Below are 144,179 nucleotides of genomic sequence, written 5' to 3'. Positions count from 1 at the left end.
GCATGCCATGCTCAGCTTTCAATTTTGTTTAATATTTATGTTTTCCACTGTCTAAAGAGGATTCGAAGTCATTGTTTGCCCTCTTTAGCTCCCTCTCTTTCTTCCTTGATCATCCATCTCAGCTTAAGGCATCAGCACAAACTCCTACCTTGCCCCAAAGACCCACCTGCAAAAACTGAGCTCAATCCCCGCACCCTGAATTGCACTCCCTCCAATTGCCACCAAAAACCCAAAAAACTTTAAATCAACCCTCCTTATCAGTTTACTAGCCTAATATCAGTGTTCCTAATTGGGTCAGCTCATCCTATTGAAAGATCTACAAAGTTTGACCGAAGAGAGCCTTCTCATACCCCGTAGGGCTAGCTACGAGGTGAAATGGTTTGATGTTGCCTTGAAGGTTTACCTTCTTCAGCCTAGGGTGAAATCTCAAGCGCTAACAAAGTGCACCTTGAAGGTCTGAAGGTTTGAAGCCTTAATTCTTCATCTCTTCAGAGTGCGACCTTGTGCCCTTTTATTATCTTTAAGCACATGAGCACACCTTGAAGGCCCGTTGTGAGCCCTGATGAGTTTGACCATGCCCTCCTAATCAAGCTTTCTTCTTTTAATCCTACAACATGCTTATCATGAGTTAATCATTCCATGAGCTAAGTAGTGATAAAATATATGTTTTAAGACAGATTTTTCCTTTCCATGAATGATATTCATTCGCAGGAGTACTATCTCAACATGACAAGGAGATGCTTAAGCAGATAGCAAGGAGAAAGCATAAACAAACACCTATGGAGAAGAATAATAAAAAAGAACAATCGTGAAGACATGAAGCAGATCATGGATCAAAAAAAAAATTGCATGATGACTTAGAGGATTCATATATTGATCAAAGACCCTTTGGAGGGTGAAGACGAGCAACAAAGTGGACCTTTCATTAAGACAAAGCATAGATCAAATCTATCATCGAGAATGCAAGACGAAGTAGCAAGGAAGACAACTTGGCATTGCCACCTCATCATGAAGTTCATGTCATCATTGTCAAGTTGTAATTTGTACTAGTGTCATCATAATAGTCAATTTGTGTCCATTTGCATTGCCACATCATGTGGAATGTAATGTTGTATTCTCAAGAAAGGAAAAAATGTTAATGTGTGGAAGTCCAAGAATCATATGTGGAACATGAAGAGTCACATAGTCATATATGGACAAAGATTGTATAAAAGTCCAAAAGTCATTAGAAGTTCAAGAGTTGTTTAGAAGTCCAAAAGACACATTGGGAGTCCAAGAGTCATGGGGGTAATTCAAGAGTCTACTCCAAATGGTGTGAGGTTGTTGACGGTGTTGGATCTGCTAACATTCAGGGGATCTCCCTCATATGAAGTCCCAACTAGACCTCACACCGTTTGGTGTAGGAGTCCCATCCGATATGATGGCTCGGTTTCCATTATCTTAAATATTTGCCTTAACTCTTGCTTGTCAGCACATGAGAGTGGTTTGCTTTGTCTTTGAACGACGAGGTTTGCGTGCCTAGTGAGTGCTTAGTTTCACTTGTGTCAAGGTTCTTTCACTGCAGAGGGAGAGGGTGAGAGTGAGCCTCAAGTCAAAAGGGAATAATCCCAACTTTGTTAGAGACACACAACACAACAAGACATGCATAACTTCCAGTGGAGTATTCCACATGAATGCGGCAATCACAAACACAAGGTGAGTATATATCACATACAACACCCAATGGAATAGTCCACACGAGTGTGATGGTCGTTATAACAAGTTTATAAAAATGAATCTGTCGAGTGTCCGGTGGAATAGTCCACACAGGCGAGACAATGTTAGCAACTGATACAACACATTTCCAATACAATATGTACCAAAACAACTGAAATAGTTCATCTCTCTTAATACAGGTTAAAGCAACATGCAATACAAGCATCCAAAGACTAGTCTTACAAACGAATACAATATGTTATCTCAAAATCAGGCCCTGGAAGGCTACAGACCAGGAAGACTTCAAGTAACTGTTTCAAACCAATCCATTAGCTAAGGCTTAGCCTCCTTAGCCTGAGAGGGCTCCCTCAAAAGATTTAAGGTTTGTGATTTTGATTGAGATGGCTAACTCTTTATGAAACAAATAAGAATGAGGCTGGTAAAATCTAAATTAACAAGCATCCATTGGGCGCATGGAGTCATATGTCATTTAGCATTAACAGTGAATTGGCTTTGCAATAAAATCAAGGCATTCGGACTTCAATATATATAAAGTACAGCAAACACAAAAGGGACAATATATGAGTAATTGAAGGAAATTAGAACACTACAAGTGATTTCTAAGTAATCAAGTACTCATCAAACTGTAAACAACATGAAACACAATAAGAGGAATTCATACATTGAAGTCACTATGATTCTTGAGTAGCAGAAGCCATTACTGTATTACCAAAATAAACAGAGTATTTACATAAGCTTGACAACAGAGCTTTTTTACATAAACTTCCAACCCTTATTACATTTTTGTTTCTCCTATATATAGACCTGACTAAGATTCCTCCTTAAACATTAAGGGAACTCGAAATCTACTTCTAATGACACATGTTTAACTTTTAACTGCCTATTTAATGTAACAAACTTCAACTAGACTTTCTAGAGGTCTAAGTCAAGTAGGATTCTAACACCATGTTATGCTAATAATAGCCTTGATTACAAACATTCTTGTTCTTTGACATCTGGTCCCTTTTTAGTTTGGCTGTGATGAATGTTCAGAACTCCATGTTGATCTTCAATGTCACATCTTCTCCATTGCCCTGAAACATAGGAAACTACCCTTGCTTATCGGTCTTTAGTTTGCCTCAAAATGTTCGAATCCAAAGAAGCATGCCCTTTATCTTTGATTATCCAAAATAGAACTGATTGCCACGTCCATTGATGTGTTTTCCACCTCCTTTGTGTGTAAAGGCAAAAACTCTTTCAAGGTGTTTTGACATATCTTGAACTATGGTAAATGTGCTCACTTTATGACAAAAATTTAAAGTTGGATTCGAATCCATATTTTCTCCACCTGTCTTGACCTGGTTGAATGTTGACAACTTCAGATGATGCCTTGTATATATTCCCCTTTCAAAATTCCCGCTTATGTTTCAAAACTGGCTGATTGATATTTGATTGTTTAGCTTCAGCAGTTTCGTAGCGCGCTACGAAACTGCTGAGCTTTAGTCATCACCTTCAGCAGTTTCGTAGCGCACTACGAAACTGCTGAGTTGTTTCAAAAATCACAATTTCAACCCAAAACTTTGCCATTTGAGCCTTTTACTATTTAAGAATTCTTTCAACAGCTCCAAGACCTTTCAAAACTGAATGGGATGTTTCATTCTTCAAGAAGGATTATACCAAGAAAAATCATCAAAACTTTGAAACATAGCCTTACTTGTAATGAGATTTCTTTATGGAGATTCTTGTAGCTGGCTCAACTGTATCTTTAAGTCTTCAATTTGTTTCTTCATGACTTTGATCCCAGACCTGAGGTTTGTATTGACTTTTTCGATAAACTGAGCTTCCATTATTGCAGGAGTAGTCCAGCTACGGAATTGAACACTAAAATCAACCACTTCTAGAATTTGAAAATTTTGGGCCTCCCACCGAACTTGCATTTGGTTGAAATAAGCTTCTTTAAGTGCAAATTTTTTGGCAGCCTTCTTTAGTCTAGCAATTTCAAGGTTGGCCAATCCCAATTTCTTTTTCAAGTCCTCCACATTACCTTCTTCTTGAGGGACAACTGTTTTGCCTTTATCCTTTCTTTCATGAGGCCGTGTCTCATCCCCTGTTTCATCTGCCCTTGGCGGTACCTCATGTACTTGTTTGAACTTCCTCGTTATGGGTCTCTTGGGCTTGAAAATAAATTGTTCAACTTGCTCATCAAATTTGAGTTTCTTCGAGGCTTTAACTTTCTTAGCCTTCTCTTTACCTGACTCGATCAAATCAGCTTGAACTAGTGGGGACTCTTAAATGTAAATGGCTTGCAATAAGTCATTTAAATCTCCCTTTGAAACAGGACTTTCTTCAATAGCCACTGACTTACCCTTTTCTTTTGCCACCTGACTCCTAGTCCTTCTTCTTTGAACTCCTTCCCTTGTGCTTGACTCATGTGCAGTTTCTTTGACCTGAGTTTTTTCTTTATTTGACTGCTGGGGTGTATCCTGAATTGTCAGTGGCTTGGTAGACTCTCCAACTTGTTTCCTTGCTTTTAACTTTGAAACCCTCTTGCCTCTTGTTTTTTCTTGAGGACTGGTTGTTGTTGAAGGTTCTTTTGCCGCTTGAGGGCTGAGACAGGTCTTGCTTTTGAAACCAGACATGAATATGAATGTGTCCCAGTCTCTGCCTACCCTTTGGAGTTCATGCAAAACCATTAACTTAACCAAGCCATGGTGGAATAGTGAAGTCTCACAGGCTTCTTTTCTCAGTTGTACTTGGTCACACATTGTACTTAAGCTACGGAACAAGTAAAAAGGAAGATCAATAGATGTTTTCCCTATGAAATGCAACAGCAGCTTAAAATGGTATGAATACACTTTTTTATATCTCCCTTCACATGTCAGGTACTTCTGTATACAGGTGAGAAAATGGGCATAAGATTCTTTGACATAGCTTCTAGGAACAAACTTGCTTAAATCTGAATTAATGAACTCTTGCTTTAGGAATTCTTTGCATGGGTTCATGTCAAATTTGAAATTCTTGAACCAATTTTCTTGCCCTCTTGGAATCTCCGTAACTGTGGATATCATGTCTGGTGAGACCTGCAATTCCAACATACCCACCTTTGAGTTTAATCCTGTGAAATTCAGTGCAAATTCTTTAGTCACTTGTGCATGACCTCCTTGGAGCTTCTTGCAAAAATTCTAACATCCAGCTTGTTTAAATTCCTGCTCGACCTCTCTGTTCTTCAAGGTTATATCCAAACCTTCAGGCTCGTTTCTCAAACATTTTCCTAATCTGTGGTCTTTCCTTTTTGTCGATCCCTCCATGAAGATTCAGTGACCTGTAGGCTGGAAATGCTAGCGCTGCTCAAACTGCAAACTCTGCCTCGCTTGAATTGCTGCCTCGCCTGATAACTGCCTCGCTTGATTTGCTGCCTCGCTTGATGACAATTTTTTTTCAAATTGAAATCTTGCAGATTTGTTTCTCATACAAGGCTTACAATCATCATTAAAACTGTGCACATCTGGCTTTCCTTGGAACTTGTATTCTGTGTGTACCAACGTACCTAGTGGTTGTGATAATGGAGATAAGTGGTTGGACGTGATATGTGGAGTGCATGAACTGACAAAGAATGACGCAGCCATAGATTAACTTAACAGATTTGACAGTTGGGAATTCGCTGCGGAATGCACGAATCTCCGATTTCGCAGTGCGGTCAATGTAAATTTTGAATTATGCGCTGCAAAATCACCTAATAACATATCGCGCTGCGTAATCACCTAATGGACTTTTGCGCTACGAAATTGCTAAACAGGATTAATGCATTGCGAAAACACCTCAGAATGGTTACATGCGCTACGCAATCACCTAAAAAGGCTTTGTGGTACATAATGATTTTTAAACCAAGTTGACATATGGCTATGAGATCAATGATGAATGAGGGTGACCAATTATAGATGAGAATGCATGCTTGACTCACGAGCTCCTAAGACTCAGACTCTAAGGAAAAATGAAATCAAACTTAGACTAACACTGACCTTTATCATCAAGCTAGTATGATAAAGTTTGGCATTAGATTTCTTAAGTGATAACACAATACATGTGTGAAAACGTGTTGGCTTGTTAACAAGCTTCTGAATTAAGCGAAAGTTCCAAGATACATCGGTACACCATTACATCATTAACCTCGATAGCGGGGCGTTGGAGCCACTGCTCACTCAAATAAAAGACTATAGACTCTCAAGGCTATGTGGGAGGAGCCAAGGTGAAAAGTCCTTTGCATGTACAAATGAGGGGTATATATAGCCAAGGGTGAAACTAACCCTTGTGACTGTTCGACTTCCCTCATGATTGTTTGACTTACATGACTCTTCAACTTTACATGTGGGTCTCTTGGACTTCCACATTACATTACATTGATTACAACAGTATGGCCCACAATAGTGATGTGGCCGAGATGACTCATGACATGACTCGACATGAAAGTTCTGGTATGTTCATGTTGATGGTGGTGTCCATGTCGAGTTGTAGTGTTGCTGAGTGATGAGTGTGCTCTTGGTGTATCACAGCTTCACCTCCACATGGCAAGGTGTGCAGAGTCTTCAATGGTCTTGGTGTTCGCTTGATGTTGCACGTGCATGTATCTCCTTCACTGGCACTTGGCATGCTTCATGTGTTCATCCGTTCACGAACAAGTCTCCTAGAATGTGCTCCTTGTTCATCCCGTTCGTCGTCGCGCCATGTCTCATCCATGTACTTGTATCTACAATCACTCATGATGAGATGACATCAAATCCAGAAATCTCTTAGTCTACCATGATGCATCATCTTTCTTTCTGGGTGCAGGTGACCGGGAGAAAGAGGACAAGGCTCTGAAACTACGCAGAGCACGTTTTAGGGCGGGATGTGGGCTCGGGGGCACTGTCAAGGAAAATTGTGCAAAGGTCACTGGGAGGCTGAGATGAGAAGTCTGGAACAACAGTGACCATCTATGGGATCTGGCTCGGCTGGAGGGTAGAACTGCACAAATTTTTCAGGGAGCCAGTGCAGGCAGCAGAGAGGACATTGGCAGTGATAACTGCGCAAATTCTTCGGGTAGGCTGGCAATTGGCTGCGGGAGCTTGCTAGCCAAAACTACACACAACTGGGAGGCTGGCTTGCAGGAGATTTCTACACAGTTTTTGGGCTGAGCAAGGTGTCAGGCAGCTGGAGGACAGGCCAAGAAAACTGTGCAGTTTTCTGGAGGAGCAGCAGGCTGGCTAACAAGGGGACTGGCTGACAGAAGTGTACAAATTTCGGGGATAGTTCAGTAACAAGAAGTGGATGCATGTCCTTTATGTCTATGGAATTCCTTTAGTTAGCAGAGGCGGGCATGTTGGCAGCTTCTGCATAATTTTTTGGAGGAGTGAAGCCCAGGGTCATTGCCTGGTCACACTCTTCGGTTGACCAGCGGAAAGCTTGATAGATTTGCTTGCGGGAAGCGCAGATTGAGATGGCTTGCCGAGAAACTTCTGCGATGTTCTAGGTGACAATCAGTTGGGTCAATTCCAGGATTGTGTAGTGCAGACTACTTGGGAGGCAGCCTCAAGCTCTGCGCAATTCTAGGAAGCAGTACATGATCACTGAGGGCTGAGACTACATAGTGCAACTCAACATAGGTCCAACTATTAGAGGGTGGTCCAGTCAACAGAGTGTCAACAAAATGACTAAGTGTGTGAGCGAGTGAACTTGTGCATGCATGACCTTGCAAACACATGCTCAACACGACTCAATGACAAGACACCTCGAACCAACAAGACAACATGTTCAGTGTGACTAACCAACGAGTGCGAGTGACAAGTGCGACACTTGAGATAGATCGTTGAATGACAATGATGACACTTGCACGACATGGCATACAATTTTGTGTGTGAGTGCGACATATTCTTACATAGTGAACACAACTTTTACACATGAAGACAGACCTTCAACATAGCCAGAACATGACCGCAAGCATGGCATTGTGACCAACATGCTAAAAGATGTTCGATGAACGGTTAAGCGAGGAGGGTGCAAAGACTCAACATGAGCTCATGGGATGAGCCCGAGTGTTTGTTAACATCAAAGAAAAAACCAAGGAAGGTTCCAAAATTAGATGCAGGCCAAAATTTTGGAGGGTGTTGTAGTCGCTACAATAGAGGTATAATTGAGACTTCACATTGGGGAGGCCCCCTGTATGTTGGCGATATCCAACACCGTCAACAAGAGGCTAAGGCATGGCATACATGATGAATTTGATATCTAAGCAAGCTATGTTCCTACAAACAAAGGTTTTCAATTTGCTTTAAGCAATGAAGGGATATTAATACCAACTCTCAAGGAAGGACATGAAGCAAATGAAGGAACAAAGGAGTGGAATAGGCGGAAAACAACATTTACTAGTGCAACATGAGAAAAGGCACAAAGTGACAACAATGGAAAGGAGCTAATGAAAGTGTAGAAGTGATAACACTAGACATGAGTTAATGAAGGCATAAAGGGACATACATTGCAATGGGTCTAACACAAGAGAGATGCCATACACTAGCATTGAACCAATAAGAGAAAAATATATGGTGACACTAACCAAACACTAGTGAGGGTATGAGAAGTGATGTTCTTTGGCAAGAAGGCTGTTATGAAACCAGCTCACAAAAAGATAGAAAATATAGTTGAACGCCTTAGAATTCAGCCTCTTCGAGGGGGAAACCTCCTTTACATTACACAAATGAACAATTCTTGGATGATACAAATGAAAAGACCTCCTTTTTATATATAGGAGTCTAAGGGGTCATAATTTAATCAGAGCCGACATAACAATAATAATGTAAGGGCACAATAATAACAATAGTGGGCTTCTATGGGGTGCAATAGTAACAATATGGGCACTACATGGGTACATCAATATAATAAGGGGGTTGTACTAATAACAGTAAGGGGTTACACTAGTAGTATAGGGGCCTAACATGCCCCTCTCCTTCAAAAAGTGTTGTCCTCAACGCTTGAGTAGTTCTTGATGCTTCTGTATAAAATTCTTGTCCTCCCATGTGGAATTTTCAGTGGGTAAGTTCTTCCACTTGATGAGGTACTCTGAAATTGATCGATTTCGTAGCTGCCAGGTGCTTGTTTAAACCAGCTCACAAAAAGATAGAAAAGATAGTTGAACGCCTTAGAATTCAACCTCTTCGAGGGGACAACCTCCTTTACATTACACAAATGAACAATTCTTGGATGATACAAATGAAAAGGCCTCCTTTTTATATATAGGAGTCTAAGGGGTCATAATTTAATCAGAGCCGACATAACAATAATAATGTGAGGGCACAATAATAACAATAGTGGGCTTCAATGGGGCGCAATAGTAACAATATGGGCACTACATGGGTACATCAATATAATAAGGGGGTTGTACTAATAACAGTAAGGGGTTACACTAGTAGTATAGGGGCCTAACAAAGGCAATGAGGGGTGTGTGAAGTGATGATCCTCGTGGAGAACCTACAAGGGATAGGTTCGATAGGAAACACCATCAAGGTTCACAACTAGTAAATGTGGGTGGCAACCTACATGAGACGTTGGAGGAATGGAGGTGACCATATAGCTACATGCTAAAAAATGTTACCATCAAAGCTGACATCCTAGGGAAGAGTCCAAGTGAAGTAATGGTCTATTCCAACTAGGGAGAACCCATCTTGACTAGGGTTATAATAGAGTTAACTATTATCATGCCAATCTAGTTACCTTGGTCCAAGTTAAACATTTGGCCATTACTTAGATTTATCTTCATTAAACCAACATCCACAACCATTAATATGACCCTTAAACTATATTGTTCCCTTAAAAAATTTGTTTCACCTCTTAATTGTTAGTTCCTTTCTTTATCCACATAATTACAAAGATGATCACACCTTATGGTCAGAAAGCCATAAGTAGCCCTAAATTTTGGGGAAAATATATAAAATCTCATGATCTTTGGGATTTGAGTGAAGAAAATATGATGAGGCTACTTGTATGGCTCTTGATTAAACCCCTATCAAGAAAATCCTCCTCTACCTAAATCACCTTTCTCCCCTATAAATAGGAGGTGAGGGGGAGAGAGAAAGAAGCTTGATCCCAAGTAAGCTTATGCTATAAAAATTTGTCTTTGAGTATTTTGAGGGTTTCTATCATTATATATCTTTTATGCAGACCTTGGAGGATGCATGCAATCTTATGAGGATTGAGACCAAAGGGAAGTTAGTGGAGAGGAACTCCTTTAGAGGTGTTGTGTTAGTCAACAACCCCCTCATTTGTTAATATAATAGCTAATATTCTATTAATATATGGGGACCCTTAAAAAATCCTTCCACAAAAGAAAAACATTTAGGCATTTTCTTGTTAAATTTTTGGAATATAGCAAGATATTAAGACAAAACCCTTTTGAAAGCTAGCAAATACTCGCCTTTTCGCATATCGCATGACCAAGCATGTCAAAAGCCTTATTAATGAGCAAAACTCATGAAAAGCGATCAAAAGGGATTACCGCGCTTAACCTAGATGATATTAGGCTTTTTCATTTAAACTAAGTCCTAAGGAATTTCTTATTAAAATAAAGCCCGCATCGCATATTGCCACTTACAAAGGGCGCACCCTCACAAAGTATCTTTAACCATGCAAAATGCGATATTGCGATGATGCGGTCAACCTTATCACATCGCATTAGAAATACTTAAGAAAGGTCTGAAACCTTACCAACCGTGCAATATTGCAAAATGCGATAGAAGCCCGGACCTGATTGAAAACTATGTTATAAAATAACACTTAAGTCCGTTGTGCAATGAAAAAGGCTTTATAAAGAAAATCATATCAAACAATCTATGCTTTAAAAATAATAAAGAACGTCCCGCATTTCGCATCCCGCAGAAACCAAAGGAACTTTAAAGAAAGCGCACACACACAAATGCGATAATGTGATTTGCTATATTGAATCGCAATCGCAAAATTGACATTCTCGCAGCTAAAGCTCGCCACCCTAAAAAGTTTCTTTCCCAACTTACGATGCAAAACATTAATGAGCAATAAAGCTAGAGATAAGGAACCATTAGTGGGCATTTAGTATGGGTTAATGGCATTTACATTTGAAAAGCGGCTTGATGTGATACGATATCTTCTCACCTGCATTTAATTAAAAATCCTTTCTTGTCACCTTTTCAAGGTTATATGTATCATTCATTCTTATTTTCATTCTTACTTGTGTCTATCCGATAACTTCTTCTTTGCTCCATTTTCAGGAAAAATCCGTAGCAAGAGTCGGTGGGGGCAATGGCAAAGAGGGGAAAGGCAGCCGCATCTGAAAAGTCAGAAATGATCCCTCTATTTTATGATACTATGTGCAGTAGAGACAAAGGAACCTCAACATGGGAATCCATGTATGATTTATTAGAAGAAGAGAAACCAAGACCTCTGGTAGCAAAGGCCATAGTTGATGCTCATGTTTCCTCCGATGCCTCCTTCTTCGAGACAACATGCTTGTTTCTACACCGCATAGCTGCAAGATCGAAGATAATTCCATATACAGATATGGTTAAGTGGATGATTGATGTGGTGGACATCTTAGACAGAGAATTCAAGAATAACTTGCAGGAGGTTATGGGATTTTTTTCAGCAGACAACCTACAACTTATGTACCATTTACCAGAGCCACAGAAGCTCTACAATAAATAGTTCCTCGAGAAATTTGCTAAGGAGAATGAAGACTCAGCAGACGTTACGTGGGCTTGGATAGAAAATGAAAGCAAGATCAAAAGGATAAGAAGGATATGTATTCTACAACATCTATCTCTCCCCCTTATAGTTTTGTAGCAGCCATGCTATGTAGATTGTTCGACAAGCCCGATAGTACCAAATTTTCCCCAGAATGGCTGTCATTAATAGATGCATCTGTTAACGCAACAATAATGAATTGGGCCCAAATTTTCTCTAATAATTTGGCGAAAGCCATTATGGAGTATAGGAGAAAGAGGAGTCCCTCTTTAAGGGTTTGCCCCCCATTTTTCATGAGTTCTTATGTAATGGATGCAATCTGTTTTAGCTCCAAATTTCCTATCATGGGATGGAAGTGGACTGCACAAGACCTACTTCCTATCTATGTGTACTATAAGAGTATGTGGGAGTCTCAGTTTCACCCCCATTTTTACAAGATTTGTCAAGGAGTTATGCTACCAATCCATAAACAAGTCTACAACAAAATCGCCCCTAGGTTTTCCAAAGAAGCTGAAGTGAATATCTTACATGTAGCCAGATGGTTTGGGGAGGAGACATTTACATATATCAGAGTATTTGGGAGAATTTCTTCACCACATGTCCTCCCATACTATGTCCCCGACAAGTTAATGGCTAGGGAGATAGCCTACCAAACGACAGGGGAAGGTGGGTTGAGAAAAGGATTGAAAGAATAGAAAAAGGCCATTTGGCCTACATTTCCGTTGCAATGTGGTGTGTTTTCACTACATTATTTTGGACATGCATGCAAAGAGGCAGAGATTATGAAATATCTTAAATTAGCTACATTCCCAGGAAGGCAGTATGACCCAAATTGCACTGCCAAGGACTTCACTACTATGGTGAAAGTGAATCCATTCACCCAAGAGGAAGATGCCTTTGACGTCCTCTTCCCACAAAAAGAAACATTTTCAGAAGCGATGCATATGGCATCACTACTTTTTACCCGAGAGGATGTCGAATATTTTCATGTGTACAAACAGAGAAGATTATTGAAGGTCCCATTGGACCTACTACAGATTGAACCAATAAGGGAGCCAACTCCCAGTGTAAGCTTAGAGGACAACTCCAAAGAAAATTATGAAGAAGAGACCCATGATAGATCTACTCATGATTCAAAGCACTCAAAGCAAGAATCTCAAAATGGGGGAGGCAATGAAAGCAAAGTGTCCGAAAAAGACACGGCCGGAACTACGAAGGAAACAGCCGAGCAAATCTCGGCAAAGAAACAGACAGAGCTTCCCTCTACTTCAACTCAGTTAGCAAAACCCCTAGTCATTGAGTTGGAAAAGGAATGGGAACACTTCAACAAGAATATTCATACAGAGGAACAAACGTCTAAAGTACAGACTCCACAGCACAAGTCAACTCAAGAAATAATAGTGGAGAAAGTTATAAGCACTCAGGATGTTGAGCTCATTCTTGCCACCCACTCTACATAAATTGTTTTGAGAATTGAGGAAATTCCTCCATTAGATGTGTTTTATAGTCCTACCCACAAAGCCATCATTAAAAGACAGAGGAAGAAAAGAAAGCTAGATGTTATAGTTGTTACAACTCCTGACAATGAACCAATGGACATTGTATGGAAGGACTCGCCCATGGACCTATCTGAAAACCTCGCAAAATTGTCGTAATATGCAGGAGCCTATGCTACGGCCACTATTGGTAAAGCGACAGAGGTCCAAATGCTGCTTAGAGAAAAAGAACAAAAGATTCTGATGTTGGAACAACAGTTAGCTCAAGAGAAATCCAACCAACAAGCAGAGTTACAGGTAGCCCAACTCCAGCAGCAATTTGAACAGATGCAACTACAACATCAGGCCACCCTAGCAGAAAGAGATGCGCGAATACAAGCTATAATAGACAAGTATAAAGAAAATTCGCAAATCGATGAATTCATAAAGGAGGCACTTAGTCTTAACTCCGAACTAATGCATCAAAAGGAAGTTCTATGACAGAAGATCTCGCAAATAAGTCCTTATTGCGAGATCAATGATAAGCTAACAAGCCAAGTCGTTGACATGAGACTTGAGTATGACGAAATCCATAAAAGGATTTCTGACTTTATCACCTGGCAAGAAACAGAAGATGGGAGAAAGGTTGATTTTCCAAAGTTGGAGGAATCGCATAAAGACATCTTGTTCACAGACTGGGATTCTCAGCTCAAGCAAGCAGAAAGGGAAACAGTGGTCGCAACAGTAGCAGCAAACAACATCATAGAAGCCATCAATGAAAATCTACATGGCGCCAACCTGGTAGCAGAGTCCATACCAAGATCTCTTCCAAATGTCAAGCGGTTAGAGCAGCAGTGGAGGCAGGCATCAAAGGAGAAAGAGGAGGTGATTAGACAAATGAGCAAGCTAAATTGGGAAGCATACTAGCAGTTCTTAGTCAAACCATACAACGAGTGGATGACCTTGCGATGCTTAACTACCTCCACACAAAAAATGGTGCTAGTACTAACGAACGCTATATTTGTTGGGCAGTTGAAATCTGCGATCGACCAACCGACGCAGATAAAGCCAATGCCAGATATTTCTGATCTCAAAGATCGAATGCAAAGGAGTTAGTTACTTAGTTTTATTTTTATTTTTAATTTTATTTTCGCATAATCTGAGGAAGGTCGTTTAAACCTCCTCAACTATTTTTTGTAATAATCTATTTTAGGACCTATAGTTTAGTATTTAAACCCCTCTCATGCATTTAGAGAGGGGTCCAGAATTTTATCAAAATCATTCTTCAAGACATGCACTTTTGTACATTTGGGGAGGTTCTGATGAAATGAATGGAACATGATCTATTTTCTCTTAAATATCTCGAATGCTCTACTGAAATGAACTTTTGTACTCTTAGAATGTGTTGGATAGATTGGAATTAGGTGAATATTGCTCAAACACATGAGCAGGATTTGTCATAAATGGTACTTTTATCTTATGATCTTGTTTTATTTATGTATCAGGCAATAATTCTTCTTTAAATTGTTTTATGTGTGGAAGTTTGAATTACAGTTAGCATTATTGCAATTTTGTATGGCGTTGGCTTTAACTTTACTGTTGAATACATGAACGATTCTATATGCGATATATATTTGAAAATCGTTTTGGCTAACTATTTATCCAAAACGTTTATTGTTAAATGATTTCACTTCTTATTGCAGTTGAATGATCTTTATTACCAACTGCTATAGGACATTATTGTAGATCGCATACTTTATTTTATTCTCGGGTTTATTTATAGTTAAATAGTGTTTAAACTAGGATATATGCATGTGTTTAATAGTTTAGATTAAATTACACTTAGCTTAATCATTCCCTCTGTTACATCATATATCACCCCATCAACGCTATCAAAATATCTTTTGGGAAACTAGTCCCATCATCCCGAGTCAGATTCACTACACCAAACGGAAAAGGAGTTGCTAACCAAGGTCTAGACTGAGTGGTTTTACCCCATGTTGTAGCAATGATTTTCGAGGGTTCAACATTTTGGTGTTGGAAGGAGGGCCCAACTATGAATGGAAAGTAAATTCAAACTAATAGATCATTCTAAGAGTAAAAATCCCTCACCCTCTCCTCCAACTTCTCGATCGCATTCCAAATCTTCAATTCTCAAATGAGAAGTTGCAAAGAAACCCTTAGAATCCACTACTGAGATCTCAAAGAAATCAGAACACTCTTCTTCTATAGAGACCCCTCAAGTTCAGTCTTTGATCCATAAGTTACAGGGGATTTCAATATCTCAAAAAGAATTTGAGTTATCCCAAGCTAGTGTTACTTCTCAATTCCTTTCTTCTCAAAGGTTAACTAGATCACAGAGTGAAAATTTTGGGATTCCCCCATTTGAATTTCCTCTCCCAAACCGAAGAAAATCTAAGAAGACATACTCTGAAGCTCATAGTGAGGTTCTCTCATCATCACCTCAAACATCTTCATTCATTCCATCCATTTCATCACAAGACCAACCATCCACCTCACAACTCCAGATCGTGATTTACACAGGTACTGGAGCACAAGCCCCCTCTACCCAATCACCTTCAACCACTGGAACATCTTCCTCTACACAGATACCTACGATGGCTCAAAACCATCCAAGGCCATGGATAAACCCAGGAGCTGTACATATGGTAGGACCCTTACATCCATTGCCAACCCATCCAGAAAAATGGTTACCAAAGTTCAATCTTGATGATGGCCTACCAGCTGAGGAACACATAAACAATTTTATGTTGTCCATAAATCTAAACGAGGTAGTGGAAGAAGATTCAGTTGTAAGATTATTCCCTTATACCTTACAAGGATCAGCAGGATCATGGTACTTTTCATTACCATCAGGTTCCATTAATAGTTGGGATGCCTTTCAAGAGCAGTTCCTAACCAAGTTTGGAGATGATAGATCAACGACTACTATTATCAATGATCTCTCCAACTTGAAATCCGAATTTAGAGAACCAATAAAAGACTTCAATTCTCATTTCAATAAGTTATTAAATAAAATCCCAACGACATCTAAGCCCAACGATGAAGTCCAAAATGAATGGTACATTTATGCCCTTCCCTCAAACACAACTATTTTTGTTGATAGAGCTACCAAACCAACCTTGGCAGAAAACATGAAAGAAGCCATAGCTGTAGAAAAAATGTATTTTGGCCTTAGATAAGAAAAATGCATTAAAAGAACGAAAATCAAAGAAAGTGACTTTTAGGGACAAATCCAAGAAAAAACCACCTAAAGATCATTTTGATCTTGAAGTTTTATAGAAAGTCCTTAAAACCATGTCCAAAGAAATGGTTGATATCAAGAAACAAGTCGCTGAGACTTCCTCAAAGAAACCTTTCAGACCATAGAAAAAGAATCCCTCCTATGATCCTAAGCCTCCAAGCACCATATCAAATGTTGAATCGGATGTGGAGGAGTATGAAGTCTCAACAATAGAAGAGAAAATAGATGATGAAGAAGTAGTCGAGTTACAAAGAATGTGGGATTTTATTCCTCCCAATGAAGAAACACAAGAAGCACTACCTGTTGCAACCAGGAGTAGAAGCCCTGTTGATTTGCCACAAACAAATCCAAAGTAGAAGGTATCAAATCCGGCTCCCAAAGACAAAACAATAGGTAATAAATCTTCATATAAATCCACTTAAACCACTCCTCCTCAATTAAATTATTCACCTCCATCTAAAACCCTAATAGTCTCCGATGAAATGGAATAGAACATTGTAGATGATATGAAAATAATAGGGCAAACATTACCTTTCACGAGCTTAGCAAGTTGAAACATCAACAGAATCTATTGCTCAAAGAACTAAAAGTAGTCCCTACTTCTCTTCTTCCTGCTGCTATAATCTCACAAGCTACCCAAGAAATGGGAAGGCCTCCTAATACCTCATTAGACATCATTGATCCAACCGATATTGCTATAATTGGAGGAAGATCTAAATCCCGTACTCCTCCATTTCTTTTGACTTTCAAAGTTTTCAACAAGAATCTACACAACTGTTTAGTTGACTCGGGAGCTTCATCTAACATTTTACCCCGAACATTTTGTGCAAAGTTGAATGTTGAACCCCAAAAATTTGTTGTGTGCATTATGCAGTTAGACCAATCCCAAGTCGGAGTTATAAGAGAGTTAAATCAAGTTACTATTAGGCTCTCATATAATCCTAAAGTGTGTCAAGTCATTGACATTCTTGTGGCTGATATCCCCGAGTTCTATGGTTTAATACTTAGTAGTTTCTAATCAAAAAAGCTTCATGGCTATTTTGCAACTAACTAGTCCCACATGTGGCTTCCCTATAATGGCAAGCCAAATCAAAAAGGGTTGACCGCGAAAAACACCAAAAGTATATCATTACAGAACTAGAAGGAAAGAATGAGCTAATCGTTTATAGCAGCAATATCATGGAAAACTATTTAGTTGAAACATTTCTAAGGAATTTTAATGCCAATACTTCACCCTTCTTGGAAAATTTTATTGTATCGCAAGTTGAATTTTTTTCTCAAACATATACTTCTAAATGTATATGATCGCTCTAGATCGCCCTGTTTCTATGTTCATGATCGCTCTTCTGCGGCTCCAGATCGCCCCAGATCGCCCCTCTTCTGTGGCTCCAGGTCGCCCCTCTTCGCCGTTTGAGTTTCTGAATACGAACTGAACATTGAATTCATTGAGACAGTGCTGCCCCTCTGCCGTCTGCAGGACGTGGTCGAGCAACGCTATATCTCGTGCACGTGGCCGATCCCCTTTTCTCTGCGGCTGGGATTATAAATGAATTTGAAATAAAAGCATATCGCTCTTATGCGGCTCTAGATCACTCCAAATCGCCCCTCTTCTGCGGCTCCAGATCGCCCCTCTCCGCCGTTTGAGTTTCTGAATACGAACTGAACATTGAATTCATTGAGACAGTGCTGCCCCTCTGCCGTCTGCAGGACGTGGTCATCTCGTGCACGTGGCCGATCCCCTTTTCTCTGCGGCTGGGCTCTAGAGCCGTAGCCCTGCTACTTTGGTTTTCGCTGGTTTTCGTATGGTTTTCATTGGATTATTGACGTCAGATCTCTTCCGGTTCACCGTCCAGATCTCTTTTTCAAATCCCTTTCGGTTCTCTTCCTCATATCTATTCCACATATTTCTCTACGGCTGGGCTCTAAGGCCGCAGCACTTCGGTGGGTCGTAACGGTGACTGAAGTTTTAGTTGCCGTCGTTGGTGCCACTTCTGTTGAGAAGGGAGTTGAGGGGCTAGGGTGCGGTAGCTCCATTGTCTTCTTTTTTTTTTCCAGTTTTAGTGGGACTAGATTTAGATCTAACTCTGGGGCAGCGTTCTAGATCTATATCTAATCTTTTCCAACTAGATCTAGATCTAATCTTCTACCTTATTCCTCTACGGTTGGGTTCTACAGGCAAGTAAAATATGGCTCCCACCTTCGCGAAAATAGTTGTTGGCTCAGTGTCGTCTGCTTCTGGAGGGAAATCTCCTACCCATATTTTCAGTGAAGCCATAGCGCCCACTATCCAGGTGGTCCAGGCCTCACTCGATGAGGCTTTGAAGTTTTCTGAAAGTGCCCTAATTTGTCGGTTCAATGGGTTTTGGCCGTGGCTAACAGCTCTCCACAATTGGATCTCGGAGGTATGGAAGCCTGTCATTTCTGATGAAATTAATATCTACCCCTATGCTAGAGGTTTCTTTATAATAGATTTTGAAAACTCTGCAAGCAGACAATGCATTCTAGATTTCGGCCCTTGGTTTTGGGAAAAATCAGGCCTATTCATGAAGCCATGGTACCCAACTTTCGATCCCTCAACAGCAGTGATAACCTCAGCACCAGTTTGGCTGAGATTGCCAAGCTTACCCTTGCATCTCTGGAATCTCTCCTCGCTAAAAGCCATTGGAAATGCAATTGGGAAATTTTACTGCAGGTTCCCAGAAACAGAGGAATATGCCAGAACCACCTATGCATGCATTTGTGTGGAAATGGACTTCAGTGTCGGATTCCCAATGGAAATAAACCTAACAAGTAAAGATTATGTATGGAACCAGAAACTCGATTATGAAAGTGTCCTCTTCCGATGTCGATCCTGCTTTGAGATAGGGCATCTAGCCAAAAATTGCCCAAAAGCCTCCCAGAAAAATCCTGGTAGAAAAAACCACCACAGATCTACTTGGTGGGAAGGAGCACAAAAAGAACACTACACTATCATCAAAGAAGAATACTCTAGAGAAAACTCTGAATCACAAGAAATTGGGCAAGACAGAAACAACTCTCACGACAAGCATGGAGAAAGCCCTGCCCAACAACAAAAAAGTGAACTCGATGACCCCTCAAGCATCAACAGTGATGAAGATTCAAATACCATACAAAATAAATCTTCATTTAACAGCCAAGCAGATCTCCTAGACCAAACTTCTTCTCCGACTATCTTCAAAAGGATGAACACAATAGATCGCGAAGCTAAGACACCAATGTCCCAAGAACCAAAAGAGATGAAGGAGATGCAAGATAAAGGAAGTTGGAAGACGGTAGAGAAAAAAAAGAAAGCTACAACACCAATCTCGCCAAGAAAGACGAGGAGCCAGACAATTAAAAACTAAAAATATTATAGGTCCGATAGACCAATTTGGTCTCAGTGGACAATAACCACTATCATCATCATCATCATCATCATAAATTTTGTAAATAAACCTATAGTTAGCTCTTTATTTTGGAAATACTTTTTTGATGGATCCAAATCTAACAATGGAGCAGGATCAGGATGCATATTAGTTAGCCCAAAAGGGGAAAAAACTATGTTAGCATGCAGACTTGAATTTGATTGCACAAACAACACCGTTGAATATGAGGCATTGGTTCAAGGGTTGTATAAAGTCATCAGCCTTAATATCAAACATCTTCGAGTGTTTGGGGATTCAGAAATTGTGATAAAGCGGGTAAGAAATACTATACACTGTTTGTCTGGACATTTGAAACATTATCAATCATTAGTCTAAGACCTTACTTCTCACTTTACAACGTTTAATATTTCACCTATCCCAAGACTCCAAAACACAAGTGTCGATCTTTTGGCTAATGTGGCATCCAAGCTCATTCCACCAGCAGATTATAGCCCCGGTCACTTTTCTATTGAAAATTTTAGGCCTTCCATTCCCGACAATATCACCAATTGGTGAGTCTTTAACAATGATCCAGATATCATAAGCTTTCAAACATCTAAAGGCTCTTATGATGACCAGATAGTTGATGAAGATCAACATGACAGCCAGCTTAAGCAAGAAGCAACTATAAATGCTATACCTAAGTCTGTGGTTAAGCTGGAAGACTTATATGATCTTAAGGACGAATTCAAGAAGCCCACCAACTCAAAACTTCAAAGCTCAACTTTGAGGTTTGAATTAGTTAATCTTGGAACTGACCTTAAACCTCAAAATATCAATCTAGGTCTTGGTCTTACACCGGATGAAAAATCAACCTTCATTCATTTGTTGAAGAAATACAAGAATGTCTTTGCTTGGAACTATGAAGATCTTAAGACATATGACACTTCTATAATTCAACATACCATCCCCATGATATTTGATGAAAATCCCATGCAGCAGAAGCTGAGAAATATCCATTCGAATTTAGAAAATCAGATCAAATTTGAATTGAATAAGTTGCTTAAAGGCAAGATAATTTTCCCTATCAGACATTCAAGGTGGGTCTCCAACCTTGTCCCAATCAGAAAAAAGAGTGGTGATATCCGAATATGTATAGACTTTTGCAATCTCAACAAAGCTTGTCAGAAAGACAACTTTCCATTACCTCCTATGAAACAGATACTACAATCAGTTGCAGGCTGAAAACTAATGTCTTTCCTAGATGGATTTTCAGGGTATAATCAGATTCTTGTACATCCAGATGACCGGCTAAAGACTACATTTAGGACCAAATGGGGCACCTATGCTTATCAAAAGATGCCATTTGGGTTAATCAATGTTGGTGCAACATTTCAAAGAGCCATGGACATAAGTTTCAAAGGATTGGTAAACAAATCAGTAGTAATCTATTTAGATGATATAATTGTGTACTCAAAAAGGCGCAGTAATCATTTAAAAGATTTAAAACAAATATTTGAACATTGTCAGAGGTATGGAATTTCTCTCAATCCCAAGAAATATTTCTTTGCTTTAAGAGAAGGAAAACTCCTTGGATTTATTGTATCCAAATAAGGAATTCACATTGATCCTGATAGGATAAGAGAAATTTCTGAAATTCCTTTGCCTCATAACAAAAAATCTATGCAGTCTTTCCTAGGTCAGATAAATTTTGTCAAAAGATTTGTCCCTGACTTTTCACGAATTGTTTTTCCTCTCCAATCCATGATTAAGAAAAATTCTATTTTTAAATGGAGACATATAGAGCATGAAGCCTTTAATCTGATTAAGCAAGCAATCATAAATGATCCATCTTTAACAAATCCGAATTTTTCTAATCATTTCATTTTATATACCTTTGCTTCCGAGAAATCATATGCAATTATACCGACTCAAGTCAATGATGACAAAGTCGAAGCACCAATTTCTTTCTTTAGCTCCAATTTGCAAGGGGCTGAATTAAACTATTCAGATGTTGAAAAACAAGCTTTCATTGTTTTCAAAGCAATAAAGCATTTCACACCCTTTCTCCTAAAAACCCACACCAAGGTAGTTGTCCCGTTCTCAACAGTGAGAAATCTGTTAATTCAAAGGGATGTAGGAGAGAAAAGGGCAAAGTGGGTAACAACACTGCAAGAATACAACATTGAGATCAGACTAGCTAAAATCATAAAAGGTCAAGGTTTTTGCAGAATGTTAGCAGGAGCATCCAACTTACCAGCACTACAAGATTCAAATGATGATATACAAGTATACGAGGTAAGCCTTAATGATACTGAATCCAGATATGCTGATATCATCTTTTATTTGAGAAATGGGTATGCCCCTACTCAACTAAGTTACAAAAGAAAAAGGGCTTTAAGGCTAAAATCTAGACAATACCAAATCATCAATAATGTGTTGTTTAGAATAAATTATGATTTTGTTTTGCTTAGATGTCTTGAAAAATATGAGGCAAAAAAGGTTTTGTAGGAACTCCATGATGGACCAGCTGGTGGACATTTTGGAGGGGACACAACCGCACATAAAATCCTGCACACTGGCTATTATTGGCCAACCTTATTTAAGGATACACACAATTATGTAAGGAAATGTAAAGTTTTTCAAACAACTGCTGGGAGACAGAGGAAACCCACATTACCATTGCAACCAGTCAACATTGAAAAACCATTTGAACAATGGGGACTGGACATAATAGGTGACATCGTTCCTCATTCATCTAAGCAGCATAAATATATCCTTACAGCAACTGATTACTTCACAAAGTGGATGGAAGAAATTCCACTTAAGGTAGCCAATTCTGAAAACATTATTGAATTTATTGATCAGTTTATTATTACTAGATTTGGTCTGTCATCTGCCCTTATGTTTGATAATGCATCTTATTTTTCAGGCAATGCTATGACAAAATTTGCTCTTAAAAGAAGTTTTAAACTTAAATACTCTGCTAACTATTATCCTCAGGGAAATGGCTTGGCCAAATCTACAAACAAAAATCTCATAAGAATTATCAAACGAACCGTTGATTAAAGTCAGAAAAACTGGCATAAATCTTTAATATTTGCTCTATGGGCAGATCGAATAACACAGAAGGCCTCAATAGGCACTTCTCCTTTTAATTTGGTCTATGGGAAAGAAGTTGTCCTCCCTACAAATGTAGCTATTCCCTCTCTAGCCCTAGTTCAATTTATTGAAGAAACCCCTTCCTCTTCTATGCAAGTAAGACAATCACAAATCCTTAAGCTCGAAGAAGAAAGGGAAAAGGCCAAAATCACACATGCACATCATCAACAGTTAGTCAAATCTTCATTTGATGCAAATTCTATAAGTTCAAAATCCTTTCAGCTCGGAGACCTGGTATTGAAATGGGATAAAGCACATGAGGAAAAAGGTAAGCATACCAAGTTCCAAAGAATGTGGCTTGACCCGTTTCAGATTGTGGAACAAATAGGCCCATCAACCTTTTTATTGCAAGATTTATCAAGCAAGAGAGATTCTCTGCCTATCAATGGGCAGATCCTAAAGAAATATTTTTCATAGAAGATAACCTCTTCTATCCCTTGCATATTATTGCTTTTACCTTTTCTTTTAGAAAAATAATAGTTAAGTAGCATTTACTTTTGGCCTTTTCAAGTCTCTTTTATATTTTGACTTTTCGCTTCTATAAATAGAGATTGTTAAGAAGATGATTTTTACATTTGAAACATGGGTTAAGTTCTATTACTCTGAAATTGCTTGTCCTCTACCGAAATTATTTGTCCTTTGCTAAACCTCAACTTTGTAAAGAAACCTTTGCTCTACCATCAATCAAGAAAAGTATTTGTAACAAAGCAAAGCCTCTCTACAAAAAAGCATCTTTAACTCTATAATTGTCATCTAGAAACTCTTAAGGAGTCAATGATTCTCCCCATCTAGTAAGCTTTCATTTTTTAGAGTGTAATTCTAAAATATGCTTAAACTTAAAGGATAAGAGGTCTCATCAAGAGCCGACTTACCATGATCATAGGGAAATAACTAGCTAACATTACTAAACTGCATATCAAAACAGGGTAATGACTTGAAATTGCATCAATCAAAAGACAAGGGGTCTCATAAAGAGCCATCTTGTTCAGTTAAGTTACGAGTGAGTGGCATTGTCAATTTTGGTCACCAAACTAAAACAATGGCCTTTAAGGAGTAAAATGAAAATTTTAAAGAAAAGAGAATTGTTTAGAAAAGAATAAAAAGAACGATAAGTATATGAAGCTGAACTTCTCTTTAAAAATTGCATTCTTATCTAGATGGGATACTAAATCTTTGTTGGTTAAAAGGTAACCCTGTCGAGGCTATGGACACCTGCTGGTAGTAGAAGCTCTACTTATCATAACTGAGCACATCTAAACGCTGGTTTGTGAGAGTCCCTTGTTTTTATCTTTAAAACCAAGTAATGACTGATGTAGACAAAACAACTTTCATATTGAAAAGGATGATAGTTAGGTAGGTTTTGTTTTTATTATTCAAAGTAATGTTACTTATCTTATATTTCATGTATTTTTATTTTCTGAACTACCTTTATTTTGGAAGTGTTTAGAAATTTCAAAAAATTGTCAGAGATAACTGGTTCTTCTAGTGAATCGCCAATTGTTCTGTTATTCAACACCCCACCCATTTGTTAATATAATAGCTAGTATTCTATTAATAAATGGGGACCCTTAAAAAATCCTTCATTTTTTTTTAGCATTTAGGCATTTTCTTGTTAAATTTTTGGAATAAAGCAAGATATCAAGACAAAACCCTTTTGAAAGCTAGCAAATACTCGCATTTTTGCATATCGCACGACCAAGCGTGTCAAAAGCCTTATTAACAAGCAGAACTCGCGAAAAGTGATAAAAAGGGATTACCACGCTTAACCTAGATATTATTAGGCTTTTTCATTTAAACTAAGTCCTAAGGCATTTCTTATTAAAATAAAGCTTGCATCACAGATCACCACTTATAAAGGGCGCACCCTCACAAAGTATCTTTAACCATGCGAAATGCGATATTGCGATGACGTGGTCAGCCTTATCACATCGCATTGGAAATACTTAAGAAAGGTCTGAAACCTTACCAAACGTGCAATATTGTGAAATGTGATAGAAGCTTGGACTCGATTGAAAACTATGTTATAAAATAACACTTAAGTCCATTGCGCAATGAAAAAGGCTTTATAAAGAAAATCCTATCAAACAAGCTATGCTTTAAAAACAATAAAGAGCGTCCCGTATTTCGCATCCTGTAGAAACCAAAGGAACTTTAAAGAAAGCGCAAACACAAAATGTGATAATGCGATTTGCGATATTGCATCGCAATCGCAAACATTCTCGCAGCTAAAGCTCGCCACCCTAAAAATTTTCTTTCCTGACTTATGATGCAAAACATTAATGAGCAATAAAGCTAGAGATAAGGAACCATTAGTAGGCATTTAGTATGGGTTAATTACATTTACGTTTGAAAAGCGGCTCGACGTGATATGATATCTTCTCACCTACGTTTAATTAAAACTTATTTCTTGTCACCTTTTCAAGGTTATCTGTATCATTCATTCTTATTTTCATTCTTACTTGTGTCTATCTGATAGCTTCTACTTTGCTCCATTTTCAGGAAAAATCTGCAGCAAGAGTCGTTGGGAGCAATGGCAAAGAGGGGAAAGGCAACCGCGTCTGAAAAGTCATAAATGATCCCTCTATTTTCTGATACTACGTGCAGTAGAGACGAAGGAACCTCAACATGGGAAGCCATGTATGATTTATTAGAAGAAGAGAAACTAAGACCTCTGGTAGCAAAGGCCACAACCGATGCTTATGTTTCCTCTGACGCCTCCTTCTTCGAGACATCATGCTCATTTCTACAGCGCATAGCCGCAAGACCGAAGATAATTCCATATACAGATATGGTTAAGTGGATAATTGATGTGGTGGACATCTCAGACAAAGAATTCAAGAATAACAGGCAGGAGGTTATGGGATCTTTTTCAGTAGACAACCTACGACTTATGTACCATTTACCAGAGCCACAGAAGCTCTACAATAAACAGTTCCTTGAGAAATTTGCTAAGGAGAATGAAGACCCAACAGACATTACGCGAGCCTGGACAAAAAATGAAAGCAAGATCAAAAGGATATGACAGGTATGTATTCTACAACATCTATCTCTCCCCCTTATAGTTTTGCAGCAGCATGCTATGTAGATTGTTCGGCAAGCCCGATAGTACCAAATTTTCCCTATAATGGTTGTCATTAATAGATGCAGCTGTAAACGCAACAATAATGAATTGGGCCCAAATTTTCTCTTATAATTTGGCGAAAGCCATTATGGAGTATAGGAAAAAGAGGAGTCCCTCTTTAAGGGTTTACCCTCCATTTTTCATGAGTGCCTATGTAATGGACGCAATCTATTTTAGCTCCAAATTTCCTATCATGGGATGGAAGTGGATTGTGCAAGACCTGCTTCCTATCCATGTGTACCATAAGAGTATGTGGGAGTCTCAGTTTCACCCCCATTTTTACAAGATTTGTCAAGGAGTTATGCTGCCCATCCATAAACAAGTCTACAACAAAACCGCCCCTAGGTTTTCCAAAGAAGTTGAAGTGGATATCTTAGTTGTAGCCAGATAGTTTGGGGAGGGAAAATTTACATATATTAAAGTATTTGGGAGCATTGCTTCACTGCATGTCCTCCCATACTATGTCCCTGACAAGTTAATGGCCAGGGAGATAGCCTACCAAACGACAGGGGAAGGTGGGTTGAGCAAAGGATTGAAAGAACAAAAAAGGCCATTTGGCCTACATTTCCGTTGCAATGTGGTGCGTTTGCACTACATTATTTTGGACATGCATGCAAAGAGGCAAAGATTATGAAATATCTGAAATTAGATACATTCCCAGGAAGGAAATATGACCCAAATGGCACTGCCAAGGACTTCACTACTATGGTGAAAGTGAAGTCATTCACCCACGAGGAAGATTCCTTTAACGACCTCTTCCTACAAAAAGAAACATTTTCAAAATCTTTTCATGTGTACAAAAAAGAAGATTATTGAAGGTCCCATTGGACCTACTACAGATTGAACCAATAAAGGAGCCAAATCCCAGTGTAAGCTTGGAGGATAACTCCAAAGAGAATTCCAAAGAAGAGACGCAGGAGAGATCTACTCATGAGTCAGAGCACTCAGAGAAAGAATCTCAAAATGGGGGAGGCATTGAAAGCAAAGAGTCTGAAAAGGACATGGCTAGAACTATGGAGGAAACAACCGAGCAAATCTCGGCAAAGAAACATCAGGCTAGCCTAGCAGAAAGAGATGTGCGGATACAAGCTATAACAGAAAAGTATAAAGACAATCCACAAATCAATGAATTCATAAAGGAGGCACTCAGTATTAGCTCTGAACTAATGCATTAAAAGGAATTTCTATGCCAGAAGATCTTGCAAATAAGTCCTTATTGCGAGATCAGTGATAAGCTAACAAGCCAAGTCGTCGACATGAGACTTGAGTATGACGAAATCCATAAAAAGGATTTCTGACTTTATCACCTGGCAAGAAACAGAAGATGGGAGAAAGGTTGATCTGCCAAAGCTGGAGGAATCGCATAAAGATATCTTGTTCACAGACTGGGATTCTCAGCTCAAGCAAGCAGAAAGGGAAACGGCGATCGCGGCAGCAGCAACAAACAATAGAAGCCATCAACGAAAATATACATGGCGCCAACCTGGTAGCAGATTCCATACTAGGATCTCCTCCAAATGTCAAGTTGTTAGAGTAGCAGTGGAGGCAAGCATCAAAGGAGAAAGAGGAGGTGATTAGACAAATGAGCAAGCTAAATTGGGAAGCATACTAATAGTTCTTAGTCAAACCATACAGCGAGTGGATGACCTTGCGATGCTTAACTACCTCCACACAAAAAATGGTGCCAGCACTAACGGACACTATATTTGTTGAGCAGTTGAAATCTGCGATCGACCAACCGACACAGCTAAAGCCAATGCCAGATATTTGTGATCTCAAAGATCAAATGCAAAGGAGTTAGTCACTTAGTTTTATTTTTATTTTTATTTTTATTTTCGCATAATTTGAGGAAGGTCGTTTAAACCTCCTCAACTATTTTTTGTAATAATCTATTTTAGGACCTATAGTTTAGTATTTGAACCCCTTTCATGCATTTAGAGAGGGGTCCAGAAATTTTATCAGAATCATTATTCAAAACATGCACTTTTGTACCTTTGGGGAGGTTCTGATGAAATGAATGGAACATGATCTATTTCTCTTAAATATCTAGAATGCTCTACTGAAATGCACTTTTGTACTCTTAGAATGTGTTGGATAGATTGGAATTAGGTGAATATTGCTCAAACACATGAGCAGGATTTGTCATAAATGGTACTTTTATCTTATGATCTTGTTTTATTTATGTATCAGGCAATAATTCTTCTTTGAATTGTTTTATGTGTGAAAGTTTGAATTATGGTTAGTGTTATTGCACTTTTGTATGGTGTTGGCTTTAACTTTACTGCTGAATACATGAACGATTCTATATGCAATATATCTTTCACAATCGTTTTGGCTAACTATTTATCCAAAATGATTATTATTAAATGATTTCACTTCTTATTGCAGTTGAATGATCTTTATTACCAATTGCTATAGGACATTATTGTAGATCACATATTTTATTTTATTCTTGGGTTTATTTATAGTTAAATAGTGTTTAAACTAGGATATATGCATGTGTTTAATAGTTTAGATTAGATTAAACTTAGCTTAATCATTCCCTCCATTACATCACATATCACCCCATCGACGTTGTCAAATACCATTTGGGAAACTAGTCCCATCATCCCCAGTCGGAGCCACTACACCAAACGGAAAAGGAGTTGCTAACCAAGGTCCGGACCGGGTGGTTTTCCCCCGTGTTGTAGCAACGATTTTCGAGGGTTCAACAAGAGGTTGTAGAGGTGATCATCAAATGCATGACATGTATTTTGTGTTGTACTTATTTCTAATATGACATTGCTCATTTGCAGGTTGCCCCCTTGAAGATGAATATATCCTTTTATAAAAGGATTATTGTATGGTGTTACCCTATCTCAAGGGTTTTGGATTTAATACGTATTTGAACTTTCTTGGAATATTCAAGAATATATGATTTGTTATTCATCTTAAACACAATGTTTATAACAATTTATTTGCAAAAATGATAATGTTATTTGCGTAAAACATGAAGATGATAACTAGCCTCAAGAGGTGAATGACTACACATCCTACTTCCTTTAGACAATCTTTTACCTTATATATATGTAAATTTTGAAAAGAGCAAGGAACAAAAGGCGTCCTTACTTGACCCTTATATTGTACCTAATTTATTTTATCCAACTTTCATTACTCATGACTCTTCCTATAACCTTATCCTTGCAATTCTTAACTAAAACAAGACTTAACATTTCCTAATCTCAATTAATTTAAATAAACATATTAAAATATTTGTAAAAGTCTATATTTTTATCGTAGAAAAAACAAATTTCTAAAATCCATCAAACAAATAAATAAATTTCTAAAATCCACGAGAGAAATAGATAATTGTCTTTACTATTTTCATCTTTTTATTATAATATTAAAAATAATTAAATAACCTAAACTCAAATAATAACTTTGAAAACTAATACATATTTCTTATCATAATTTTTTAATTACAAATTAATTTTTTCACGAAAATTATATTATATAGTATTAGTGGAAAAATTATCCCTATGTTACATGAATAGGAATTGCCAAATACCCCCCAAAATGTAAAATTATACTTACAATTTAGTGATAAAATAACCAATCATCTCTTTTTTAAAATAAAGATTATACTAAATTGTGTCTAAGTTGGCTTTTCTAGGCTGTCTGAATTGTTTATGTCATTGTCTGGGGCTGGTCGTTGTAGTTTCACACGCGAATTTTAGAGCAGAGTTTCGAGCTAGTGGTTAGAGTTTTTTTTTTTCAGGGTGAAAATGAGTGGAGGAGGTAGCGGGGGCAGAACTTCTGCAAAAACCCCAACAAATTTTCTCAAATCCATAAGAGGGCGCCCAATGGTCGTCAAACTCAACTCTGGCATATATTACAGAGGTTAAGCTATATACCACTTCCACGTTTAAATTATGCATATACCACCTTAAAGTTTTGTTTACACTATATGAGCAGAGATAGTTCAATTGCTACGATTATTTGTTTTATAACGAACATTTGTGCGGTGACTATGAATATTTGTTTTGTAAGGTCAAAACTTTTCAAGCCTAATGTATTTGTATTTTATTTCAATAATGAGAAACAAGGGTTAGGGTTTTTAATCGCTCAAGGTTTGAAGGGTTTTAATGAGAAACAAGGGTTAGGGTTTTTTATCGCCAATTAGAAGTCAATTTTTCTTTCTTTAGGGGAAAACCTGGAATGTAAGAAAACCCTCCGCGCATAGGGTTGCTACTTGCTTCTTTTACTGGTTTAACAACTGGATCCACTAAATAAGATGCTACCCATGCCTTAGATGTTGTTATCGAACCAGTATCGGGGCCATGAACTTCAACTTATAATAGTGGTGGTTGAACCTCATTCGCTCTGCCCAGCTCCAAGACCTCAACCTCCTTTGCTATTTCAGGATCCTCGACGTTAGCTTCTTGACCCTATGCTCGGGTCTTCGCCAAATAGGATTTCTTTCCCATAGGCCACTAGAGTATAATCCACCCAGGGACTGTTCTGAAAGCTCGTTATCAAGATCGATCCCACTGGAGTGCCCCACAACTGGATAATCAACAAACCACCTCGCATCAGGGTTACGGATCGACAACTCCTATTTTTCGCACTTGAGAAGGGATGTGGAGTGAGTCTGTTAATTAGAAGTGGAATTAATAAGTCTAGACTGTTTATGTTGCTTTCCGGGGCTAGTCGTTGTAGTTTCGCGCGCCAATTTTAAAGCAGAGTTTCTTAATCTGAATTCCTACTCTAAGCTATCTAATTACTACTTCCTTCTACCAACTAACTAAGATTATGAAAGAAGACCCTAACCTTTATAAGGATAATAAAAGCTATATAATCCCTAATTACTTATACCTTTCTAATCACTTTCTACTTTCTTTCTAGTCTAATATTACTAATATTAAGAATAGTAAACTTGATGAATTGTCCTTGTATTCCTTGTCTAGTTCTAGGAGTGTACCGGTCAAATACCCTTATCACGGTGGCCCCGACATTACCGCAATCTCATTACCACATACCCATTCAGGACGCATCCAGTTTCCCTGTCAAGTACACATCACCTAGGAAGGCACAATACACTTTTAGGAAGCCTAGTGGTTAGAGCTTTTTTAGAGCGAAAATGAGCAGAGGAGGTAGCGGGGGCAGAACTTCCGCAAAAACCCCGACATATTTTCTCAAATCCATAAAAGGGTGCCCAGTGGTCGTCAAACTTAACTTTAGCGTAGATTACAGTGTTTAAGCATATATACCACTTCCACCTTTAAATTATGCATACAACACCTTAAAGTTTTGTTTACAATGTATGAGCAAGGATAGTTCAATTGCTACGATTATTTGTTTTATAACGAACATTTGTGCGGTGACCATGAATATTTGTTTTGTAAGGTCAAAACCCTTCAAACCTAATGTATTTGCAGTTTATTTCAATAATGAGAAACAAGGGTTAGGGTTTTTGATCGCTCAAGGTTTGTCGTTAGTCTGCTGGTGGTTACGAGTTCAGTTACATTGAATTTGCAAATTACGGATTTTAGGTGTCAGTGCCTAATAGTGGAGGTCTTTGTTGGACGTGAATTGATGCTTGCAATTTTTATGACACACGTAACCCTAAATAGTCACCAATGCGGTGCCAAACAATAAATTGTAGGAATTTATAGGGTAAGTTCCTTAGACAGAACACCAAAGGACACTGCTCACAAACAGATCACAGATCAATACACCAGTATTGTTGACGTGGTTAAAACCCTCAAAGAGGGAAACAGTCCATGGCCTGAGCCAACACGACCATTTCAGGCAATTTATTAATAAAAGAATGAAAAACTTACATAAGCTTCTCTCATGAACGGTTACCCTACAAATGACCATCCATGCTCTTTAAATAGAGATCATGGACCAATCGGGTGTTAAGCCACGGATCAAGTGTCGGTAATACCGAGGAGAGAATGAACCATTGGATCACTACATATCGTGACCGTCGGATTGTAAGTTACAAAAGTACATAGTAAAGAAACACACTTTACCTAACTCTACACTAGACCAAGTTATACTTAACTATTTCATATGTGTTGGAATATCCTAACATCCCCCCTTAAGAAAAACTTGGGATAAGATTGAAGAATGTACAAATATGACACAATAGGAGAAGGAAGGAGGCACTAGAGCCTATCCCCCCTTAGTGACAACTTCCTGAACTCCAACCATAAATCGAAGTTTAGTAAACTTCGCCTTTGTGAGAGCCTTTGTAAAGATGTCTGCAACTTGATCATCTGTTGAACAGTATTGCACTTCAAGAACATGGTCGTGAATGAGTTTTCTGATGAAGTGCATGTGCAGTTCAATGTGTTTGTTGTGTTGATGTTGGACTGGATCTTTGCATAGTTGAATGGCACTTTGACTAACACACCAAAGTGTAGTCGGATGCTGCTGTTGAAAGCCAAACTCTGACAGGATCTAACGAAGCCACAGGGCTTCCTTACAAGCTTCTATGGCACCACGACACTCTGCTTCTACTAAAGAAAGAGAAATGGCACTTTGTTTCTTGCAAGCCCATGTAATAGGTCCTTAACCAAGAGTGAACACATAACCTGCAGTAGACTTCCGATCATCAGGGTCACCAACCCAATCAGGATCAATGAAACCAACCAATAGAGGAGATGCTTCTACACTGTAATGAATCCCAAACTGGACTGTACCTTAAACATAATGAAGTATTCTTTTAGCTGCTTTCCAATGACTTTCATGTGGGTTTTGCATAAACCGAGAAATAAGGCCAACAACAAAGGAAAGGTCAGGACGAGTATGGGTCAGATACAAAAGTTTTCCGACAAGTTGACGGTATAAGGTAGCAACTTCAGGGGAAGTACAAGTGACTGAAATTTTGGCTCCAGACTGAAAGGGAGAAGGGGCTGGCTTACAATCTTCCATGTGAAAATGGCGTAGAAGATCACAAGCATACTTGGACTGGGAAAGGGAAATACCTTCCTTGGATTGCAATACTTGAAGACCAAGAAAATAATGCAAGTGTCCTAAGTCTGTCATTTCAAACTTATTTTTAAGGCTGGACTTCATATGGTTAATAAGGCTGGGATCACTACCAGTGAGGATAAGATCATAAACATAAAGAACAAGAATGATAAGATACTTGCCCACTTTCTTGGTGTAGACAATATTGTCAGAATGAAACCTAGAAAAGCCAGATTCTAAAAGAAAGCTATCCATTTTGGTACACCAAGCCCGAGGAGCTTGCTTGAGACCATAAAGGGATTTCTTAAGCTGACATACAAGGCTAGAGTCTGTTTGTATAAAGCCAATAGGTTGTTCCATATAGATTTCTTCATGCAAGTCCCCATGCAAGAAGGCAGATTTAACATCCATCTTATGGACTTCCCTTTTGAAAGAGGCAACAAGGGAAAGAGCAAGGCGAATAGAGTTCATTTTGGCAACAGGGGAGAATGTTTCAGTATAGTCAATGCCTTCAACTTGTGAAAAACCCTTAGCAACAAGACGAGCTTTATTTTTATCAACTTTCCCATCTGGTCCATACTTGGTTTTGTAAACCCATTTGCATCTAACAAGTTTTTGTCTCTTTGGTAGGGGAACAAGAACCCATGTATCATTTGCCAATAATGAACAATATTCTTCATTCATAGTTGTGTCCCAATCTAGATGGCCTTAAGCTTCTGCAAAGGTGTCAGGATCATAATTTGTTGAAGCTTGAGCCAGTAAAGAAGAGGCTCTATCGAACTGAGAACATGTACGTCACTGATCTGTAGGATCACCGGCAAGATCACCTGCTACATCCCAAGTAGCACGGACCCATTTTGGAAGGTGAGGAGCTGGAGGAGGATCCTAAGAAGGTGGGGGAGGATTGTCATCCTCACTTTCATCATCTGAAGAAGAAATATTTTCAAAAGTAGAAGAGATAGAGAGAGGTGGCACATCCGCCGAACTAGGCTCGTAGGTTGATAGATTTTCAGCAAACTTTACATCTCTTCTAATGATAACATTTTTGGACTTAAGTGGAATAAGTCTATATCCTTTGACATCTTCAGAATATCCAACAAAAATACATTTTTCACTCTTAGGTTCTAAAGCTTTATGTTTTTCATCTGGAATATGGGCCCATGCTTCACTTCCAAAAACATGAAAGTGACTTACATCTGGTTTAATTGAGCTCCATGCTTCTTCTGGAGTGATATTCTTTAAAACCTTAGTAGGAGTGTGATTTATTATGTAATTTGCATAGTTAATTGCTTCTACCCAAAAATTAAGACTAAGTCCTTTAGATTGAAGCATACAATTAGCCATTTCCTTTAAGGTGTGATTCTTCCTTTAGCTACACCATTTTGTTGTGGAGTATATGGAACAGTATGTTGCATTTGAATTCCATTCTCAGTGCAAAAGTTGATGAATTTGTTGTTAACATATTCTCCGCCATTATCAGATCTTAGCTTAAGAATTTGATGTCCAGATTGTTTTTGAACAAAGGCCAAGAACATGTTAAATACTTCACTCTTGAGTTTTAAGAAGTATACCCAAGTGCATTTGGAGAAATCATCAATGAAAGTTAAGAAATACTTGTAGCCAGAGAATGAAACAACTGGAAGTGGACCACATAAATCACTATGCACAAGCTGTAAAGGGGTTGAGGCATGCCAAGAGGCACGTCTTTTAGAACTATCCCGATGATGTTTTCCGAGTACACATCCGAAACAAACACCATCTCTGCAAGATACCATTGGAAGACCTGTCACCATATTTTCTTTACATAGATTCTGAAGGGAGCAATAGTTTAAGTGACCAGATCGCTCATGCCAAAGTTTGCTCACTTCATCGTTATGAGCAACAAATACCGAGGGAAGATTTGATGTCCCAAAGTTGTTAAACTTATACAACCTTGTAGAATCATCAGCAATGCCAGTAGCTGAAATCTGTCTAGGATCTCTTAGGTCCTTAATTACAACATTGTGAGGTGAAAATTCAACGATTTTATCTTCACCTGAATGAGTTATCTGATATACAGATAGAAGGTTGCAAGATAAGGTTGGAACACATAATACATCATTAAATTGACCATTGTCTATATGAACAGTTCCAGTCACTACAACACTAAGAGATCTATTATCACCAACATATATATTTTTGGTGTTACAATCATTTAAAGAAGAAAACATGGCTTTGTTTTTTGGCCATGTGATAAGAAGCTCCAAAATCAATGAGCAGCTCATGAGAATGAGAAGAAGAAGATACATTTAGTGCATAGCCAGACCGAGATGCTTGACAACCACATGTAGAAAGTGTTATTCCTGAAGATGAAGTTGAAGTTGAAGAGTGCTCCAAATGGATGTTATGCTTCTTCATTACTGCTTCCAAGGCTTCCATCTTCCTAAAGCATTTGGATTCTAAGTGGCCATCTCGAATACAAAAGTGGCAATGTCTATCAGTCTTCTTCTGTTTGTTTTTATTTGCCTTATCATTTTGTTGAAATGATTTTTCATTTTGAGACTGGAATTGCTTAGGACCCTTGTTTGGTTTAGGACCATTCCTTTTAGGATATGACTTCTTAGGATTCTTTGAATTTGGTTGCTGCTAAGTGGCTAAGGGTTTCTTATAAGAGTTTCCAAGATTAAGAAGACCAAGATGTAAGAGTTTTTCTTGTTCTCTTATTAAAGAATCACAAAAGGAATCAAAGGAAGGGGACTTGTAGGCTTGTCCTTGAGAAATGAAGGCTTCTCTTGTAGAATGGAAGGTGGAAACAAACACAGAGTAGGCTGGTCCCAACTTAGTAAGAATGGAATAGATAAGGTTACTATCTTCTTTCTTAACCTTAACACCTTCCAAGAGAAGTCTAAGGGTCCAATGTAAGCAACTCATTTTCGAGTTGATGGGCTCTAAATTCATTTTTAATTCCAAAAACTTTAGTGATCTATTTCATTGCTTCATCAAGAGTATCAAGTTCTGCAATATGGAATCTAAGATTTGGAGAAATAGACATCCTTATCAACCCACATGCTTGATCTTGCCTATTTTCCCATTTAGTTGCCTTATCTTCATCTTTCGGTTTGGTTTCTTGGCCTGAGGCTATTCTGTAAATACCTTTACTTCTAAGTAAATCCACAATGTAGGACCACCATTGGAAGTAGTTGGTGCTGTCAAGAATAACTTGGCATGGATTTTCCATTTTAACAAAAACTGAAGCTATATATGTTGAAACTAAGTGTTCCAATGGAAAGATCTCGAAAAATTAGGCTGATTAAAAAAAAACGGCTATGAAAACGGCTTCTGGATGAAGAAGTTATGGCTTTTTGAAGAAAAGTTGTTGAAGATGCCGATGAAGTGCGAGAATGTGCGGAAATGAATGATAATGTTATATTAAAAAAAAAATTCCCCCTTTCCAAACTTAATCTAATAAAGTAGCTTTGGACCAAGAAGGATTTGAACTCAAGACCTCTATTTTCATAAAGTAGCTTTGGACCAAGTGAGTTAGATTAAAAGGTTAGTAATTTTTGGAAAAGAGGAAGGGTTTTTTTTTTTTTTTTTTAGAGTAACTAAAGCTTTGGGCTGTGTGCTTACCTGAGAAAACTCTTTTCTCCCTACAAAACAAAAAACACAAAACACAACACGGACATACAAAAAAAAACAACCTTATGGCTTGAAGTTAGCTTTAGCCGGAAACTAAATATTTTCTTCAATGTTTCTGATTTTTCGAGATCACATTAAGGCACAGCGGAAAAGAGCATACGCATGAGAAAAATCTTTCCTCTTTGTTTCTGATTTTCCTAGATCGCATAGAGTCGTGGGGCAAAGAGCATATGCAAAAATGAAAGGTATAGATCCGGCAATAAAAAAGAAAACAAAGAGCTTAATAAACCGAAATAAACAGAGAGAAAATAACTAGAAACTGCAAATAAACATTGTATACCTCCAGATCTTAGAAATGACGTAGCTAGGGCTACCAGAAACCTTTTCGCTTGAAACGAAAGGGGTTCCTCACTGGAAAAAATGCTCCTAACACAATAGAGCAGTCTTCTCAGCCCGAAAGTAGTCAGAAACAATAGATCTAGGAAACTGCAGTCGGATGCAGTTCTACCGGCTTCAGATTTGGATCACCAACGGATGTAGCCCTCAAATAGCTCTGATACCATGTAGGAATTTACAGGGTAAGTTCCTTAGACAGTAGACAGAACACTAAAGGACATTGCTCACAAACAGATCACAAATCAATACACTAGTATTGTTGACGTGGTTAAAACCCTCAAAGAGGGAAACAGTCCATGGCCTGAGCCAACGCGGCCACTTCAAGCAATTTATTAATAAAAGAATGAAAAATTTACATAAGCTTCTCTCATGAATGATTACCCTACAAATGACCCTCCATGCTCTTTAAATAGAGATCATGGACCAATCGGGTGTTAAGCCACGGATCAAGTGTCGGTAATACCGAGGAGAGAATGAACCGTCGGATCACTACATATCGTGACCGTCGGATTGTAAGTTACAAAAGTACATAGTAAAGAAACACACTTTACCTAACTCTACACTAGACCAAGTTATACTTAACTATTTCCTACGTGTCGGAATATCCTAACATAAATACATATTTAACCTTCCTCCTAACAGGGTAAATAATTCTAGCTTTTTGAGTGATTGATTTACACCTCTGCACTTGAGAAGGGATATGAAGTGAGTGTTAATTAGAAGTGGAATTAATTAGTCTGGACTATTTATGCCACTGTCTGGGGCTGGTCGGTAGCATACCCCAGGAACACCCATACGTTGAAATTATGACCTGAACCCGAGGGCATTCCTGGCATACCCGTGGTTAGTAGCATACCCTGACCTCCCACACAGACACAGTGACAACTGCGGCCACCAAGGTAACAAACATAGTTCAAGCAGAGGCCTAGGTACATGATATTGGAAATAAAGGTACTGCTCTATTTGACCCTACCAATATCTACCATACTCAGGACCAGGCCCCTTCGTATTCGCTCAATTCCACCATAGCGGTAGGGAAGATTGCACTGTTCACCCGGCCGACCGCTTTCCTTCAAAGTAGGCGAGTAGAGGATAACCAAAAAGTCCAGAAAGTCACTCGTACTCAAAGTCCAACCACCCGCACGCCAATTTTAGAGCGGAGTTTCGAGCTAGTGGTTAGAGCTTTTTGTGAGAGCGAAAATGAGCGGAGGTAGCGGGGCCGCTCTCAATGGTAGGAGAGGAAGCACCTAGTTTAGATTATGCCGGTTCTTTTTAGGAATCTTATTAGTTGCTTTCTCTACACCCCGCACTCCCGTATTTTCACAACCCGAGCAACTTATGTGCTTTCACAATCAACGAACTTCAACTACACAAGTCGATTGATAAAATAAAGGGGGGAGAGGGAGCAGCTCGTTGATTTACGGAATGATCCGTGCTATGGGCAGATTGAAATTGCATAACGCATAGAAAGTTTTCACATACAATACCAGCATATAAGCTACCGCCCGGCATCTTTTCTTTTCCTGCCCGCGTCGACCAGCTCTCGCCAACCAACCAGCCCACCAGAAGCAAGCCGTGTCTAGCCAGCAACTGTGCCTTCCTTCCCGGCATCTCCGTCTAGCCAGCAAGCAGGATCTAGTGGTTAGAGATTTTTCAGAGCGAAAATGAGCGGAGGAGTTAGCGGGGGCGGAACTTCTGCAAAAACCCCGGCAGATTTTCTCAAATCCATAAGAGGGCGCCCAGTGGTCATCAAACTCAACTCTGGCGTAGATTACAGAGGTTAAGCATATATACCACTTCCACCTTTAAATTATGCATATACCACCTTAAAGTTTTGTTTACACTGTTTGAGCAGGGATAGTTCAATTGCTACAATTATTTGTTTTATAACGAACATTTGTGTTGTGATTATGAATATTTGTTTTGTAAGGTCAAAATCCTTCAAACCTAATGTATTTGCAGTTTATTTCAATAATGAGAATGATTAGGGTTTTTGATCGCTCAAGGTTTGTCGTTAGTCTGCTGGTGGTTACGAGTTCGGTTACATTGAATTTGCAAATTACGGATTTTAGGCGTCGGTGCCTAATAGCGGAGGTCTTTGTTGGACGTGAATTGATGCTTGCAATTTTTATGACACGCGTAACCCTAAATAGTCACCAATGCGGTGCCAAGCAATAAATATATATTTAACCTTGCTCCTAACAAGGTAAATAATTCTAGTTTTTTGGGTGATTGATTTACACCTCTGCACTTGAGAAGGGATGTGAAGTGAGTCTGTTAATTAGAAGTGGAATTAATTTTCATAATAATTTTATGGTCGAAATAGCCAGCAACAGATTTTGCTGCGTAAGACATATGGTTCCAATAAATGTGTCAATTATGTAATTTGCATTGTAACATCAATGTTAGTAGAATGTGATCAGGTTGAAGGGGGTAATCGATCGATTAGTTATAAATATTGTGGCAGGCAATGGGGCTGTGAGGGAGAATCCAGAAGTGTCGTCAGGATGGAAACCTACCTTATGCTATGTTTGTGGAGTAACATTCTGTAGATTATTCCTTGTCTGTGGTTCTTTATGTTATTATTTCTCATATATGTTCCAAAGTCACAAAATTTGGACTCAAGAACGATTGTAAAACTGAAGAGCAACTGAAGAGCAAGAGTTTCACTTGGACCTGGTAAATAATCAACGAAATTTGACCGAGTAAGGAAGAGTAAGATTTCTATGTTGGGTTTTACAGGGCTATATCCAAGTATGGTTGATTGAAAAAGGCTTCATTGAGTTATGGTCAAACTCATAATATTATGGTGAGTTTCAGTTGCAAGTGAGTTAACAATGCACATCTCCTTGAAACCTTTTCGTAACTCCAACACTTGAACACTTTATTTTGGGTTGTCCTCAAGTCGACAAGGCACACTTGCACATCAGCTTGAGTCCTGCTAATGTGCATGGGTTGAAGACATAATCTTACATGGATAATTCGACTTCCATAGTTGATAAAAGAAGGTCGCTTTGGTGGCTGTGAGTTGTGTGTTGTGAGTTTTCTATTCTATGCTGCTGCAATTTTGAGCTTAAGGTTAGATAATTTTGAGTATCCCTGGTTTCAAAGAGACATATGGTCTCCCCCTAGTCAGAAGGGCATGGCGTGTTTTGATGGAAGAACTTCGGTTTGTGAGACCTTAGCACATCATCTTTTCTGGAATGCAATCAGTCATCAGGCTTAGAGGCCGATTTGGAAATAAATTTAGAGGACAGTTTCAGATTTGTGTTTATTTCAACAAGTAGTCTTCATATTTCTAATTTTTGATTTTTATATGCAAATAAAATTTCATATTCTGCCGTGCCCTTCTTTTGGAAATATTGTTATTTTTCTAGGATCTCTATTTGGGGATATTATAGTGGTATTTGAGTTGCAAGACTTGGCGGCCTGTTTGGGTTAACTGTATGCGTGAAGAGGGTGGTCATTGATGAACTATGGTTGTCATTGATGTCAAGCCAAGCAACACGAGAAGATGCCCCACCTTTGTTGACCAATATGACATTGAAAATCATGGTTTCTTGCGTCAAGGCCACCCTTGTTGGATTCTCCTCATCATGCTGATTCTGATGGTATATGGCACATCACAAGGATCCTCATGGTTTGAGAGATATACTTGTTCAAATATGAAAGCCCCATCTCGTGGTCAATAGCCCCAATCTAGTTGATGATGTGGCAACTTTCATTTGGCTAAGATAATAAGGCTTTTCACTAAGAATTACATTAATTTTCTTATGTTCATGGAGGGTTTCAAATTTATTTTAAATTAAAAGCACGTGAGGGTTTTTTGGCTCTAAGAATTTGAATTTCAAAATTCAAATAACCCTCCAAGTCAGCCTCATCGCAAAGGGGTTTTGGCTCCGTCATCTTCAAAATTAAAAAAATTTGTTTCCTCCAAACCTCAAGTCGACTGCCTCTCATGAAAGCCCATCAAATCTATATAAATGCACTCATTTTCTCTCCAAAGAGCAAATCAAGAAATTCATTTGACTTTGAAATTGTCTGCGGCCGGTGTTGAAAATTGACAGCTCAGGGATGAATTTCCTTAGATAAAATTTTCATTTCTGACAATTCTGGAGTGACTTTCTAAAATTAGAAAGTCATATCTAACATTTCAAGCATGACTTTCCAAAAATAGCAAATCACCCTGCATAAATTGGTAATCAAGTATAGATGTTGGAAAATCACTTAACTTATCATTAATCAATCTTAATAGTTCAATTTTTGACTTAATTATCAATATTATCATTACCTTTATTATTATCCTTATGATATATGACATTATTATTATTAAAAGGAACTTCAAGTCACCTTACCTTCATCACTTAATCACTTCATACCTCTATGTCTCACATAGCACATCATAAAACTCTCTCTCTTAATGGATACGTTTCACTCTCATTAAGTCTTGTCATAAAAGATTCTCTTACACTTTCATTAATGCAAACATTACTCTCTCTTATGCACTCAGTAAGACATGGCATATTCCTCTTACTAACAATAAAAGCATGTCATAAAAGATTCCTCTTACACCTCCTTAATGGCACGAGTTACAAAGGCATGCATACCTCCTTAATGACATGAGTTACAAAGGCATGTGTACCTCCTTAATGGCATGAGTTACAAAGGCATGTATACCTCGCTAAATGGCATATGTAACCCCTACTCAAGGCATGTGTATTGCTCCTTCTTGTTAAGTTTAGGTATGTTCTATGCTTAGAGCGATTTATTTCAATTTTCACAGTTAGCTCAATATCTTTTCTAGATTAGCAATCACATCAGCATTAAAGTAAATTGCAGATAGAACATAAACATAAATCGCAGAAGACAAACCAAGACAAGAGGACACAAGATGTGGCGCTAGCCAGGGACAAACCCCAATGTGGGGAAACCCTTGATAAATTTCTTTATATGTTCTTCAATAGTTCAACAGAGAGAGAGATAGAGAGAGATAGTACATTTACAACAGAAATCAACACTTTGACTTATCTAGATAAGAGCATAGATCATCTCTAAGAAGATGATACATGAGATCAATTGAAGACATGCTACTTCAACTGATTCTCCAAGGTGACTCCTTCACCTATCATCGTGCTGCATCTCGTCATCATGTTGCACCTCACCATGTTGCACCATGTTGCACCCATCATCACAATGCTGCATCTTATCATGCTTCATCAATCATGACAGTACCCATCACTGTACTGCATCATGTACCCTCATGTGCCATTGCTGCACCTTGTTTTGCCACCATGTGCTTGCTGCACCTTGCTTACCATACTGCTGTCCCAATTGCTATTGCAGCACCATGTCTTGCTACTGTCCCAATTGCTATTGCAACACTATGTCTTGCTACTGTCCCAATGCTTACTGTTGTCCATGTGCCTTTGCTGCCATGTCACAGCTGTCCCATGTATCTATACAACACTATGTACCTTGTTGTCCCATATATCTTGACAGCACTATGTACCTTGTTGTCCCATATATCTTGACAGCACTATGTACCTTGCTGTCCCATATATCTTGACAACACTATGTACCTTGTTGTCCCATATATTAGCATTGTTGTACTAGTTGCCTTCTTGTCCCATGCATCTAACTATTAGTCCACAAACAACCCTCAATTCGTTGCATGCTACTGTTGATTTCTGCCTAGGGTTCTGTGCATGTACTTGACTGGTTAGGGTACACCAACAAGCCTAACGTACAGGGAGAATACCCCTGTTTGCCTCACTATCCTTAGAGATGACTGCAGCCTAGTTAGGAGGTCCTTTCTCTCTCAACAGTTGCTGTAATAGTCCCTTATTGCGTCCCTATAAACATAGATATACAACCCAATATCATGCATAAAACAATAATGAAACTCACCACTAGTCTGCGGCCTAATTTGCACGGTAAGACTGCTCCAATGTGTCACCTCAAGCCATCCTTCTTGCCTCATGCAATGACTAAGAGCTGCAGCTCTTCTTCTCTAAAATCTGCACCCAAAATAGTCCACAAACTTGGACCTGCCTCAACCTTCCTTGCTCCAAATTCGCACTATATTTCAGACCTTAGGATTGCATTAGGGCATCCAGCGTTAGGGCTGCTTTAGGTCTGCGTTAGGGCAGCCTTTAGGTCTGCGTTAGGGCAACCTTCTATTTGTGTCTAGGGCAGCCTTCCATGTGTGTCTAGGGCAACCTTCCATCTGCGTCTAGGGCAGCCTTCCATGTGTGTCTAGGGCAACCTTCCATCTGCGTCTAGGGCAACCTTCCATGTGTGTCTAGGGCAACCTCTCTTCCTCCAACATCTAGAGCTTCCACTCCTAGATTTCTCTTCCACTAAAACCCAAGTCAAGTGGAGAGAAATCAAGATAGAAGTGTGTGTGAAATGACTCTCAAGTCATCTCCTTTTATACTAAAATGTTGAGTACATGTGGGGTTTATTTGGTTCCTGGCTGACCTTGACAAATTGTATTATAACACAAATAAATTCATAACTCCATGAATACTTATCGGAATCGGATGATCTTTAGATCAATCCTACACCTCTCGATGAGAGGGATCCAAGAAAAATATCAAATTCCATAAATAAGATGACCCACATGGTGTTTGGCCCTAGTTGCCAATTTTAACACTCCCTCTCAACAAGGGAGAACTCCATCCGCTGATCCATATGCCCGATTGTACTATCTCTGTGATCAGTGCCTTGCACTTCTCTGCTTTGCTAAACCATGAAGAATAAGAATTGATCGAGAATGTCTCATACCATTCTTTACTGACCCGAAGTCAGTTCCATATGAAGAGAGTGTGTCATATCACTTTTACTGACCCGAATCAGTTTTATTGATCCTAGATCAATATCACAAGAGAGTGTCTCAAACCACTCATACTAATCTCAGATTAGTTTCATTGATCCCAGATCAATGGAGGTCATCCTAGCATAGGGAGTATGACAGATACAATGATGCTTCCATCGATAGTACTACTATGGTTCCTGTTGTCGTGCAGACACGACAACGCTCAGACTAGGGGTTGTCACTCTGATCCCCGATCTCTCCGTTTAAGCCTGTCTCCCGCGGCTAAGGGGGGTAGACCCTATGAAATGACGAAGACCAACTGTCGACCAGTTGGTTGGGAGACATGATATGAGGAGCACTAAAATGATTTAATTAATTTAGCAGACCAGTGCCTTATGAGATTGATGTTTAAATGATTACTTGCTAGATGTTGTAGAAATATAAACCATGAACACCAATCATTTATCATCAAATAAATCGAACAATGCAAGATATCCAGTAAAACCACAATGTTCTTAGAATAATTAAAGATTAAGGACGATATCCAGCGATTAACAATTTCGAAAGATAAATGCTTTAAACAACCACGCAATTATGAACATTAACCAGATATCATATTCATGCAGCTAATCTTCAAAATGATCATTCATGTGCAGACTCGCTTAAAATGATGAACATTTATTCCACATCAAAAAAAATTGAATCTCAGCAGAAAAATGAAATGCGACAAGTTGAGACCAAAACTGACAATTTTTTTTTTCTTTTAGTTACTTTTTATGATTTTCAAAATTTTAAAATTTTTATAATTTTTTAATTAATAAAATCTAAAAAAAGAGATGAAACTATCTAAAACTTAACAAAAAATAAAAATAAAAGAAAAAATATTTCTAAACTAAAAAAAAACTATCAAAATCAAAACTAAATTGAAGTCTAAATCTCTAAACTTAAACCTAACGGAAATTTATAATATATATATATATATATATATATATTTAAATGATTTTAATAAAATCTAAGAAAAACTATTTAAACTAAGTCTAAAGCTTTAAAAACTAATTAAACTATCAAACTAAGCTAAATAAATAAAAAAAATTAAATCCTAAATTAAAACAAAACTATTGAAATTCAAATCTAAATTAAACTTTAATCTAAAAATAAAAATAATGAAATCTAAACTGGAAAAATCGATTTTGATTTTTTTGTTTTACGTAAACAAATTAAATTAAAAAGAGAGCGATTTACGCTGGACCCTATGCTAATATCTAAGAAATCAAAGTCCAAAACTGCACCCGCTGAAAACCAAAGACGTCTTGTTCATACGCAGGCAGGGAGAAGGGATCACGTACCAAAAATTTATCTGGCCCGTCAAGAAAAAAAAACATAATCTTTTACAATGCGGCTTTCATATCTTCTTCGATGGCGGACAGAGAATGGTTTCGTAGTTTGCAGTGATTTTAATGGCACAGCTCTTGAACCCAGGATCGTATTAAGAAGTTTACCTGACGCCCACGCTGAAACCTTTGATCTTTACCACTCAACGCACATCCCACGGAAATTATCTCACGCCAAACACGCGAAACACCTGATCCGTGTGGAATATCTGGACCCTGACGGCGGAGGAGAATTCAATGGGTTTGCGCAGGTCGGAGGCAAAAAATCGTGGAAGTTTGTTGGACGTGAGAGGGTGTGCGTATGACAAATGAATAGAGAAACGACTTTGCTGAATGAAGATTTCGAACAGATGGTGGCCACGTCGCAGCAGCGTGGGTTCAAAGAAAAATCTCAAACAGTGCTCAGAAAGCTTGGTGGCCACGGTGCAAAAGCGTGGGTTTATGCAGCTGTAAAGGAAAAAGATCAGATTGACAGAAATATGGACGACAGTGTGGAGTTGAGTGCTGGTTCGGCAAGGGATACACGTTGGTTGACAAATGATTTGTCTGCAAAATTTGGGACCCAGATCTGAAAACACCTGATGTTTGGAACCCTTGGATAGCTGAGACAGAGATCCTGCAAAAATAAATTGTCCTCCAGATCTTATCTCAGGCCTGTAACCTGCAAATGGAAAACAAAAACCCGGCAGATATATGCAAAGATTTAAAGTAAAACCCTTCAAAACTAATCTAAAATCGCAAAAAATTACAGCTCTAGAACAGCCAGATTTGTCAGTTACATCAATAATAAGTTAGAACTTCAAATTTGCTGTGAAAATACTTAGAAAATCTCTCATGCAAACCAGAAAAGTAAACTTAAATGATTAACCCAGGGTAAAAACTGGTTGGGCTCTGCAAGGAAAAGCTTGTGGGAGTTGGCTGGTTCAGCCTAGAACTTCCCCAAACGCCCACTGGTTTTCTTCAGTAATGGTTCCCTGCACAGCTCACTTCAACCATCAGTAAAGAGAGAGAGAATAATACTAGTTTTCAGAAAGTAATGGAGATACCTGCCATTACTCCAGAAACCCTAATATCATTCAAACCCTAGCAAGTGAACAAGATATGTGTGTTCACAATACTCTATAATAAGTTGTTATTAATGGCTGAAAAACAAAATATGCAGAAAATAGAATAGCTCACAGCACTTCCAGAGAGTAACACCAGCCAGATTTGAACCCCAAAGTCTTCTTTTATTAACCAGAAACAGATTACAAGAGAGCTTCTTCAGCACAAGACTCACAGATCGAATGATCTCAAATGACCCCTAGCACCCTATTTAAGGGAAATGATCCCAACGGCTAGTTCGAGTGATCCATGTCGAAATGATCTCGACCGTCGATGAGGATCAAGGCATCTCTTAATCTCATCTGTCGAATTTGTTAATTCATTAAAAAAATGAAATTTTGCATGTATTTACTCAAAAATATTATTATTTTATTATTTTTTAGGGTTTTTGCTTTATTTTATAATTTTTATATTTTTTGTAATTTTTTAATTATTTATTTATTTATTATTTTTTAATTTTTTAATTTTTTTAATTCATTTTAAAATGGATCCTCGAACTTAGCCTTTGGAAAAATCACCTAGGACCTAGGACTTAGGACTCATGAGGGGATTTAAAACAATTTCCAACCCTCAAGACACTTTACATCATGACTTTTACAATTTACATCTTAAGGGGAGAAACCCATTTAACACAGATCCTCACAAACCACCCAGTTCTGCGACACAACTATAATCTAGCAGATTAACACACTAGGATTCTCCTAAAATTCTAATGACAAAATCAATCCCGGCTTTGGGGTCAGGCTGAAGGAAAACTCTGCCGATCATGGATCGGTGAGACGAAAAACCTTCCGGGACGTAGATTATCATTAGAAAGTTAGGTCCACCCAGGCAATTTACATACATGACTCATATCTGCTAAGATTATTTACATTTCATATATGCAGACTGGGTTTACAACATAAATCGATCAAGTTGTTGATGACTGGAGGATGGCACGGTCATGTCGATCAAGCGCTATCCCTTTTTGCAAAGAAAAGGGGGTGTACTGCTATGGGCAGTTGACCGGTAGTGGTCAACATCTGGCTCTACTTGGGGACACGTTGCTGCACTGTAGGAATGTGAGAATCCAGAATCTGCATCCACGCAACACACAGATAAAAATAAGTAGCATCCATCCAAAAATCATCATATACATTAAGCACAGGAAAGATAATAGCTCTTCATTTATTAACTATCTAGTAACATGAAAAGTAAATCTAATCCTAAAACAGAAATGAAATGCTGAAAAGACAAGGAGTAGGGATAGAAATACAATACAAAGGATGCCCTATGGCATCAGATATCATCTTTGAAGAACAGCTTGAGCATCTGGCCATTCGCTGGTAGATCAAGTGGTTCGCCATCCAGTCTGCTCAAGTGGAATGAGTTTGGTCCAGCTATATCTCGAATAATGTAAGGTCCCAGCCACAAACTGTCAAACTTCTTATGTTTTCTTGGTTTCTCATTCTTGCGGTCCCAAAGCAATACCATATCTCCCACCTGCAAAGATCTAGATCGAGAAAATTTATCAAAGCTTTTCTTAATGTTAGATTGATTTTTACATATGGCATCAAACGCTGTCCTACGAGCTTCCTCTGTTGTCCTAGTGAAGCAGAAGGATGGCACTATGAGGATGTGCATTGATTATCGTCCACTAAATAAGAAGACCATCAAGAATAAGTACCCTATTCTGCATATTGATGACTTGATGGATGAGCTACAATGAGCGGTTTATTTCTCAAAAAAAGATTTTCGTTTAGGATACCATCCGATTCGAGTCCAAAAGCCGGATGTGCACAAAACAACTTTTAGGTGCCACTTTGGATATTTTGAGTATTTGGTGATGGCCTTTGGGTTATCAAATGCTCCAACTACTTTTTACTCTTGCATAAACCATGTGTTCAACAGGTAATTGCAGAAATTTGTGTTGGTTTTCTTTGATGACATATTAGTATATAGCAAGTCATGGGAAGAGCGTCTTAGACACCTTGATGAAGTGTTAGGTATATTAGCAGCTAATTCCCTTTTTGTGAAAGCCTCTAAGTGTGATTTTGACATCACTGAGCTATTATTTTTGGGAAATGTCATTGTGTTAGGAAACTAGCTCACAAAAAGATAGAAAAGATAGATCAACGCCTTAGAATTCAGCCTCTTCGAGGAGGCAACCTCCTTTACATTATACAAATGAACAATTCTTGGATGATACAAATGACAAGACCTCCTTTCTATATATAGGAGTAAGGGGTCATAATATAACCAGAGCCGACATAACAATAATAATGTAAGGGCACAATAATGACAATAGTGGGCTTCTATGGGGCACAATAATAACAATATGGGGACTACATGGGCACAATGATATAATAAGGGGGTTGTACTAATAACAGTAAGGGGTTACACTAGTAGTATAGGGACCTAACATGCCCCTCTCCTTCAAAAAGTGTTTTCTTCAACGCTTGAGTAGTTCTTGATGCTTCTGTATAAAATTCTTGCCCTCCCATGTGGAATCTTCAGCGGGTATGTTCTTCCACTTGATGAGATACTCTGAAATTGATCGATTTTGTCGTTGTCGGGTTCTTGTTTCTATGACTGCTCCAGATTCCAATATGATTTTTCCTTCCTCGTCAAGTTCTGACAATATTGTTTGAACTGAGATCTTCTGCAACTTTTGAATGAGTGGCCACACTTCTTCGCCCTTCTTCCATTCATCCCTTGCTTCGTTTATCCAATCTGGTTGGATAATAGAAATAACACAAAATAATGCTTCCACATCCTCATCCTTTCTTGAGAATGCATCTGCAACAACATTTATCTTCCCTTTTTTGTAGATGATTTCAAAGTCATAACCCAACATATTTGTGACCCATTTTTTCTGTTCTTCTAAAGATAATCTTTGTTCTAAAAAGCATTTAAGACTATCATGATCCATTTTTACCTTGAAGTGTCTTCCCATTAGGTAAGGTCGCCATTTCTTAAGTGCATGTAGTATTGCCAACATTTCCTTCTCATAAATATCTTGCTTGAGATGTAGCCATAAAAATACCCAATCGCCTACATCAAAACTTCTTTCACTATGATGTTGATCTACCTGTTGTTTCATTCGATTCTGCACCAAAGTGACGTTATCCTTTAAAAGTTGGAGAACTTGTTGTTGATGCTCGATGTGATCTTTCACTGCTTGAATTTTTTTCTTCTTGATGTCCTTCTATCGTGAGAGTTTGAGGAGTGGTAATTTCTTCCAACGCATTACAAGATATGGTCGGATTCATTTCTTGATGCTCGATGTGATCTTTCACTTCTTGAACATTTTTCTTTTTGATATGTCTTTCTATCTTGATAGTTTGAGGAGTGGTAATTCCGGCCAATGCATTACAAGATATGGTCGGATTCATTTCTTCTTTCTCGATGGGATCTTTCACTTCTTGAACCTTTTTCTTCTTGATATGTCCTTCTATCTTGAGAGTTTGATGAATGGTAATTCTTGCCAATGCTTTACAAGATATGGTTAGATTCATTTCTTCTTTATCTGGGGTTGGTTCCTGGTGTATATCCTCTTCTTTTGATGTTTCTTGATCCTTTTCTTCCTCCTCTTCACAATCAATGTAAAATAATTTTTTCTCAGCACACTTATGACCTTTAACGTATTTCTTATCACAATTGTAACAAAGTCCTTTCGCTCTTTTTTTCTTCAAATTGTTGTGGTGTCAACCTTGTAGGTTGTGGAAGGCTAGGAGAAACAACACTTCCATCTTTATAGTTGTGAGGGGTAGTCTTCCTTATTGCCATAATTTTGCTTTCCACTTTTCTTGCCAACCTGAATGCCTTCTCCAATGAATCAGGTTCCCAAAGACGAACTCATGTTGAATGTTAGCTTTTAAAGTCCCTATGGAGACATCAATCCTCTGCTTCTCTCGAATATCATTTTCCCTTATATTCAATTTTTGAAAGTCCTCAATGTGCTCTGCCATTGAACACTTTTGTTTGAGATTTATCAATTGGCTAAAGAAGGTGCTTCTCTTTGTATCTTCATAATGTGCTATCATTTCCTCCGTGAAAATTGACCACGTAACAAATGGTTTACGAGAACAAAGCCCTTTATACCATAAAAATTGATCTGGTTCTAAATATGAAGATGCAATACATACCTTTTGTAAAAGTTGCACCTCATGTAGATTAAAATATTGCCCCATCTGTAGTATCCAATTTACCGGATCCTTGCCATCAAACTTCTTCATATCGCCTTTTCTTGTTTTTAGGAGATCGATCTTGAAACGACTATAACTCTGTAATTTCGAATCTTCCAGTTCTGAAATTGCGACCTGTAGTAGCCCTCTGCGTCCTCTTTCCAATGCGACCAGTCTGATCAAAATTGGATTCTCCAAGAAAGAGTTATGCACAATCTCCCAAGATGACTTGATTATATACCTTTTCAAAACAACAAACTTGTATGAAGTGCCACGTGTCACTGTTTTGACCTTCGGATCTGAAAAATATACACAGAAAACTATAGTTCGTCCTCTTTCTATAACTTACGAAATTTCAATCTGATGCTCAGAGAGACAGTTATGATGATTTTCCCCAGGTCACCTGTTTGGGATGTAATTCGGGAGCTTGCAAAAACCCTAAATGTGTTGGACTATATCTTCGAAAATATAGCGAAACAAGATCTAAAATTCGGTGTCGAGCTTCCCCACAATTTTGGCTCAAATGGGTTTTAATTTCTGTTAAAATTGGCAACTAGGGCCAAAATCCATGTGGATCACCTTATTTATGGCTTTTGATATTTTTCCTAGATTCCTCTCATCGAGAGGTGTAGGATTGATCTAAAGATCGTCCGATTCTGATAAGTATTTATGGAGATACGAATTTATTTTGATTATGGACAAATTGTCAAGGTCGGCCAACAAACTTAAGTAGGCTCAGAAGCCCAACAATCATGTCTATTCAACCCCAACGTTTGCATATAAATACAAGGAGTATTCTCTTCATTTGGACAATTCAATTCACTCATCTTCTTTCTCTCTCTCCTACACATAAAAGGAGCCTCTCTCTCTCTCTCACGTGTGGCTGAAAGGAAGATGTTCTAGGGCAAGGAAGATGTAGAAAGAAGGACGCTAGGGCAGCAGGTCATCTCTTTGACCAACGTTGACCAAGCGTTGACCTTCCAAAAGTGTGGATTGGGTGTGGTTGCCTCTCCTAGGCAGGTTGCAATTTTTGGCATGAAAATCGAGGTGATCTGACCTCTGGTTTGACCGGTGTTGACTGCCCTAGTTTAGGGCTGCAAGTTGACTTCAAAAATCTGCAAATTGACTGAACTTTTGGGGCTGTTCAAGTGTTGTTTCTTCAGGCTGTTCGAGGACAAGTTGACTGGAAATTGACCAAGTATTTTAGAGGTCTAACTCAGCTAGTTTGACCAAGTTTGACTTTTCTGATCTAGGGTTTGTTGCCGCTAATATAAAATTATAGAATCCAGATTTTGTACTATTTCTCTCTACTGAACTATTGAAGATAAAAGAAGATTTGATCAAAGGGTTTCCCGCATTAGGTTTGTCCCTGGCAAGCTGCAACATCTTGTGTCTCTTGTCTTGGCTTGATTTCTTTTGATCATTTAATGCTTTATCTGCACTTTACTTAATGTATATGTGATTGCTAATCTGTGGCTAATAAGAAGAAAAATAAGTAAACTGCTCTAAGCATAGAACATACCATAATTTAACATGGTATCAGAGCTGAGGTGAAGACAAAGCCCAAGCAAGAGCAAGAGCAAGAGCAATCACCGAAGAGAAGGTTGGCAAGGCTATCTTAAAAAGAAATCATGGGGTCCTCAACACACTTCCTTGCTGAAGACAAACTCCATGAGAAGTCTGACTATCACAGATGGAAGATGTCTCTCGATCTAACATTAGAAGAGCGGGAAGTGTTGGACCATGTCAGAGGCGGGATTGTTGAGCCTCCATCAAAAGCATCCGCTGCTGCTAGGAACAAATGGACCAAGGGAGAAGTCAAAGCAAGGAAGATCATCCAGGACTCTATCAACAAGCGCTTGGTGGCCTATGTTTCCGAGCTGAACACCTCCAAAGAAATCCACGATAGGCTGATGAGTTTATTTAAAGTTAATGATGCAAATCAAGTCTTTTTTCTTAGAAATAAGTTGAAGGAAATTAAGAAGGGCAAAGATGAGAGTATGCAAGAATATTTCTTAAGGATCACCAAGATCAAGAACGATTTCCTATCTATTGGTGAAGTAATTCCTGACAGGGAAAGACACTCACAACTCTTGGAGGATTTCCATCTGAATGGTATATATTCAAGACTACTCTTCTCAACAATAACTGTAATTCTTGGATTTGAGGAATTAATGACCAGATGCAGTCAAGAAGAAACGAGGATGGAAGAGAAAGAAATTCCCATGCTTAAAGGTCATCCCTCTGCCTTTTCTTCTCATACTAAAAGAAGAAACAATTCTGGGGATAAATTCAAAGGAAAGGCTGGACCAAAGGGTGGAAGAAAAGGATGATGTTACAATTGCAAAAAAACGGGTCACTATGTAAGGGAATGGCCTGATAAAAGGGACTCACACCGGGACAATGATCAAAATCCCTCTCAAGGCAATCAAAGGAACGGCAGGTCAAATGCCAAAGGTAAAAGAAGTGTTGGAAATCAAGGAAGAGGACAACCATTCAAGAAGGCAAGAAATTCCAGGTATGAATCTAACACTGTTAACAATAAGCAAGATGAATATTATCTACCAACAACTGTATCTACTACTGCTCCCCCGAATTTGCTGGGAAATTGGCTTATTGATAGTCGTGCCTAAAGACACTTCATTGGTTACAAAGAAGCTCTCTATAATCTGATAGAGAAGGAAACCAACCTGGAAATTGTTCTTGGAGATAATTCAAAATATCCCGTGAAAGGCGTAGGAATTGTCACTCTTCAATTGAATCAAAGTATGCCATCCACTTACAAGATGTATTATATGTACCTGATCTCAAAAAGAATCCAGTGTCCATTTCGGCAATGGAAGACAAAGGCTACAAGGTGGCCTTCAGTGATGGCAAGGTACGTGTATGGAAAAAGAACTTTAAAGATGCTTTTACTCTTGGGTTTCGAGTTGATTCATTATATCAGGGTGGTGGAAGTCCGCTGGGTGTCATGTCTTGTGACACATCTCTTCAGTTCGAACTATGGCATCGGAGGTTTTTTCACCTTCATTATAAAACTCTACCCGATGTAAGAAAAATGGTGACCGGGATGCTCGAGTTCAGATTATAGCAAGAAGGTGTATGTCCAGGATGTGCCGAAGGGAAGCTCAAAAGGGGACCACTCCCCTCATGCCAAAGCAAGACCTTTGATATATTGCAGTTGTTTCACTTAGACATATCCGATATGGTGCCTGTTAACTCCTTGGGGGGGATATTTATATTACGTCACTTTAACATATGATTATTCTCTCAAGACTTGGATATACTTCTTGAAAAAGAAGGATGAAGTGTTCTCCTGGTTTCGACACTTCAAAGCCTTGATCGAGAATCAAACCGAAAAGAAGATCAAGATCTTAAGGACTGATAATGGGACTGAATATGAATCCAATGAGTTTCATGACTTTTGCAAAGAGGCTGACATTAAGAGGTAGACTACTACACGATACACTCCTGAACAGAATGGTGTGGCGGAAAGGAAGAATCGTACAATTGTGGAAGTTGTCCGTGCTATGCTCCATGATCAAAGACTTCCGAAGTTTCTATGGGCCGAAGCTGCGAATACCATCGTATATGTACAAAACCGATGCCCTCATCAAGCATTGGGTTCCAAGGCTCCCGAAGAAATGTTCACTGGTAAAAAACCTGACGTATCTTATTTTAGAATTTTTGGAAGCCCTGTATATTTTCATGTGCCTAAAGAAAAAAGGAATAAATTGGGTGCATCTGGAAAGAAAGGAATCTTTGTGGGCTATAGCGAAAATACTAAGGGCTATAGAATCTATGTAGCTGGTCAAAGGGAAGTCGAGATTAGTCATGATGTCACCTTTGACGAAGATATGGCTCTTAGCAAGGTAGACAATCTTCCTACTTTAAGGGGATCTAAAGCTGACATCGGGGAACCAAAGGAAAAAGAAGATGAGACGATGCCCGATGTGGAAGAACCTACGGATCCTATTGATCCTCCTCTGCAAGAGCCTTCCTCTTCTAAGAAGAGGCCTTCATGGCTTAGGGGGACACTTGATGATGCTAAAGGACACATTGCACCCCGAGGAACCTTCCGTGAAAGTAAGAAGCCGAACAGGTATCAGGGATACTTGACCATCATGAGCACGATCATCCAAAATGAGCCTTCGTCATTCACAGATGCCGTCAAGCATCAAGTATGGAAGGATGCTATGACCAAGGAATATGAGTCCATTATGAAAAACGATGTTTGGGATGTGGTCCCCAGACCCCAGGACAAAGCACTTGTCACTTCAAAATGGCTTTACAAGATAAAGCATGCAGTTGACGGAAGTGCGGAAAAGTTTAAGGCTCGTTTTGTCGCTCGTGGCTTCTCTCATAAGGAAGGTATAGACTATGACAAGATATTTGCACCTATTGCCCGGTATACCACCATCCGCTCGATCATAGCCCTTGCTGCTTCGCAAGGATGGAACCTACATCAGATGGTTGTTAAGACTGCGTTCTTACATGGTTCGATCAAAGAGGAGGTCTATGTGGAGCAACCCGAAGGATTTGAGATTTATGATCGAGAATCTCATGTGTGAAAGTTGAAGAAGGCCCTCTATGGGCTAAAGCAAGCACCCCGAGCATGGTATAAGAGGATCGATAGCTACTTGATGAAGCTGGGATTCACTAGGAGTGAAGTCGACCCTAACATTTACTTTAAGTTTATAGATGACAAGCCTCTCATACTGGTGTTATATGTTGATGATCTCTTTCTAATAGGTGTAGACCCTCTCATTCAAGAATGTAAGAGGGAGCTGGATTCTGAGTTCGAGATGAAAGATCTAGGACTTATGCACTATTTCCTAGGACTAGAAATCTGGTAGAAACCAAGGGAGATTTTCCTATCCCAAGGAAAACATGTGGTGAAGATATTGGAGAGATTCGACATGGTGGACTGCAAGCCCATAACTACCCTGATGGAGCTTCACTTCAAGAAGTTAAGTGGTAGTGCTGCCGGACCTGTTTTACGAAATGCTACCGAGTATCGTCAACTCGTCGGAGCTTTAATGTTCTTGGTGAACTCCTGTCCAGATATAGCTTTGCAGTCAACACATTGAGTCAAGATATGGTTGAGCCTCACCACTCACATTGGATTGGTGCCAAGAATCTATTGAGATATCTTCGTGGCACAATCACTCATGGGTTGAGATACACTGCCGGAGATGTGAGACTACTTGGGTATACTGATGCTGATTGGGTAGGCAGCGTTGTGGACCGAAAGAGCACTTCCAGTTGCTGTTTCTCTTTGGGATCTACCTCGATATCCTGGATGAGTAGGAAGCAGAAGTCAGTGGATTTGAGCACAGCCGAGGCAGAGTACATTGCTGCTAGCATGGTCTCCTGTGAGGCAGTCTGGTTGCGAAAGCTCTTCTGTGAGCTGTTTGGATTTACATTGGATTTACCGTGATTATGTGTGACAACCAGAGCGGGATTTGTTTATCAAAGAATTCCATATTTCATGATCGCTCCAAGCATATCGATATCAGGTACCATTGTATTTGAGATATGGTGGAGTGAGGAGCAATAAGGCTCCAACATATTGGTACGGATGAAAAGGTCGCCGACATTTTGACAAAGCCCCTAGGAAAGGTCAAATTCCTCACTTTCTGAGAAGGACTTGGTGTTGTTCAGAGACCCTCTTATGAATGATATATCGAGCTTTGGGAGCTCCAAGGGGGCGCATGGTACTTCTTAGAGCAACATGTGACCATAGGGTGACTCACCATCCCCTGGTGGTGCACTATGTATAGGGTAAAGGTTCAACCTTCCCCTGTGACACCCCGTGGCGACTGTGGAACAGGATGATTAGTTCTCCTGTGGGCCAGGATGATTCGTTCTCCGTGGTGACTGTGGGCCAGGATGATTAGTTCTTTGTGGCATCCACTGGATAGGATGATTCATTTTCCTGTGGACAGGATGATTAGTTCTCCTATCGAGGCATCCTACCCATGTAGTCTGGGACTCATGGGAAGTACCTCTCATCTGATCAATGAGAAGGGAAATGAGGATAGGGACCATAGTAGTACTATTGATGGACACATCGTTGTATCTATCGTACTCCCTATGCTAGGATGACCTCCATTGATCTGGGATCAGTGAGAGTGGTTCACACTCTGAGATTGACTTCGGGTCAGTGGAGGATGGTATGATACATCATCGATCATTTCTTCTTCTTCATAGTTCGAGCAGAGCAGAGTGGGGTCAAGCTGTACAGGACAATGCATTTGATGGATGGATAGCAGTGACGGTCTGATAGATTGCAGATGAAGTTCTCCCTAGTTGAGAGGGAGTGTTAAAATTGGCAACTAGGGCCAAACTCCATGTGGATCACCTTATTTATGGCTTCTGATATTTTTCCTAGATTCCTCTCATCGAGAGGTGTAGGATTGATCTAAAGATCATCCGATTCCGATAAGTATTTATGGAGATATGAATTTATTTTGATTATGGACAAATTGTCAAGGTCGGCCAGCAAACTTATGTAGGCTCAGAAGCCCAACAATCATGTCTATTCAACCTCAACGTTTGCATATAAATACAAGGAGCATTCTCTTCATTTGGACAATTCAATTCACTCATCTTCTCTCTCTCTCTCCTACGCATAAAAGGAGCCTCTCTCTCTCTCACACGTGTGGCTGAAAGGAAGACATCCTAGGGCAAGGAAGACGCAGAAAGAAGGACGCTAGGGAAGTAGGTCATCTCTTTGACCAGCGTTGACCTTCCAGAAGTGCGGATTGGGTGTGGTTGCCTCTCCTAGGTAGAACACAATTTTTGGCATGAAAATCGAGGTGATTTGACCTCTGGTTTGACCGATGTTGACTGCCCTAGTTTAGGGCTGCAAGTTGACTTCAGAAATTTGCAAATTGGCTGAAATTTTGGGGCTATTCAAGGGTTGTTTCTTCAGGCTGTTTGAGGACAAGTTGACCAGAAATTGACCAAGTATTTTAGAGGTCAAATTCAGCTTGTTTGACCAAGTTTGACTTTGCTGATCTAGGGTTTGTTGCTGCTCATATAAAATCACAGAATTCAGATTTTGTACTATTTCTCTTTGCTGAACTATTGAAGATAAAAGAAGATTTGATCAAAGGGTTTCCCCGCATTGGGGTTTGTCCCTGGCTAGCCGCCACATCTTGTGTCTCTTGTCTTGGCTTGTTTTCTGTTGGTCATTTAATGTTTTATCTGCACTTTACTTAATGTATATGTGATTGCTAATCTGTGGCTAATAAGAAGAAAAATAAGTAAATTTCTCTAAGCATAGAACGTACCATAATTTAACAATTTCAGAGTCTGAACCTTCGTAGAAAAAAATTTATAACGAAATTTCCACGATGACTTGTTTGAGATGAAATTTTGGAGCTTGCAAAAACCCTAACTTTCTCGGATCATATCTCCGAAAATATAGCAAGACAAGATTTGAAATTTGGATCCGAGGTGCAGACCGTTTTCCTCTCAAATGGGTTTTTGTTTTAGCTTCTGAAACTTCGTAGCGAAAAAGTTATAGTGAAAATGCCACGATGACCTGCTTGGAGCAGCAAAACCCTAGAATCCAAAGCTCTGATATCAAATGTTAGGAAACCAACTCACAAAAAGATAGAAAAGATAGATCAACGCCTTAGAATTCACCCTCTTCGAGGGGGCAAACTCCTTTACATTACACAACTGAACAATTCTTGGATGATACAAATGACAAGACTTCCTTTCTATATATAGGAGTCTAAGGGGTCATAATATAATCAGAGCCGACGTAACAATAATAATGTAAGGGCACAATAATAACAATAGTGGGCTTCTATGGGGCACGATAATAACACTATGGGGACTACATGGGCACAACAATATAAGAAGGGGGTTGTACTAATAATAGTAAGGGGTTACACTAGTAGTATAGGGACCTAACACATTGGGGGAGGTGGTGTGAAGGCACATCGAGAGAAGATTCAAGCTATACTTGATTGGCCACCACCCAAGAATGTGTCACAATCACTTTGACAGATTTGACTAAGAAGGATTCTTTTGTTTAGATGGACGAGACTCAAGGAATTATGGATCATCTTAAGAATGTAATGAGTACTTGTCCTGTTTTGGCTTTACTAGATTTCTCTAAATGCTCCAACTACTTTTTAGTCTTGCATAAACCATGCGTTCAACAAGTAATTGCAGAAATTTGTGTTGGTTTTCTTTGATGACATATTAGTATATAGCAAGTCGTGGGAAGAGCGTCTTGGACACCTTGATGAAGTGTTAGGTATATTAGCAACGAATTCCCTTTTTGTGAAAGCCTCTAAGTGTGATTTTGACATGACTGAGCTATTATTTTTGGGAAATGTCATTGGGGGAGGTGGTGTGAAGGCACATCGGGAGAAGATTCAAGCTATACCTGATTGGCCACCACACAAGAATGTGTCACAATCGCTTTGACAGATTTGACCAAGAAGGATGCTTTTGTTTAGATGGATGAGACTCAAGGAATTATGGATCATCTTAAGAATGTAATGAGTACTTGTCCTGTTTTGGCTTTACCAGATTTCTCTAAACCTTTTGTGCTTGAGTGTGATGCATCGGGTGTTGGTATTGGGGCTGTTTTTATGCAAGACAAGCATCCCATTGCTTATGAAAGCCGACAATTGAATGAAGTTGAAAGGAGATTCTCCACATATGATAAGGAGACGTTGGCCATCATGCGCACTTGAAGAGTTTTATCAATATCTTGTAGGCAACAAGTTTACTGTGAGGATTGGTCATAACAACCTCAAGTATTTCATGGAGTAAAAAGGATTAAATGAGAGACAACAAGGATTGTTGTTCAAGGGGAAGAACAATGTTGTTGTTGATGCATTATCTAGAAATCCTTCGTTTTGCTCACTTTCAGAAATTTCAGCGTCTTGGAAGGATCACATACTTAGCAGAATATGCAAAAAATCAGCATGCTTGTGATATTTTAGATGGTAAAATTGATGATCGAAGATATCAAGTGATGAGTGACATCATCTATTACAAGAGTAGAATCTACCTAGTGCTTGAAAGTAAGTTTAAGCACAAAATTCTAATTGTTGTTCATAACAATTAACTTGCTGGTCAACTTGGTTATTTGAAGACATATAGGTCTATTCGTTAAAGGTTCCATGGAAGGGTATGAAGGATGATGTTCTCAATCATGTAAGGGAATGTATAGAATGCTAAAGAACAAGGTGCAAGTTTCCTTCCCTGTAGGGCTACTACAACCACTTCCTATTCCCAACCAAAAGTGGGAACAAATATTGATGGATTTTATCACAGGACCGCCCAAGGTAAATGTTAAGTACTGTACTTTTGTTGTAGTGGACTGACTTACTAAATATGCTCATTTCATGGCAATGCCTTTTGAATCTAAACCTCCACAAGTTGTTGGTCTACTTTTTGAACATGTATTCAGAGCAGTGTTGTGAACATCTCAATAACATCCCGATTTTATCTTGAAATCACTATTTTTTTGGCCTAGCCGATGTTTGCCGATTTTTTACTAATATTTTCCTAATTTTTTGGTTTTCCGAACCCTTGCCGATTTTATCCCGATGTCGATATTCACAACATTGATTTAGAGTTCATGGTGTGTCTAAGAGGATTGTAAATGACAGGGACCACATATTGATTAGCACTTTTTGGCAAGAATTGGTGAAGTTGGCAGGAATAATTTTTTATCATAGCACTAGTTATCATTCTCAAATGGATGGTCAAACTGAAATTGGTAATAGATGGCTCAAGGGTAACTTCAGGAAGTATGTGTTGGGATAGCAAAAAGCAGGGGTAAGATGGTTACATTTGGCAGAATTTTGTTACAACATTACATATCACATGAGCATCGACATGACTCCTTTCAAAGTCTTGTATGATTATGAAGATTCTACATTTGTGGATTTGGTCTTTTCTAATTCTAGAGTTCCAAAAGTTCTTGAGTGGGCTAAAGAGAACCAAGATATCCTCAAGACACTCAAGAAGAATATTCAGATTGCATAGGAACAACAGAAGAAATATGTTGATCGTCATTGAATCAAGAGGTCTTTTGAGGTGGGAGACATGGTATTTTTGTGCCTTCAACCTTATATACGATCTTCATTGAAGGTAAGCAGAGCTAAAAAGCTTAAACCTTAGTTTTATGGGCCTTTCAAGGTGACTAGGAGAATTGGTGAAGTAGCGTATGAGTTGGAATTGCCTTCTACAAGCAAGATCCACAATGTATTTCATGTATCATGCCACAAAACGACTCTTGGGCAGCATGTGACTCCTTCAATGAAATTACCTCCCATGGATGGAGAAGGTAATTGATACTTATACAAGAGACTATTCTGTAGGTAAGGGAGAAACAATTGAGGAATAAAGTAATCCCAAATATCCCATCAAATGGAAAAGCTTGCCCCAGAGGATGCAACGTGGGAAGGGGAGGAGATTTTTAAACATCCCAATCGACAAATGCTTGAGGACAAGCATTCTTTGGGTGGGGAGGATTGTAATGTCCCCAACTAAAACCATGAAAACTAACAACAAATTGGTTGTCCTTTCTTTGGCTTACCCAAGAGGAAAAGGACGCAACCACATTGGGTTTGGCGCATGCATGTGGATTAGTGCACATAGTCTATAAATAAGATCGAGCGTGGCTGGGAGTTATTTGGAGTGCATCCATGAGTGAACTAAAGACCATTGGGATGCATGCACTAATTTAGGAATGAGTTGACACTTTTCTTGGAGTTAACTATAGTGCATGCATGCATGCATGGGGAGATAACTAAGAGTGTAGTGCAATTAAGTAGGCCCCTGGCTGAGATTTTAGTCCAATTAACTAGGTGCATGGCTTTTTCTCTCCCACTTCACAGCAGTTTGACATGAGTTAGATCTAGAGTATCTCCACTAGATTGAGCGCATGCTTCTTCTCTCCACTTCTACTTTAGTTGAACTCAAGCGTACTCCCTTAGCCCTGCGCATGGCCATCTCATCCTAGTTCACCATCAATTAATTGAAATGCATGGAAGAGAACTCCAAGAAGACCAGTGAGTTAACAATGCACATCTCCTTGAAACCTTCTCTTAACTCCAACACTTTAACACTTTACTTTGGGTCATCCTTAAGTTGACAAGGCACACCTACACATCAGCTTTAGTCTCGCTAGTGTGCATGGGTTGAAGACATAATCTTGCATGGATAATTTGACTTTCATAGTTGATAAAAGGAGAAGGCCTCTTTGGTAGCTGTGAGTTGTATGTTGTGAGCTTTCTATTCTATGTCATTGCAAACTTGGGTTTAAGGTCTGACAACCTTGAATATGCCTGGTTTCAGAGAGACATATGGGTTCCTGTCAGGCCAGGCAGTAACTCCATTAGGCAGAAAACTGATTCGTATTATTCCATTAGGTAGGTCTTTGTTATATACAATAGGGAGTGACTGTTCAGTTCATCTCCCGAGGACTGTTCACATTCCTAATTTAATTATTTACATAAATTCACCCAAACATGAAGATTAGGTGTCAACATTCCCCCCCTTAATCTTAAGGGATGTTGGTGAGTCCAAGCATCATTCTGAATCGTTCAAGCTTTTCCCTTCCAAGCGCTTTGGTGAAGATGTCTGCAATTTGCTCATTTGTGGAACAATGATAGAGATGGATTGTTTTGGCCTCAACATGATGTCGAATCAGATGATATTTAGTATTGATGTGCTTTGTTCGATCATGGAACTTTGGGTTCTTGGCCAACTTTATTGCATAGGTGTTATCAATCATGAGTGGAGTTCATTGTACTTGTTTTACCTGCAAATCTTCAAGAATTTTCCTGAGCCACACAATTTCTTTTGTTGCTTTAGCTGCTGCCACGTATTCTGCTTCTATTGTGGAATCTGCTGGAACTAATTATTTGCGTGATCTCCAGGAGACAGCTCCTGATCCAAGACTCATAGCATATCCTGAAGTAGATACCCCAGTTTATTTGTCTCCATCGAAGTCTGAATCAGAGTATCCGATCAAGCTGAAGTTATCCACCTGTGTGTACTTAATTCCAAAGTCTTGAGTTCCCTTCAAGTACTTTAGAACTCTTTTTGCAGCAGACCAATATCCCTCACAAGGCTTTTGCATAAACCTGGAGAGGATTCCAACAACAAATGAAATGTCTGGTCTGGTAGTAGTTAGGTAGTTGAGACTTACTACAAGCTGTCTATACTTTGTTGCATCCTCAAATTCCTTTCCTTCAATAGATGTGAGCTTTAAGTTTTGTTCCATTGGAGTAGTAAGAGGATTGCACTCTGTCATGCCAAACCTGTTCAACAAATCTCCAATGTATTTCTTTTGAGAAAGAAATATGGACTTTGGATGTTGGGTTACTTCAATGCCAAGATAGTAATGAACATAGCCCAAATCAGTCATTTCAAAACTTTTTCCCAATTCATTCTTTATGCATGCAATGTAGCTTTCATTGTTCCCTGTCATTAAAAGATCATCTACATATACTACAAGATATACAACTGTTTTGCAAACTTTCTTGACAAATAAAGTTGCATCATCAAGATCAAAATGATTGAAATTGTGTTTCAGAAGATGCTCAGTTAGTTTTTCATACCAAGCTCGCGGGACTTCACAAGTTTGCATACTTTATGTTCATTTCCTTTATAGCAAATCCTTCAGGCTGGGTCATAAAAACATTCTCTTTTAGATCTCCATTCAAGAAAGCAGTTTTTACATCCATTTGATGGACTTTCCAACCGTTCTGAGCTGCTAGTGCAAAGAGTGTCCGGATGGTAGCCCATTTTGCTGTGGGAGCAAAAGTCTCCTCATAATCGACCCCTTCCTTCTGTGCAAAACCTTTTGCCACAAGCCTAACTTTGTGCTTGTCAAGTGAGCCATCAGCTTTATACTTGTTCTTGTAAACCCACTTGCAACCAATTGGTTTGGTTCCAAATGGAGGATCAACTAGCTTCCAAGTGTCGTTCTTTATGAGTGAATCATACTCCTTTTACATCGCTTCTTTCCATTCATCATGAGAAGCAACTTCTTTGAAGGAAGTTGGTTCAAAATCTGTAGACAAGTTCAATTCACAATCATAAGAAACATCCATATCAACAGGTGAATTAGAGTCATCTACATCACCTCCATTTTGCCGATTTGAATTTCTAGTCTTTGTCTTTCCAACTTCATCAGGATGAACACTTTCAAGTGTCTTTGTCAGCCACTTTGGGGGACATTTTTGAGATGGTTCAGGCTGCTCTGTTGGTTGAGTTGGGACTGAATCAAGATTGAGTCTCCCAATTCTATCAATTACATCACTTAAAGCATCATCCATTGTTGAAGTTTCATGCGGGGGAGAGTGTTCTTCAGAAGAAGATTTCACATGTTGATCTAGTATAGGAATCCCCCTTTCAAGATGTGGAATCTGATTATCAAATTCTTGAAATGATTTTGCTTTTGCGAATTTATCCAAGCGATCAAGTTGCCGCTCAACAACATTGTCAGTTTTGGATGATTCAAGAAAAATTACATCTCTAGATACAACAAACTTTTTATTTACTTCATCATAGAGGCGGTATTCTTTGGAGGTGTTTGAATACCCTAGGGAGATACACTTACGACTTTTAGCACCAAGTTTGTTTCTATGTACCTTTGGTATCAAAGCATAACAGGTGGAACCAAAGACCCTGAGATGTTTTACCGAAGGAACATGTCCATACCACAATTCATAAGGAGTCTTGTTTCTTATAGCATTAGATGGACATCTATTCTTTATATATGTAGCACATAGAACAACATTAGCCCAAAACATTATCTTTACATTTTTGAAGAAAAGCATGGATCATACCATATTCAAGATTGTTCTATTCATTCTTTCAGCTACACCATTCTGTTGGGGATTATAAGGCACACTTGTTTGATGTTTGATTCCATGTTGGCAAAGATAGTTTTCAAATTCATTTGATGTGTATTCTTTTCCATTATCAGTGCAAATAGACCCAATATGAGATTGTGCATCATTTTCAATCCATTTATGGAAATTCTTGAATGTTTGAAAAGCATCAGATTTGGTCTTCAATAAATAAACCCAGCACATTCTAGTGTAGTCATCAATAAACGTCATGATATATTTATTTCCATTTGCAGAAGGAACATGCATTGGACCACATAAATCTGAATGAATGAGTTCAAGTTTCCTATGTGCTCTTGAAAGTGAATCATGAAAAGACTGTTTTCTATGCTTTCCTAGAATGCAAGCATCACATTGCTTAAGTTTTCTAGGAATTGTAGGCGAACCAGCAACACCATTTTTCTTCAATAAGCGAAGACTATCATAGTTCAAATGTCCAAATCTAGCATGCCATAATAAACTTGATGGAAGTGTACCTTCCTCATGATGAGAATTGTATGAGAAATGTTGTGCATGAGTAGATGTTCCTTGCAGTTTGAGAAGCCTTTCTTCTTCTATTCCCCTCATGACAAGTGAGTGGTCAGATGATTTTCTTACCTCAAGCTTGCCATCAAACATATGAATGGAGTGACCTTGCTACGGATGTGGACCAAGGATAACAAGTTTCTCTTGAGCTGTGGGAGATATAGAACATGATCCAGAAGAAAGTCTGGAAGACCAGGCAGTTTAAGCCTGATTGTGCCAAGCCCTGATGGCTTGATTTTTGATTGATCTGCAAAGTATACTGCTCCATCAACATTGTTAGTGAAATCTTCAAAAAAATCTTTTCTATGAGTCATGTGGCAGGTTGCTCCTGAATCAAGCAACCAGTCATTTTTCCATGAAGTAAGTGAAGCATTAAACAAATCTTCATTTACTCCAATGTTACATTGTGCCTCAACATAGTGAGCGGATTCAGGTGCTTTACCTTTGTCTGTATCATCAGTTTTACCTTTCTGTTGGTTTCTTTTCTGCTCAATTTTGTCCCATGGTAGCTTGCATGTAGAGGCATCATTTGATCCATTTCTTTTGCAGCGAATGCAGTGCAAATCTGCCTTTTCTCCTTGAGAATGTCTACCCCCCCTGCTTCTGAAATATCTTCCTCTTCCTCTTCGTCCACCTCTTCCTCTTCTAGAATCTTGAGCAGGATGCTTTTCTTTATGAGCAAGGCACACAGTCTCTTCAGAAGATTCAGGGGCTGTCTTTTTTCCAAAATCTTTCTCTCTTTCGGCAAACTTTTTCACAAGAGAGTCAAAGGTTATATCATTGAGATTTCCATTTGCTTGCAATGATTCAAGATAATTGGAGTAAGTAGGATAAAGTGCCTTGAGAAAAGCAATAAGAGGAATATCCAAATCAACCTTAGTAGATTTGATATCATGCATTATAGACTTTACTTCAGATGCAAGAGCAAGAGGATCATTATTTTGCAGTTCAAGAGTGAAGAGTTTAATCATGAGTTGGATAACTTCAAGTGCAGAATGTGAGTCATAGAGTTCTTTCAGCTTTTGTAGGGCTTCAAAGGCAGTTGAATATGACGAAATATGGCAACTCACCTCTTCATTTACATATGTTGTGATTAATGCATAAGATTTGATGTTCTTGTTTTCCCAAATGATGAGCTCTTTGTCTGAGGTAGGCTGTACTGGGTCATTGTCTCCTTCTCCGGCACACACTCCTTTTCACAACTCATTGAAAATGAGGGTGTGTTTTATCATCCGGTACCATTCAGGATAGTTCTCCTTGCCAATGAGAACTATTCCCACCATGGATATGATTGAATTCATTCTATAAGAAAAATACTTCTGCTATTAATGTATAAAATTGTACTTCTCGTGGAGGAAACAGTGCAGCTCTGGTGTAAAAAATTGTAAAAAAGATTGCCCTTTTATATATATAGGACAAAGGTATTACCAATCCTATATGGTGAAGATGATATCACTCACAACACATAGCTTTAGAGAACCACATAACCTCGAGCTAGAAAACTCGTGCAATGTACCAAATAATACAATGTTTAAAAAATACATATGGCTGCCTTCAACAAAATACATATGGCTGCATTCAAAATATATCTAACGCAGAGGTATCAACACCATTCGAAAGTACCATTCAAGGGAAGCGGCTTCTCCCACTTCAAACACTCATCGGTCTCTGGATTCTTCACACATCAGCAACATACCAGAAGGGTGTGTTTCAGTGGAAGAGCTTCAGTTTGTGAGACCCTAGCACATCATCTTTTCTGGGCTGCAATCATTCATCAAACTTGGAGGTTGATTTGGAGAAAAAATTCAGAGGGCAATTTTAGATTTTTGTTTATCTCTACAAGTAATTTTCATATTTCTAATTTTTTATTTTTATATGCAAATAAAATTTCAGATTCTTCTATGCCCTCGTTTTGGAAATATTCTTATTTTTCTAGTATCTCTATTTGGGGGTATTACAGTGCACCTTGATGCGGGTTGGACTGGTCCATACTCTGGTTATCACCCTTACAAAATGCAGGCTCTCATAAAACCTTGAGTTCTCAAGAGAAGTCCACCAAAAGCTATCCAATATGACTAGGGATGAGAGTGCTTAGGTGGAACTTTCAAGGGACGGGGCATGGTCTGACCAAAACAACTGAATATAGACACAAACTGACAAGACACACATCTAGCATGTCTAATACAGGGCCTCACATCACAATGGTGATGAATGCTACACTAAAAAATGTATGTATACTTGTTGACAAGAGGAATAACAAGTCCCATTAAGAAGTTATTTTTCATTAACCCTTGTGCCCTTCTAGGGTCTTCCTCATTGAGTTCGTGTTGAGATGTCGTCATTGTTGTCATTGATGGTCCAAGCAAAAGGTGTCTACTACCATTAATTGTACTACATTCCATTACACTAAGCAGGGTTTGTTTTAAAATGTATCCGATGGAATAACAATCCTAAGGACTGTTGCAATAATATTACAAGGATTGTTGCTATACTATTAAAAGGCCTCAGGTCTTCACGCTTACATAACTCTGTATTCTTTGAAGAAGAGTTCCCTCATTTGTTGGTTGTTTATAGTGCTAAAACAATCTTGAAGTATACTCATACCTAGGCTGCAAAACACTTCTAATAATGGAGAGCAGAAATTATATTTTCCCGTCATCTTTAGTTATAGTGCATATAAAATTGTTGACCTTCATTCACTCATGAGAAGAAATTTATCAAATGCAAATATAGGTTCAGATGTACAAGCACTACCTTTGTAAGTCTACTATTTATCCCTTCTAAGTTCAAAATGATACCAGCTGAGATGGAAAACCAGGATTGTAAAATTGGATGTGTATACTCCTCCGTGTACCGGCCAATTGCAAAAACGTGGGAAGCCTAAAAGCCTAAAAGGGCTCTAATCACCCCCACGTGCGAAGTTGTAACTAACTGCAGGAGGGCTGAAGTTGCAGGACTGCAGTGAAGGCCGAAGTTTGTTGCTGGAAGTCGAAGTTGAGCATTTGGAAGAGATTTGACTTGGTTTGACTTGGTGAAGAGAAGCACATCCTCAAGAAGGTTGACTTGGTCTTGGAAGGGTCTTGGTCTTGGGTCTAAGGGTCTTGGAATTCGTCATTTGAAGATTCTATAAAAAGAGGATATTTTTGTGGGTTTTCCTCTCTAGGAGAGGTTTTGGCCCTGGTTAGCAACCTACATCTTGTGTCCATTTGTTCTATTGATCTTCATGTTTTGGTAGCTGTTTGATGATAAGAACACTATAATAATAAGAGAAGAAGAAACTAATCATAAAGAAAAGTAAAAGAATATCACAAGCAGTTATCAAGTTAAAGAGAAATCACTTCAATTTTAGCCCTATTGATTTCTCAACATGGTATCAAAGCTAAGGTTGAAAAAGGGCATAATGAAGATCACTACCTCCTTGGAGAAGTTATTGAAGTTCTCATTGAAGCAATTCTCTATCATATCAAAAATCTCAAGCAAAGTGTCAAAGCATTTGGGGATCTCTTATTATTTATCAAGAACTATATGACCAAGACCTCCTTTACAAAGAATTTGAATGAAGGACTATTCTCAGCTCTTATAGGTACTTTTGAAGATGATAACATATGGGTAATTGACAGTGGAGTGTTTAGACATATCACAGGGGAACATGGACAACTAAAGACCCTATCAAAAAAAATATCTTCTCATTCAATCGAACTTGGAGATAAAAAGAGTTATGCAGTAAAAGGAATTGGATCAACCACGTTGGAGCTAGAAGATGGAGGAAACATACACGTCAACAACATCCTATATGTCTTAGGTTTGAAGAAAAATTTACTTTCTATTTCTTGTCTAGAAGATAAAGGAGATAGAATTGCTTTTTTTGATGGAAAGGTTATGGTATGGGGTAAAAGCTCTAACATTAATAATGCAAAAATCATTGGGATTCATGAGGGAAGGCTCTATAGATTACTTACACCTCTCTCTCAAGCCTTGGTTCACCTTGAAATCAGCCCATGTGAACTTTGGCAAAGAAGCTAAAGATGGTTTGGACACCTTCATGATCTCATTCACTTTGATATTTGTGGTCCAATGGCTACAAAATATCTTGGAGGTCAACTTTTTGTACTATGTAACTTTCATTGAGAACCACTCAAGAAAGACTTGGATTTATCTTCTCAAGTCCAAGGATGAAGTATTTAATAAATTTCAAGAATTCAAGGTCGAAGTGGAGAATCTTGCAGAAAGAAAGATAAAAGTGCTAAGATCTGACAATGGAGGGGAATACACATCAAAGAACTCATAGCTTTTTGTAAGGAGGCTAGAATTAAGAGGGAGCTGATAGTTCCATACAATCCTGAACAAAATGGAGTAGCAGAAAGAAAGAATCGTACAATTGAAGAATGTGTTAGAGCTATGTTACATGATCAAGACTTACCTCAATTTTTGTGGGGTGAAGCATCCAAAACAATAGTCTATATTCAAAACCGAAGTCCCCATAGGATACTTGACAACATGACTCCTGAAGAAGCATTTACCGGAAGAAAACCATGTGTAGATCATCTCTGAATATTTGGTTGCCCTGTCTACATTCACATTCCAAAAGATAAGAGGAAGAAATTGGATCCTACTAGCATGAAGGGCATATTTGTTGGTTATAGTGCCTTATCAAAGGCATATAGAATCTACATCAAGGAAGGACATCGAATTGAAGTAAGTAGAGATGTGATTTTTGATGAAAACATTGCCTACAAGAAGTCTAAAGATCTCCCTATTGATTCTAATGATGAAGATCTACCAATATTTGAAGAAAGTCCAAGGGAAGAAGATACTATACCCAATTATGAAGAAGGTCCCAGTGAACCTGTGCAACAAGTCATAATCCTTGAAACTTGTAAGAGACCCACTTGGTTAACATCAACTCTTCAAGAAGCAGAAGGACATGTTGCAGCTAAAGGAACATTCAGGGAAAGTAAAAAGCCTAAAAGATATTCAGGGTATGCAGCCTATATGAAAAAATTAATTGAAGCAGAACCATCCACTTTTGAAGAAGTTGTCAAACATCAAGAATGGAAAGATGCCATGAAAGAAGAATATCAATCTATAATGAAAAATGGAGTTTGGGAAATTGTTCCTAGGCCGAATGAAAAATCTGTTGTAACTTCCAAATGGCTCTACAAGATTAAGCATGCAGTAGATGGAAGCATTGACAAGTACAAAGCAAGGTTTGTGGCTAGGGGTTTCTCTCAACAAGAAGGCATTGACTATGAAGAAACATTTGCTCCTACAACAAGATACACAACAATAAGATCATTAATCTCTTTGGCAACAACTATGGGATGGAACATCCATCAAATGGATGTCAAGACAACTTTCCTGAATGGTACCATTGATGAAGAAGTATATATTGAGCAACCCTTGGGATTTGAAGTACATAGTAAAGAAACTCATGTCTGCAAGCTGAAGAAGGCACTTTATGGCCTTAAACAAGCTCCAAGGGCTTGGTATGCTAGGATGGATTCATATCTACTAAGGATTGGTTTTACAAGAAGTTCTGTAGATACAAATTTTTATATCAAAGTAGTGAGGGATGGACTAGTGATCGTTCTTCCATATGTGGATGACTTACTCATAAAAGGTGCGGAAAGTTGTATTCAAGAATGCAAGAAACAATTGGTAGTAGAATTCGATATGAAGGATCTAAGGCTTATGCATTATTACTTGGGGTTGGAGGTTTGGTAGAAACTTGACGAAATATATCTAGGTCAAGGAAAATATGTGATTAAGATGCTACAAAAGTTTGGCATGATGGATAGAAAACCGATGACAACTCCCATGATCACCAATTTGAAGAGGTTGAGAAGTTCAGAATCAAGCCTTGTAGATCCCACAAGTTATAGACAATTGGTTGGCTCTCTGATGTATCTTGTAAACACATGTCCAAATATTTGTTTTGCAGTGAATATTCTCAGCCAATTTTAGATGGAGCCTAGACATGACAACTATATAGCAGGCAAACATATATTGAGATATTTGTGAGGGACAATAATACATCACTGCATGAAGTATGATAGAAAGAACAATATCCAACTAATAGGATATACAAATTCAGATTGGGGAGGCAGTGAGACAGATGGAAGAAGCACTACTAGAGGATGTTTTAGCTTGGGATCCTTTATGATCTCATGGATGAGTAGAAAGCAAGAATCGATTGCTTTAAGTAGTTTTGAAGCGGAATATATTGTAGCATGTGAAGTTGGTAGAGAAACTGTTTGGTTAAGGAAGCTACTATTTGATTTGTTTAAAGGACAGATGGACCCTACAATTATACATTGTGACAACACAAGTTGCATAAGGTTGTCTGAAGACCCCATATTCCATGCAAGATCAAAGCATATAAACAACAAGTATCATTACATACAAAAATTGGTGCAAGATGGGGTGGTACAACTACAATATATCTCCACTGATGAGCAAGTAGTTGATATTTTTACAAAATCTCTTCCTAATAAGAAGCTTGAGTATTTAAGAAACAATCTTGGACTGGTTGATATCTCCTCCCTAGTTGAGGATGTGTAATTCCAAGAGGGGAGTGGTCCTAAAAGGACATACCTTGTGAACATCCGGATGGGGTATGTGCCTTGAGAGAGAATGACGAGGGTGTCTATAAATCATTGTCTCCCCAATATTGTGCTCTATTCTAGTGGAGAGATAGAGTTGTTAGTCAAGGCCTTGCTATATGACAATGCTGGTTAATATGATGAATCATGAGATGCAATGATATAAGCTGAAAAGATAGCTTATGAGATGGCTTACCAATCCAACTCTTATGAGAATTCTTCAGTATGAGAATGTCTATGTACCATCAATGTATTATGAATACCTCCCTAGTTAAGAGGGAATGTTGAATTATGTAACTGGGTTTGATCTTCATAATATTCTTGATTTTATATATTTGATGTAGAAGAGAAAAAAATATTATTGTTAATTGATAGCATGGGTTTCGTGCTTAAAGTCAATTTGTTCTAGGTCAAAGCACCAATTGTTTGCTTCTAGGGTTTGTCATTATTGTACAAAGTCAAAAGAGTCATTTTCACATGTAATAGACTGTATTGGGCATCTTGTAACAAGTCAAAAGAATTTATTTGAGTCACAAGTGTCAAAATACCCCTCCAAGACTAAGTCGCTGTTGATTTTGGGTAGACGGATGTGCTCTAGCTTCGAAATTTTGTGGAGGGGCTAGAACACATGAGATCTCCAGATGAGGAGAAATTCAACCCAGATGAGGAGTTATTAAAATAATTAATATTTTTAATGGGTTCCTAAGTATAAACTTAGGAAAATAAAAATATTAATGGGTATTAATAAGAATATGGGTGAGAAACTTCTAAGTGACGAGGATCAAGTCTGTTTTAATCTTAGCTGTTGATTAGGGACTTAATCTCGATCGTTGATTCATCAATAGGAAAAGTATAAAGACGAGGCTTGAGGGTCAGTTGGATATACACTTGGGAGATCAGTTGGTTCGATTTTTCTGGGGTGACGTTTGCTGAGAAAATTGAACAAGTGATCTGTTGCAGTCATAGTATTAAAAACCGGCCTAGCTAATCGGTTACCGGTCTAACCGGCCGGTTAGCAGGCCCATCGGTTGGAACCGGTGAAAAAACCGGGTTTAATAGGCTGTGGTGTGAAAAATTTGACCTAATCGGTCCTAAACCCGCTGGTTACCTACCATGCCCACCGAGGACCCACAGTGATACTTTTTCAAGGTATTTTAGGGGTTTTAGAGGGAAATTAAGGGTGCTTTCCCTCCAAAAACGCCCTCTCCAAGCCTCTAAGGAACAAAAATTGTTAAATGATCTTGTTTTCGACATTCGTGCAATACAACCTTCGACTAAGGAGGAACCAAATGATGAGCAAAGCACTTGTTCTAGATCCCATTGTGTTGGACGATGTTGATCCAACATTAGAATGGGTGGAGGAGACTGAAGATCTTGTGTTTAAGGCTAATTTTGATATCGACATGGCTTTAGCAAGGGATGAAGCAGATTCTGTGGTGGCATCAGAACCAGGATCAATAGCGGCATCAACGAAAGGCAAAGAACCAATGGAAGGCACTAGTCGTGCAAGTCGACAAACTCGTGCTTCCATTAGGTCCACTTCTATTGTTATTGGTGGCATTACTACTGAGGTTGCAGATCAGGCTGAGGCATCCTCAAAACTTGAACCAGATGATGTCTATGTAGCTCCTGATGATGATCCTATGGCTAGTAGTGGTGATGAACTTTATGATTGATCATGTGTACACTGTAGACTTGTAGTAGGACAATGGCCTCATAGCTTCCAACATTGTTTTTGGACTTTATGGGCCACCATTTAGAGCCTCATTTCTTATGTATTTTGCTATTTTGTCAATGATATGTATAGCACTCGATGCCATTTCGATATATTCACCTTTACATGGTATATAAATGAGAAAACTTTGCATATTTTGTCTCTATTAGCTTGGAATCATGGTTTTAAATCTTAAAAATAGATTTGTTTCATTAAAAATTAATTATTTAATGTATTTTTCTAAAACCTGTTTGTTTAGACCAAACCAGTCCCAGTTAGACTGGTTCTAGTCGGTAAACCAGTTCATTAGGTGGACCGGTCCGGTCACCGGTTCCGGTTTTAAAAACACTGGTTGCAGTAGAGGGGTAGGGATAGTTTAGGTTGGAGGATCTTCTCCAGGATCTCAAATACATAGCAGTTAGAGGCAGAGAGATGCTAGAGGAGGCAGGGAAAATCCAAGGAGACTGATGCTGGGCCAAGAAGGGCCCATGCATTTCCAGTGTTGGGGTAGAGCCACCCTCCAACAGAAATCTGAATTCAGCGGGGGAGCAATAGGATCAACCGAGAAGGCTGATGTCAGAGCTCCATGAGGCAGAGGAGGTAGCGCAGTACTGACACAGTGTCCCAGTATGCTCCATGTAGGCCCACGCAGCTACTGCGAAGGGGCAATGCAGTTGTACCCGGGGACAACCAATCCTGCTGCCAGAAAGGAGAGATTTTATCGGGTGAAGTCAAGTAATCTCACTTAGGTTTTTACCAGTGTATTTTTATCTCTATAACTGGATTGCTGAGAGGGCATCCAAAGTTGTATTCATCACTACTGCTTCATAATAGAAAATCCTTAGAGTTGCTACACTAGTTTTCTTGCATTGGGTTTTTTCGGGGACGTTTGTCCAAAAATAACGGTGTCCCTTGTGTATTTGTCTCATTCTATTTTCAGTTTATGATTTGTATGTATGTGTAGTATGCAGTAATGTTTTCATCGCTGTTTAATAATTAAATAACTTGTTGAATGTGAAAACAAGTAGGAGATGATAAACTAGTGTTTGCAGTAGGATTTCTGATGTGTAGATTTAGAAATTTTCACTTGGTATCAGAGCATTGCAGATCATAGGAGATTGAAGACACCAACAGGGAGATCCAGAGAATTTGCTGCAGAGAGGCAGCTGTCTCGAGTGACAGCGTTGTTCCAGAGACGCAGAGGGAGAGTGACGCAGTGCAGAAGAGGTGATACAGAGGCTCACGCAGTGCCTGCATCAACATTCTGAGCCAGGTGAGGGTGACCCAATTGTTGGGAGGAGCCCACACAGTTACTGTGTCAATTGTCTAGGCCAGCGCAGAAGCAGAGTGGGGCAGATCAGGCTCATGCAAAGCCACGTCATCTTTCTGGACCACGAAGGAGTGAAGAAGTGTCCAGGAGGAGCTGATCTAGCTCAGACAGTGATTGCGTAGAGCCAAAGGAGCTCAGATTCTTCAATTGCTCGGGTTGGGGGAGCAGAGAAGGTTCGATTTGAGGATCTAGTGGGATGCTGTTGTTGTTGGTGTAGAACAGTGCTTGTGGAGATAGAGTCGAGGTAGAGGGAGTCACTGCCTTGATAGATTTCTAGCCAAAGAAATTTAGATGCGGGTTGCAGTAGCAAAGGAGGATTGGAGAGGAGTCCTTCAACATTTGGTCGAAGGATTTCCATGAAGGAAATCAGGACCCAGAGGGAGTCTAGAGGAGTTTGTTCTTTAGAGGGTTTCTTGCGCCAAAGAAATCTAGATCCAAGTCTTGCTGGATTAGCAGCAGGAGAGGGAGAAGGGAACCTGTCCTATATTTGTTGAGCAAAGATGGCAGTCAATGGATTGAGGGATCAAGACAGATTGGATGGAGTTTCCAATTTTGTCATCTGGAAGGCCAAGATCCTGGCAATCCTAGACAAGCATCTTATCAAGGATTATGCCTTGAAAGTAGTTGTTGTTCTGGTTGACGCTGATCCACTACAGAAGTACGAGGAGGCCCAGACGAAGGTTAAATGCATGATTCTAGACGGGGTCAAAGATCATGTGGTCCCACACATTGCTGAGAAGGACACAACAAGGGAGATGTGGGAAACGCTGACCACCTTGTACCATGGCACTTCCATCCAGCGGAAGATGCTATTAGAAAAACAACTGAGACAATATTAGATGCAGAAGGGAGAAGAGATCGATCCCTTCCTCCTCAGGTTGCAAGGGATTAGAGACCAGTTGACTTTTGTGGGGTCTACACCAGATCCTGAGTTCATGGTCAGGACTGCCCTGAATGCAGTCATCGAGGGCTGGGAGATATTTGTCCAAAGTATCTTGGGCAGAGCAGCTCTCCCCAATTGGGAGGAGATGTGGGTAGCTCTTCGACAAGAAGAGATCAGGAGGTTGACCAAGGCGGGGGGTAGCGGCAAAGGAGCCCGGGTCAAGAAGGAGGAGGAGGAGGATGCAACTCTCGCATCATCAGACAACAAGGGCAGAAAAAGCGGAAGAAGAAGGATATTTACAAGGTTAGATGCTTCAAATGTGGGGAACTTGGACATTATGCCACTCAGTGCCATCGAAAGAAGGGCAAGGAGGAAGCTTCTAAATCGAAGGTTGCTCCAATGAACGCTGACAGGGAAGGCGAGGATGATGATTGTGCCATGAGTGCTCATGCACCTTTGGAGAAGAGGTGGGGCGACATGGAGTTGTAGTCGAGAGGACTACATGAACTCGGGGCAGGATCCTTGAGGTGCACAAACTCTTGGATTACATATGGCTACAAGAGCCCTTAACGATAGTAGAAAAATGACAGGTGTCGGTTGGAGCAAGGTGTGATGGAGCGACAATGGCAGAGCTAGAGTGCCAAAGTCCGAGGCAGCGCAGTAGATGTTGTAGCAGTGTGAGAGGCACAGAGCAGTTTGCAACAACGTAGTAGTAGTAGAGGGTCAACACAGATTAGCAGCAGAGGTAGTTTCAACATCACAAGGCATCTAGACTGACCAACATGTCAGTTTTTGGGTGAAGTTTCAGTTGCTTACTTCTCAGCAACTGAGTTGCAGTGCAACAGTTAGCAGTGGCAGTGTTATGGGCAGCACGAGGCAACATTTTGAGAGGGAGTTGTAGTACAGATGTAGTAGTGGTAGTGGCAGAGTCATGGGCAGCAGTACAGGAAGCAATAGTGCAGTGCATGAAGGGCATCAGACCAAGCATCAACAACACAAAGGACCGATGCAGTAGATCAGTGTAGTACATCTGTTGAGAAGTGTTACTAGAGCACATTCCTTGCTAAGAGGGAGTGTTGATTTTGGGTAGCATCGGATGTGCTCTAGCTCCGAATTTTGTGGAGGGGCTATAACATATGAGATCTCCAAGACCCAGAAATCGTTTGGAGAAATTTTACCCGGATGAGGAGTTATTAAAATAATTAATATTTTTATTAGGTTGCTAAGTTAAAATAAAAATATTAATGTGTATTAATAAGAATATGGGTGAGAAACTTCTAAGTGACGAGGATCAAGTCTGTTTTAATCTTAGCCGTTGATTAGGGACTTAATCTCGACTGTTGATTCATCAACATGAAAAGTATAAAGAGGAGGCTTGAGGGTCAGTTGGAGATACACTTGAGAGATCAGTTAGTTCAATTTTTTTGAGGCGAGGTTTGCTGAGAAAATCGAACAAGTGATCTGTTGCAGCAAAGGGGCTGTTGGAATTTCTAAGTCTAATCGTTAGAAATTCTTCTTGTACTCTCTAATTTATTTCTTCCTACTTGTTCTGTTAATTAACAAGTTATTTACCATGTAAATACTGAAAATAAATACAAGTACAATCTCAACACATACAAATCATCAACTAAAGGAAACAAGCACACAAGTGACACCATTATTTTTGGACTAATGTCCTCGGAAAACCCCAACGCAGGAAAACCCAATGCGGGAAAACGGTGCAACTATCTGAGTGTTTTATTATTAAGCAGTTTCAGAATACAATCTGGGTGCCAGAAATGGCTCACCCAACAGAGAATGTCCTCGGCAGTAGTACCCCTCAGTCGAAGACAGATATTCCGGCTAAATTACTGGATGAATGATCCCACAGTATCACTGCAGCACTTCTGCTTCTCTTTGTCACCCTGATAGGGACAGCGTTACCCAACGTCAACCTCTAGGGTTTGCTTCAGCCTCTCTGGTCAACCGAGAAGACTGACGTCAGAGCACTAGGAGGGTAGAAGAGGCAGCGCAATGCTGATGCAGTGTCCCAGTATGATCCACATAGGCCCATGCAGCTACTGCGAAGAGGCAACACAGTTGTAGCCGGGGGCAACCAGTCTAGCTACAGGAAAGGAGAGATTTTGCCAGGTGAAGTCAGGTAATCTCACTTAGGTTTTTACCAGTATATTTTTATCTTTGTAACTGGATTGCTGAGAGGGCATCCAGAGTTTTATTCAGAACTACTGCTTAATAATAGAAAACCCTTAGAGCTGCTGCACTAATTTTCCCGCATTGGGTTTTTCCGGGGACATTTGTCCAAAAATAACGGTGTCCCTTATGTATTTGTCTCATTCTATTTCCAGTTCATGATCTGTATGTATGTGTAGTCTGCAATAGTGTTTTCATCGTTGTTTAATAATTAAATAACTTGTTGAATGTAAAAACAAGTAGGAGATGATAAACTAGTGATTGCAGTAGGATTTCTGATGCGTAGATTCAGAAATTTTCACAGTCGCTTGGCAGTGAAGTTGACCTCATTAGGGCTATTCGTCCTCCTTGGAAGCCTATATATAAGTGATCATTCGACCTCATTTGAAGCAATCAATCAGAGTTGATCAAGGAAGCGAAGACAAGAAGAAAAAGGGCAAGCGAAGATCTAAAAGAAAGAAGAAAAGACAATTTTGATTTCTCTCTCTCTATCTCTCACATATGCAAAGAAGGCTAGGCTTTCTGCAACTACAAGGATGAAATTTCTGAACTATAAGAGAAGGGGCGAAATTTGAAGTAAAGAAGTCAAGTTGTTCATCTACAAGCATTTGAAGAAGAAGCAGCCCAAGCGAAGGAAGGAGGAAGCCTAAAAGAGCTCTAATCACCCACACGTGCGAAGTTGCAACTAATTTTAGGAGAGCCGAAGTTGCAGAACTGCAGTGAGGGTTGAAGCTTGTTGCTGGAAGTCTAAGTTGAGCATTTGGAAGGGATTTGACTTGGTGAAGAGAAGCGCATCCTCAAGAAGGTTGACTTGGTCTTAGGTCTAAGGGTCTTGGAATTCATCATTAGAAGATTCTATTAGAAGAGAAGAGATTTTTGTGGGTTTTCCTCTCTAGGAGAGGTTTTAGCCCTGGCTAGCTGCCTACATCTTTTGTCTATTTTTTGTATTGATCTTCATGTTTTGGTAGTTGTTTGATGATAATAACACTATAATAATAAGAGAAGAAGAAACTAATCGTAAAGAAGAAAAAAAGAATTTCACAAGCAGTTATCAAGTTAAAGAGAAATCACTTCAATTTCAGTCCTATTGATTTCTCAACAGGGGGCACCCTTGCCTGAGGTGTCATTGTAGAAAAAGGATTGGAATTAGAAAATTAATTTTGATGACAACAGAAGGATCCCCAAAGAGAACCCCAACCATCCTTGTGAACTTGGTGTTGAAGAATCTAGGGCATAGTAGTGTAGTGTGATTCTTTGTTACTTGATAACAATTTGTGGAGTCTTTTTACTTATCTTGTTAGCTTATGCTTCTTCTTCTTCTTATTAGTGCATATGTGTGTGCTTCATCAAAATTCTACCAAAACATAAAAACAAGAACATAGGATGTTGGCTCTTTGCCAAGGCCAAAACCTATCTTCTCTTGAGAGGAAAACCCTTTGATGAATTTCTCTTATTGAAGCTTCTATTGATCAATGCCAAACCCTAGACCCCTAACAAGGAGACACTTCTTCTGGCACTTTGTTCTTCTTTCAACTTGTTAGTAACCTTGATGCTCTTGCTCTAGAGAAGATGCTATTGATGAGACCCTTCTTCTTATTATGGTTCCTTTCTTCTATCCACAAATCAACTAACTTGAATGACTGTAATGTAGGGTTGTTATGACTGCATAAAGGGATCTGATTCTGGCACGTGTGACTGTTTTCTACCCTAGAAAACAGTCCCTTCAACTTCAATCTTGTCCCTTCGTCCTTCGTTTGTGAGGGCTTCTCCTTTGCTATTAGAGGGAGGCCTTGTAGACCTCAACTTTTAAACCAAACAGTGATAATGATTGAACTGAAGTATTAGTTGTAGCCACAGATAGACCTTCTTCCTTCGCACGTGTGGTTGTATATGACCCTAAGAACAACCTTCCAATCTTCGATTTTGTCCTCCCTTCCTCGCTGCACTAGAGGCTCCCTTACCTTCTTTCTCGGCTTGTCTTCTTCGCTTATTTCAGGGCTTGCGTTATCTTCTTTATGAGGGAGTGGACAACCTCTATATATAGTGGACTGTCCCTGCTCTAGGCCGAAATGTAGGCCGACTAATTGACTGTTTTGCAAGCCGACTGGAAGACTAGATTTCAGATAGTTTCATGGTGGTGTAGCATGCTTGAAAGAGCTTCTTGATGGTGCCATGATGATGCCTTAGCTTAGGAGGAGACTTGACTTTGCTTGGAGGTATTCTCTGGAATTTAATACATATTTATACAAGGTGTAACATGCCTTTAAGGTCTTCAACCTTTTTCTTTTGACTATTTGACTTTCGTATAGCACTTTAAATAGTGCTAGACCTATTTCAATGAGCAAAAAACTCATTGACCAAACCTAGTTACAAATATCAAAAGTACATTTATGAAGACCAAACCTAGTTACATTTCCTTCAACACTTGGCACCCATTCCCAAATTTTCATCATCACTGTAGTGAAAGGCTAGTCTATCCTGTCATAAGCTTTTTAATTTTGATAAAATGCTTCCTTTAGCTATTAGAATAAACAAAGCTTTTTATAAAGAAAAAGTGGGTTGTGTTTACAGTCTACACAAATGCCACAAATGTAGAGTGCAAAAATTCTATGAGCCTAGGAATTTCATTCTGACATACATATGACAAAATTGTCTTAAACAATAGATACCAAAATCTTCAAGGGGCTACAAAAGGCAGAATCCAAAAGCAACTCCAGCTGGCTGAATTGTGACAACAAAGCGTAATGTAGCAGCAGTTGCCAGCTCAGGCCCATATAAGCTTTTTCAAAGTAAATAAGGCCCATGAGCACTTTTTACCCAATTCCTTAGCCCAATACACATACCCTCCCAATAAATTGTCCAAGATGCGGTTTCCATGCGCAAAACCAGTCCAGTTGTCAGAATTAAATGCTTGAATATTATTCATTTCTTCAGGAAGTAATTTATCTAGAGCTTACGGGTTTTGAAGTTACCTAACCATACAACGAACCAAGTCACTTGGTTGAGGTAACACATTTGATTTTAGGATTCCCAGAAATGAGTGCAGTGGTTGATGAAGACTTGAATTGGCATGCCTTATTATCTTTATGTAATTTATAGTTTTTGTGGTAGCCATCCTAGATGGCTTGTCAATCCCGCTGATAGGCCATACTAGGTAAGAAAATTGTAACTATTTATTGCTGTAACATCACTTACTACAGTGTCAATGAATGGGTCCAGTATAAGTTGTGCTGCAAATTGTCTGCCTTTGTTGGTTGTCCACCCTTCCTGATCCAAGCAAGGTTATAAGGTCTACGTGTAGTTGGGTAGGTAGGTTTAGGATGTAATCAAATTATGAGAAAATGCAATTTTCCTTCTGCCTGTTACCAATAATACATTAGACTAGATGGTTTTGGAATTGACAGTTCTGTGTAAACAAAACCTCTCTACCTGTTTGTTACAGTCCTTGGCCATCAAAACCAGCTGGAGGTTAGTAATTTCTGGATTATTTACCAGTAATATTGATGGTTAGGTTATGCTACTTTTTCAATATTTTGAGTTGTAAGTGGTTGAGCATCGACTATTTTTTGCTCGCAACATTTTTCATTCAAATGTCCATGTTTTGAGATAATTATGATATTTTCAATATTCCACCAAGTTTATAGGATGCAGGGACAATGGAGCCGAGAAACATAAACACATTTGGGGGAAGTCTGGAAGCACCCCTCAAATTCTAGGGAACATCATAGGGTACATTGTGTAGAAAAATTATGATCTGCACCCTTAACCCAGTTTACAAGTTCGCATGTGTTGTTTAGGCCCAACCCACATGTCTTGTCATGCTGATATAAATTTCAGTATGCATTAATTGTAAACATTCAAAGAGCACTTCTACAATTTTTCACTTTCCTATCAGCTGAAAATTAACACAATTTTTTTTGCAAGCATTTACACATGTAAGACACTAGTTTTTGGTCAAGGTGACACTGGAAAATCCCCACAGCCTCTTGGGGAAAACTGGTCTTCAAAGGAGGATTTTATTGCCTGAGAAATATAGTCGAAGTACATAAAATAATCACAGTACTTATCTCTCTTATCAGTTGAAGCATTAAATGCAAATCTGGAAATTTGTGCCCACTGATATTTTTCAAATTTTCACAAAATTTTTGCCTAGAAATTTTCTGCACTTTATCATAGCTCAGCTCCTTTGTGCCAAATCTACGTCAAATTCTGCGCTGACGGGTGACTGCAGTGCCTCGAAATTCATGTGAGGTGACAGTTGGAACCCTCCTCGAAAATCATGCTGCCTGTAGTAGCAATCCCGAAAATTCTGCCTCGAATTTCAGGCCAGGACAGCACATCAACCTCCTTTGAATTTCGTGCCCAGGTAGTTTGAAATTCATGCCGCAATTTGGATGTTGTGTTCGTTGATTTTTGTGTCCCTCTCCTAGAAATCCGAGCTTCTCTTCCTCCATTTTTGTGCTGCTTCCTTCCCCTCGAAATTCGTGCCTTAACACTTCTCTCAGAATTTGAGCCTTCCTCTTGTTGCAAATTCTCGTTGAAGTTTTTTTTCTCCTCTTCTCCTCATGCTCTCTCAAATGTGAAGTGAAGAATGAACCTCCCTTTTCACTTTTTGTCTCTTAGAAAAGATTGAATCTCTAAACCTAGGATTCAATGGATGAGATTTAATCTCCAAATCTCAAGATGTGTGGTTGAGATAAACTCTCTCAATTGACCCCCCTCACACATTGGCCCCATTACTTAAAAGCCTCCTAGTACCTATTTCAAGTTGTGTACCTTTTTCTATATTTCTCGTAAAGTGATTTTTCACCTCACTTTAATATTAGAAAAGTACACTATGTACTTTACACATAAAGTCATTTTATAAAGGACAAGTGACTTCAATATTAGAAAAAGTACATGGTACAATACTTTTAAGTACCTTTTCCACCCATGACATTAATTTAACTCATAAATATCATTAAGAAAAATGTTATGTGTCTACTAGGCTAAAAGGGATAAATGCCTACTAGTAACACTTCTCCTTGGTGCTATTTCCAACACTCCTCCTTACTGAGAAAGGTGTTGCTGATGAATCTCGTCTTGTCTCTGAAGAAAACATGCTTGCCTCTTGGCAAAGACTTGGTGAGAATGTTTGCTGCCTACTCATCAGTGGATATATACTCAAGCTTCACTGCTCTTCTCTGAACCTAGTCTCTGATGAAGTGGTATATGATCTCTATTTGCTTTGACTGATCATGAAATATTGGATTCTCAAAGAGTTTAATACAACTTTGATTGTCACAGTAAATTGTAGTTGGTCTTAGCATCTCTGACCAAATAATCCATGAAACATCTTGCAAAGCCATAATGCCTCATACCCTGCCTGACTAGCTGGCATATACTCTTCTTGTGCTCTGCTCAATGCCACTGACTTCTGTTTCCTTCTATACCATGACACAACTACCGAGCCCAATGAGAAACAACATCCATAATTGCTCTTTTGGTCACCGACACTGCCAGCCCAATCTGAGTCTGTGCAACTAATCAATCTGACTCCATCACATCTGGCATAGTCCAAACCATATAGTCTATTGATCCTTGTAAGTACCTCAACATATGTTTTGCAACCACCCAGTTTACTCTCCTGGGCTCCATCATAAACTGACTCAATGTGTTGATTGCAAAACAAATATCCGGTCTAGTGTTGACCAGATACATCAATGAACCAATCAACTGACGATACAAAGTGGGATCCACCAACTCAAAATCAACATCATGAAGCTTCTTCTAGTTGGTGATCATAGTAGTAGCCATAGCCTTGCAACCATCCATCCAGAATCTCCTCAAGATATCTCTTGCATACCTGCCTTGGCCCACAAAGATGTGCCCGTCCTCCTGCCAAACCTCCAACCCCAAGAAGTAATGCATCATCCCCATATCAGTCATGTCAAACTCTGAAGCAAGATCTCTCTTGTAGCACCGGATATAGTTATCGAGTTCGGTTGTACCAGGAAAAAAAATTCGTAAATTCATTGAAAGTTTGGCTGTACCTGTTGAAATTTGGTACCGGAGGACAGGTGGTTCCCTTAAGCTTTGATCTTTGGCATAGGGAAAAGTGTCCAAAAAAATTTAATTTTTCTCCTAAAGTAACTTTATAATTTTTATAAAGTTAAATCTAATTTAAAAGTGACTTTAAGTGATAAAGTTACTAAGTCTAATTTTAAAGTGACTTTTATAAAGTCAGTGAAAAGTTACAAAAGGAAAAGTGACTTTGGAAATAAATGACTAAGTGGGTCTTTATTAAAGTGGGGTGAATTAAAAAATAGAAAGTGAGATTTAAATGAGCATTTAATCTCAGCCATTGATCTAAATCTATTTTAGCCATTGGATTTAGGGATCACCCAAAAGTCACTTGGATCACCCAAAAGTCACTTGGGGTTAGATTAAAGGAGGAAAAGGTCATTCATTCTTTCATGAGTAGATTGGGAGAAGGAGAGCAAGAGAGCAAGAGAGATTTCTGAGCAGGGAGGAGAAGGAGACAGCAGCGTGGCACACATTCCAAGGCAGCAGTTGAACGAGGGCCATATAGCGCATTTATTGCAGTTTGTACAATGCATTTAATGCAGGCCGTACAACAGTATTTAATGCTGAAAGTGGGCACGAAAATCGAGGAGGCAGTACAACATTTATTGCTGTCCTGTTTGCTGTGAGGCATGAGAAAAGAGATAAGTTGTAAACTTGCTTACTGATTTTTTGCTGAATATTTCTCACTGTAAAAAGGCAATTTTCAGAAATAAAGAAGAGCTCTCAAACTGGTTTTCCCCAAGAGTTGTAGGGGGTTTTTCCAGGGTCAAGTTGACCAAAAATCTCAGTGTTTAAATGTGTTTTAATGGATGTTTATTACTGCTGATTTCTATTTCTGCAATTTCCAGCATTCTGTAAAATTTCCAGAATTTGTGTTTTCAACAATATTTATTTTTTCATCTTGTTAAATGTATGGTTATGGGAAAGGGCATTTAACTACATGGGAGAAATAAGGTGAAACTGAAAACCGGGGTGGGAAAACAGAAATTTCTACAGTACCGGGAAAAAAAAAAATCGTAAATTCGTTGATTTGGTTCGGCGCCGTGAATAATTCGTTCGATTCGAAATCCATACATTGGGCTCAAAGCTTTCGACCACTTCGGCTGGAGTGGGCTGTCACTTCCGATATTCACAGGTCATTTCCGATATTCACGGGCCTCTGAAAAAGATGATGTTAACTTTTTCATAAATTTTCATTAAAGTTTGAAATATAATGATTGTTTATATAAATTAAAAAATATATATAATGGTATGGGAAAAAATATATAAAATCAAATATAAGGTCAAATATTTTCTCTATCTAATCAAATTCGAATTCGAATTTATATATTTTCTCTATCTAATCGAATTCGAATTTAAATTCGAGTTTGGTAACTATAGTGTCGGATGAGATTGTCCTCTCCTGTAATAAACAAGTCATCCACATATAGTACCAGAATGAGTGGATTGTCACCTACTAGAATAAAGTATAGGTTCGGATCTGCATCACTCTTCTGGAAACCCATCTGCTGCAAGTAGGCATCTATCCTCTTGTAACATGCTCTCAATGCTTGCTTCAGTCAATACTAAGCTTTCTTCAACCTACAAAAATGAGACTCCCTCCCATGCAACTCAAAGCCCTCAGCCTATTCAATGTACACCTCCTCTTGTATAACACCATTGAAAAAGGTGGTCTTCACATCCATCTGGTGAATCCTCCATCCCATCTCAACTGCTATAGATATCACTGCTCTAATGGAAGTATAACGAGCTCTCGATGGAAATGTCTCCTCATAGTCAACTCTCTCTACCTGTGAGAACCCCCACGCCACAAACTGAGCTTTTGAACTTTTCAACGCTGCCATCTGCAACATGTTTGACCTTTTAGAGCCACTTGGAAGTCACAACTGACTTCCCATCAGGACGTGGCACTACCTCCCAGACATCATTCTTCATGATAGAGGCATACTCCTCCACCATGGTATCTCTCCAGATCTATTGTCTAGCAGCCTCCTCAAAACTAGTTGGCTCTGTCTCGACTCTCCACAACCTCTGCCACAAAGCTACCCAACCTCTCTGGCGATCTACTCTCCCTCATTGACCACTTGGGTCTCCCCACTGCCTCGTAAGCCTCCTTCAGGGTCTCCCGAAGCCATTTTGGCTTCCTCTTCCCTACAGTAGTCTCCTGTGGTGGTATGGGAAAATCCTCAACTGGCGTCTCTCCTCCCGGCGAGGAAGGTTCTGAAATAACCAAAGGAGATCCTGAACTTTGAGATACTGTGCCTGATGAACCCGCACCAGGGAAGTTGATACCAGGCGAAATTGTGCCCTGTGAACTTGTCACCCCTGAAGAAGGTGAACCTCTTGATCTTGATGTACCACCTAATGCCCCTGAAACCTGTGGTGTGGCCCCTCGCTGAGGAGTCTGCTGCTCTACCTGATCAACCTCCCGAGACCTCCTAAAATCCCTCATCTCCTCAAATGTCACATCCCTCCTTAGGACTATCTTCCTCTATGCATGAAGATATATACAATAGGCTCTGCTGGTCTCACTGCAGCCCACTAGGATACCCCTCTCTGCAGTGGGTTCCAACTTCGTCTTCTTCTCCTCGGGGATGTGTGAATATGTAAGGCACCCAAATATCTTGATGTGCCCAACTTCCGACTTCTCGCCGGTATACACCTTCTCATGAGTCTTGCTCCCCAAGACTCCATGTGGGCTCCTGTTCTGCAAATAAACAACAATGTTACATGCCTCGACCCACAAGAAGAAAGGTAAACGCTAATCATGTAACATAGCTCTAGCTGCACCCACAATGGTCCTGTTCTTCCTCTCTACCACCCCATTTTGCTGAGGGTTGTAAGGCACAATGGGCTCCCTCTTGATGCCAACACTACCACAAAAATCCCTCATCTCCGCAAAAGTGTACTCATCCCCATTGTTTGATCTCAACACCCTGATTTGCCTCCATGTCTGGTTCTCCACAAGAGCCTTAAACTCTTGGAATCGCCAGAAGACCTCATCCTTAGTCTTCAGGAAATAAAGTCAGGTCCTCTTGTAGTGGTCATAAATGAATGTCACATACTCATATCCACTCAATGAAACATGGGACATAGGACCACATACATAAGAATGAATCAAATCAAGGATACCTACAACTCTGTTGTCACTGCTCTGGAAAGGTGTCTTGGTGTACTTTCCCAAAGCCCAACCCTTGCACACATCATGATGCTCTGTGTTGAAGTCAGACAACCCTGTAACCATCTTCCTCAACATCTTGAAAGCTCCATGGTGCAAGTGGGCCATACTCCTCTGCCACAACTCACATAAATCACTGCTACTGGTGTGCGCTACCACAGCTCTAAGAGGCTGAAATATAACTCTGTATAGTCTCCCATTATGAGCTCCAATCACACGAGCGGACTCAATACTGGATCCTCTAGGATATATCGACACTTGTCCCTTTTGGAACAATACTTCATACTCCTCGTCCTCTAAGCTAGAGATTGATATCAAACTCTTCTTCAACCCTGGAACATAAAGAACATCTTTCACCTTTAGAGGATGTGATGACTCCCTTTGAAATGAAACTGTCCCCATACTTGCCGTTGTGGCTTTGGTGTTGTCGCCAAGCACAGCTTCCAAGTCAATATCATTATCTAAAAGGCTCATGAAGTGCTCTCTAAATCCGGTCATATGGCAGGATGCTCTATTGCCTATGAACTATGCACAGGAAGATGTGACATGAGTGGCTAAACTCACCACCAAAGCACACTCTGAATCAAACATAGCCGCAAAATCATCCACATCTGCTAAAACAACAACTCCCTGTTTCTTCTTACCCTTTTTGTTGGGACACAAAACAACATAGTGACCCATCTTCCCACAAGCAAAGCATTTCACTTTGCTCATGTCCTTCTCCTTAGCCTTCTACTTCCCTTATCTTGCTTTGCTCCACTAGAGGATCCCTTGATCTTCTTGCCCTTTGGTGCAAGAAAAACATTCTCCTCTTCACCTCCCCCACTACTTTTGCTGCCTCCTCTCACACTCCTTCCGATCTCCTCTTGGATGAAATCGTCCCACATCCTCCTCCAACCATGAAAGTGCTCTCTGGCCACCAACCCATGGATAATGCCATCACACTTCTCGGTGAATCCATCTAAGGCAATCATGACCAATTGTGTTATGAAACCAGCTCAAGAAAAGATAGAAAAGATAGATCAACGCCTTAGAATTCAACCTCTTCGAGGGGGCAACCTCCTTTACACTACATAAATGAACATTTCTTGGATGATTCAAATGACAAAACCTCCTTTCTATATATAGGAGTCTAAGGAGTCACAATATAACCCAACCGACCTAACAATAATAATATAAAGCCACAAAAATAACAATAGAGGGATTCTATGGGGCACAATAATAACAATATGGGGATAATAGGGGCACAACAATATTAATAAGGGATGCAACTACAATAGTAATGGGGTAATCACTAGTATTATAGGGACCCAACATGCCCCTCTCCTTCAAAAAAGTGTTGTCCTCAACGCTTGAGTAGTTCTGGATGCTTCTGTATAAAATTCTCATCCTCCCATGTGGAATCTTCAGCGGATAAGTTCTTCCACTTGATAAGATACTCCGAAATTGATCGATTTCGTAGCTGTCGAGTTCTTGTTTCTGTGACTGCTTCCGGTTCCAATATAATTTTTCCTTCCTCGTCAAGTTCTGGCAATATTGTTTGAACTGGGAGCTTGTCGCCTATAACCTTCTTTAAACATGAAACATGGAAAACTGGGTGCAATCGAGAAGCTGCAGGAAGCTCCAATTTGTATGCCATAGTACCAATCTTTTGCAACACCTTGTACGGACCATAATACTTTGGTGATAATTTATTATCCTTCTTAGCTTGCTTGAGGGACATTTGCTTATATGGTTGTAGCCGTAGGAATACCCAATCACCTACATCAAAACTTCTTTCGCTGCGATGTTGATCTGCTTGTTGTTTCATTCTATTCTGTGCCAACACGAGGTTATCCTTTAAGAGTTGGAGGACTTGTTGTTGATGTTCGATGTGATGTTCCACTGCTTGAACCTTAGAATTTTCTCTTAAATATGATGTGATGGATGGTGGTTGATATCCATAAAGTGCCATAAATGGGGTCATTTTTGTTGCTGTATGGAAGGAAGTGTTATACCACCATTCAGCCAGAGGCAACCATTTGACCCATTGTGTCTGTTTATCAGATACAAAGCAACGAAGATATCCTTCCAAACATTTGTTTACTATCTCAGTTTGCCCATCAGATTGAGGATGATAAGATGAGCTATGAGCTAACTGAGTACCAAGACAAGAAAATAATTTTGTCCAAAAATTTCCAGTGAAAATGGGATCTCTGTCACTTACAATAATCTTTGGGTTTCCATGTAGCTTTTGAATTGTTTCCATAAATGCAGTAGAAACTGTACTGGCTTTAAATGGATGTGATAATGCACAAAAGTGTGCATACTTGGTAAGTCTGTCAACTACCACCATGATGACACTCTTTCCCTCAGACTTGGGTAAACCTGTGATAAAATCCATTGAAACCTCCTCCCAACGTTGGCTTGGAATGGATAAAGGTTGTAATAGACCGGGTGTCTTAATTGTTTCAACTTTATTTTGTTGGGAAACCAAACATTCCGCCACAAATTTTTGAATATCCGATTTAAGGCCATCCCAAAAAAATTCCTTCTTAACCCTGTGGTAAGTTTTTAAAAATCCTGAGTGCCCTCCTAAGGGAGAAGTGTGCAATTCCATAAGAATCTTTTGTTTTAGTTGGGAATTCTTACAGAGGTATAAGCGATCTTTGTACCATAAAGAATCATTTTGCCAGCTAAATGTATCAGACGTACTGGAATCATGAGGCATTCTTCGTCATTCTTCCATTCCTCCCTTGCTTCGTTTATCCAATCTGGTTGGATAATAGAAATGGCGCACAACAATGCTTCCACATCCTCATCCTTTCTTGAGAGTGCATCTGCCACCACATTTTGCTTCCCTTTTTTGTAGATGATTTCAAAGTCATAACCCAACATCTTTGTGACCCACTTTTGTTGCTCTTCAGAGGATAATCTTTGTTCTAAAAAGTATTTAAGGCTATCATGATCCGTTTTTACCTTGAAGTGTCTTCCCATTAGGTAGGGTCGCCATTTCTTAAGTGCATGGAGTATTGCCAACATTTCCTTCTCATAAATAGCTTTGTGTAAAAACTTTCCCTTGATTGGACGACTTTCAAAAGCAATGGGTCTTTCATCTTGCATTAAAACAACACCAATTCCATTTCCTGAAGCATCACATTCCACAATAAAGGTTTTTGTGAAGTCCGGTGTAGCTAAGACCGGTGCTTGGCACATTGCCTCTTTAAGATGTTCGAAGGCCTTTGTTGCTTCTGGAGTCCATGAAAATGCATCTTTCTTCAATAATGTTGTTAGAGGTGCTGCTATTCTCCCATAATTCTTAACAAACTTGCGATAATACCCTGTCAACCCGAGAAATCCTCGCAGATGCTTTATGGATGTGGGGATTTTCCATTCCTTAATGGCTTTAATTTTGCTAGGGTCTACCTTAACTCCTTCATGAGATACAATATGACCCAGATATTCCACCTCTTGTACTCCAAAGAAACATTTGGATCTTTTTGCATATAATTGTTTCTCCTCCAATAGTTGTAGCACCCTGTCAACATGTTCAACATGATCCTTCCAAGACTTGCTGTAGATTAGTATATCATCAAAAAATACTAACACAAATTTTCTAAGGAATGGTTTGAAAATGGAATTCATCAAACTTTGAAATGTTGAAGGTGCATTGGTAAGGCCAAAAGGCATGACCAAAAATTCATAATGACCCTCATGAGTTCTAAATGCTGTTTTCGGAATGTCTTCATTCTGATTTGATGATATCCTGAACGAAGATCCAACTTGGTGAAGTAAATTGATCCATGCAATTCATCCAGTAATTCATCAATGACGGGAATGGGAAACTTATCTTTAATAGTGAGCTTGTTGAGCTCCCTATAATCCGGACACATGCGCCATGATCCATCCTTCTTGTGCACCAATACTACTGGAGCAGAGAAAGAACTTTGACTCGGTTGAATTATACCAGCCTCTAGCATTTCTGCAACCATACGTTCAATTTCACTCTTTTGGGCATAGGGATATCTGTACGGCCTGATGTTTGGAGGAACACTTCCTGGAATCAAATGAATAGCATGATCATGATCACGAATAGGTGGGAGACCTTTGGGAGTCTCAAATACCTTGGAATGATTGTCCAAGACTTTTTGGAGATCTGGAGAAATAGATGATTGCAATGTGGAAACATCTAGCGAACATAATTGTGCAATTACACCCCTTTGTTTCTTTTTTAGAAGCTTTGTCATACCATTAGAGCTAATTATCTTTCCCGGTTTCCCTGCAATACCCCTTAATTCAACTTCCTTTCCTTCCACGGAAAATTTCATGAAAAGTTCTTGAAAATTAAAAGCTATTGTACCCAAGGATTGTAGCCATTGGACTCCTAGTACAACATCAACACCTCCCATTGGAATGGAAAGCATTGGGCTAGTCAATACATATTCTCCCATCGATAGCTTGATATTATGGCACTTTCCAGAGCAATTTATTGTTCCTCCATTTGCAACCATCACTTGACACTCTGGTGCTGGATATAAGAAGCAATTCAATTCTTTTGCTACCTTACAATGAATAAAATTGTGGGTACTTCCTGAATCAATCAACACTATTACCTTTTTCTTCTTGATTTGTCCTTCTATCTTGATGGTTTGAGGAGTGGTAATTCCTACCAATGCATTACAAGATATGGTCGGATTCATTTCTTCTTTATCTAGGCTTTGTTCCTGGAGTATATCTTCTTCTTTTGACCTTTCTTGCTCCTTTTCTTTTTCCTCTTCGCAATCTATGTAGAATAATTTCTTCTCAGCACACTTATGACCTTTAGTGTATTTGCTATCACAACTGTAACAAAGCCCTTTTGCTCTTTTTTCTTCCAATTGTTGTGGTGTCAACCTTATAGGTTGTGGAAGACTAGGGGCAACCACACTTCCATCTTTATAGTTGTGAGTGGTATGCTTCCTGGTTGCCATAATTTTGCTTTCCATTTTTCTTGTCAACCTGAATGCCTTCTCTAATGAATCAGGTTCCCAAAGGCGAACATCATGTTGGATATTATCCTTTAAATTCCCTATGAACACATCAATCCTATGCTCCTCTGGAATATTTTTTACCCTTATGTTCAATTTTTGGAACTCCTCAATGTGCTCCATTATTGAACCCTTTTGTTTGAGACTTATCAATTGGCTAAAAAAAGTGTTGTTTTTTGTATCCTCATAATGTGCTATCAATTCTTCCGTAAAAATTGCCCAAGTGATAATTTGTTTACGAGAGCAAAGCCATTGATACCATACAAACTGATTTGGTTCCAAATATAAAGTTGCAATACGTACCTTTTGTGTGTTTTGCACATTATTGAGATCGAAAAATTGCTCCATTTGTAATATCCATGTTGCGGGATCCTTGCCATCAAACTTCCTCATATCGATTTTTGGAATATGGTGGGTCTTCGATCCCACATTAGAGTCTAAGAAATCATGATTAACATTTCTTTTGTTCGCATCATGAGTTTCCTTTACTACCTTTTCACCATTAGTAAGTATTTCTTGTAGAAAATTTGTCAAATCTGTTTTCAAATCTGCCATGCTTGTTTTCAAATTTGTGTTCAAATCTATCTTCAAGTTGTCCATCTTAGCTTCCATGCCATTCATCTTAGCTTCCACGCCATTTATCTTAGCTTCTGTTAGCTTTTGTGAGAGTGACATTTGTTGCACTTGTTCTTGTAATTTTGATATATCATGTAGCATTTCTTCCTCTTCTTCATGAGTCATGCTAGAGCTTTCAGGTTGCTTACTAGGTGTTTGCATTTTCTTTCCTCGGGGCATCAATTACCGATAATAATGCTCTACTATGCCCTTTGAATTCTTTCAAAATAAATTTTCAAACCAAGCTTAAGCAAAAATTTAAAAAAATCTACACACCTTTTTTCACTTTGTAGGAGCTCGATATTGCCTCTGATGTATCACTGTACTTTTTGATCATCAAGTTTTGAAATTGCGACCTGCAGTAGCCCTCTGAGTCCTCTTTCCAATGCCACCAGTCTGACCCAAATTGGATTCTCCAAGGAAGAGTTATGCGAAATCTCCCACAGTGACTTGATTATAGACTAGTTCAATACATCAAACTTGTACAACGTGCCACGAGTCACTGTTTCGACCTTTGGCTTTGAAAAATATCTACAAGAAACTATAGTCCGTCCTCTTTTTGTAACTTCTTACGAAATTTCAATCCAATGCTCAGAGAGAAAGTTATGACGATTTTCCCCAGGTCACCTGTTTGGAATGTAATTCAGGAGTCTACAAAAAGACCAACTTCCTCAGATCATATCTCCGCAAATATAGTGCGAAAAGCTATGAAATTCGGACCCGACGTTCAGCGAGATGTCTTCTCAAATGGGTTTTTTTTTTAGCTTCTGAAACGTCGCAGAAAAAAAAGTTATAGTGAAAATGCCACGATGACCTATTTGGAGCAGCAAAACCCTAGAATCCAAAGCTCTGATACCAAATGCTATGAAACTAGCCCAAGAAAAGATAGAAAAGATAGATAATCGCCTTAGAATTCAACCTCTTCGAGGGGGAAACCTCCTTTACATTACATAAATGAATAATTCTTGGATGATTCAAATGACAAAACCTCCTTTATATATATAGGAGTCTAAGGAGTCATAATATAACCCAGCCGACCTAACAATAATAATATAAAGCCACAAAAATAACAATAGAGGGATTCTATGGGGCACAGTAATAACAATTTGGGGATAATAGGGGCACAACAATATTAATAAGGGATGCAACTACAATAGTAATGGGGTAATCATTAGTATTATAGGGACCCAACAAATTGCTCCTCTGGAACAACCTCGCTAACGACAGCTAACTCATCCTTCACTTGTGAGACTCTAGTGGAGAAAGATGTCACACTGACAAAGTTTCAAAGGTATGGTTCACTGTTTGAAGACTTTAGTAGCTTGCTGCCCTCTTTATCAGCTCACTGAAAATGAAGATTTAAGCTTCAAGTTGGCTCAATTTTGCTCTGATACCATCTAGAAAAATTATGATCTGCACCCTTAACCCAATTTACAAGTTTGCATTTGTTGTTTAGGCCCAACCCACATGTTTTGTCACGCTGATATAAATTTCAGTATGTATTAATTGTAAACATTCAAAGAACACTTCTACAATTTTTCACTTTCCTATCAGTTGAAAATTAACATATAATTTTTGCAAGCATTTACATGTGAGACATTAGTTTTTGGTCAAGGTGACCCCGGGAAAACTCCACAGCCTCTTGGGGAAAACCGGTCTTCAAAGGAGGATTCTATTGCTTGGGACACTAGTTTTTGGTCAAGGTGATCCCGGAAAAACCCCACAGCCTCTTGGGGAAAACTGGTTTTCAAAGAAAGATTTTATTGCTTGAGAAAATTAGTCTAAGTACATAAAATAATCACAGTACTTATCTCCCTTAGCAGCTCAAGCATTAAATGCAAATCTGGAAATTTGTGCCCACTGATATTTTTCAGATTTTCACAAAATTTTTGCCCAGAAATTTTCTGCTCTCGATCACAGCTCAGCTCCTCGATTTTTGTGCCCATAATTCTGCCTCGATTTCTGTGCCAATTCTGTCTCGAATTCTGCACTGATGGGTGATTGCAGCACCTCAAAATTCATGTGAGGCAATCGCTGGAACCCTCCTCGAAAATCACGCTGCTTGTAGCAGCAATCCTGAAAATTCTGCCTCTAATTTTGGGCCAGAACAACGTATCAACCTCCCTTGAATTTCATGCTCAGGTACCTCGAAATTTGTGCTACAATTTGGATGTTGTGTTCCTTGATTTTCATGCCCCTCTCTCTCTCTCTCTCCCCTAGAAATCCGAGTCGTTTTTCCTTGATTTTTGTGCTGCCTCCTTCCCCTCGAAATTTGTGCCCTAGCACCCCTCCTTGGAATTCGAGCCTTCCTCTTGCTGCAAATTCTTCTTGAAGTTTTTCTTCTCCTCTTCTCCTCATGCTCTCTCAAGTGTGAAGTGAAGAATGAGCCTCCCTTTTCTGCTTTTGTCTCTTAGAAAAGATTGAATCTGTAAACCTAAGATTCAATGTATGAGATTTAATCTCCAAATTTCAAGGTGTGGTTGAGATTAACTCTCTCAATTGACCCCCCCTCACACATTGGCCCCATTACTTAAATGTCTCCTAGTACCTATTTCAAGTTGTGTACCTTTTTTTACTTTTTTTCATAAAGCGATTTTTCACCTCACGTTAATATTAGAAAAGTACATTATGTACTTCACACATAAAGTCACTTTATAAAGTACAAGTGACTTTAATATTAGAAAAAAAACATGGTACAATACTTGATCCAGGTGGATGTTGGTGGCCACCCACCAACCCATTTGGACCCCCACAACTGTCTCTTTCAGTCTTTTCAGTTTCCTAAATTGTAGCACAACTTACTATTTTTAGCAGTTTTTCGGTCCTGAACTTCCGGAGCCGTTTTGAGGCCCTAAACGACGTTTTTTTGGGAATCTGGGGCAACATGTGTCTACAGACCGATGTTGCCCTTCCCAAAGTGGTAGTGCTCGGATAGATCTTTCTAACGAGCTATTGTACGCGTCAAACGGAGATCGTATGCCAAAGTTACGACTCCGGGAAATTGATGTACCAATTTACCCAAACGGGGCCCACTATTTGGCGTTTCATCTTCTAGGGTTAGGTTTCGGGATGTGAAGGGTTTTCCATTGTTTCTCAACAATAAATAGGCCTTCGAGCCTTATTGTAATTCAGTTCGGAACAGTTCAGAGGCATGTAGCCGCACATCTCTTCTCAAAGATAAGCTACCATTGCCCTAGCTGGTTTATTTCCATTTCTGGTTGTAAGCATATTTTAGTATTTTCCATTAATGAAATGAAGCATTATTTCCGCTGCATCTATGTGTTTATGGTTATTGCATCTCTGAATTTATGGTTATCTCTGTAATCTATTGCGTTCCTGCTTAAATCCGGATCAATACTTTCAAGTACTTTTTCCACCCATGACATTAATTTAACTCATAAATGTCACCAAGATAAAAGTTATTAATGTGTCTACTAGGTTAAAAGAGATAAATGCCTAGTAATACCTCTCCTTGGTACTATTTCCAACACATTGGTGTTTTTGACATAGGGGACTCTTCCTGAAATATAAAGAAATATAAATTGAATATATGAAAACTAAAACATAACTCATTGAAATCTTATACATAACAATGTGGCAATATCATTCATCATTACATGTAACCAACGTTATTAGATTCAATGTATATCCAAACCATTAGGCACTGAATATGCGAGTTTGCTCATGTGTATAGCATATAAGTACTAACATAGCAAAATAGAACTAAGTGCGAATCATGATAAATATCTGAAATGAAATACATAGGCATTGAGGTTCAAAATGGCCTCTGTAATTGAATAGAACTTTGTGCTACAATGCATGACTACATATCATCAATTTCATTTCTTATATTGGGTCCACATCATTAGTATCACCCATTGCCTCCCTGTTTAGCCTTTGCCTCTACCTTGATCTTCTAGAGATGTCAATCAACACACTTCATTTTGGATAAAACTGTTTGTTACCACATGGCACCTGTAATGTCCCTATCCCCATAGGAAGCTTATGATGGAGTCCGCTAGCCTAAAGTGGTTCCCAAAGGCTAAAGTGGTGAAATAATTAATAAGGGGACTTAAATTTGCCTAAAAAAACTTTATTAAAGAAGGAGAAATGATGAAATTTCCTAGGCAAGTTGGATGTCACTTTAACTTAATAGAGTGGAGTATTATAAAGTGACTTTATAAAAAAGAATTCAATAAAAAGAAAACAAAATTAATAAAGAGAAAAAAAAAGAAAATGAAGATGAAAAGACAAGAGGGAAGGCGAAGATGAAAAGGCAGTCCTAAACTCATTAAAGAAGGGAATTGAGGAGACTCTAAATCATTCGTGCATTCGGACATTGTGTGAGTTTGAAGAGAGAACTCTTGGAGATAGTTGGAAGAGGAAGCTAAGGGCTTTGGAGCCCTAGTTGCTATAGCGGAATTCGGTGTTGCGACGACACCCCCTAGTCCGAGAGTGAAATAACTCAGATTTCACGGTAGAGCTTCAATGGAGAACAAATTTCCCGAGAAATGTCGAGGTTGAGAGAACCATGGAGAACCACAGCTTCAAGCTCATCTGAACGAGTCGATTTAGTACCCAGACTTCATACTGCTAAAGAATACGATTTTTTGGGTCATTTGAGGAGCCAAGGCACCACTGTATGCTGAAGTGTTTTTGGGACGAGTTTATGCCACAAACTCTGGTCCAAACGTTGATAAGGGAGGACAGATTGTCTGCTCAAATAAGGGGCCAAGTATTTTACTCTCATCCTGGTCAAATCCACATCCAAAGAGACCACAATTTTTGGACTGTAAGAAGACTACATTTTGTACACAGAGCTGGGTAAATGCAGTACACCAAGGGACATGTTTGCTGGGCTGATTCGAACCAGAGCCAGAGATTATCCCTACTGTGCGTGTATCAGTCCCCATTGCTTATTTTCTGAGCTGCATTGGAGTTAATGATAGCTGATATGGCCGCTGTTAGAAGAAAGTAGGTGCTGAAGCTTCCAGAGGAGAGTTCCGTAGCTTGTCTTGGTCACTGAGATTTCAAGAAATAATTTCTCTCTTTGTTCTTGGTCGTTGGGAGCTGAAGTCCTCCACGAAATAACCCATTGTATTCAGTTCTGCTTGCTGGAATAATTATCAGGTTCTATTGTTCCTATTTGCTATCTGTATATTCAAATTTCAAGGAAGAAGAGACTGCTTGTGTGATAATGCAATTTACATATTGTTATATATCAACTGTGTGTTAAATTCTGGGTCTGATATAAAGGTTTTTGAAGTCTGTTTTAGTGCTTGAGCACTGTATAATTTGTTCTGGAAAAACAAAATTAAAAGATACACCTACAGCAGTTTGCGTGTGACATGTTTGACAAAATTTCTAGCTGAAATATTCATTGAAAGAACTCAGAAATTTGCGGTAAATTGGGTAGTTTCCTTGTTTGGAATCTTACAGCACCCTTGGATTGAATTCCCAAAGATAGGGTACTAGCCTTGTGGAACGAGGAGATCGGTCATTGTCACTTCACCAACTCTCCACTGCACTTTAGACTGAGGAAGAGGTTACTAGCCAATGGAGGTTTCCATATTGGTCACTAGGTTCATTTCATATAGTATGAATGGGAGTAATGGGAATCTAGCAACAATGAAAATGAAATTAGGAAATGGGAAAAATGGGGTTTGGTGTAATCATTGAAAGGGAGTTCAGTGCCTTATTTATTTGGGCCATGGAGTCATTTAAGCAACTTCAAAGGGTGTTCTAAAGGGATTAAGATTCAGCAGGCAATCAAGCGATGTGCACAACTATTACCCTCAACATCAAGGGTGTTCTAAGGATGGTTAGGGACTATAAGCAGCCAATGTGAGGGAGTGTGTCTATGTAGATCCACAACTCAAATCAACAATGAAGGTGGCCCCTACCAAAGATATCTATGAATATGCCTAATCAGAACTTGCAGAAAAATACTCCCCATGCTGCCACAAATATGCAAAGTCCTTTATCACTCAAGCCGGCATGAGGGGTAATGCTGCCTAACCAAGCATGAAATTATGTTAGAAAAAGCTTGAGATGCCCAATCAGTCATTTTGGCTTGAGTGAAGGGTACATTTTTGTTAAAATCATGACAGGGGAGTTCAACAATCAACATCACCAACATCAGGGTACATGAAAGGCTTGGTGCTCTTGATTAAATGCCAATCCTATACCTTCTTACATGATAGAATTCAATGGAAATGCTGCAATCCTGAAATCCTGAAAACTGTGAAGTCAGCTGAATTAGGAATGGAATATGAAATTCTACTTTTTCAAACATCTTGGAACAATTAATGGTAGTGTTAAAACTTTTAGAAGTTGATATTCTCCTCTATCCTTCATTTTCTATCTTTTTACTTTAAGAAAATTAATATTACTAGTAATTACAAAAAACAGTGAGGGGTGTTCAAACCAGCAGACTTTTGTAAAAAGTGTTAGGCTGCAAACCACAGATGAAAGAATAGGCGTGAATGCTTTTTCATTAATATGATACACATTTAATTACAATGTTCTGACTGCGTTGGATTCATCTTCCAAAGTCTTTTAGACTTCTTGTGATGCTTCTTATTCCACACCATAACCCTTATGGATTAGGTGTCTAACAAAAAGGTAGCATGGGATCTCCTTTTATGAAGGGGATGTTCCCTGTTGCATTTTCTTGCATCCCCAAAAAGAGGATGTGGGGGAACCCCCTTTGGAGTATCCACGTCTTTGGAGCGTGTCCGGTACCCTTGGGGAACACGTCTCTGTGTAACACTGCATATTTTGCAGGGCCCTTGTTTTTAACCTTGGGTTTTACATATGAGACTGATGAAGAGGAATTTGGAAATGCTGATAACAAGGAAGTTTTTGACTGTTTGAAACTTCTAAAATAGCAATATCAATAAGGTGAGAAGAGAATGATTCTTCTAGTTGCAAATATGGAAGAAGTCTCTGAAAAGTGCCCAACTTGCCTGTACAAGGATGTAGGGTGGTGGCCGTTATATACTGTAGGCTGGAGTTTAGAATGTGATGACATTGACATTGTTTGGTTCTTATAATGGGGCATTAAAAACCATACATCTAAGTGAAGTTCTTTTAATGCGACTTGAAACATATATGGGCAGAATTTCTGAGATGTCTTTTACTATTGATGAGCTCTTAGGAATATTCTTAATCAGTTAGAAAATTCAGTAATGTATATTTAAGGATTAGGGTGCCAACCACTAGTTCTCTCACCCATTCAATTGTTATTAGTAGAAAAAGCGAGAATTTACTGAATATGATTGAATTTATGTTTAACAGAATTCCTGACTGATTTCCTTATAATCTTTAGGGAAGATGAGTCTGCTTATCATGATTTATCTACCAGTCAGAAGTGGATCTGATTTTATTTTGTCTTGACATCTTGTTTAATTTTAATAAAGAATGTATCAATTGGTACAATATAACACTTAAAAGGGAAGAATTTAGTCAACATATCTGGAATTTTTATCAATAAAATTCTGGAAATGACTCGTTGTCTTGATTTATCTACCATTATGGCACAGACCATTTATTTTGTTTATGATCAATTGCATCAGCCGGTGCAATACGATGTTTTTGAGAACGTATCAGTTATGGTCTGGACAGATGCGTATTTTATCTCAGTACACTTTCCACTGGGGCATATTAGGGGAGGTTCAGTTGTCTGTCAACCAATCAATTTGCAGCTTAGTTTATGCCGTTGTGGTGGAAAATAGCCAGTTAGCCATAGTTTTCCAAACGAAATGATTAAGGACGGGCATATTGACAAAAACAATGGTGAGGTGGAACTCAAAACCTATCCAACGTTGACTTGTTTGAGAGGACTTAGAATGTTCAACGGGGATAGATGTGGGTCGAATAAGCATTGATTTAGAAATAGATGCCTTGAAAAACTTAGTTTTTCAAGACAATCCTGACGCTTTTTTATTAAATGATTTCAAAGCTATTACTTTGATAACTGAAAAACTTTTCTTCTGCCTGCAGGCATACTGGCTTGTTTAGATGGGTATATGAATATAGCAATGGAGCAGACAGAAGAATATGTCAATGGCCAACTAAAGAACAAGTACGGCGATGCTTTTATTAGAGGAAATAACGGTAATATGCCATCTTTTGATACCTTTTTTCTTGGTTCATGAACTTCATAGACGTTTTCTGAGTTCTCATACCCCATATGTTGTTTCTTAAAGCCCATCTGGTATTTTCTCAGATTCTTTGGACAGTTGCTCTCTTAATTTGTTATGTTTGTCGGCAGTTCTATACATTAGTACTTCCAAACGGACCCTTGGAGAAGGAGCATAGCTATGGGGACTTGCATAAAAATTTTGAAACCTCTTTTGAAAGTAACATCTGAAGAACAAGATTCTCGATACATATGTACCTACTATGATAAGTTTGTGTAACCTGGGACTGTTTGTAACTTTGTACATCCCTCCAAGTCTTGTTTTAGATTTTGGGTGGCAATCTGGCAACAGCACCGCTTGATGCATCTCACTCGAACTTCCAAATAAATAAATATATTTAGTGTGGACCCAAAACACAAAATCAAACTTTAGATCGATCCCACCATTACCTTATAGCTCATATCTCTAATACAAAACATCCTCATATCACATACAAATATTTACATAAAGCATTACACGAGGTTTTTACGTACAGGTGTATCCTCAACTTCTATTATGCACTGTGTCCCATTGACTCCAACTTGGAGGTACGCATTCAAATCCAAATTTAAATGCACATTGTGTTTCTACTGTGCGCTTGAACCATCACGATTTTGTGATTATACATAGATCCAGACAAAATACAAATTATAAAATTTGATTACACAATTTTCTCGATTTTGTGATTATACATAGATCCAGACAATACAAATTATAAAATTTGATTACACAATTTTCTCAGTAATTGTTGATCAATCACAACATTGCATCTCAATGACACGGTGACCCCAGTGTAAATTTCTGGGTGAAATAGAATCTAAGGAAACGTTCAGCATAAATATTTTCAATAATTAGAAATTGAGATGAATATCAAATAAAAAGTCTATTTCATCTTATGAATTAGAGTCATTTATAAATAATTTTTATTATTATTAGAATTAAATAATTTCGTGTTTAAATTTTCATTTATAAACAGCTTGACTTTAATTTATAATATAAATTTTCATTTATAAATAGCTTGATTTTTTATGCATTGGATAGTTAAATTTGCGCAAATCTCATCAAGAGAATTAAATCTCTGTAAATTAGTTTATTGATTTGGGTTGCATTTAGCTAATCAAATTGTTGAATTATGTGTAAATTTTAAAAAATACTGTAAAGAAAATTAAAAATGATTTCAAAATTGTTTTGTAAAACGTTCAAGCTTACAAAGCCTCACACAATCTTGCCCCTGGACTCAGCGTAGCATCATCATTTCTAGCGAGAAGCAGCCATTGTTGTAATGTCGCGAAGCAACTGCCTAACATGAGTACTGTATTTCTTCGCTGTATCACTTTGAAGAAAATCTGCAAAAACATCAATCTCTTTTTGTGTCAGCTTTCTACGACCGCTTTTCAGAAGTTCCACCGTAATAATTAAACCGAATCGAACGTGAGATGGTTTGAATTTGACTATATCCACCATTCCAACAATATCTTTCTTTGACTATGTCCAATTGTTGAAGCCTTTTTTTCTGAGATGGTTTGAATTTGACTATATCCACCATTCCAACAATATTTTTCTTTGATTATGTCCAATTGTTGAAGCCTTTTTTCCTGGTTGCCATACCTATAAACTTCAGATTCTTCTACCTTCACTAAGGCTTCTTTTTGTTTGTGCTTGCCTAGTTGATCTCTCCCTTCACTTAGTGTTCCTTTCGTGTGTTTGCTTAGTTGATCTCCCTTAGTTTGTATATTTGTTAGTTATGGAGCATGCTATCTAATTTATGATGTGTTTTTGGTATAAACGTTTATGACTTTTGAGTTACATCTTGTTTTTATATGGTGGTTATATCCCCACAAGTAATTAGATGATGGTATTTTCAAGTAGATGTTTAATGTTTTGTGGGGTTTTCTAGTGACATGCCCATAATGATGATGTATTACTTTTGTTACTAGGAGGGGTGTTTTACATGTTCCTCTTATGTTAGATGTGGTGGGATATACTTTATGATTGGATGGGTTATCATTTTTACCACCTCCTTCTCCTATGACCTTGATGTGGTTAGATGATGTGTGTTGTTGTAGTGCACTTTCAATTGGTTGGACTTCCATAGTTGACATGACTTGATATTCTAACATTGAGTGGCACCACCTAGGCGCAAATGTGTTTGATGATGAAGTTAGAGTAGGGGGATACTACATACATATTTGATGGAGAAACTCCCTCCTATGGTTTGAATAGTTTTTACCATGTTATAGTCCATTCTTGGTGTGTTGTAATTTTAAATCTAGGTGCAACTTCTAGTTTTTCATTATGTTCTTATCAAGATGGGTTTTGATAGGAGATCTAACTTATTTCCATGGTACAACACTTACTCGAGGCACCCCCCACCTCCATGTGCAACTCATTAGCACGTGTTCATGTTGATTTTATTGGTTGGTGATAATTGGGAGGTTTGGTTATGGTTTTACTGAGCATTAAACTTTGTGCACACATTTTGAGGTTTATTTAACCATTCAATGCTTAAATTAATCCATTTTATTACCTTGGAGGTTATTAGCTTGAACATCCTACCTCACTTGGTAATTTTTCACACTTGAAGGGGTTATTTAGAGGTTATTTGAGGTTTTATTATGCAATAATCCTCTCTTGGGCATAGTTTCCATGGATTACATGATTGTTTTATTGTTGGAGAGGTTGGAAGATGTAGTATCCCCAACACTTAACTCCCACTAATATTTTAATTGTGAATAATTATATTATTGATCCTTCTATGGGTGTAAATGTAAATGGGAAAATGTGTTGGATTGATTGCAATTATAATTTAATTATGCTTGATGAAGAGGTGAAACCTTGTTATGAACCATGAGATGGCATGAGGAGGAAGGGAAGCCAAAAAAACGAAATTTGGAGAATTAATATCATCAATGAATTATTGGTTGTGCCAAAGGATCATGATATTTGAGATTGTCAAACTCCCTTCACTAGAATATCAAATCTGAAGGTGTAGTAATAACTACTGGTAGTTATGAGAAGACTGGGACAATAGTACCATCTTTGTTGAGAGGTGTGGGTGACATACCATTAGAATACTTTTAAGGTCTAAATAGGAGTTTCTGAAACCTTGGTAGGAAATGTATCAAAGAATTTGACCATGAATGAGAAAACTAGAGAAGTGTGCAGGAAGCATAAATAAAAAATTTAAGGAGCAATCATGGGTTATGCTTGAGTAATGCGAAATTAGGAAGATACATTTAGAGAGACGGGCATTCAAAGAGAAAAGCATGAGGAATCAAGGAGACAATCAAAGAAGACTAACTAGAAGACTAACTAGATGTGTAGAGAAAAGAAAATACTAGCACTTGTTGGAGCGCATGAATATAGAAGAAAGAAATAAACTAATGAGTTAATGGGATGGAGGAGAATAGCCTTCATGACTCTACCCTATGTGGTGACCAACTGTTAGAGAGTTTGTAGTGCAATTGAGCCTATGGTGGGGTGGAACATGCTTCACTCTTTCATGAGTTATAGGTAGTAGAAGCAAAAGGAATCAAAGGTCACAGAAAAAAAAAGCAGAGGAAGAGAGAAGTCAAAGCTTGTAGGTAGTGAACTGAGATCACAACAAGAAGAGAAAGAACCGAAGGAAGGATGGGAGCTAAAGAGGAAAGCACAAGAGAGAAGTAGAAGCAGGAAGAAGAACAAAGGCAAGGCACAATGATAGAGAAAACAACGCTAATACAGGTTGATGAGTCGAAATAGCCAACAACTGAGGAAGAAAGTGAATAGATGTAGGTTCCCTCACCAATGCTAAACACAAGAACCAAGTTCGGCTAAAGATCGATGAGTACGTGGAGTAGCGAAGACGAGAGGCCATGAGAGAAGACTTGGAACTGAACGCATACAACATGCAAAAGTACATCAGTGGTCCTATCAAGGTCAACATCATGCTGCTCATGCTTCAAAATGAGTTGGATAAAGGTTCCATGACCATACACTTGGATGCCATGGAGACAAGAGTCCGCCTTCAGGAAGACAACATAAGGCAGTTGGGGGACCATCATGTAGTATCAAGCTTGGCATGTGACTGAGAAGAACCAAGTGGAGGTTTCCGAGTTGGTCTTTCCCCAAACTTCAGAGTCATAGTGTTTTGTCTTGTTAGGTTGTCTCTAACCTATTTTGTCTTACATGGGTACATGTGGAACATGTGGAAAATGTAATATTTTTTGTAAATATGTTGTAAGTGAAATTCCAAGCGTCATTAGTGGAAAATGAAAGGTCATCATGTTATGTAATGAGTTATTTGTAAAGAAGTAGAAGAGTCATGAGGGTAGTCAAAGAGTCACAAAGGGGAATATCAAAGGTCACCCCACCCTTTGTTATAAATAGAACCTCATAACTCATAGAACGAGATTTTGGGAGCCAACCTTTTGGCTAGGACTAAGCTTAGAAAAGGCTTGGGAGTATTGTGACGAGCCTTGGCTTCTCAACAACATAGAGTGAGTATATTTCTTTGGAGGAGCAAGTGTTCTTGACTGTAATGTCCACTATTGGGGCTAGTGGCTGTCAGTGGTGTATGTATGGATGAAACTTTCACTTATAATAATAGTAACAGAGCTAACACACTTTCATGCATATGTTTTATTTTAGTTTCTTTAGCAATGTATGTTGTTTGACTTACACATTTTCTTATGAACTAATTTGAGGTCTAGTTGGGACTTCGTACCGGGGAGATCCCCTGAATGTTGGTGGGTGCAGCACCATCAACATTTTTGGCACTAGGAGGGCCAGATGATAAACTTACCCCTTCAAGTCTATTTTGAAAATATGCACATCATTCATGACTTATATCACAATCACAACCTCACCATGTTTTTATCATGCTACTGATTTCAACGTGTCGGTGGATGTTATAGATGACTTGTCACAACTCAAATTTGATGGCGAAAGAAAAACATCCTTGTTAATTCATGCAGTTTCCTTTCTAGGTTTCTACGACAAGAATGTGGTCCCCTCAGACCACATTGCTTGTGGGTTGTTCGCTTTCATGTTTGAAGGACACATCAAGCAATGATGTCACACATTGCCCACAACCTCTATACACTCTTTCAAGCACATGATCAGAGAATTAGGCCATGGTTTCATCTTTTATGAGTGGAAAGCATTTCATCACAAAATTTTAAAATTGTGTAAAGCACTTTATGAATCAATTGTGCACTTTTATGATTATTTCCATCATTACTGTTTTGAATTTCTAGAAGATGAAGTTGACTGGAAATTTCTGAATGAAAGATTTCAGTATCTTGTTCACATGAGTTAGAATCTTTCGAACCCCTCCCAACATACCTTAGTGTTAGAGCTTCGAAATCTAAGACGGACAAGGTTGTTGTCCTAAGTGACCTTACGTCCCCTTCTCATCAAACAACTCTAACTCAGTGGGATGAGGTGGGAGAAGTTGTGAACCTACCTGTTGAGCTATCACCATATCCTCCTATCTCACCTTCTCTGGATTTTTGCGCAATTTTGGACTGCAAGCTTGATGGTTGTCACGTGCTTTCATATGCTCAGCCTCCGTTTACTGGTTCCTTTGATCCTCTAGATTTTGGTGTGTTGTGTTCATCCGTTCTGTATTCCACATGTGATGTTCACGAGGATCAAGTTGTGGACGATGTTGGTGTTGAATAGTCAATTTGTGCTATCATTTTTTATGACTATGTGTGGGAATATGAACAAGAATTTGCGGTGAAGGATGGCCTCCTTCTGTCTGCAGTCATCCGCTTTATCCCGACATCTTCTGTGATTCGACCATTTCTATTTCCTCTTCTGAAAATCCATCTTCAGATGTTTCCACTTTCGATCTTCCATAGAACACGCGAGATGTCAGTTTATCATTTGATTCCGGAGAGGAAAATCATTCTTCTTGGACCCACTTGACCTCTCATCTTTCATTTCTAGAAACTCAGAGGGTGAAATTTTTTGTTTCTCATCGACCCCTCTATGATTCGTTAGATCACGAGGATTCTGTTGTCCATCTTGAATTTTTTGATCATTATCGTCATGATTTTTTCACTCATTCATGTGATCAAGATTCTGATTCACCTATTGTTGATCTTTCTAAGCCATTGGTTTTTGATGATCCATATTTTGATGAAGTGGAAACTCCTCAAGTTGTGGAGGCACTTCAACCCGAGCTAATGGTTATGTCAAGTTCTCATAGCCTTGAGGTCAGTCCCACTTTCGATCAGAAATATGTTGAGGCTACCCAGGCTCCTCATCACTCTCCTATTCACATTGAAAATCAATACAATTCACAGTTTTTGCATCCTCCACCAGAATGACATGATCCTATTGCTCATGCATTGGAGGAGTCATACGTGGAAATCACTGTTGCGAAACAAAAATTTTCTTCTTTCCTCATGTTTTCTCGTTTGTCAAGTTCAAAGGTGTGTACATGGTTGTCGTCCATACGTAATGTGACAGAACACCATGATACGTCTGCAGAGTGCTTTTCATTTGCTTTTAATATTTTCTTTTCTGTGGATGCATTCAAACTTCGAACGATTTTGTTTGCATTGTTTCATCTTTCTTGCCTGTTGGTATGCTTGAATATCTTTCTTGTCAATCATACTATCACCTACATGGATCAACCAATACATTGGCAGTTGCATTGGAAATCACTTCATGTGAGTTGGCCCATGCTCTGCTTAGATCAGGAGTAGGAGTAGTGTTTGCCTTCTTGTTTTTTTTTTCTTACTTTGTTTTGCTTTCTCTTACTTCTTTCCTTTTCTTCTTTGCTTGTGCACACATAGGATTAGTTTTCGCATGAAACCATGTTTGGCTTCTTGAGACAAGTAGGGTGAAATACAAGAGGACTTATACAACTATCAACTCTTGGTTATCTATCTATTCCCTCTCTTTATGAAGATCTTGCATTTCTTCTAGTTGATGATACCCTGATGGAAAATACATTCCTTTCAGAGTGAGTCTTGCTGAAATCACAACACTTTCACTTTTAACTAGTACCACCTATTCTAATTGGTTTTCTATATTCAATTAACCCTTTTAAACTCACTCAAGTATTATTAAGGAGAGGGCGAAAACCTTAAAAAGTATGTCAGAGGTATATATAAACATCCTTCTCTGAAGGGACAACCTCTTTTTCTCTCAATAAGTCAGGATCCCTCTTCTGCCTCATGAAATAAATAAGTGCCAATGCAGAGTTCTATGAAAATGAAATGAAATGAAAAATAAAATAAAGGTGAAACAAGAGAAAGGCTTCCTGCGTAGAGAGGTGAAGCAAGTAACTCCACCGGGGTACTATCCAAGCTCACTAATAGCGGAGAAATGCTTGTGTTCCTGAAGTGACTCCGCCTCGGGGTACTGTCCAGGCCTGTTGGAAGCGAAGCAATACCATAGATGAAACCAAAACTCTGACAATCTATATTACTTGTGCATTTGTATAGCCCTCATCTCAAATCGAAACAACTCAGTTGACTTGGCTTGGCATGTGTGCTGCCAATAAAAAAAATGATAGGAACTACATCTTGAACTCAAGCTAGTGAAGAAGATGTGATAATTGAAGGATCAAACAATACTTCTAGAAGATTTAGGCTAAGTTTATATGAGACAAGGTCCATACAGAGAGCTGGATTTCTTCTAGTGTGTCTCCAATGTTGTAGCAACGACAACCACCTTCCAAATTTTTTCTTTTGCTTCATTTTGGAGCCTCCCTTCTAAACTACAACCGCTCATCTCGCACTGACCTAGGTACTTATGCTTTGATTGAACTTCATCCTTTGCATTATGACTTGTGTTTTATTACTTGGTTTATTGTCTAACCCACAATACGATCTCTTAACTTGGTTTCCACCTAGTTCCGGGCTTACCTTAGAGAATTGCGTAATCCTTGAGGGCAACCAACCTTGCTCTTGGGAATTGCAGTTCGAGCCAACAACGAGCCTTCAACTCCAAAATAGTATAGAGCTAGTGGATAGCTAACCTTCAACTGGGAAATTGCACAGAACATGAGGCATCGCAGAGCCATTCAACCCAGCAATTGCGCAGGACCTCACTGTGCTAAAAAATTGCACAAGACCTCACTGTGCTCAGAAACTACAGTGCATGAGCCAGAGAGTTGCCTAGTCTATCCCAGAATTGTGCAATCTTTCCGAGTAATGTATGGCAGGTTCCCCACGCCCTCGGAAAATAAAGAAAACTAAAGGGAAAGAACAATCCCTAGGAAGAAGGGATTGAATATTAGGTGGCACATTTCTATCTTTAGAAGTTCCCGCTAAGTGTCACTTTTGTCCTTGATATCAGGCATACGCGTCATAAATTCCAATTGGCTCAATTCTATGTAATGGATGCCTATATAGCTCATTTGTACATTCGATCATTAAGCTCTAGCATTCCCGAGGAGATCAAGAAACCTTCAGAGCATTGTCATCACTTTTCAGGGTGAGTTTTGCTTTTATTGTCTTTGCCACTTTATTCGTCGCTTTTTGTTGTTTAGCTTGTGAGAGTGTTGTTTCACTTGTTTCTTTGAACGACTGTTGGCGTTTTAACTACTTTTAGCTTGTAGAAGTGTTCTTTCAAGTTATAGATTTCTTTTCCCAAGTTTCGCATGAGTTTTTCTGGTTTTCACCAACGATCGTTGTTGTGGTGACTCTCTTCACATGCTTTGTTGTCTTTCAGTTTTATCAATTGTTGCACTTGTTTCACATTCATGCATCAACACTTAGTCAGATCTACACCCATCATGACATCATCCTTCAGATCTACTTTATTTTCACACTTCCCATGGGAAGATCTGGGTCCCCTTGCCCGAATATCACATTTCACTGCATGCACTACACAATTTGGGAGCTCAAGGCCTCTGCCTTGGCTTTTGGAATTGCGCAGAGCCTGTCTTGGGCTGGTTCCAACTGTGCACTGCATAATTCTAGGAGCTAGTCTCCCAGCTTGGCCATATTGCATAGCCTCTCCCAGGCCTTGGCCCTGGCCTAGACTGAACTGCGCATTGTGCAGTTCTAGTGATCAAGCTTCCACACTGACTGCTGGGATTGTGAAGTTCCCATAGTCAGTCAGTGATCCGTTTTAGTCAAAATTGTGCAATCCCTCTCATCAAATGCCTTGATTGATGCTTGATCATGCTGTGAAGTTAGATTTGTAAGAGCTAATGTTTTGTTCCATGAGTATCCTTTCTGTTCCATAGGTACCACACTCGTGAAGAAATTCTCTCCAACATTCATTGTACCATGGCGCCAAAAGAGAACTGCTTCAAGAGAGAGCACTGAAAGCAGTACTGCGGAAGCAGTTGAGCAAGAGCCAGTTAACTTGCCAATATATGTAGACACTCAAATATTCATAGAAAAGGAGTCAACACTATCATGGTAGAAAGACCAACAATAGTAGTAGAAGACACCAATTTAGTAGAAGATCAGGGAAAGAGGAAGTCGCTGACATAATAGTGGGAGAACGAAGTTGTAGAGTGGAAGCAAATTCAATATTCATGCAGGCAGCTTTGGAAACAAAAGCAAAAGGAAGCAGAGGACACAAACAATAGAGGAGAGGAAGAGAGAAAAGAAGAGCTTGCAAGTAGCAGCATTGAGATCACAACAAGCAGAGAAAGAACCGAGAGAAGTATAGGAGCGGAGGAGGAAAGAACAAGAGAAGTAGAAGCATGAATAAGAACAAAGGCAAGGTGCAATGATAGAGAAAACAATGGCAACACAGGTTGATGAGCCGAAACAACCAACACCTGAGGAACATAGTGAATAGATGCAGCTTCCCTCACCAATGCTAAACAAAAGAAATAAGTCTGGCTAGAGATCGATGAGTACGTGGAGTAGCTAAGAAGAGAAGCTACCAGAGAAGACTTGGAGCTAAATGCACACAACATGCAGAAGTACGTCGGTGGTCTTGTTAAGGTCAACATCACGCTGCTCATGCTTCTGAATGAGTTGGATACAGGTTCCAAGAACATACACCCAGATGCCATGGAGAAAAGAGTTTTCCTTCAGGAAGACAACATCAGGCAATTTGGGGACACCATCATGCAATACCAAGATTGGCATGTGACCAAGAAGAACCAAGTGGAGGTTACTGAGTTGGTCTTTGCCCAAACTTCAGAGTCATAGTGTTTTGTCTTGTTAGGCTGTCTCTAGCCTATTTTGTCTTACATAGGTACATGTGGAAAATGTAATATTATTTGTAAATATGTTGTAAATGAATTTCCAAGTTTCATTAGTGGAATGTGAAAGGTCATCATGTTATGTAATGAGTTATTTGTAAAGAAGTTGAAAAGTCATGAGGTATTCAAAGAGTCACAAAGGGGAATATCAAGGGTCACCCCACTTTTTGTTATAAATAGAATCTCATAAATCATAGAATGAGCTTTTGGGAGTCAATATTTTGGCTAGGCTTAGGCTTAGAAAAGGCTTGGGAGTATTGTGATGAGCCTTGGCTTCTCCACAACGTAGAGCAAATATATTTCTTTGGAGGAGCAGGTGTTCTTGACTGTAATGTTCCACTATTGGGGCCAGTGGTTGTCAATGGTGTATGTATGGATGGAAGTCTCACTTATAATAATAATAACAGAGCAATCACGCTTTCATGCATATGTTTTTATTGTAATTGGACGATTATGGTTGCTTTAGCAATGTATGTTGTTTCACTTACGCAATTTCTTATGAACTAATTTATATGAAATTGTATGAATCTTGTTGAATGTGTGTTGTTGGATTAACCCGTCACTTTGGTTTGTGGACTATTCCTCATTTTAGCTTGTGATGTCATTATGATCGTGTGTTCCTTTCAGGCTGCGTACTATTACAGGCTTCTAAGGGGCACACTTCCTTTTACCCTTTGTGTGTTAGAACCCCCATGCATCTCACTTGACTGTTTGCAAGGTCACACGCTTCAACCCAAATTCATCATACTTATCTTTGTGTGCTACTACGGTCAAAGCATTACACTACCACCCACTGCTAGGACTCCTACTCCAAACTGTCTCAGCTCTAGTTAGGACTTCGTACTGGGGAGATCCCTTCAATGTTGGTGGGTCTAGCACCATGAAAAATACACCATTTTAATTACTTAATGGATGCCTCTATTATTGCTCTATAACTTTTGTTATTTCATTCTGAACGAATGTTTGATTATTTTGTTAAACATTTCTTGTGACATGTTATAGTGTACATATTTTATCATTAAGAGTTAAAAAATTGTTATCTTTTTCATTACTGCTTGATCATTGAAATCGAATGTTCAAAGATAGATTATATTTTCTCTTAGTTGTGAGATAGAAGTATCATTTAGTTCCTTTAGATAATGCATGCGTATATATTTTAGAAAATATAAAAAAATAGCTTGAATATGATGAAAACCTGAAAACATATTTTTTGAAGTTTTTACATAAAGCTTCTTTCAAAACTTATTTGTTTAGTTTTTTGGATTCAAGTTCAAGTTAAGATTTTAAATCACATGATATTTCACATGGTATTATTTTTTTTCCTCTGGAAAAATCAGTTTTTTTGCAACCCCGCAGGATTTGAACTTGGGTGGGGGGTGTGAAAACCATCCGCCCCAGCCATTACATCATGCACGTCATGTGCATTTCACATGGTATTATGTTCAATTAAATCCTTTAATTTAAGTTGTTTAAATTGATCTTATCATATTAGCAAACTGTATTTATATTCTGTAAATTATTAGAATATATCATATATTTCCCTTATATTAATTATAGTGTTTGTTAGTTTAATTTTAGTTTTAGATAACACACACAAATACTTTGTTGCAGGAGGAATATTTCCACCTGTCAACATGTTGGTATATGAGTTTTCTATTGATAAAGAGTATATTGTGGAGAGGATGTATTTGATGTTATTGTTTCATAGTTGGTTGGATATATGTTGTTGTTGCTGCGAAGTTGATCAGAGTTATTGTTTCTAGTTGATGATATTATGTTGCTATTTTTATGTGTTGGTGATTTGATCTGCTGCTACATTATGACATGGATTATGTTGTTGTTGCTTCAGGAGAGAGAGCATGTGTTTTAGTTTTCGCTGTTGCCGAATGAGAAAGTTTTTTGTTGCTGCTAGTAGGAGATGTATATTGTTGCACTAGTGTGTTGTTGATTGGACATAGCTTGTGTTTAGGGGAGTTTATTGCACATAATTTTCAGTTATGTGGGGGAGTGTTGTTGTCTTTCAGTGCTGCTCTCCATTTTTCATCCCCTGCATATGATTTTGAGTGAAGTTTATGTTTTTGTTGATGGAGCCCCTTGCATGTAGAGGGGTTTATAACATCCTTCCTTGACATGTTTAACCCTTCACCATTGATGTCAAAGGTTGAGAATGTGATGATGTTGATCAATTTTAAAAGGATAGTTTCAGATGATTAGTTCAGTAGGGGTTGACATCAATACCAAAGGGGGAGATTGTTGGCATTGATGTGTGTTGCAATGTTGTAGATGTGTTTTTGGTTGGCATTGATGTGAACTTGGTTGCTTGGGTTAGAGAGGAGTTAGTTGTGCATGTGTATGTGTTGCTACAGGCGGCTTGTGTGTGGATGACGTGTAGATGGTACTTGGCATGTCTACTATCTTGGACTAGTTTGGAGATGTGATGATCCTCTTGATCACGTTTTTGCATACAGGTATTGGTGGCCGCTACAGGAGTTGGAGTTGAGGAGCCTTTTGATTAGGTCTCAATGTTCCAGTTAGCCCTCTCATGTTGATGATGTTTAAGATGGTTGATGGCGTGAATGCTTGAGATAGTTGTACAACTGTTGGAAGATGTTTGATACAATTTTGGAGCTTAATTCTGATGGAAGAAATGTTGTGGAGCAGTTTGATGGCCTAGGTGCTAGTATGGTTGTTGGTTGGAATCCAAGTCAACCTAGTTTGTTTCATGATGATTATAGTGATGTGGCAGTGATTTGGTGAAGTGTTGCAGAGGTGTCAGTAACTTCCAGAGGGTCCTATAGAGGCTTATCAAGCTCTGGAAGAAAGTTTGGAAGATTTTGAGCTGACTTGGTTGAGTTTTCCTTCATACTTTTCCATAGTTGCATAGATTATGGGTCATGGAAGTGACTGAAAAGATCCAATCACTTGGAGGCAGGCCCATGCATGCGACCGTAAGCTCTAGTCGATTTTAGATATGCGTGCGACTGGAAGATTTCATGGGCTTTTCTTCGCATTCCCTGCGTTGCTAAGCTAATTTGGTCGGAAAAGTTTTTTTTTTTTTAAATCTAGGATAATCAGTAACTGGTGAGAGTTATCCTGAATAGATCCAGGATCAAATCTAACTGGCAATTTGGTCGGAAAAGTTGTAAGGGCCTCTAGAAGCTGATTAAGGTTGAAAATATCAAAAATATAGTGGAGTAAGTGGATTGTTTTGGTCAAGAAGTCTATCTCAATCAAATTTGAAGTGTGTGAAAAAAATTGTCGAGTGGTCCATAACTTGTAGCATTTACTAAGTTACTCAACATAGAAAAATGATAAATAGAGGAAGGCTTTGAGTCTATTTGGTTGGATGTTTTGAGAGTGTGAGAGTTTTTCATTGTGGGGACATTGTGAGTGAGTAGATATTGCTGCAACTACTCACATTGTATTGCAAAGAGATTTCAAAATTGTGTATGCAAATTTCAGAGATGATTTTGGTTGCAGAATGGAGAAGAATTGGTATTAGAGAAAAGAGTTTGTTGTGAGTAGAAGAGAAGTAATAGCCCTCTCTGGGAGAAGTTTTTTATTTAGGTTTGATGAGTAGAATGATGAAGTTGTTGGGTTTCTCAACTTGAGTGAATTGAGAACCCATTATGAAACATTTATGAAATGATGTTCACATGGAGGAAGTGAAGGAACATATGCTTCAACGTATACAGTAACTAGGCATATTCAGTAGATGGAACAAATTTATCCATCCAATCGGAGTTGGATAGTCTAATGGTAGTTGGGTGAGGATCATTGGTTGTGGGAGCTTCCAACAGAGAGATTTTCGTAAATTCTTGAGAGAAACAAATTTCCTGCTTGATAGGTGCCAACATACTTTGTAGAAATTTGAGTCTTTCGTCTTATGGGTGTACGCTAATCCATGTACAAATTGTTCAACATATTAATAAAAAAAATGAGCAACAAATCAACAGTAGGGTGGTTTTCTCCCTAAAGGGTTTCCATTAGAAATACTTGTGTTCTCATGTGTCCATGCTTGTGTTGATATTTCTCATGATTATTTTGTTTTAATTTATTGCTTCTTACATGTTTGGATAAGTTATTCATGGATGTGTGTTGAAATTGATAATTCAACAAAAAGTTTAAAATTGGTGTAAAGGTCGTCGCTACTAATTCACTCCCCCCTTAGTAGTGATCTAGTTTCCAAGAACCTAAAGGATCACTTTGAGGAAGAACTTTCAACAACTTGCTTCTTTACCTCGACCATTTCATTTGACAAAGTTTTAAGGACCTTTTTCAAGCCTTCTATGTCATAAGGATCTTTGGTAGTTTTCTTCTTAGGCTCCTCTTTAAATGTTACTTTCTTTGTAGGCTTCCTTTATTCAACAACAATCTTCTTCGCTAGGGCTAACAATATTTTTTGAACAACCAAGGGTTCTTTCATATTATCAGTGAGTGCTTGTTTTTGTGCTCTATTAACAAACATAGCTATATTTTAAGGAAGAGCACTAATGTACCAATCGACCCGTACTTCTTCACCTGGCCTAGATCCATTTGAGATCTTGTTTAAAAGTTTATTAAATATGGAGATAAAACCTTTAATTTTTTCATTAGGGACGACTTTGAGATTAAAGGCCATCACTACTAATTCACTCCCCTCTTAGTAGTGATCTAGTTTCCAAGAACCTAAAGGATCACTTTGAGGAAGAACTTTAAGCAACTTGCTTCTTTACCTCGACCATTTCATTTGACAAAGTTTTAAGGACCTTTTTCAAGCCTTCCATGTCATAAGGATCTTTGGTAGCTTTCTTCTTAGGCTCCTCTTTAAATGTCACTTTCTTTGTAGGCTTCCTTTATTCAACAACAACCTTCTTCTCTAGGGCTAACAATATTTTTTGAACAACCAAGGATTCTTTCATATTATCAGTGAGTGCTTGTTTCTGTGCCCTATTAACAAACATAGCTATATTTTAAGGAAGAGCACTAATGTACCAATCGACCCGTACTTCTTCACCTGGCCTAGATCCCTTTGAGATCTTGTTTAACAGTTTATTACATATGGAGTTACAACCTTTAATTTTTTCATTAGGGGCGACTTTGAGATTATATAAATCATTTATTAATGTTGCTCGTGTTTTGTCTTCTCCAAATTTCTTAAGAATTTGTTCTTCAAATGTATCCCATTTATTTATTGATCCCATGGGTAGAGAGAAATGCCAAGACCCTGCTGATCCTTTGAACATGTAAGGGAAAAGCCTAGAGACGACATCCTCCCCAGAGACACCATTAAGATTGATGGTCAACATGAAACTAGTGAGATGTTCTTCTGTCGGAAGACCATTATCTGAGTTGTACTTTAGTAGTCATATCTCTGGATGCTTAGGGAGAGGATGTAAAGGAAATACCACAACTACAACTCTTGGGTTGTTCCAAGGTTCTGTTTTCCATTCTGGGGCTAATAATAGGACCTGTGATGGAGGAAATAGTAGCAGATGTGGAAGAAATAAGAGTATATAAAGGTGAGGGAATAAAAGAGGATGAGCATGGAGAGCTAGAAGTTGTAATCAATGGAGAAAAAGGAGGAGGTGGGATTAAGAGATATTTTAACAGTTGCACAGAGATCAATGGAATAAAAGGATTAAGAGGTGGAGATGATGATCTATTCTCACTAGCTGTAGAATTAGTGCCAAAGGTGAGTTTTTTCTTATGATGTGCTTGCAAGGGAATTCAAATGCCTTGATTCTTATTTTTTCTCTCTATGCTCTCATCAAAACTATAGAATAATTTAAAGAATATGTGATACTACCATCAAAAGGTCTAGGTTCAACAGTCTACTCTCCAAAAAATGAGAACCCTGAGTCAAGTATTTCAATGATATTTTGAATTTCGGGGGCTCAACTAGTTGATTAGGAAGAGGAGTATTTACTGAAGGCCCACTGCAAGATATTCTTACAGGGCTAGGAGATTTATGGGAAGGTTTCACAACTTCATATCTAGGAGGTGGGGATTTGGAATGTGATCTAGAAACTGAAGGAGAACTTTGTGGAGGAGACAACTCTTGTGATGGTTGCTTGATTTAATATGTGACCTTTTTTCCATTCATAGTTTGATGGCCCTCCTAGAACCAAAAATGTTGATGGACAAAACTGAATGCATCAACATTTTGGAATCCACCTAGTTAGGATCCCAAATTAGACTCTTTTTCGTTGAAGTTGGTGATTCTGACTAGTATTTTGGGTCCAATTACCCGTGAAAACTAATTGTATATGGGGATGGAAAGGGTGGTGATAATGACTAATAAAATAATTGATAAGCTAATATAACAATTACTATAAACTTAAACTAATCTAATCTATGTTCTTTACTCAGGTATGTCAAATCATATGTGGTTGAAAGATCACATTGTTTCAAGAGTCATAATAAAGATTCTTACGAATTAATGTTTTAAAAATCAATTAAATAATTAATTTGATTAAAGAATAAATCAAATTAATTATAAGCTCATAACATATGAAATAAAAAAGTGATTTCATTGTTCATTGTATGTTATACAATCTAATTCACACACAACACAAGTGATTATGCTAGAACTAATAAAAAACACATACATGAATGGTATTTAAATATTTGGAAATTTTCCTTTAAAAATAGAAAGCACACAAAGCTGATAAAAGTACTCATAATGTTGGGAATCTATTTATACTGGAAGTGAAATTGGTTTAGATAATATTAAAGTAAAATTTGAGTAGATAATTGCTACAAAACCTTTGTTTTTTCTCCAAAATACAAAACCCCCTACAATGAGTTTGAGAGGGAGATCTATAGATTTATTTACAATAAAAGAATGAAACTAATCTCCCTAAAAATGCTCACCTAGAGCATAACAACATTATTATAAAAATTAAATGGTTGTAACAACTATCAACCATTTGAAGAACCAATAGTTTGCTACCATTAAATATACTAAAGAATTTGATGTTGAGTTTATGTTGTTCTGATTCAGATTGGGCAGAAAATTATTATTACAAAGAATCAACCATAAGATATGCATTTAGCCTTGGATCCAGGATCATGTCATGGACAACAAAAAAGAACCAAATATTTCTTTCCCATCAACTAAAATTGAGTGTAAAGCCTTGCGCAGTGCCACTTGTAAAGAAATTTAGATTATATGTCTTAATTATGTTTTAGATCATATTCCTTCAGAGTTTGTTTAAACTCCTAAACTATATTTGAGATTTATAAATGTATTAGATTGTGACTTGATGAATGTGAGAATGAGGATCAACGTCTCAATGCTCACATATGAGTTGGATCATTGTTTCGTTACTTTGTCTTTCATTAATGTCTAACCAACCTAGATCCATCTTAACTCCAGATCTACCAAGTGCCAAGAGGGATCAAATATCTTGAAATGCAAACCTATTTTAGAGTGAAAATAGTTTTTATCCCTCTCGGCACTTGGTAGATCCAAAAAATAGTTTTAAATTTTATTTTGATTGAGTCAAAATGTTAAACAAGAAATTACAACATTTCCACCATAGTAGACTTGAGAGTGCCTCTAAGCACAATTATTATTAAACATTTTTTAAAAATAGAACGAGTATTTAGACTTTGTATTAAAAGGTTGTAAAAACATATCCAACACCGTTTATAGTCACAATTTGCATCATCCATTCCCAAAAACCAGACTAGCCTCTCTTTAAGATTCCTAGTGCCACGGGCTTGCTTTTTTATCCTGTACTTTTGAGATTGAGGATATGCTCTGCAAAATTGGCCCTGTAGTAATATAAATTTACAATACATCATGAAAACATTTTTTAATTTTCCCCACAGGGGTCAGGGTCCAAGTCTGGATTTCCTTTCAGGGGTAACTTCTTGACTTCCATGTTGACGGTCTCACCATCCTCCTTGTTATGTGTTACTACCTGCAATTTCAATCTCGACTCCTTTGCACCTTGCTCCAACTCCTCCTTAGTGTACCACTTAACCAATTTAGCCCCAACGACACTCTTTTCGAGCACTCATCCACTCCACCTTATACTTTGTTGCCATTGCCCTATCATTCTTCTCATGCTCGAGTAGAGCCATCCTTCTGGTCATCATCTCATACATCCATAATAGATTTTTGAATATTTTCTCTAAAGCCTTCCTCCAACACTAAAATTCATCCAGTGCCTCATTGCCTGCAATTTCTACTAGTTCCCACCTTTGTAGCAAGAATCTCTAGTTTTCAAGTAGTTCATCCAAGTCTATTACTACTAGGTGTCTTGAATTTATAGCCTCCCCGCTCTCACTGGAGGGGATTCCTTTCTCTAACAACATTAATCTTAGGAGTTTGAGTGCTACCATTTCTATTTTCCCTTACTTCAAATTTTGACTAGCATTAATATGTAGTGATTATGTGATATTTTTCTCCCATAACTGATGTACTTGTAAGGGCTGGCGATATTTTATTCCCCACCACCTTATATGCCTTTGCTCCAGATGTGCGTTAATCCTTGCATGCATTTACCAAAGTGGAGGACAAATGGGATCTACACTATCCTCTTGGGATTGCTTCGCATTGGTTATTTGTTTTGTTTCCCAATAATTCCTTTATCAGTGAATCTTGCTTGATCGAGTTCCCAAGAATTTTCATTTATTGCTTTGGATTATGGAATAGGCATCCATCTCCTTTCTCCATTATGTAGCATTAAATCCCCTTGCTCTAGGTTCGTGCCTTGGTTTTCTAGAGTGTTTGCCATTTGTTTGTGTTATCTGCAAACATGGACAAGTTGAATATCCTTAAAGTGGTCCGCCAGTGTGGTTATTCTCCAAAATATGGGTTGAAAGTTGAGTTGTGGTCCTAGGATGGCCTTCGAAACCTGCTGAATATCCAACAACGAGTCTACCAGAACTAACAATATTTTGAAATCGTGCTCCCTTGCTAATTCTAAGGCTTTACATAATGCCCAAAACTCTTCTTGGTTATGGGTTGCTTGTCCGAGACCCCATGCAAAAGTATATTCCAAGTGTTCACCGGGGTTGAATAAATCCCCTCCTTCTCTTGAAAACCTAGGATTTACATTAGAGGCTCTGTCAAAACTGAGGATTGGAGTGCATTCTCTGGTCTTCCATGACCAAAATTCATCCTCCCCCATTCTTAATCAGATGGAGTTGATGGAAGGTCTCAGAACAAAGTTTTAAGCATGATTGTAAGGCTTTGGGTAAATTATCCATTCTCCCTCTTCAACCGTCCTATCCTATCGCCCCCATGTGTTCCGTTAGTAAGAATTCTGCTTTAATAGTGACTCTATGTGTAGATGACATCTGGTCTTTGAAGATCACCTTGTTCCTTTTTAGCGATATCATCAAACATAAAAACTTTGGAAATGCACACTAGACTCTTTTCCTTGCCACACATTTTATTGTATCTTTGGGAATTTTATTCCTCCACTGCTCAAACATCTCTGTCCAATTCCTTGAAATGTTTTCTAGTGCACACAATTTTCCAAAGGCCTTTCTCCATACTTTCCCAAAGAAGATACATTGTTGAAATAAATGGGGGATCGTCTCCTCTTTTACCTTGCAAAGGGCACACCTAGATGGACCTTGAATATTCCTCATTCGTAAATTCTCAACTATGAGGATCTTTTGGTGTGTTAGGATGCAATAAAATGCATTATTTTTGCTATAACATCTCCTTTCCAAATCATTTTCCATATTCTCCTTTTTGATGGGTGAGGAAGCAAATTAAGTAACATATTATAGCCCTCTTTGACCATGTACTGCTGAGTTTTTATTATTACCCATGTTCTCGAGTTAGAGTCTCCATGAGAGAGAGGTGCTAAGCCTTTCAGTGAGGAAATGAACCACGTCCAGTGTCCTACCAAATGGGTGGGGAGATATGGGCACTGCCACCCCAAAAAAACCCTGATTGAGTCCCAATGAGAGATATCTTTTATTTGAACTAAGCCTTTGCCCCTCATCCAATCTACAAGAGGCTTATCGTCTTCCTATTCCAATTTGGCTAATGTTGTTGAAATCCTATCCTTCCAAAGGTTAATACGTGCTTCATTTCCTACAATCTAGCCCAATTTATTTAAAATAATAGGTGTAGCTACTTTGCATAGGCACCATATTTTGGAACCCTTTCCTTCCCATCGTAGATTCTCTTTCCTTAATACCCTTTTCTTCTTAAAATACTTCACGAGGAATGCTTCCTTCCACCAGCTATTATTATTTGAGATTAAATTCCACACTAATTTAGCTCTCAAGGTAAGATTAATATACAAAAGTTCCTTGATTCCTAATCCTCTACGTTCTTGTAGAAGTCAGACTACATTCCAATTTAACAAGTGAAATTTCTTTTCGCTGTCTTTCCCTCCCTTCCACAATTTTTTTCGAATCAATGCACTCATTTGAAGAATGATACTCTTTCATGCTAGAAATCTAGAACCTAGGTATATGGGAAGTGTCGACAATACTGCTTTTACCAGTACAAATTTTCTAGCCAAATTAAGCCACCTCACTCCCTATCCTTGAATCTTCTTATAGAATTTTTGTGCGTCTTCCAACTCTTCCTTAGAAGTGGAACCTAAGGATATGGGAATTCCAAGAAATTTAAAGGACGTCCAATTGGTTTGGACTGATAATGTTAGGTCCCTATAATACTAATGATGCCCCATTACTATTGTAGTTGTAACCCTTATTAATATTGTTGTGCCCCTATTGTCCCCATATTGTTATTACTATGCCCCATAGAATCCCTCTATTGTTATTTTTGTGCTTTTATATTATTATTGTTAGGTCGGTTTGGTTATATTGTGACCCCTTAGACTCCTATATATAGAAAGGAGGTTTTGTCATTTGTATCATCCAAGAATTGTTCATTTGTGTAATGTAAAGGAGGTTTCCCCTTTGAAGAGGCTGAATTCTAAGGCGTCTAACTATTTTTTATATCTTTTCGTGAGCTGGTTTCATAACATTTGGTATCAGAGTCTTAAATTCTAGGGTTTCGCTGCTCCAAACAGGTCATTGTGGCATTTGCACTATAACATTTTTTCTGCGACGTTTCAGACGCTAAAAAAAACCCATTTGGGTCAAAATAATTATGAACCTCGAGTTCAAATTTCAGAGCTTTTCGCGCTATATTTGCGGAGATATGATCTCAGGGAGTTTTCCTTTTTGCAAACTCGCGAATTTCATTCCAAACAAGTGATCTAGGGAAAATCGTCATAACTTTTGTTTCGAGCATCAGATTGAAATTTCGTAAGAAGTTACAGAAAGAGGACAGACTGTAGTTTCCTGTATCTATTTTTCAGATACTAAGGTAAAAACAGTGACACGTGGCACTTCATACAAGTTCGCTCTTCTGGAAAGGTCTATAATCAAGTCATCTTGGGAGATTGTGCATAACTCTGCCTTGGAGAATCTAAATTCGATCAGATTGGTGGCATTGGAAAGAGGACACAAAGTGCTACTGCAGGTTGCAATTTCAGAACTAGATGATCCGAAATTACAGAGATACATCAGATTTAATATCGAGCTCCTACAAAGTGAATAAAGGTGTGTAGTTTTTTTCTTAAATTTTGCATAAGCTTGGATTGAAAAATTAGTTTGAAGGAATACAAAGGGCATAGTAAAGCATTATTATCGGTAATTGATGCCTTGAGGAAAGAAAATGCAAACACCTAGTAAGAAACTTGAAAGCTCTAGCATGATTCATGAAGAAGAGGAAGAAATGCAACATGATATATCAAAACTACGAGACCAAGTGCAACAAATGTCACTCACACAAAAAGTAACAGAATCTAGGATGGATGATTTAAAAAAAGATGTAGAAGCTAAGATGTATGGCGTGAAAGCTAAGATGGATGGTTTAAAGAAAGGCGTAGAAGCTAAGATCGATGGTATGGAAGCTAAGATGAATGACATGGACGCTAAGATGGATGACATGGATGATAAGATGGAAGAATTGAAGATAAATTTGAATAAGCTGCTATAAGAAATGATCACTAATGGTGAAAGGGTAGTAAAGGAAACTCATGATGAGAACAAAAGAAATGTTAATCATGATTTCATAGACTCTAATATTGGATCGAAGACCCACCATATTCAAAAAATTGATATGAAGAAGTTTGATGGCAAGGATCCCACAACATGGATACTACAGATGGAGCAATTTTTCGATCTCAATAATGTGCAAAACACACAAAAGGTACGTATTGCAACTTTATATTTGGAACCAAATCAGTTTGTATGGTATCAATGGCTTTGCTCTCGTAAACAAATTGTCACTTAGGCAATTTTAATGGAAGAAATGACAACACACTATGATGATACAAAAATCAACATCATTTTTAGCCAATTGATAATTCTCAAACAAAAGGGTTCAATGATGGAGCACATTGAGGAGTTTCAAAAATTGAACATAAGAGTAAAAAATATTCCAGAGGAGCATAGGATTGATGTGTTCATAGGGACTTTAAAGAATAATATCCAACATGATGTTCGCCTTTGGGAACTAGATTCATTAGAGAAGGCATTCAGGTCAGCAAGAAAAATGGAAAGCAAAATTATGGCAACCAGGAAGCCTACCACTCACAACTATAAAGATGGGAGTGTTGTTGGCCCTAGCCTTCCACAACCTATAAGGTTGACACCACAACAATTGGAAGAAAAAAGAGCAAAAGGACTTTGTTACAGTTGTGATAACAAATACACTAAAGGTCATAAGTGTGCTGAGAAGAAATTATTCTACATAGATTGTGAAGAGGAAGAAGAAAAGGAACAAGAAAGGTCAAAAGAAGAGGATATACTCCAGGAACAAAGCCTAGATAAGGAAGAAATGAATTCGACCATATCTTGTAATGCATTGGCTGGAATTACCATTTCTCAAACCATCAAGATAGGACATATCAAGAAGAAAAAGGTAATAGTGTTGATTGATTTAGGAAGTACCCACAATTTTATTCATTGTAAGATAGCAAAAGAATTAAATTGCTTCCTATATCCAGCACCAGAGTGTCAAGTGATGGTTGCAAATGAAGGAACGATAAATTGCTATGGAAAGTGCCATAATATCAAGCTATCCATGGGAGAATATGTACTTGAATAGCCCAATGCTTTCCATTCCAATGGGAGGTGCTGATGTTGTACTAGGAGTCCAATGGCTACAATCCTTGGGTACAATAGCTTTTAACTTTCAAGAAATTTTCATGAAATTTTATGCGGAAGGAAAATAAGTTGAATTAAGGGGTATTGGGAGGAAACCAGGAAAGATAATTAGCTCTAACGGTATGACAAAGCTTCTAAAAAAGGAACAACGAGGTGTAATTGCACAATTATGTTCGCTAGATGTTTCCACATCGAAATCATCTATTTCTCCGAATCTCCAAAAAGTCTTGGACAATCATTCCAAGGTATTTGAGACTCCCAAAGGTCTCCCACCTATTTGTGATCATGATCATGTTATTCATTTGATTGCAGGAAGTTTTCCTCCAAACATCAGGCCGTACAGATATCCCTATACCCAAAAGAGTGAAATTGAACACATGGTTGCAGAAATGCTTGAGGTTAGTATAATTCAACCTAGCCAAAGTTATTTCTCTGCTCCGGTAGTATTGGTGCACAAGAAGGATGGATCCTGGCGCATGTGTGAGGATTATAGGGAGCTCAACAAGCTCACTATTAAAGATAAGTTTCCCATCCCTATCATTGATGAATTATTGGATGACTTGCATGGATCAATTTACTTCACCAAGTTAGATGTTCGTTTAGGATATCATCAAATCAGAATGAAGACTCAAGACATTCTGAAAACAACATTTAGAACTCATGAGGGTCACTATGAATTTTTGGTCATGCCTTTTGGCCTTACCAACGCACCTTCTACATTTCAAGGTTTGATGAATTCCATTTTCAAATCCTTCCTTAGAAAATTTGTGTTAGTATTTTTTGATTGTATACTAATCTACAAGAAGTCTTGGAAGGATCATGTTGAACATGTTGACAGGGTGCTACAACTATTGGAGGAGAAACAATTATATGCAAAAAGATCCAGATGTTCCTTTGGAGTGCAAGAGGTGGAATATCTAGGTCATATTGTATCTCATGAGGGAGTTAGGTAGACCCTAGCAAAATTAAAGCCATTAAGGAATGGAAAATCCCCACATCCATAAAGCATTTGTGAGGATTTCTTGGGTTGACAGGGTATTATCGCAAGTTTGTTAAGAATTATGGAAAAATAGTAGCACCTCTAACAACATTGTTGAAGAGAGATGCATTTTCATGGACTCCAGAAGCAACAAAGGCCTTCGAACATCTTAAAGAGGCAATTTGCCAAGCACTGGTCTTAGCTACACCAGACTTCACAAAAACCTTTATTGTGGAATGTGATGCTTCAGGAAATGGAATTGGTGCTGTTTTAATGCAAGATGAAAGACCCATTGCTTTCGAAAGTCGTCCAATCAAGGGAAAGTATTTACACAAATCTATTTATGAGAAGGAAATGTTGGCAGTACTACATGCACTTAAGAAATGACGACCCTACCTAATGGGAAGACACTTCAAGGTAAAAACGGATCATGATAGACTTAAATACTTTTTAGAACAAAGATTATCCTCTAAAGAACAACAAAAATGGGTCACAAAGATGTTGGGTTATGACTTTGAAATCATTTACAAAAAAGGGAAGCAAAATGTTGTGGCAGATGCACTCTCAAGAAAGGATGAGGATGTGGAAGCATTGTTGTGCGCCATTTCTATTATCCAACCAGATTGGATAAACGAAGCAAGGGAGGAATGGAAGAATGACGAAGAAGTGTGGGAACTTATTCGAAAGTTACAACAAGATTCCAGTACATCTAATACATTTAGCTGGAAAAATGATTCGTTATGGTACAAAGATCGCTTATACCTCTGTAAGAATTCCCAACTCAAACAAAAGATTCTTCTGGAATTGCACGCTTCTCCCTTAGGAGGGCACTCAGGATTTTTAAAAACTTACCACAGGGTTAAGAAGGAATTTTTTTGGGATGGCCTTAAATTGGATATTCAAAATTTTGTGGTGGAATGTTTGGTTTGCCAACAAAATAAATCTGAAACAATTAATACACCAGATTTATTACAACCTTTATCCATTCCAAGCTTGGGAGGAAGTTTCAATGGATTTTATCACAGGTTTACCCAAGTCTGAGGGAAAGAGTGTCATCATGGTGGTAGTTGACAGACTTATCAAGTATGTGCACTTTTGTGCTTTATCACATCCATTTAAAGCTAGTACAGTTTCTACGGCATTTATGGAAACAATTCAAAAGCTACATGGAAACCCAAAGATTATTGTAAGTGATAGAGATCCCATTTTTATTGGAAATTTTCGGACTGAATTATTTTCTTGTCTTGGTACTCAGTTAGCTCATAGCTCATCTTATCATCCTCAATGTGATGGGCAAACTGAGATAGTAAACAAATGTTTGGAAGGATATCTTCGTTGCTTTGTATATGATAAACAGACACAATGAGTCAAATGGTTGCCTCTGGCTGAATGGTGGTATAACACTTCCTTCCATACTGCAACAAAAATGACCCCATTTATGGCACTTTATGGATATTAGCCACCATCCATCACATCATATTTAAGAGAAAATTCTAAGGTTCAAACAGTGTAACATCACATCGAGCATCAACAACAAGTTCTACAACTCTTAAAGGATAACCTCGTGTTGGCGTAGAATACAATGAAACAACAAGCAGATCAACATTGCAGCGAAATAAGTTTTGATGTAGGTGACTGGGTATTCCTACGACTACAATCATATAAACAAATGTCCCTAAAGAAAGCTAAGAAGGATAATAAATTGTCACCAAAGTATTATGGTCCGTATAAGGTGTTGCAAAAGATTGGTACTATGGCATACAAATTGGAGCTTCCTGCAGCTTCTCAAGTGCACCCAATTTTCCATGTTTCATGTTTAAAGAAGGTTATAGGCGACAAGCTCCCAGTTCAAACAATATTTCCAGAACTTGATGAGGAAGGAAAAATTATATTGGAACCGGAAGCAGTCATAGAAACAAGAACTCGACATCTACGAAATCGATCCATTTCAGAGTATCTCATCAAGTGGAAGAACTTATCCACTGAAGATTCCACATGGGAGGATGAGAATTTTATACAAAAGCATCCCGAACTACTCAAGCGTTGAGGGCAACACTTTTTTGAAGGAGAGGGGCATGTTAGGTCCCTATAATACTAGTGATGCCCAATTACTATTGTAGTTGTATCCGTTATTAATATTGTTGTGCCCCTATTGTTATTACTGTGCCCCGTAGAATCTCTCTATTGTTATTTTTGTGCTTTTATATTATTATTGTTAGGTCGGATTGGTTATATTGTGACCCCTTAGACTCCTATATATAGAAAGGAGGTTTTGTCATTTGTATCATCCAAGAATTGTTCATTTGTGTAATGTAAAGGAGGTTGCCCCCTCGAAGAGGCTGAATTCTAAGGCGTTCAACTATCTTTTCTATCTTTTTGTGAGCTGGTTTCATAACATATAACTCCATAATAGCGACTAGCTCTTGCAATGTGTAATCTAAGCAGTTCCAACCAAAGAGTTGACTTTTCTGTTTATTGACCTGTCCCCCTGACAACTCCACATACATATCCAATATGACTTTGAATATTTTTTCTATGATTTTGGAGGCTCCTCTGAGCAAGATTATATCATCTTCAAACTAGGAATGGTTGATACTTTTGACATTTTTTGCAATATTGATTCTTGGCAGGAAGCCGAGTCTTCTTTCCTTTTTGAGCTACCTACTGAGGCTTTCGGCCACCAAAATATACAAGAAGCGTGAAAAAGGTCTTCCTTATCTGGGTCCCCTCAAGGATTTGAAAAATGGAGTTAGTATTCCATTTATTAAGAGAGCAATCCAGAGAGAGTTTATGCAAGATTTTATCCATGAAATAAATTGAGTACAGAACCCCAAATTTTTAAGAATGAGAAAGAGGAAAGAGTGGCTCACCCTATCAAATGCATTTGCCATATCTAGTTTGATGGAAAAGCCTGGTTCTCATGCTTCCTTTCTAGAGTGCATTTCGTCTTGGACTAGAATTGTATTATCTAATATATATCTTTGTCTGAGAAAACCTCCCTAATTCTCTGAAAGAGTCTTGGAAGAATCCGCTTAACACTGCTAGCTATTACCTTAGTCATAATTTTGTATGAGGCATTTCATAGCAATATTGGCGGAATTGCAAAAAATTAATGGATTCGTCTCTTTTAGAATGATTGTAAGGAAGGAGGATCTTGTGCTCCCACCTATCTTACTTTTTCCCAATGATCAATTTAGCATATTGAGGAGGCCTCTCCTTATTTCATTCCAACATATCCTGTAGAAAATGATGGGGAAACCATTTGGGTTGGATGCCTTATCTGGGTCCATACTCCATATGATCTCTATCACTTCATGTTCGTCTATCATCCTTAATAGTCTTTGGTTCTCTTCATCTGATATTTATGGAGCAAATGTGCTGAGGAAACTCTCTACCCTCTCCAGAGCTAACTCACCACCTGCATTGTAAAGAGATTTGATATGATTAAATTCTTCCTGCTTCATTTCTGAAAAGGAAGTGATCCTTCCTCATCCTTCCACTACTATTTCCCTTACTCTATTCCTCACTTCCTAGACCTTGGATTGCTTGTGAAAATAAGTTGTGCTTCTATCCCCTACCTTTAGCCATGTGCTTCTTGATTTTAGATGCCAATACTCCTCTTTCCTACAGTCCTGGTAATATTGCACATTGTGTTCTTTCTCCCTTTCAAGATCATTACTGACTATCTCACAATTCTCCATTACTATGACCCGTTGTTCCATTTCTTGTAATATGCTTTCCTTCTTTTTTTCCGAGAGGAAAAAAGGCGTATCTAGCCCATTATCATAGCACTCTTTTGACCTACTCTAACTTTGAGTCCCACATGGATGCATGTGATCTTGTTATCTTTTGATTCTAGGCTTGATTTATAATCTCCCTCACCCATTCTTCTCTCATCTAGACTGGGTTGAACCAAAATGTGATTGGACCCAAATATTCTCCTTTCTCCATTGACAACTTGATTGGGCGATGATCTGATTCCCCATGAGGAAAAACCTTTGAGAAGGCATCTCGACCCAATAATATCCGTGAGCTGTGTATTAGGAACTGATCTATCCTTGTAGCTATATGAGCTCCCCCACACATCCTATTCATCCATGTGAATCTCCCTCTCTACAACTTGACATCAATCAAATTCCACTCTAGTATTAGATCCTCTAGTCTTTCACCAAATGGATCACAGACTAATGAGACCCCTATATTTTGCTGTGCAAACATTGTAGTGTTAAATTCCCCTCCTAGTATTGAGTTTTGTTGACATTGTGACTATTTTAATAATACAAGATTATTCCATAATTCTGCCTTTTTTTCCATATATGATCGGAGCATATATATTCACCATTCGAATTCTCTCCCCCATGCTTATTTCTTCTGGTTCCACTACTATCTACTTTGTTTTCGTCTGTGACATTGTGGATGGGAGTACCTTTGGATCCCAAAAGATGCCGAGTCCCTCAAATGCTTCCCATGAGCTTTGGGTGATTCCTCCACTATCTTTCCAAAAGATCTTGGAGGATGTCGTGAGTTATTCATTCTATAACATCATTTCTTGTAAAAAAAACAATTGTGGGTTTGTGCATCTTAATCAAATCCTTCATTGCAAGGGTTTTCTTGGGGTCCCCCGTTACCCTTGCATTCCATGATAATAAATTCATCACTTTTTATTTGGACAATGGGGTTTCATTCCTCCATCTACAGTTATGCTTCCTCCTTTGTCTATGAACACTTAAACACGTCCGAGATTTGGGGTTGAATTCCCAATATTTTTTTGATTTCTACTGTGTTCTCTTGCTGCTCCTTCTGAGAGTGTTGACTCCATTTCTTCTGAGAGTGTTGACCCCGTTTCTTGGTTGTGCCTTCAATTTCATGACTATTTACATCTTTGTTGCCCTATCCTTTATTCACTAAATTCCTGGTCAAGGTTTTCCTTGGACCTCCTGAGGCCTATGCTATTTCTATGGTAGAGGCTTCCATAGATCTGATTTGGCATAGGACGAATCATCCTTCAATGACTGCCTCTTTTCCTAACTCGCAGGACTGAGCTGTTCTGGTGAAGTTGAAATTACCTGATTCTACCTATCGTTACTTTATTTAGTGGAGTTTGGTATGTCTCCTTCATCTTCACTATCCTCATCTTCCTCTTCCTCATCTGATGTCTCTACTAGTTCATTCTCTTCTTCTCCTTGTTGTCCCTTAGAACTCTGAAACACCCAAAAGGATTGTTGGATGAGCTGGGGGTGTCCTGTTTTTGGGTTGTATGATTCTTTGTCTTCCTTCCTTGATTCATATTTATTCTCTGTGTTTTCCACTGTTCTTCCTTTTGTCCTTGCTTAGACTTCTCACAGTCCCTTGAAAAGTGCCCATACTCATGAAAATATCAACACTTGAAGGGATGTTGGTCATAGTACAAGATTTGGCTGTGCTTCTATTCTCCCATTGTTAACAGGATCTTCGATAGGAGGCCCTTTTCAAAATCAGCCTCAAAACACATTATTGTGCATGCAAATTTCCCTCATTTAGATTCCAGTCTTAATATATATTCTGAACCCATTTCCTATAGCTCTAAGGAAGTCCTCTCCCCAGCATAAGAGATGGAGCCACTGTAGCTTTACCCATATCGACATAGTTGTGGGGATGTCCTCTATTGGGTCAAAATTGATAATCCACCTATTCAAGTACATCCCTTTGGCCTTGAAGAAATAAGGCTTGTTTCGAAAAATGATCTCCTTTCCTCCCTAAGCTCGAAAAGGAAGGCATAATACCAATTTTTGACTGAGTAAATTCCCATTCCTCATTTCATCTTATTTTTCCAGTTCTTCACATTCCATTGTTCAATAGACTTCGGGGATGACCACTAATCAGTGAACTTTCCTTTCAAGGTCTGATCTACATTTATAATTAAAAAAATTAGTTTTAATATGCATTTACAAAAAATACTTAATGAAATATGTTTTGTTATATTATCATGCTTCCAAAATGGTAAATGGATTCAATAAACACATAATTATAGTTGTTTACTTGAGTTACTTATTCAAAAAAATGTAAATTACGTGGTGAGTTAAAATCTAAGGAAATGTTCAATATACATTTATGGAATATGAAATTATGATGGATATACAATTAATTTTGTAAAACATTCAAGCACCACACAATCTTGGCCCTAGACTCAACCTAACATCATCATTTCTAGTGAGAAGTAGCCGTTGCTGTGATGTCGCAAAGCTACTGCCTAATATATGTACTATATTTGTTTGCAGCATCGCTTTGAACAAAATATGCAAAATCATTAATTTTTTTTTTTTTAATTCTCTTCTTTTCAGTTTTCTACGACCAGTTTTCAGAAGTTCTGCTGTAATAGTTAAACTGAATCGAACGTGAGATGGTTTGAATCTCATCCCTGCCACAACAAGTTCCACCATTCCAACAATATATTTGACTATGTCCAATTTTTGAAGCCTTTTCTTCTGGTTGACATATTTCTAAACTTCAGAATCTTCAACCTTTAATAATTCTTCCATTAATTCCAACCCTCGGTTAAGTGCTTTACCAATACAATGTTCCCCTTTCACAACGAGAAATGAAAAATATTACAACTTTCACTAGAATGTTCACATAATTGTCAAAATGGAGCAAAGTAAGCCACCTCCACAACCACACCACTTTCAGGATGACCGTCCCATTGTAGAGTTCTTCATTTATGATTTTATCCCTCGAATTGTGGCACCCTAACAATTTTAGAGTAATTATTCCCTTGTTAAGAAGTACTAGGAAATCGATATTGTGATGAAACATTTCATAGTAAATTTTTAGGACCATACTCTAGATTTTCAAATACTTTGGTTTTCCAAGATAAGCCATAATATGTACAAACGCAAGTACTGAGTTTTCATGTATTGTATCCAAATCCCTCAGTCTGAAGCCGTTGATATCGACTATCTTGGCCACTTCGCTGCACACTTCCTTCGTTTCTTCACTTAAAGAGTATGAACATTGCAGCTGTGTATCGACCACCATGAACAAGAATTGGTATCCCTGGATCGACGAAAACAAATCCCTATTCGATTCCCCGTACTTGAAATAAAGATGGATGAGGTTGAGCTTCTGCCATAACACCCTCCAATCAGTGTCTTCCTTGTTTTCGTTCTCCTTCTGAGAAATATAATGATAATGATACACCAAATCCTTTAGCAGACGTGTAATTTCACTCTGCCACAAGACTTTCCAATCATCATGGGGATATACTAAGTCTATAGGAATTCTCTTCAACCTTTTCAAGTATCTCAAAGGGACCATATCGTCGAGGCTTGATTTCCTTAACATGACACTTTAGTGGTTCCTTGTTCAATTGTAACCATACTGTTTCCCCCATCTTGATTGACTTATTTGTTTTATGGTGATCATTTATGGCCTATGACTTCAACAATTTCTTGTGTACTTGTATATGGATTTTCCATCTTCTAAAAAAAAAGCTTCCCTTTAGGCATCCCTTATAAGATCCTTCCTCACTCCTTCAAGCCAGCCATATGTAATATCCAATATCCAAAGGTGAAGGAGGAAAATATATAGAAAAAGTTTCAAATGGGGACTTTCCATTGTTCTATTATAAGAGTGTTGTATATACTCCAAATTTTCATCCCAAGTGTTCGAATGTTTATGATTTTAACCCCTAAAAATTTGCACCAAGTCCTATGGACTACTATTTTCCCATCTGTCCATGGATGTAATGTCATATACCTATTCAACTTTGTTTCCATATTCTCCCACAATGTAGTCCAAAATTCACTGATAAATATTGTTCCTTATCTAAAATGATGCTCTTTGGTATCCCATAGTGCACCGAGACTTGTCGAAAGAATAAGTTCATTCCTTCTTACCTGCTGATGGTCCTTTTATAGGGCATTACAACACACATCTTGCTGAAAATATCAACTACCATGAACATGTTGTCATGTCCCTTCCTAGTTGTTGGTAGAATCCCACAAAGTCCATGTAAATGATTCCCTAAGGATCAATGAAAATATGTATGAGATGTTATATAACTCGTTTTCTATTTCTAGGATTTCTATTACAATAAAACACGCACCCTCTTATGAACCTAGCTTCCACTTCTTGCATCTTAGGCCAGTAAACATATCTCTGCAAGTTGGTCATTGTCTTCTAATGTAGGAGCATCCCTCGTTATCTTTTTTCCTTTTAATATGATAAAATACTTCATATAGAATATATTTCTAGTTTTGGGAATCTGTTAGTTAGATGAAGTATCCCCAGAGGATAAATGTAATTAATTAATAGTATAAGGCAACACTAGTCTTCTAGAATGAGGACACTTGCAAGAATCCCCAAGAACTATTTGTTACAACTCCATATTTCCTCGTGGATATATTTTTGTCTAGAAAGGAGAGTCATAAAAGGAGGGGAGACCCGATGTTTGGAAGCTCGCAAGCCTCTATAATGCTACTTGCTATATGCATTCTTGAAAACTGAATATAATAGAAAACCCACGTGTTTTTGTTGGTTAATAATGTGATTAATCTATGTGTGTTAACGACTATGAAAAGGAACAAGGGTTAGAATTTGTTGTACGTTTACATTCACATAAGTTGATAGAGTGAACTAAGTGGCTATAATCCCTAGCAAGGGTCATAGTCAGAAGACGAGGGACTCTTGTAGCTAAAAGTTGATGTCTTAGGAATTGAATAAACCAGGTTGAGTTGATAGGATGGAGTGAGAGAAAAGGAAGTGCTACGTTAGGTGCATTATAATTTTGGCATGAATTCATAGGCATTCAAATAAGAACAAAGAACACAGAGTTAGCACAAGGTTCGAGCGCGACTAAAACCTTGATTGCATACACACCCCCCTGCCTACCCCTTGTTGACATCATAAACCACTCCCCCAAAATCAACGAGAGTTGTCAATCCTCCTATGCCTAATGCTCGTCGTTTGATTGATAAGGTGGGACCTTGAGCTGGAAATGCAAGTGTAAAACCCCACCTCAAATGACTAATGTGAGATGTATCATGAGGTGAATTTTTTAATGCTTATCGATGTCTAAGAGCCATTTAGTTTATATGGATGCACTAGTTATTAGGTAGATGGTAGGGATTAAACTCCATGGCATATTCTAAAACATGTGATATTATAAAACGTTCTTAGTAGTAGTCACAAATAAAAGGTTGAGGTTATCTTAAAAATAGTTATGCCATTTTATTAAATTCATTAGTTAAGAAAATGTCATCATTTTTTGGACATGCGCTATTAGTAAGCCATGATATTGTAACAATATATATTTAATGATTGAGATATTCATGGTTAAGAGTAATTTTATATGCTTTTTCTAAATGTATATATGTTCTCATATTTATTCTTTTTATGATTAAAATTAATAATAGTAATTTAAAATAAAATTATATTTTATGTAATTTTTATGTCTTTTTTTTAATCATAACAATCTAAGGCTTATTTTTTATTTTTTCTAACGAGAATGAGAATTTGATATTTATATGCAAGTCTATGTGTGGATAACAACAAATCCATTAGATAGTGCATATGTATATCCTCAAAAAATTCACGAGCCCTCTTATCCAATAAAAATACATGTTTTTCGAGAGGAACTCCAAACTGAACAACAAAAAATAGGGTTTTGTATGTATATACCGTACAAAAATAAACCAATAAAAAACAAAATTTACATGTCATACTATAAGTGATTGATAGTGCAGTCCTTCATAAATGTGTAATTTCAATCCATTTAGCTCTAAGGAATAGGGGAAGGCTTGATTTGGCCATTGATTTTTAAATCTTCCATTCATACTTTATGACGGGCTTCAAAATTAGAAATAAATTAAGGCCCATCTGACCATCCTTCAACACATTCAACCTCTTTTTTTGCATTATATAACATATTTTTAACTTTAATATGTTCATTAGGAAGGTTTAGAGATAATTGCATATTTGTGCTTAATATTATTTATTTTTGTAGAATATTGTGAAAATATTGGGAAGATGATGAAGATTTAGAGGAGGTGATAAAATAGGGACTTACTCCATGCTACAGGAAGGCCAAGATTGGATAATAAATGAACAAGATATTATTAAATTATTGCACAAATTATGGAGCTCTAGTGATTGAGAAAATCTAGGAATACGTTCCCTGTCAATTAATTCAGATTCTTAGTGTTGGGAACCAGATCCACTATTTGAGGGATTTTGGAAGGGGAAAATTCCTCCTTTCAAGGAGAATTCTTCCCCATCAATTTGTATAAGTAACAATTCAAATTTTCCTCTAGGGGCATGTACTTCTTAGTCTTCTTGTGGCGAAAACTTGTTATTTAGTAGCCCCACATTCATTTCTAGTAGGGATGTACTTGGATTGATTCAAATAATGAAATTAGGTGCAATTTTTAGATTCTAAAGCTTAGTTTCCTTCGTAGGAATATGCATTTCCTTGGGCTTAGCCATCCCAAGAGCCTCATAGCCCTCTTGTATAATTTATTTATTTCCACTGAAGGCCTTTTTCACTTGCATCTCTTATTTCTGCATTTACTACTCATGATTATTTTATTATCGGTTACATTGGTTAAATGATTGAAGTGATTTTTTTTTGAGGTTATTTACACATTCACAAGAATGATGCACATTTAGAACAACTTTGAAAAGTCTTATTCATCATTGAGCTACTTGGATTGGTCTACTAATTCAAAAATTTAGAATTTATGGAAATGCCTTGTAACAAAATAGTAGTAATTTTCTGTTATTTTTTAGAACATGATAATGAGATTCATTTGAGTTGATTCCACTTGTATTGGGTCAAAAAAACATTAAATTTAATAACCAAATTTACCCCATATCATTTTCACTTGATTAATTTAGGCATTTGGTAGGTTAACTAGCTCACTAGTTCTTGAATTTTCAGTTTTTAGAGTTTAACAAGGGTATTTTGGAATGATTCCACTTGGAATGGAGTCCTAAGACAACCTACTTAATAAAATATTTTTTTCCATTCCATTCACATTTGATTTTCTTGGGTATTCAACATGTTATCTCGTCTTGTAACAAAACAGGGCCTCATGTAGTACCTCATATAACACTCGTGTAACACATGTAAACTTGACCACATTTGCTCCAAAACTTAGTTTTTGTCTCTTAGGATTGCATAATGATCCCTAGGCTCTAAATCCAATATTGGGGAATAATAAACACCACTTAGGACTTGCGTTTTTACAAAGTAAATTAGGCATGTTTCTTTGAATTTGTTATCACTTAGGCCTGTAGATTAGTTGCAGAAAAACTCTAATTCAACCTCAAACTGCTTTGAGGTTGAAAGCTATCCCTTCAACTTGCAGAGGGATCTCTCCTAAAACTCAGCTACCCAAGATCACAATGGTAGAAGGTTTGCAATATGTCTTATGGCCAAATTTATTTAAGAAAATTTGAGGTTGGTTGGATTGTAGGAATTTTCACCATTGGGCATGGTGTCTAACCCAATTAACTTTATATAATCACAGATTCAGTGAGAAAACATAAAAAAAGTGAGATAGTGACAATTCATTTGACTATTTTTGGGAAGATAGTAAAGGAAATTAGTGTGATATTTATGTGAAAAAACAAGTATTTAAATATTTGAATATAAAGAAAATGTTGCATAGAAATATGAATTCCAATTTTAAAACACTTAGCATTCACACATTGAAGAAAATATTAAAATCCAAGAGACAAATAGGGAATTGTGACACATGAATTCATGCGCACTGCTTACATAGACTACTTTATTATAATTTGATCACACACTACATAAAACATCTATCTTTCAAAAGTTCCAACCCTTTCTCATTCTTCAAGAACCGTCTTTAGGAAATATTATAACTTACAACATGTTTCTAGTATCTACTTAATTACATCCTTCTAAGAATAAAAACGTATGTGTCAAATACATGCATATAAAACATCTTCCAAGCCTATCTGTATATGAAGATAATGTTGTTGTTGAAGCTAAAGATTCCCAACTTGAACTTGATGAGGTGACATCAAAGTCAAAGTTGATTACGATTTTTTTTCTAAAAATAGAAAAGATTAATTCTGGCGAATTCCTAAAATATAGGCTTCAAGGATCAATTTGAATCTCTCAAATTGTGGCACATGTGTAAACACTGCGATTGTTTTTTTTAATGGGTCCATTTTCGACAAAATCCCCTTTCATATTTGGAAAATTTGTTTCCAGCTGCTTGGAAACCGTGCCCGAAGTTACTACCTTTTACAGGAAAAAACAGAGTAAAACCGAGTTTTTTGCTAACATCTGCTTAGTCAGCGCTTGTTTGATAGATGATTTTTACACTATTGATGCGTGTTTTATCAACGTATTATTTGGACGTAAAAAAAAATTTGAATTTTTCCTTTTGGCGCTTATACCCTAGACGTCAGCGCATTTTTAAAATTTTCAAAACTAAAATAATGCGGACACTCCCGTTGTCAGCGCTTTAATCCTTTTTATTACAAATTTATGTTGACACTCCCATTGTCAGCGCTTTAAAAATTATCAACTACAATTGTCATAACAACTAGCTTCACGGGGATATTGTTGATCCTAAATGGCAGCGAGAACACCTATAGACTAGAGGCCTGATTCATTGTGTTGATTCGAATTCAAAACAAATGAAATCAAACTGCAACTGTAAACTGAAACTAGAAATGTACACGCTGCAAATTGAAATTTAAAATTGCCAAAAACTGAAACTGAAAGCTATTGCAAAACATGCTTAGAGTCCTGAGCTTATTGGCACATCGACCTATCCTAAGTTGCTTGAAATTTTTTGAATCAAATGAAACTAAAATTCCAATGCAACCAGTTAAGTAGCTGCTCAAATAATGTAGCTTCTTATATGTGTTTCAACAAAACAAAATCTGGAAAATATAGCAACAATGACAATTGATAATGGAACTGGTTTTCACAGTGAAAACATGATTGAGATTGTAGTCTGAAAAAAGCCTCCATATAAACAACTAGAGTATCTCTAAAATCATAAAAACCAAATCTTGTTTGATGATCTAATTGTCCCTTTTGCTTCACCTATAAACTATCAAGCTCATGATTAAATTCATAATATTTTCCATTCTCAAAACCAAGGGGCAATAATATATCTTTTTTCTTTTGCTGAAATGAAACTTCAAAAGAAAGATCCCAAAATGGAAAATTTGGGGTAAATTATGATCTTCTAAAGCTTCAATCTTGATTTCAATGCCATTGGCCAACTCTTCTAAAAAATAAATTTTATCTTTCGAGCTACATTTGCATGACTTTAAATAAGAAGAAAAAAATGAAGAAATTTTTTCACCCACTTCATCATCAGTGTACATATCATTCCATTATTTGAAACCATGAATGGAAATATGGTTTGCCACAAATTTTGTTTTCTCCATCCATGTTTCCACAAAGATGAGCCAAAATGCTGAAAAATATCTTATAGATTCTACAATTAAACCTTCAATCCAACTTCTACACATTCCTTGGAATAAATCATAAAATAGCCTCAAAAAGACATCTTCATATTTGACTCTAGGAAGATCAGTAAAGTCATGAAAATTTGAATATGCTTCAAAGTCAAGCTCAAATCCTCTCCACAAAATTTTGGACCATTCCTCAAAAAATATTCATCCTTGGGTAAAGGTTTAAGGAAGCCTTGAGTTTTTGAAAGGTCCAAACATGCATACCTTGAAATGATCGTAGCAACATCTAAGTTCTCCATTAGTGTAGTGGAGTCACCAATGAATTCTTTGAGCTACAGATCCTTTTAACAGTGGAGTCACCATGAATTTTCTGAACCTCTGGATTCCTTTGAAAATGGAGTCGCTAAAGCAAAATTTTGCAGCCAAAACTGATGTCCAAATCTTTGTTTTCCTTTAGATATTTTATCTAAACAATAAAATCATTCGGGGTTAATGTATCTTTTGTTCTGTGATAATGATGCAAAAATGTTATCTCTTATAGAAAACCTTGGCTGCGGGAAAAAATCAAAGGTAACCTCAAACCACTTTGAGGTTGAAAGTTGGCCCTTCAACCTGAAGAGGGATCTCTCCCTAAAACTGAACTACCCAAGGTCATAGTGGTAGAATGTTTGCAATATGTTCTATGACCAGATTTATTTAAGAAAACTTGATGTTGGTTGGACTGTATGAAAATTTCACCATTGGACATGGAGTCTGACCCAATTAGCTTTATATAATCATAGGTTTAGTGAGAAAACATTACAAAAGCAAGATAGTGACAATTCCTTTGGAAATTTTTAGGAAGATAATAAAGGAAATCAATGTGATATTTATGTGAAAAAAACAAGTATTTAAATATCTAAATATAAAGGAAATGGAGCGCAGAAATATGAATTACAATTTCAAAACACTTAACATTCAAACATTGAAGGAAATATTAAAAACCAACGTACAAACAAGAAATTGTGACAGGAATTTCTGAAAACTGCTCACATATATTGCTTTATTATAATATGATCACACAATACATAAAAATGTTATCTTTCAAAAGTTCCAACTCTTTTTCATTCTTCAAAAATTGTCCTTATAGTAAAGGCTATAACTTACAACCTGCTTCTAGTATCTACTTCATTATAGTCTTCTAAAAATAAAAGTGTATGTGTCAAATACATGCATTTAAATGATCTTCCAAGCTTATCTGTATCTGAATATCATGTTGTTTCTGAAGCTAAGGATTCCCAAGTTGAATTTGATGAGGTGGCATTGAAGTCAAAGTTGATTACACGTTTTTTCTAAAAATAGAAAAGATTAATTTTAGCGAATTCCTGAAAAATAGGCTTCAAGGATCAATTTTAATCTCTCAAACTGTGACACCTGTGTAAAACGTGAGTAACATTTTTTTTAATGGGTTTGTTTTCGACAAAATCCCCTTTCATATTTGGAATTTTCATTTCTAGCTTCTTAGAAACCACGCTTGACATTACTACATTTTAAAGGAAAAAAACAAAGGAAGTTGAGTTTTTTGCTGACATCTTCTTAGTGAGAGCTCGTTTGATAGATGATTGTTCAACTGTTGATGTGTGATTTATCAATGAATTATTTGGACATAAAACAAAATTTGAATTTTTCCTTTTGGAATTGATACCCCGAATGCCAACACATTTTTTAAAGATTCAAAATTAAAATAATTGACACTCCTGTTGTCAGCGCTTTAACCCTTGTTTATTACAAATTTGCATTGACACTCCCATTGTTAGTGCTTTAAAAATTATCAACTAAAATTCTCATAAAGAATTAATTCTCTTAGTATTTGAATTACAAATTGTTGTTCTTGCATAGGATTAGTTTCTTTTCAAGGCAATTTTTTACAATTTGCAATTAGAGTAATGATTCACATTGTTTCAAGTAGCACAAGGTTTACATTCTGTAAATAGACAAGTACTTTTCATTCCTACAAATAGCATAACATTTACCTTCTTTCATTTAGGATTAGTGTTTACATTTGACCAAGTAGCATTTCGATTTCTTGCAAATAGAGTAACATTTCCATTTCTGAAATTAGTTTAGACTTTGATTCAATGACATTCACTCCATTACGTCATATCAACAAAAGAGGGACACATTGTATTTTGTACATATAGTGTCGATACCTCTTAAGTTTGTACGAACCCCGGGTTGATAATTTAAGTTGGTAGCCCTTGGAGTTGCAACATTCTTGTTGCAATACTAAGTCTCATCAGTTTTTGGCGCCGTTTTCGAGGAGGTGTCAAAGTATGTGTTGTTTTCTTCCATAGTTGATTTTATTTCTTTTACTTTCTGCAGAAGGAAAACAAATTCATTATCCATATTTCATTTCAAAGATAGAAAAAATGCATTACATTAACATTCTTATTAAAAAAAATCTCCAATACCAAACGCCCCCTTTTGACCACGTGGTGTAGTAAGATCCACATCACCATCCACTTTTGCAGGTATAAGAAGAGGAGGTGGCAGAGAAGGTAGAAGAAATGGATGGAGATGATGACAATGAATAATATCCTCTTAGATTTCTCATTCAAGATACTGATATCAATTTTCATATGAAGAACACTCCATGGTATGAGGTCAGAGGATCTGTAAACCTTTCTTTTTGTATTTAAACACTCAAAAACTAAGATTCTTTTCGGCAAAATTGAAGGATAAATCTCTTAAATGGTTCATGAGTTTAGAGAATAATTCAATAAGATCATGGAATGATATGCAAAAGATATTTCTAGAAAAATATAAAGATCACGATATTAAAGAAGAAATCTTTAGAATGACTCAAAAAAGAAGATGAGAGCCTTAAGGATCTAGGATCGAGTCCCAGGAAGACCACACAGCGCAATGGGAAAAGGAGGTAAAGAAAATAATTATGAGCCCAAAGCACCAGATTTATTGGACATATATCTTGATATCCAACAATAGTTTTAGCAAGCCAGTTGGAGTGATTTTTTCCACCGCTGCACCAATTACCACGGTATAGTGGCTTGATGTTTTGTTAAGGGTTTTGATGGGAATCACGTGGATGTTGGAGGTCTATCTTTTACAGTTACAAAGTAGTCAATTGCTAAGGTCACAACCTTACCAACAGATGGAGAAAGCATTTTTCGCACTCACGTGTTGGCAGGGATTGGTGTCCTTTTATTTTTGAAAGAGGATTTCAAGGGTCAGAACTAGAGGGCTGAATTTTAGATGGAATAGTTACAAGACAAATGAGATGCCCTTATTTTCCTCTGTTAGCGATAATTCACCTGTGAAGGGAGATTCAATCAGGTAAACCTCTATCACTTCTACTTCCTTGCACATCTAGTTGGTCAAGTTAGAATCAATCCATGTTTTTATCTTCTAGAAAGTCTTAGGCATATGGAAGTTAGGTTTAAGGCTCAATCATACCCATCCTCCCATTTCATATCACTTGGCCCTGTTCAATCTTCTAATTGAAAACCAGCTAGCCAGGGCAGGGAGGACTTGGAAATACTTCCTATTTTGGGGAGGTTTTCAACCTCAACCACTTAAAAAACAATGAGGCAGGCCAAATACGCTAAAAAGGGGGAAAATACCAAAGAAGAATCCCCCTATTGAGATAGCTCCTAGCCAAAAGGACTCCAAGGTCCCTTCTACATCATCTGGCCCTAAAATCCCTAAAATCTACCAAAGGAGGAGTGTCAGGCTTGGTAATCTAGAACCTGCATCCCATGTAAGCTTACCTCTCATTATTATTTCTCCCCAAGCCATCAGTTCACCTGTTACAACATACCCTACAGACAAGAAAATACAAAGAAATACCAAAGACAAAGAAATTGAAGTGGAAAGTCAAGTTGAAGACAAAGTCCAAGCAAGAGTGAAAGAGCTATCACCGAAGACAGTTGGGAAAGGACAAAAGGATCAATGGGTTTTTCATCCCTATTGAAATTCACCAAGGGTGAAGTCGAAGTAGAGAATATTATCCAAGCGGTGCAACAAAAGCTTCTGATGGCCTACCTAAAGATCACTTCAATGAGAAGTTTAGGTCTAAGGGTGGAAGGAAAGGCAGATGCCTTGTTTGTAATAAGTTCGACCATTATACGAAGGAGTGTTCGAATGGTAGGGACACATCACTTGATGATGATAACAATCATTCCAGGGACATCTTCAATGATTAGAGGAATGACAAGTAATGCAGGTCATCAAGGAAATAACCGACTCTTCAAAGAAAGCAAGGAACCCTAGGTATGGAGAATCAAATGTTATTTCTGATAAGATAAAGAAGCATTATATTATACTGGCCCTCTTCTCTAGACTTTTTGGGAATCTGGCTTATTGATTGTAGTGCATAAAGACACTTCGTCAGATAGAAGGGTGCTCTCTCTAATTTGGTAGAGATGGAAGCAATCGTGGGATTATACTTGGAGTCAATGCCACCTATCCCAGAAAGCTTGTAGGGAATGTTACCCCTCAATTGAATGAGGATAACTCGATTCATTTACAAGAATCTCTTTTATGTACCTGATCACAAGAAGAACCTGGTGTCAATTTCGGCAAAGGATTAATGGATTTTTCATCCCTCTTGAAATTTACCAAGGGTGAAGTCGAAGCAGAGAATATTATCCAAGTGGCGTAGCAAAAGCTTCTGATGGCCTACCTAAAGATCACTTCAATGGGAAGTCTATGTCTAAGGGTGGAAGGAAAGGCAGATGTCTTGTTTGTAATAATTTTGGCCATTATACGAAGGAGTGTCCGAATGGTAGGGACACATCACTTGATGATGATAACAATCATTCCAGGCACATCTTCAATGATCAGAGGAATGGCAAGTAATGCAGGTCATCAAGGAAATAACCGACTCTTCAAAGAAAGCAAGGAACCCCAGGTATGGAGAATCAAATGTTGTTTCTGATAAGAAAAAGAAGCATTATCTTATACTGGCCCTCTCCTCCAGACTCTTTGGGAATATGGCTTATTGATTGTAGTGCATAAATACACTTCATCGGATAGAAGGGTGCTCTCTCTAATTTGGTAGAGATGGAAGAAATCGTGCAATTATACTTGGATTCAATGCCACCTATCCCGGAAAGCTTGTAGGGAATGTTACCCCTCAACTGAATGAGGATAACTCGATTCATTTACAAGAATCTCTTTTATGTACCTGATCGTAAGAAGAACCTAGTGTCAATTTCGGCAATGGAAGTCAAAGGTTTCAGGGCGGAATTCATTGATGGAAAGGTACGTGTTTGAAAATGGAATTTTCAAAGATGCTTTTATTCAGGGTTGGAAATTTGTATCAAGTTGTAGGAAGTCCATTGGGGACCATGTCTGTTGACACATCTCATCTATAGCACTGATGGTATGCTTATTATGGGGCCCTACTCAATGTGAGTCAAATGGTGTGAGGGATGCCTAAATTCAAGAAGAGAATGAAGGTACATGTTCGAGATGTACCAAAGGAAAATATTACAAGGGGACCATTCCCCTCATGTATCAGGTCCACAAATTTGGAACAACCCGAGGGGTTTGAGATTCATGATTGGGAATTTCATGTATGCAGGTGGAAGAAATCCCTCTATGGCTTGAAGCAAAACACCCTGGGCATAGTTTGAGAGGATTGATAACTATTTGATGAAGCTGAGATTCACTAGGAGTGAAGCCAATCCAAACCATTGCTTGAAGGTTGTAGATGATAGACCTCTCATACCGGAACCTTCTGAGGACGACCTCTTTCAGACAGGTGCATAGCCTCTCATTTGCAAAAGTAAGAGGGAGTTGGATTCTGGATTTGGAATGATAAGCCACAAGCCCGTGACTACCTCAATGGAGCCTAACTTTCAGAAGTTGTGTGGTAGTAATGCCAGACCAGATTTGGGAAATGCCTCTGAGTTTCATAAACTCATTAGCATTGATGTTCTTGGTGAAGTTTTGTTTGAACATATGTTTT

General features: G+C 38.2%; 1 protein-coding gene across 5 annotated transcripts; it reads left to right on the top strand.

The window, feature by feature from the left end:
- Window positions 1-29,494: 29,494 nt before the first annotated feature.
- LOC149256775 (uncharacterized) lies at window positions 29,495-100,864 on the top strand. Of its 5 annotated transcripts, none has more exons than XM_089460868.1 (3): window positions 29,495-29,703; window positions 100,294-100,407; window positions 100,500-100,864. In XM_089460868.1, the coding sequence occupies exons 1-3, from the start codon at window positions 29,589-29,591 to the stop codon at window positions 100,661-100,663; spliced, it is 393 nt and encodes a 130-aa protein (XP_089316994.1). In that variant the 5' UTR covers window positions 29,495-29,588; the 3' UTR covers window positions 100,664-100,864. The 5 variants fall into 5 exon arrangements, with proteins under 5 accessions (XP_089316994.1, XP_089316997.1, XP_089316993.1 ...); XM_089460871.1 differs by having other exon boundaries at window positions 29,505-29,703; window positions 100,565-100,864; XM_089460867.1 differs by lacking the exon at window positions 29,495-29,703 and adding an exon at window positions 37,702-38,577.
- The last annotated feature ends 43,315 nt before the right edge of the window (window positions 100,865-144,179 follow it).

This window comes from Pinus tabuliformis, chromosome 7 (assembly GCF_031772625.1).
Source record: "Pinus tabuliformis cultivar Carrire ecotype Pingquan chromosome 7, CPIR1, whole genome shotgun sequence".
Lineage (NCBI taxonomy): Eukaryota > Viridiplantae > Streptophyta > Pinopsida > Pinales > Pinaceae > Pinus > Pinus tabuliformis.
The sequence above is the reverse complement of the archived record's forward strand: the minus strand, read 5'-3'. Positions and strand labels throughout refer to the sequence as shown.

Excerpts from the sequence above, each read along its gene's own strand:
- LOC149256775 (XM_089460868.1), top strand. The coding sequence starts at position 29,589 with ATGAGTGGAGGAGGTAGCGGGGGCAGAACTTCTGCAAAAACCCCAACA. Across the intron at positions 29,704-100,293 it reads CTCTGGCATATATTACAGAG|GCATACTGGCTTGTTTAGAT; the intron begins GTTAAGCTATAT and ends TTCTGCCTGCAG. Across the intron at positions 100,408-100,499 it reads TTTTATTAGAGGAAATAACG|CCCATCTGGTATTTTCTCAG; the intron begins GTAATATGCCAT and ends TGTTTCTTAAAG.